The following is a 144,179-nucleotide window of genomic DNA, read 5'->3' as shown; positions in this document are numbered from 1 at the left end:
AGGCGGATGCTCTAACCGCTGAACCAAACTGGCCAGGGCTTAAATGGCCTTTTAACTTATTTTTCCCTTCCTTGTGAGACTAAAACTGTATCAGCTTCATTTGGTTAGTATGTGCATGGTATATCTTTTTCCATCATTATAGTTCAACCTTTTTATGTCCTTATATTGTCATTTCTCCAGTCTGACAGTCTTGGCATTTTACCTGGAGTGTTTATAATTTACATTTATAATGTAATTTCTGATATATTTAGGTTTAAATCTACTCACCTTACTATTTGCTTTCTGTTTGTCCCATTTGTTCTGTGTTCTTTTTTGTCTTTTTTATTGTCTTTTGATTGGTTGTTGGCTTTTTTTGGCCTGTTAGTTATACATTCTTTTACTCAGATGATTACAAAATACACCTTCGATTTATCTCATTTTCTTTGTCTTTGTGGGTTTTACAAACTTGTTTACCATCAATAGTGGAATGGTTAAATTAAGTTTACATCCATTCAGCAATGAGGAAAGTATATTTTTAAGTGAAAAATATATGCAAAATAGCCCTGGCTGGTTTGGCTCAACGGTTAGAGTGTTGGCCCTCAGACCAAAGAGACATGGGTTCGATTTTGGTCAAGGGCACGTACCTCGGTTACAATTCATCCTCGGCCCTGATCAGGGTCATGTGGGAGGCAACCAATTGATGTGTCTCTCTCATATCGATGTTTCTGTCTCTCCCCCACTCCCACTCTATCTGAAGATAAATGGAAAAAATATTGAGTGAGGATTTAAAAAATACACACACACACACACACACACATATGCAGAACAGTATGTGTTGTGTCTGAAAAAGGCAGTTTAGAATAAGCATTTTATTTTACCTTTTGTATGTATAAAAAAACTCTGGAGAGGGACAGAGGAAGCTAACTACAGTGTATCCCTATTTGGTAGTGATGGTGGGAACTGAAGGGATGCAGGATCTCTCACTGTACCTTTTTATATCATTTAAAAAATTTTTGAACCATGTATATATAATACTCAGTTAAAAAAAAAAGGTTAGAAAATTGTTTTGCTATTATATTTTGGGAGATACGAAGGAGTTTCATTTAATGCCTATGCTAAACCTTTATCTTCTTTAACCAGAAGTTTTTACATTGTAAATTAAATCATGAACAAGATTATCTTGGTAATCATATGTAGTATAGGAAATATTTATGTTCATTGCTATTGCATGTCACTTTCTAAATGTGACATGCACTCATTACTTTTTATTGTGATGGTACCTATTAATCATGAAAACCCAGATTACTTTGTCTCTTGAGAAAAATTAACATTTTACACTTCAAAGGTAATATTTGGTCTTTTATATAAAAATAAGTGTAAAGAATTTCATATACGTAAACATTCAGTTCGTTAAGGACAAAATGGGAAAAAATTTTTTTTTCTTGCCCTTGTTCCCAAAGCCTATCTAGTTCTCCACTGAAAGAAAGCTAAACGTAGGAACCATGAGACATTTTATGCTTTTGCATTGTTATAAGTTATCCTTGTGTTTAAGGTTATCTATATGAGAGGGACTTAAGGAGAGAACATATATATTTTTAAACATAGAATTTAGTTGCTTTTTTCTCAGACTGTCTTAAGAATGTCCTAGGGCAAGTTATATTACAAGTTTTCAATTAAATTCAGTTTCATTCCATAAGAAAAAGCAAATCATCAAGTTGTCTCAACCTATACAGGATAGCTTCATGTTTTGTTTTCTTTGTAAAAAGAGTATGGATTTAGACAACTGTAAAGAAAAAAATGTTAACTTTTTTATTTCAATTTGGTAGGTTTGAGAAATTTCTGTGGTTCATTAGCTCAGAGAACTATCTAATTATAGGAGGACGAGATCAGCAACAGAATGAAGTAATCGTGAAGAGATACTTGACACCAGGTCAGTACGATAAAAATTCTAAAGGATTTTTTCTTAAGTATTTGGATCAGTTATCTCAGCACTGGGTATAGATTTTCATTTTAAACTTATTTGACAGATTCAGTTGGTAGAAGGAGTTTGATGCTTGATAATTTATTATTTGACACTTAATTCTTGTTTTAAGTGAATATTTCTAAAGTAGTAATGCGAAGCTAATCTACAATATTGGACTTTTGATTCTCTACTACATTAACATATAGCTTTTAATTCTCCATAATCATTGTAGATTAAATTTTTTAAAGTTTTATTTTTCAGTGCTAAAATTTGTAGCCTTTTTTAGCATTTAGAAATAGGACTTAAGCCCTGTGTTGTAAGGCCTCTCATTTATTTTTGTTTGCCGGTTATCACTGCCTCACTGTAGCTGAACCCTCAATGAAGGTATCAGAAATCAATAATCAATATCAGAATTAGTCTAATGTCCACTGACGATCACGAACCAGGGAGGAAAGCAACGTGGATCAGGTTACATGGTGCCCAGGGCTTGGTCTCTCCTCTAGCTCTGTTCATTGTGAGTTGAACCTGTCACAGAGCAGTATGGGTTTTGGTCTTCTTTGAGATTCAAATACCAGATGACCTGTCCACAGCAAGTAATGGCTGCTCATTTTACCTGTTAGGAACCATGCATTTTTCTTTTCTCTGGTTGACCATTGATACCTGCATTCATCTGTTTGTTCCCTTTGTCCATTTTTTGCTATTAGACACTTAGAATAAAACTAGAAGTCCTTATCATGGCTTACAAGGATCCTGCCTTCTTCTTTAGCCTTCTTTCTTACCACTCTCTCCTCAGTATGGCCTCCTGACTGCTCTTCATACATATCAAACATCCGTGGTCCTCAGGACCTTTGCACTTGCTAGAATGATTCACCTGCTCCATGTGTCTCTCAGCCTTCCAGCAGGCTAGTCTGGGCTTGCTTACGTGGTAACTCAGCAAGGTACTGAGAGAGAGGAAGCACCAAGACCTCTCAAAGCCTAGCTTGAGAACTGGCACTTGGTCACATCTGCCACATTTTATTGGCTAATGCAGGTCATGGTTTAGGCCCAGATTCAAGGGATGGGGAGGTGGCCTCCACCTCTTGATGAGAAAAGCCTCACAGTGACACAGCAAAAAGGTGTGGGTAGAGGGGTGAAGAGGAATGGTGGTCATTTTTAAAATCTACCATATTAGCATTGCCTTCCTAGAAGGAGGCCTATGAGAAATCTCCCAGAGGTAGGAGATGGAATTTATATGAATTCTTATCCCTTTTAGATTTTGAATTCATTAAACAATAAATAAATAATTTTAACTGAAAACAAAGCAGGATTTAGAGTGTCATTTCTTGTTTTCAAGGGGACATTTATGTTCATGCTGATCTTCATGGAGCTACTAGCTGTGTAATTAAAAATCCAACAGGTAATGTATTTCTTTCTATTCAGAACTTTAATCCCTTTCATTGAAATATTTTAGTATAACTGTAAGACAAAAATTGTTAGTAGAGACAAAGGACACTTGATATTGATAAAAGGGTCAATCCACCACTAAGATATAACAATTGTAAACATTCAACAATAGTGCCCTAGAATACCTGAAGCAAAATATGACAGAATAGAAGGGAGAAATAGATAATTGAGCAGTAAAAGTTTAAGACTTCAGTACTTAACTTTCAATCATGAATAGAATAACTAGATATAAGATCAACAAGGAAATTGAAGATGTGAACAAGACTAAGTTAACTAGATCTAATATATCTCTCTTATACTCCACCTAATAATAGTAGATTCTCATTCTTCTCAAGTGCACATGGAACATTCTCCAGGATAGACCAAATGATAGTCTATAAAACAAGTCTCAGTAAACTTAAAACTATTGAAATCATACAGAGCAAGTAGAGTGAAAGTAGAAACCACTAATAGAAGAAAATTTGGAAAATTTACAAATGTATGGAAAGTAAACAGTGCACTCATAAATAATCAATGTATCAGAGAGGAAATCATTGAGGGCATGTTAGAAAATACTTTGAGATGAGTGAAATGAAAACAATGTATCAAAACTTAGGAGATGCAGCCAAAGTGGTGCTTAGAGAGAAAATTAAGGTGGTAATGCCTATAATAACAAAAAGGAAAGATCTAATATCAATAACAAAATTATAATCATTAAAATCTAGAAAAACAAAAGCAAATAACCCATAGTAAGGAGAAGAAGGACTACTAGAGTGGAAACGATTGAAACAGAAAATAGAAATGTAATAGAAAAAAATTAATGGAACCAAGTTGGTTCTTTGAAAAGATAAACAAAATTGATAATCCTAGACTGACCCAAAAAAATAACAAGAGAAGAATCCAATTCCTAAAATCAGGAACAAAAGAGAGGACATTACTATCAACTTTACAGAAATCAAAAGGATTATGAGGGAATTCTATGTATAGTTGTATAGCAACAAGATAGATAACTTAGATGAAATGGACAAACTTTTAGAAAGACGCAAACTACCAAAACTGGCCCAAGGTAAAATAGAAAATCAAAACAAACCTATAACAAGTAAAGAGATTGAATTAGTCATTTTATTTATATATTTTTTTTTTATCCTCACCTGAGGATATTTTTACATTTATCTTCAGACAGAGTGGGAGGGGGGGAGAGAGAGAGAAACATCGATGTGAGAGAAACACATCTATTGGCTGCCACCCACACAACCCCAACCGGGGCTGGGACGAATCGCAACTGAGATACATGCCCTTGGATGGAATCGTACCTGGGACTCCTTGGTCCACAAGCCATTGCTCTAATCGCCGAGTCAAATCAGCCAGGGCTAAATTAGTCATTTTAAAAAACCTACTCACAAAAGAAATTTCAGGCCCACATGGCTTCACTGGTTAATTCTACCAATCTTTTACTCTTCAGTCCTTCACAAAGTCTTCCAAAAAATAGAAGAGATGGGAACACTTTCTAAGTCTTCTATAAGGCCATTTTACCCTAATAACAAAACCAGACAAATATCACAAGAAAACTACAGATCAATATCACTTATGAATAATAGAGTCACAGAAATCCTCAACAAAATATTGGGAAACTGAATCTAACAGCATGTTAAATGAATTACACACCATGACAAAGTGGGATCTATTCCAGGCATGCAGGATTTGTCTTAAGATTAAAAATTAATTAATGTAGTGAAGTATATTAATAAAGAACAAAAATTGCATGGTCATCTCAGTTGATGGAGGAAAAAAAAGGCGTTAGCAATAATCGACCATCCACTTGTGATAAAGGCACTAAAAGCACTCAACAAGCTAGCAATAGATGGGAATTTCCCCAATTTAGTAAAGAGCTTCTAAGAAAAACCCACAGCTAACAACCACACTTAATGCTCACAGACTGAAAGCTTTCCCTGAGGATCACAACTGAGATAGGCAGGCCTGTTTTTGAGGCTTCTATTCAACATTGTATAGAGGTTGTAAGTAGGCCATTAGGCAATAAAAAGAAATTAAAAATATCCAAGTTGATAACAAATAAATAAAACTATCTCTATTTGCAGATTACTTGATCTTAATACGGTATATTTAAAACCATAAGGAGTCCACCAAAAATTACTAGTTAATAAGCAAATTCCGCAGTGTCCAGGATAGAAGGTCATATACAAAATTCAGTTGTATTTCTATACACTAGCAATGAACAGTACTAAAAGGAACTTAATAAAATGTCTATTTTTAACAGCATTAAAAAGAATAAAATACTTAGGAGTAAATTTACCAAAAAGAAATGCAAGACATATATTTCAAACTAAAAAAAAAAAAAAAAAAAATCATTGAAATTAAAAAAGACCCAAATAATTGGAAAGAAGTGTATGAACTGGAAGTGTTAATATTGTTCTGATGGCAATACTTCCAATATTAATCTACAGATTCAATGTGATCCCTTTCAAAATTCCAGCTGCCTTTTTCTTTTTTTTTTAAGATGGACAAGCTAATCCTAAAATTCATGTGGAAATGCAGAGGACCCAGATTAGCCAAATCATTCTTCAACATGAAGAATAAAATTGGAGGACTCACACTTCCTGATCTCAAAACCTCCTACATAGCAACAGTATGGCACTGCCATGTGAATGGACAGATCAGTGAAAAGAGTTGATATTCCTCAGTTGATTTTCAACAAAGGTGCCACGGCTATTAAATGGGGATAGAATAATCATTTTAACCAATGGTGCTGAGACAACTAATATCCATGTGCAAAAGAATGAAGGTAGAACCCTGGCCAGTTTGGTTCAGCAGTTAGAGCATCGGCCTGCGGTCCGGAGAGACCCAGGTTCGGTTCCCACTAAGGGCATGTACCTCGGTTGCAGTTTGTCCCCGGCCCTGGTTGGGTTGTGTGGATGGCAGCCACTTGATGTGTTCCTTTCACATTGATATTTCTCTCTCTCTCTCTTCCTCTCTCTCCCTCCCACTCTATCTGAACAAAAAATGGAAAAATGTCCTCAAGTGATGAAAAAAAAAAAAAAAGAATGAAGGGAATGAAGGTAGACTCCATACTGAACACCATTTAGAAAAATTAATTCAGGTGCATCAAAGACCTAAACTTGAAAGCTAAAACTGTAAAACTATTAGAAGGAAATAAGGTATAAATATTCAGTATCAAGAAATTATTGCTTATATCTGACACCAAAAGCATAAGCAACCAAAGGACAAAAAGACATAAATTGGACTTAATCAAAATTAAAGACCTTAATTCAAAGAACACCATCAAGAAAGTGAAAAGAACAGCGCACAGACTAGGAGAAATATTTTCAAATAATTTATATGATAAAGGAACAGTATCCAAAGAACTCTTGGACTAGAAAGACAGAAAACCCAATTTAAAAATGAGCAAGGAATTCAAATGGACATTTTCCCAAAGATAGATAAATAGCTAACACATAAGATGCTCAGCATCATTCATCGTTAGGGAAATGCAAATCAAAACCACAGTTATATACCACTTTACACACACTAGAATGGTTGCAATGAAACAAACAATAACAAGTATTGGAAAGGATATGGAGAGATTGGAACCCTAAGACACTGCTGGTGGGAGTGGAAAATAATGCAGCTGTTATAGAAAATAATTTGGCAATTCCCGAAAAAGTTAAACGTAGAACTTATCAATTCTACTTCTAGGTATATAAGCAAGATAATTGAAAATATATGTACACAAAATCTATTTGCAGATATTCATAGCAGAATTATTTATAATAGTAGAGAAGTGGAAACAGTTGGTGAATAAAGAAAAGGTAGTATATCCATATAATGGAATATTATTCAAACTTAAAAAGAAACAAATTACTGAAACATGTTCTAACATGAATGAGCCTTGAAAACATACTAAGTGAAAGAACCCAGACACAGTTGATGCTTGAACTAGTGGGGAGGGAAGGGTTAGGGGCGTTGACCACTCCCTTTCCCCTCCCCACTCCCCCACTCTTGTGCCACTGAAAATTCGTGCATAGTTTATTTTTTCTTTATTGATTTTAGAGAGAGAGGAAGGGAGAGGGAGAAAGATAGAAACATCAATGAGAGAGAACATCGATTGGCCGCCTCCTGCATGCCCCCCACTGGGGATTTGGCCCACAGCCTGGGCATGTGCCCTGACAGGGAATCGAACCAGTGACCTCTTGGTGCATGGGTCGATGCTCAACCACTGAGCAACAACAGCTGGGCGGTGTATAGCTTTGACCCGCCCCCCCTAAAACTTAACTACTAATAGCCTACCATTGGCTGAAATGCTTACCAATAACATAAACAGTCGGTTAACATCTATTTTATATGTTATATGTATTATGTACTGTGGTCTTATAATAAAGAAAAAATGTTATTAATAAAATCATAAGGAAGAGAAAATACATTTACAGTATTTATTGAAAAAAATTCATATATAATTGGGTCCACACATTTTAAACCTGTGTCGTTCAAGGGTCAACTGTATATGAAATTCCAAATCCATAGAAATAGAAAGTAAATTAGTGATTGTTAGGGGCTGGGAAAATGGAGAATGATGATTACTAATGGATACAGGATTTGGAGGATTATGAAAATGTCTTGGAATTAATGATAATGGTTGCATAGCTTAATGTATATACTGAAATCCACTGAATTGTACAGGGTGGGGCAAAAGTAGGTTTACAGTGGTTCATGTGGCAAATAGTACAATAAGAAATAATAATACAAGAATAAATTCTGTGTTCATGTACTCACAACTATAAACCTACTTATGCCCCACCCTATATATTTTTAAGGGGTAAATTTTATGGTATGTGAATTATATCCCAATTTAAAAATATTTGAAATCTAACTAGGGATATGTTACTAATATACTCTTCATTTTGATGATTTAGGCAATCTGTAGTAATTCTGGAAGTCTTCAAACTTTAAATAGATTTTTTAAATATCCTTTTTTTGGAACGAGGTTAGAATTTTTGATATAAGTGAGAGGAAATTTCTTCTCTAACTTGTTTTATTTTCTTAGACCATTTAAAAGTGCTGTAAACACGTTTTTAATAAAAAAGTAACTTTGTATAATATTGAAATGTGGTACTAGTATTTAAGATATAAGAAGATTGACCTGTCATACATGTGATTTTTATATCTTGCTCTGTAGAAAGTCTGTACTCTGATACTGAAGCATTGTGGCATTGTTATTACAGGAGAACCGATTCCTCCTCGGACGCTGACTGAAGCTGGCACAATGGCACTTTGCTATAGTGCTGCTTGGGATGCCCGAGTTATTACTAGTGCTTGGTGGGTGTACCATCATCAGGTAATGACAGCTATGGTTCTTTTTCTTAATTTATTAGGAGCTACTGTGTACCAAATTTTGAGAGTATAGAAATGAACGAGGCTAAGTACCTACCTACCTTGATGGAGCTGACATTTTGGTGGTGGAAAAAAATACATAATTGCTATTTTTATGTAGCAATTGCTACATAAAATGTCAGGTAGCAATTGCTACAAAGATATTTTTTAAGCAGATTAAGGAGATAGAGAGTGATAGGGGCTACAATTTTGAATTAAGTATCTGGGAAGGTAAGATTGGAGCAGCAGAGACCTAAATGCAGAGAGAGGATGCATGCAGTCACATGGGATAGAAAGGGTTCCAATTATAACTGACCTACTGACCTAAAAGGCCTTTCTCCTATTCTTACATGTTGGAATTTTCTGAATTCTCTTTGGCCCTTTCAGAAAAGTAGGTATATATAGTGGTTTTATATTTACTGGGTTAGGAATTGTCCTTCTTTGTAGTTAATGCTATTTTATCTGATGATACTTCATTTCATATTTGATTTTACACTGCTATTGATACACATTTTCAAGAATTATGATATACTTTTATAAGGTCCAAAAGCATATGGTAAAAAGAATTCAATATCATTATTCTTTCTTAGGTTCTGTTTCATTTATATCTAGTTACACATTATTTTCTGTGATACTGGGTTTTAGGAAATTAATATTACTTCTGAGATTAGATTTTCTGCCTTATTATAAAAGTGACTTTAATTCTCTTATGAATAGGATATTTAGTTTGCTTTTAATCCATCACATAACTATGACTAATAAAGATACTCTCAGATTTGGGGGTTTCACAGATGTACAAAATTTTTTTAAATTGTGGAATTATCTTGCTCACTGCCTATTTTAACAAATTAGAATTTTTTTTTAAATCTGCTATTATTTTTATTTCCTAAAATAAAAGATTATTTTATTACCAAAAAAAAAAAGTATCTTAGAAAAGGATTTTAATAAATATAGTTTTATTTTGGTAAGTATAGTTTTATGGTAAATTTACTAAACTATTTCTTCTCAGTATATCACACACTAAAGGAACCATGTAGACCAGTTCTGGCTCTAATCCAAGGCATTTGAAAATTATCGATGTAGTGTGTTCTTCTTTTTTTTTTTTCATTGTTATAGCAAAAGGTAAATCTATTATTGAAGAGAGGTATCTATCCCATCAGCATTGATAATTTTTGCTAAATTATAAAATTTGCAGGAGATAGTGCTGCTTACTTTGACTTTGTCAAGTAAAAAAGTTTTTACTTGATTATGACTTTACTTTGTCAAGTGAAAAAAAATTTTAATTGTATTTTTTAAGACAAGAATATAATGTATTACTGTGGTCCTCAGGTATCTAAAACAGCACCAACTGGAGAATATTTGACAACAGGAAGCTTCATGATAAGAGGTAATGATTGTCAGTGGGTTATGGAGACAGGTTTGAGGATCATCTGCTAATATTCTCAGAACAGACACTAACTGTTTTGATCTTGTATTATTTGAAGACTGTTAGGAAATAAGGAAAAATGTCCTCTGCTGTGGCAAATTTAGCATTTGTTAAATATTTTAATAGCATTTGTTAAATAACAAATAGCATTTGTTAGCATAGTTTAAAGTTATAAGGGTCGCCCTGGCCTGTATGGTGCAGTGGTTAGAGTGTTGGCCCATGCACTGAAGGGTCGCTGGGTTTGATTCCTGGTCAAGGGCCCATACTTGGGTTGTAGGTTTGAACCCCTGCCCCAGTCTGGGTGTGTGTGGGAAGGCAACCAGTCAATCTTACATCGATATTTCTTTCTCCCTCCCCACTCCTGCCTCCCTTCCACTGTCTCTAAAAATCAATGGAAAAAATATCCTCGGGTGAGGATTAACAAAAAATAAAGTTATAAGGGTAAGAAAGTATAGCATGACCTTTCTTCTAATAATAATTTATTCAGAGTTTGACTAACCAAAGGATGAGAACAAACAATCATATTTTTCTTTCTTTTTTTTTTTTTTATCCTCACCCGAGGACATTTTTTCATTTTTTTGTTCAGATAGAGTAGGAGGGAGGGAGAGAGAGAGAGAAACATCGACATGAAAGGGACACATCGAGTGGCTGACTCTTGCATGACCCAACCAGGACCAGGGACAAACCACAACAGAGGTACGTGCCCTTAGCTGGAACTGAACCCGGGTCTCTCTGGACCGCAGGCCCTAACCACTGAGCCAAACTGGCCAGGGCATATTTTTCTATCTTAATTCCTACTCCTTACATAATGCTAATTTCTATAAATGGGAAATGTTCTTTATGTCAGAGAAAAGACAAAACAAATGTGACCATTGATGTCAGATATCTTGCAAGCATAAAATGAAGAAAACAGATTTGTAAAACATTTATGTACATTATCTTTTGTAGGAAAAAAGAATTTCCTTCCTCCGTCATATCTAATGTTGGGGTTTAGCTTCCTCTTTAAGGTATCTTCATCTTCATTATATTTTTTTCTGATTTTCATTAGCCTCACCTAAAGTTCCATCAATGAAAAATAACTATTTCCATAGGTAGATGAATCTTGTGTTTGGAGACATCGGGGTGAGCGAAAAGTCAGAATGCAAGATGAAGACATGGAGACACTGGCGAGTTGCACAAGTGAACTCCTATCAGAAGAAATGGAACAACTAGGTAGTTAACAGGTGTTAATAAAGTAGCTTATCATGTTTTCTATTGTCTAGTTTTGCTTCTAAATTCTTACTTAGAAAATCATATCTCCTTTTGGATAATTGAAATTTTTAAAAAACTTACTATCAATTTTACTGAATTTTGTTTTTGTAAACGTTAAATATACTTATAATTCCATTGAATTATAAAGTAGTTGGATCCATAGCAAATACACCCAAATATATATTTATATAGTAAAACTTCAGTATTTAATGGGTAATACATAAATATGAACTTCTAATTCCTTTTGTGTTTAGGAATTACAAGTGATACAAAGATGAGTTCATAACAAATACAATAGCCTGATTTAGTTTCTAGTAGCGAGCAACTATGATTTTTAGAATAAATTTACCTAAAGGAACTAGGGAAAATATCTTAAGTTATTTTTATAGTTATTCTTTCTCCTAGGGTCATTCATTTTTGGGAGTAACACTGCATTGTTTCATTTACAACTATTTTACTACAGGATTTATTTTTTTATTTTTTTATTTTCACCCTATTCCTGATACTATATAAAGTGCTTTATTTACATTATTTTTTTATTGAATTCTCACAACTATCCTTGCCAGATGGGTGGTGGCATCTCATTTTATAGGTGAGGCAGCTAGACCATATTATGATTACTAAACAGTGTTCATTTTGCCAGAGTATGAACACCTGTGTGGCAGTTGTATAGTATATTATCTCATTTCAATTCTCATGTGCAAATTATAATTAAAGCGGCAAAATTTGTAGAATTACTTCTGCTGTCCTCCTTTTTGGAGATATCTAACAAAGATAAATTATAGTTTTAATTTTAGAAATGGTTGCAATGTCCGAGAGATTTATTGTCCTAAAACATCTTGGAGATCATTTATTCCAACCAATTCATGATACCGAGCATCCTTTTGTGTAAATCATAGTACCTTTTGGAGATGATCAGGCATTTTCTTTTGGAGAAATAGGGAGTCAATAGAATATTTTTTAAGTTTTCAAGAAAATCATCTAGCTTTGTTGTGGCGGTAGCACTGACTTTCCTGATGGTAATTCTCCAGACGGAGGTGACAGTAGCAGCGAAGAAGATAAAGAGGAATTACAGGGAGCTCCTGTGGACGTGGGCCTTGTGACTCAGGTTGACCAGGGGGGTGTTACTGGTCAGAGAGGTGGAGATGAGCTAAATGAAGAACTAATTCAGGAAGAAAGCTCTGAAGACGAAGGAGAATCTGAAGAGGTGGTAAAAGATCAGGAATCTGTTGGTGAAATCAAGGACGAAGGGGAAGAGACATTTAATTATCCTGATACTACCATCGACTTGTCCCACCTTCAGTCCCAAAGGTAATTTAAAAACTATAATTTTTTTTTTGTAAGCTGGGAATGATGACGTTAATCCTATAAAAGATAATATCAAGATTGACCTTAGTACATGATCTCTCCATAAAAATTCCCAGGACCCAAGGTAGAAAAATACAGTAAATGTTAAAAGTGGCCAAACTAGGTCAAAATAGAAATAAGTAAATGGTTATAAATACTAATAAGAAAGGCAATTCCATCCAAAAAATAAAGTGTTTGAGTCTTTATTGTCTTAATGATCACCAAATAAGCAATACCATAGTTATAAAAAGCATTATCATTGGAATAGTTAAGAATGGCTAAGGAGTCAGACCAGAATTGAGTCGTGTAGGGTATATTCTTGGGCAAGTTCCTTTTGGTCTACGCTTCAATTTTCTTGGTGAAAATGGAATGTTGTCTGATTCATTGGCCTTTGGTGAAGATTTTATGTATGTAAAGCATCTAGCAGAGATGTTCAATACATGTCAGCTATTTAAGAATATATTTAAAAGTGTGGGGAACTAAGCAATTTGATTATTTTTTTCCAATTTTACAAAATTTGAAAAATTTGTAGGCTTCTCTGTAATTAAGAGTATGGTTCAGGAATGTTTTGGGATGTGGTAAATGCATGGTTTCTACAGGCTAGTGGACTCCTCTTTCCATAGGTCCCTCCAGAAATTGGCTTCAAAAGAGGAATCTTCTAATATGGTAAGCTATGTTCAGAGTTTTATGAAGAACATCATGTACTTCTCAATGAATAGAAGAATTTTTATGATGTTATTGTTTGTATTTGCTTACATATATATTTTTTCATTTTAATAGAGTGACAGTAAATTACAGAGCCGGAGACATTTGTCAGCCAAGGAAAGAAGGTAAATATGTTTGTAATATCAAAAGCATGTAATTGGTTTTTGTTTATTAATCCTCACCTGATGATCTTTTTCCATTGACTTTTAGAGAGAGAAAGTGAAAGGTTGGGGGGGCAGGGAGAGAGAAACACCAATATAGAGACACATCGATTGGTTGCCTCCTGCATGCCCCTGACGGGCCAGGATTGAACCTGCAATCCAGGTACATGCTCTTGACTGTAAATCGAACCTGCACCCCTTCGGTGCTCAGGCCAACACCCCAACCACTAAGCCCCACTGGCCAGGACACGTTAATTGTTTTTTATTGACAATTCAGTTATGACAGATCACCTTGCTGTTCTAAAGACCGCCCTTATTGCCCTGGCCGGTTTGGCTCAGCGGTTAGAGCGTCGGCCTGCAGTCCACAGAGGCCTGGGTTCGGTTCCCGCTAAGGGCATGTACTTTGGTTGCAGTTGGTCCCTGGCCCTGGTAGGGTCATAGGGGTGGCAGCCACTCGATGTGTCCCTTTCACGTCGATGTTTCTCTCTCTCTTCCTCTCTCTCCCTCCCGCTCTATCTGAATAAAAAAGTGGAAAAATGTCCTCGGATGAGGATAAAAAAAAAACAATAATATTAAAGACCTCCCTTATTAAAATTACTGCGATTTGGCATAAATCTTCACTTTTAATATTCAGTTCTAATAGGTTTTTCTGTTTTAGACTCTTATCTGTCACTATAATCAGTGAGATAGGTCATGTAACATGAGGCAGACCTTTTATTATATAAATATGTACAATAGCGATGGCAATGTATTGGGTAGACTGATTTTAAGATAATAGTGACAAGAATAAGTAGGAATACTTGAAATTAATTAGGAAACTTTTATTTAAGAAAGACTTTTTTTAAGGATGCAGATATGAGTTTATTTTATATTTTTTCGTCACTATTTATCTTCCCTGTACCCTCCTCTACTTACCTGTGTGATGATTTGCGCTTCTTTGTATACTGTTGCCTGGTGACGATCAAGTTAAGCAGAAGCTATGATTTTTTATATGCTGTACATGTTCCCTTCCTCATGTAATTTTTTTAGGGCACTAGTTTGAAATTCTAAGAACTAGATGTTTTTGTTTCACTTATATTTAGGGAACTGAAGAAGAAAAAACTTCCAAGTGACTCAGGGGATCTAGAAGTGATAGAAGGAAAGGACAAAGAAAAAGAAAATGCTCTACACCTTGAAACGCATCAGAACACAAGCAAAAATGCCCCAGCTGTGCAGCCAATGAAGCGAGGACAAAAGGTAATAAAGCTTTGGGGTGAATTGTTTTCTTGTGTGTGTTTTCTCTTCTGTTCACTTTTATTAGCATTTATTTTATGTCAAATTTATTCCTGGGCTGTAAGTTTTTGTTTCTTCATTTCCTTCTGGGATATCTTTTTCTTCTGTGCAACCTCCTCTTCTGGTTTAGGAACAATCTGCCCCTTTTCATTAAGGGTCATCTCAGCGTGGCAGGGAGAGCTCATGTACGGGCTAATCCACCAATGAGCTCTGTAAATTCTACGCCGCATCTTGGGAGCGTTGTTCACCTGGATGAACTCAATGACCAGATAATCTACATCTAAACCCTTAAGTTCAGCATTGCTCTCTGCATTTTTAAGCATGTGCAGCAAAAATTCGGCTTTTTTGGGCCACCAGTTCTGTGTCCAGCCCCACTATTTGGCCTGGGCCCACCTACCAACTCCACCGCTGTAACGACGGAATGGCACACATTGCTTCTGTAAAGTGACAGCCTTCAGATACTTGGTGGCTTTTCGACTATGCATACCCTCGATGGCCTGGGCACTCTCATGAGTGTTCTTAAAGTGAACATAAAGATTTGAACCTCTTGATTTGCATGATTTTGTGAGGTTTTCTGGGTCAAGTGAATAGCGAACCATTTGCAGAGATCATCTCTGGCTGCTTTCGGGAAGAGCTGGAGTAAATTGTTAAAGTTAGTAGTATATGATTCACTAATGAGGTTGTGAGGTTCCTCCTAATTTTTTTAAGTTGAAGTGAAACAGATGACGGAGGCAAAGAAAACAATCCAATGTGACACACTTTGACTGAAAACTAGTAGAAAAATTACTGTAAATTTAGGGAACATAGAAATCACTGTTCTCTGTTCCTTTAAGATCACGTTTTATGTGAAAGAGAAGTGGAAGATTATGATTTGCCAGACAGGTAGTAAAGTGGCAGTACTGGTCTTTATTGATAATTTAGCTTAGTAGTTTCTTTTTCAATTATTAATGCAGTTTTGGCTAGAGTTCTCCACCCCCTTACCCCCTGCCTCCAGAAGTCTGAATCAAGGTAGAAGCAGGACTGTGCTCCTTCTGGAGGCTCTAAAGGACAATCCATCCCTTGCTCCTCCCAGCTTCTGGTGGCTGCTGGCCCCATCTCCCTAATATCTGCCTCTGTTTTCACATGCCTTTCGTGTGTGTGTGTGTGTGTGTGTGTGTGTGTGTGTGTGTGTGTGTGATCTCCCTCTGCCTCTGTTATGAGGACACTTGTGGTGGCATCTACAGTCCACCCAGGAAGTCAAGGATATTTCTTCATCTTAAGATTCTTATGTAATCACATCTGCTGAGATCCTGTAACATTTTTGGTTAGAATTCTTACATATTTTATTTAAAGGTTGGTGATGAAGGGAGAGGTAGTGGATATAGAATATAATTTTTTAAATGTAGCAAAGTAAAGAAGGGATTGTCAGTTAATATATCAGTGTATCTTCTAAAATAAATTCCTTTGAAATCTTAATAACAATCATGTTTAATGATCTGTCCTCTGTCCATAGTATCAGAATTTCCTGTTTTGTTTTGTTTTTTTCCAGTAGGCCTCAAATAAGTGAAGGAACATCCTACACATACGGAAGGGAAGAGTAAATACTAGAGAATAGCTAAGGAAATCTTGAAAAAGAGGATTGAAGGTGGATTTCCCTACTAGGTAGTAAACCTTTAATGTTAGAATTATAAAATAGTATAGTGTTAACATAGGAACAGGCAAACAGAATTGTAAGACAGACTAAAATCTAGATACAGGACCATTAATGGTATATTTAAAAACTTAGTATGTGATAAAATAATGTTACAGACTGTTTGGCAAGGTATGAAAAATTAAAACTTAGCAGTTAGTCATGTTTTAAAAAAATACCAAAGTAAATTCCAGGTGGAGAAAAGAACCCATAAATAAAATTGAAAGACAAATGGCAAATCTGATAAAAAGAAAAGCTTATAGCCCTGGCCGGTTTGGCTCAGCGGTTAGAGCATCAGCCCGAGGACCAATGAACATGTACTCCGGCCCTGGTCAGGGTCGTGTGGGAAGCAACCAGTCAATGTGTCCCTCTCCCGCCCTCCCACTCTGTCTGAAGATAAATGGAAAAATATCCTTGGATGAGGATTTTTTTAGAAAGCTTACATAAACAAGAAGTATTTTTTTTCACCCATCAAATTAATAGATAATGTGTGTTCAATCTCATTCTGTAAATCTTTGAGTACACACCATGAGAATTCCCATTAAGATTAGTCCTAACAATGCATTTACTCTTTGACTCAGCAATTCTACTTTTAGGTATTTATACTAAAAACATTATTTTCATAACAATGCGTATGTACTGAGGATATCCATCAAGATAATATTTATAATAGCAAGAAAACTGAAAATCTTAAGTACCCAACAATATAAAATAACAATAAACAATGTGGTACATTTATACAATGAAATATTCTGCAGATAGTTTAAGTTCCAAGGTAAATCCTGATAAAATTTTTATTAAAATACATTAAATTTTTAGATCATTTTGTAGAGAACTATCATCTTTACCATATTGAGACTTGGTGTCCATGAATATAGACTATAATTATGTAAGAATACTTTATATTCTTCAATAAAGATATATTTCTTCTGGAGTCTTACCCATCTTATCTATTCCTACTTATAATTTTTCTTACTTTTTGTAAGTGGTATATTTTTCAAACTTTCACTTCCTAGTTATTATTTGCTGGTATGTGGGAAGACAATTTTTAAAAAATTGATTTTAGAGAGGAAGGGAGAGGGGGAGAGAGAAACATCGATGAGAGAGAAGGTCAACTAGCCACCTCCTGCATGCCCCCCCACCGGGGATTTGGCCCACAACCTGGGCATGTGCCCTGACTGGGAATTGAACCAGTGACCTCTTGGTGCATGGGTCAATGCTCAACCACTGAGCAACACTGGCTGGGTTAGACATTCTTATCTATGTCTTTTAGGTCCACAAGTATGCAGTTGCTTTTAAGTTGCTCCATATCCTCACTAACATTTGGTATTGTCAGGTTATTTTTTTGGTCATTCAAGTGTATATGTACTGAAAATCTTTTGGGTTTAATTTGCTGTCCTTGATGACTATTGATATTGAGCACTTTGAGTTCTTTGAAATCCTGAATATGAGTCTTTTCTTAATATATATATTATAGGTTTCACATTAAAAAAAAAAGCCCACCCTGGCCGGTTTGGCTCATCGGTTAGAGTGGCGGCCTGCGGTCCAGAGTCCCAGGTTCGGTTCCTGCTAAGGGCACGTACCTCGGTTGCAGTTTGTCTCTGGCCCTGACTGGGTCGTGCAGGAGGCAGCCACTCGATGTGTCCCTTTCACGATGTTTCTCTCTCTCCCCCCATCCCCACTCTATCTGAACAAAAAATGGAAAAATGTCCTCAGGTGAGGATTAAAAAAAAAGCCCTGGACGGTTTGGTTCAGTGGTTAGAGCGTTGGCCCACGGACCAGAGAGTCCCGGGTTCTGTTCCCACTTAGGGCATGTACCTCGGTTGCAGTTTGTCCCCGGCCCTGGTTGGGGTCATGCAGGAGGCAACCACTCAGTGTGTCTCTTTCACATCAATGTTTCTCCCTCCCACTCTGTCTGAAGCTAAATGCAAAAATGTCTTCAGATGAGGGTAAAAAAAAATTTTTTTTAAATTTTTAATCCTCACCAGAGGACATGTTTTTATTTGTTTGAGAGGGAGAGGGAGAGAAACATCGATCAGTTGCCTCCTGTATGCCCCCTAATAGGGAAAAGAACCCGCAACCTGGGTATGTGCCTTGACCAGGAATCAAACCCATGACCCTTTGGTGCATGGGACAATGCTCCAACCAACTGAGCCATCCTGGCCAGGTCCCAATACTTATCACATTTTGAGGCTTGATTTTTTTCACTTTTATAATAGTGTTTTTTGATGAGCAGCTTTTGTTAATTTTAATGAAGTCTGACTTATCAATCTTTTACAGTTAGTGTTTTGTATGTGTTTGTGTGTCCTATTTTAAAGAAATCTTTTAAAATGTAGAAATTTGTTATTTGGGCCTCAGTTAAGACTAATCAAGACAGAAATCTGTGGAGGTGAGGCCTAGGTAGAAGTCTGTAGTTTTTTTTTTGGTAGTGCCCCTAGCAGGAACCGAACCCGGGACACTCTGGTCCGCAGGTCAATGCTCCAACCGCTGAGCCAAACAGACCAGGGGAAGTCTGTAGTTTTAAAAAGCACTAGGGTGATTTGGATGTGGAGCCTGAGTAAAGAATTCACTAGTTGAATTGATAAAATTCAGTCTTAAGAGCTTTGGTACTAAGTACCCAGCCTAGCTTTGCTGTCTTGTTTCCTGTTCCTCCTCTGTATGTAAGTCCTGACTCCAACCAAATGTAATGACTTGCTATTATTACTCTGTCTTTCTTCACCTTATAATCTTGCTTTTCCTATATTCCTAGATACCATAAAATGTATTTCCTTTAAGACTTTCAAGTTTTTCTTTATTTCTCCCCCACAGTTCTTGCTCAGCTCAAAGAAATGTCTTTCTCAAAATGTTCCTAGAAATAATTTGTATGTACCTCTCCTGTAGTATTTAGAGTGTTACATTAATTTATCCTTACTCTTACATATATCTTCTTTTCCCACCAGATGGTAATTCCTTTAGAGGTGAGGACTATGATTTATCTATCTTTAGAATGGTGCCTTGCTTAATAAGCACTTTTGTTGTTGTTAATCCTCAGCCGAGAATATTTTTCCATTGATTTTAGACAGGATGGAAGGGAGGGGGGCGGAAGGGAGAAAGAGAAACATCGATGTGAGAGAGACACATTGATTGGTTGCCTCCCATACAACCCTGACTGGGGCTGGGGATCAAATCTGCAAACCCAGCCCTGGCCGGTTTGCTCAGTGGTTAGAGCGTCGGCCTGCGGTCCAGAGAGACCCAGGTTCGGTTCCCACTAAGGGCACGTACCTTGGTTGCAGTTTGTCCCTGGCCCTGGTTGGGTTGTGTGGGTGGCAGCCACCCTACATGTCCCTTTCACGTCGCTGTTTCTCTCTCTCTCTCCCCCTCCCACTCTATCTGAACAAAATATCAAAAAATGTCCTCGGGTGAGGATTAAAGAAAAAAAAAAAATCTGCAAAACCAGGTATGTGCCCTTGACTTGACCAGGAATCAAACCCTCGACCCTTTGGTCCTTAAGCTGATGCTCTAACCACTGAGCCAAACTGGCCAGGGCTCAATAAGCATTTTTGACAGAGAACTAAAGAAGCACCTTTTCCTTAGAAACATCTGTCCTCAATTATTTTACTGCTGAATTTTTCCAACCAAAATCTTTTGATTTTGTAGAGTAAAATGAAAAAAATGAAGGAGAAATACAGGGACCAAGATGAAGAAGACCGTGAACTCATTATGAAATTGCTGGGGGTAAGTAATATCTAAAAACATTTTCTTCCTTTGCTTTTCAGGGGGCATTTAAACCCCTGCCTATTATATATGCTAGGCATTCACAATGCATTTTTATTAAAATAGTGACAATATTGGAAATACTGACATTGTTTTTTCCTCTATGAATTAAAGTCTGCAGGTTCAAACAAAGAAGAAAAAGGGAAGAAGGGGAAGAAAGGAAAAGTGAAGGATGAACCAGTGAAGAAACAGCCCCCAAAACCTAGAGGTAGACTACAGGTCTCAGACAACATAAAGAAAGAAACTCCATCCCTTGAGGTTATAACTCATGAATTACAAGACTTGGCTGTAGATGATCCACACGATGACAAGGTAAGTCTCCCGTGCACGTTTGCTTTTGCTTCTTAGTTAGACCAATCACCTTGGGTTCCCAGGATATGGGACTTAATGGTGCTAAAACCAGGACAAGTAGTAGCCCTATTCTTAATGGAAAGTTACCTTAGCAGTAAACCTGTAAGACTAAAATTCCAGTATATAAGCATAAAAATGGTAGTGTTGATAGCTGATAAAGTTTGTCACAAGTCTTTTTTTTTATTTTTTTTATCCTCACCTGAGGATATTTTTCCATTTTTTGTACAGATAGAGTGGGAGGGAGAGAGAGGAAGGGAGAGAGAGAGAGAAACATCGACGTGAAGGGACACATCGAGTGGCTGCCACCCGCATGACCAACCAGGGCCGGGGACAAACTGCAACCGAGGTACGTGCCCTTAGCGGGAACCGAACCCGGGTCTCTCCGGACCGCAGGCCGACGCTCTAACCGCTGAGCCAAACTGGCCAGGACTGTCACAAGTCTTTAGAAAATAATCAGTTTTCTGGACAGACTTTATTTGATTCTGGTGGGAACTTAAATTTAAAGTAAGACTAATAATTGGGATTGTCTTGAAGATGAGTGGAAAATAAATTTGCACTTCCAGGGTTTTCTACAGGCATAGGTGCTGTTGTCTTTCCTAATGTTGAGAGTGGCTACACAGTGCAAGTGCCAAGTTCCCTAGTTGCAAAATCAGTGAGAAGTTAACATTTTTCCAGTTAAGATGGTTGCCTGATTGTTGTCAAATGAATACAAACCCAGCCCAGAGTATATCTTGCATGAATATATACATCTGCTTGAAATTCTGAGCAAAGGACTTCGTTTTTAAAATTTGTAAACATTTTTCATTCAGCCTGTATTTTCATTTTTGGCAGTTAAACCTTTGGTTTTAACTGGATTCCATTGAGTGCAGATAGTGCTCACGGGGATGTATTGCTATTTTCTTTTTTCCTCGCCGAACAGTGTGTCGTTTAGTAATATTAAAACTCATTTCAGTCCTCAAATTTCTACACAGTTCTCATGCTCAAATTTACTCTGTAAACCCTAGACTTACAAGTATTCATTAAAGGTGTTCATTTTTAATGTTCTTTCATGGACAGGTTATATCCAGATAGGTTTTTTAATGTGAGTAGGCAAACAAAATTAAGCTTATCTTACTATGTGAAAAATGTATCCTAAAACTGTTGAACAGAGACTAAAATATAAAAGTTCTGTTTACCAAAATTCTCCATTTTCTTTTTCCTTGGCAAACACATCAAGCTTAATTATTTATCATTTTAACTTGTCCTTATAACAGTCAGCACTTTAGCATACACTCTATGGTAGCAATTTTCAACTGGTGTGCCGCAAGAATTTTTAAAACATGTAATACCTTACTATTTAGTCATCGGCACTGACCTCTTTTCCCTTAGGTTGTCAAATAAAACAATGACAACAGCTAGCTCAACAATAGAGGTCCAGTGTGAATGGATCAAAATTATACCTTTTTGTTGTTGTTGGCTGATCGGCAAAAAATATATTTTTTGGTGTGCCACAGAATCTTAGTAATTAGCTTATGTGAGCTGTGATATGAAAAAGGTTGAAAATCACTGCTCTATAGGAAAATTCTTTTTTTAAACCTCAGAAAACAATCCTTTTTCTCTTTGAATAGCATTGCTTTCTGAAATATTAGACCAAAATTACTTCAGTCAGAGTCTTGGAATGCAGAACACAACCTTGGGGTCCTTATCCTATGGGTAAATTGTGACAGTCTTATTAATTCAGTATTTCTTTCTCCTCATAGTTTTTAACGGTGTGGAATTTCCATTTAAGTTATAGCTGACTTTAAAACTTTTGTATTTGGAGCAGGAAGAACAAGATCTGGATCAACAGGGAAATGAGGTATGATTTGTGTCGGGGCCCCTACCGCAACAGACTGCACTGCAGCGCCCAGAATGTCTGACACAACTCCTAACTAATTCAAACTGAGGCTAAGATAAGGCTCTGGAGTCAAACATTCTGGGTTTGAATCCCAACTTTCCAACATAAAATTTCAACCTTGGAAACACTCTTTTTGCCTGTTCCCTCATCTGAAGAATGGGAATGGTAACTGTCCCTACTAGGAGAGAGCTGTTTTGAGAACTAAGATTAATATATGTAAAGCATTTAGAAAAGTTTGTGGCATTTAATGACAACACTTTAGCTCCAAGCCTTTTGTCTGTAAATTTACTCATGTTGTTAAATAAATATGGGCAATCTTGTAGGCAGTCCACCAAATGGGAAACTAAGCCCTAGGAGTTCTCCTTAAGAAAAGGTAAGAGAGAAGGCTATTCTAGTCCAGAACTTCTCAGCTTCAGTACTATGAATATTTTGGGAGGGATAATTCTGTGTTGTGGGTAGCTGTCCCATCCTTGGTCTCTACCCACTAGATGCCAGTAGCACTCTATTCCTACCCCCCATCCCCACCCCCAGTCATGACAACCAAAAATGTTTCCAGATACTGTCCAGTGTCTTCTGGAGGCAAAACCTCCTGGTTGAGAACCAGTGGTCTAGCCAAAGTATCAGCCCCATCTCCATGCAGTGGATTAAAATCTATTTGTGGTTATTGTTGTGCTTCATTCATTTTAATCCATAGTAGTTTTCTGCAACTCGAGTAATACCCAACAAGTTTTTTCTCTCTTTGTCTTAAATGGATTATAAGTGCTCTTTTGAAAATCGTTCTCAACAATTTAAGTAGTAAAGAATATCTATCTATCTATCTATCTACAATTTAAGTAGTAAAGAATATCTATCCATCCATCCATCCATCCATCCATCCATCCATCCATCCATCCCATCCTCACCCGAGGATGTTTTTTTGTTCAGACAGAGTGGGAGGGAGGGAGAGGAAGAGAGAGAGAGAAACATCGACATGAAAGGGACACATCGAGTGGCTGCCACCCGCATGACCAACCAGGGTCGGGGACAAACTGCAAGCGAGGTACCCGCCCTTAGTGGGAACCGAACCCGGGTCTCTCTGGACCGCAGGCCGACACTCTAACCACTGAGCAAAACCAGCCAGGGCAAGAATATATTTAAATACCATTGGTCTTAAACTCTTTGGATCTATAAAGCAGAGCTTAAGACTGCATCAGTCAGATGAGGATAAAAAATATTTTGAGATACTAATTTGACTGGTTTTAGAGTTTTCCTTTTTTTTTAGAACTTATGTAAATTAATAATTATTTGTTTTCCCTTTTCAGGAAAATCTGTTTGACTCTTTGACAGGGCAGCCACATCCTGAAGATGTACTACTGTTCGCCATCCCAACATGTGCCCCTTACACTACCATGACAAACTATAAGTAAGTCGTTACCACTTTACTCAAAACAGCTAGCACAACAGTGGTTTATGAATTGTTTGTATATCTGTTTGCCAACACATACAATTCCTTTTTAAAGATACAAAGTGAAACTTACTCCTGGAGTTCAGAAAAAGGGAAAAGGTATTTAATTTTTTTTTTAATCTATGTTTTTAAACATTTCTTGATTGAACAGAAGTAGATTCTTCTAATTTCCATTTACAGCTGCAAAAACAGCCTTGAATAGTTTCATGCATTCCAAAGAAGCAACAGCAAGAGAAAAAGACTTATTCCGCAGCGTAAAGGTAAAGTATTCTTCCTGAACTTTCTGAAGATTGAAGAACATTCTGAAAAATGTCAGCAGTTATTTGCTATTTTTTGTTCTTATTTTATTTAGTAGATTCAAGCTGCAGCTACTTTTTTGGTAGAAAATGCTGTATTCCTAAAAGTAGTATAAAATAAGTAAAATAATTTCAGGTAAAAATTTTAGAAATGCCTTTATTTTGATAGAAGATACATAATTGTCATAAAAAGAAATGATTGACCATATAGAATGTGAAGATATTCAGCAATTCTCTTTTTTTAGGACACGGATTTATCAAGAAATATTCCTGGCAAAGTGAAAGTGTCTGCACCCAATCTTCTGAATGTAAAGCGGAAATAGCTGCAGTGAAATCCTAAAATGTATGAGAAGAGCCAATTTCATAGCCTTTTGGAAGTTCAAAGATGAAAATACCATGTAACGAGACTTCCACTTTTAAAAATGAACTAAACATTGCCTTGCTATATTCACCAAAAGGACTTACTCTTGTTTTATAGAGAGGAGACACTATCTGTGATAAGATTTCCTAAAATGTTTGTAGACAGTTAAATGCTAACTGTATACATCTGTAGTTATTCTCCTACATTTTCTTGAAATTTCGGAGGTTAATATTAAGTATTCATTTCACGTTGTAAAGAAATGGAATAGTGAAATGGCTTGATTGCTTAAACTATTGACTTGGTAGTCTACTCTGTATAATGTCTAATATATCTATTACTCACAGGCCAGTCACAACGTTGTTTTGTTTTTGTTTTTGTCCTGGTGGTGGTGGTGGTTGGGGGCAGTTAAACACTTAGGATTAAGTCTTGAAAACCCTAAGTACTGAAGGAGTACGTTTCCTTCCACCTTTACTTCTACTTGTCAGAAAGTATATTAGACCAGATTTAAAATACAAGTAATTCCCATAACTAACCTTAAGGAACAACACTTTGAAGAAATTGGTGTTGATCATTTCCATGCAAATATTTATACACCCTCACTTTTCACCTTAATTTCTTGTAATCTCACTCAGTTTTGTACCATTTTATTTTCCACCTCTCATAAGTATCAGTAGCATGTTACAGAGTACCTTAACCTATAATGTCAGAAGTGCACTTTTAGGCTTCCCAGTGAAGACTCCAACCCAACTTTCTTGTCTCCTAACAGAGTGGAGAATAAAGTCATACCTTATTTCCCTTCTTTTATGAGCTACAAAACTGTTACTTTTGCTTCTTTTTTTTTTTTTTTTTTTTTTATAGAGTGGGAGGGAGAGAGAGAGAGAAACATCATCGAGTAGCTGCCACCCGCATGACCAACCAGGGCCGGGGACAAACTGCAACCGAAGTACGTGCCCTTAGCGGGAACCGAACCCGGGTCTCTCCAGACCGCAGGCCGACGCTCTAACCGCTGAGCCAAACTGGCCAGGGCCAAAACTGTTACTTTTTAAATGATCAGGTAAGAGCCTTGCCGGTGTGGCTCAGTAGATTAAGCATCAGTCCCATGGACTGACTGAGAGGTCCCAGTTTGATTCCTAGTCAGGTCACACGCCTGGGCTGTGGGCTTGACCCCCAGTGGGGGGCATGCAGGAGGCAGTCGATGAATGTTTCTCTCTCATATCGATGTTTCTATCTCCCTCCCTCTATCTCTAAAAAAATCAATAAAAACCTATTAATAATAATAATAATAATAAATGATCAGATAACAGCTGCCTATAGTCAATATGACCACTTCCCCCAGGCCCTATACCAAAGCACTGAAGGCCAAAGTACTAAACAGCTGTTGGTCCTTCCAAAATTTCTTTTACCAGCTTATTAGTCCTATTGAGAATATATTTTTCCATTTGAAGTTAATGTTATAAAACCTTATGTGGCCTTGTGTTGTAAATACAACATAATAGACTATGCTTGACATTTGAAAAAAATCTAAGATAATAACTTCAGCTTGGGGCAGTGAACACAATTCAGTGTACAGATGATGTGCTGTGGAATTGTGCATCTGAAACCTGTATAATTTTGTTAACCATGTCACCCCAATGAACTCAATAAAAAGGAAAAAAAATAACTTCACCATTATAAGTGGTAAGAATAATTAGTATGTTTCTATAGAGTGATACCTTGAAGTTATCAAAAAGGAAACATAATAACCTTTCCTTAGGGTAAAAAACCCAAGTATTAATTTTCCTTTGTTTTAACAGAAGACAGTTACTGGTGTTAAATACATTTATTGTAAACTTTAGACACAAAAATAGGTTCTCTAGGCCATTCACATGCACATTAAGACCAAAAAGCTGCAAAACTACACAATGCATATAACTATACAAATGATGCCACTCTCTGATGTTTATAGAATTGCTGTCCATGCAATGTGATCAGAGGCATTATTATCTATAAAGCCTTAAGACCCAGAAGTGTTGTTACTACCAAACCTCTGATGAACACTGTGAAGTAAGTGTTTTGGAAGGCAGTTCCACGAGTTAGCTAACATTTCTTTAAAGCAAATGACTGCTTCTAAGCTTAGCCTGAAAGAACAAGGAAAGAGAAAAATAATTTCACTTTACTATTTTGAAGTACCTCACTTGATGAGCTATTAAAATAGAAACATTTTCTGTAAATATTTTCGTGGGAACTGGTTAATTGGATCCACGAAGGCTGTTAGTGCCCTTAAATTATCCATAAACCTAGAGCACTATTTTAAAGTGTTGAATACAATTTTAAATACTCTAAGTTCCAAGTAAAAAGTTACTTACCTTACAAGAGATTTTGGTTGAACTGAAAATATGAGTACTTCGTTACTGTGTGCCTGAAAAATAGATAATACATTAAAAAGCAAGTTCTTCTCAAATAAGTTTCAGCAATATTATGAACTATCCTTTAACATAAAGTAGTATACTTACAGCTCTGTGATGGACAAGAAGGTTATTGGCACACCCACCAAAAACAATTACTTCTCCTTCGTCACTGGCACAAGCTGTATGCCATAATCTACATTTAAAACAAAAGCTTGCATTTGAAGTTAGCCAAAACACCAAATTGATCATTTACACTACAGAATAGACTGATGAAATAAAGACCAGAGCCCTGGCCAGTTTAGCTCAGTGGTTGGAGCGTTGGCCTGCGGTCCGGAGGGACCCGGGTTCGGTTCCCACTAAGGGCATGTACCATGGTTGCAGTTTGTCCCTGGCCATGGTTGGGTCGTGCAGGTGGCAGCCACTCAATGTGTCCCTTTCACGTCGATGTTTCTCTCTCTCTCTCTCTCTCTCCCTCCCTCTCTCTCCCTCCTGTTCTATCTGAACAAAAAAATGGAGAAATGTCCTCGGGTGAGGATTAAAAAATAAATTAAATGAATGAATGAATGAAGACGAGAGCTCTTTGGTTCAGACCAAAACATGGAGTGAGAAGCAAATAAGGAAAAGTATCCAAAGCTAGAAAAATCAATGTCTTTAATCTGGGTGTATATTAGCATTTTCTCTTTGGTCCAGACCTAATAATGCAATGAAAGGTTTGAACTGAACAAACTGTTCTCTAGATCTTTGTTAGCAATAAAAATCTTATGGGAGATGGTATATGGCTTCTCCTTCCGCTTTTCATAGGCAGGGCCAGTTGGTCTTACACAAAGCATCTGAGGGATGCTGAATCTACTCAAGTAAACAAAGTACTTGAAGGCCTGATAAGTCTATGGAAAGATTATTTGTGCCAAATGAAGTCTTTGTGGCCTGACTGTACTGCGGTTAGAGGCTTAGGATAAAATGTAAGCTGACATATCTAAATGTGCTTTGAACACCTGTTTTGACTATCATTTCCTTATCAGTCTTTGTAACAGTTCTTTTTGAGGTTAACAACAAAAAATAATTCAGTGTTTAATAGGCTCTTTTTTTATCCTCACTCGAGGACATTTTTGCATTTATCTTCAGATAGAGCAGGAAGGAGAGAGGGAAGAAGAGAGAGAGAGAGAGAGAAACATTGATGTGAGAGAGAGACATCCAGTGGCTGCCACCCACACGATCCCAACCAGGGCCGGGGACAAACTGCAGCCAAGGTACGTGCCCTTAGCGGGAACCAAACCCGGGACTCTAGTCCGTGGGCAGCTGCCCTAACCACTGAGCAAGACTGGCTAGGGCAGTAGGTTCTTTTTCTGTGGTTTGACTTCTTACTACTCTTTGTTATGCAGTGCTACTGAAAATCTAATAGAAAGTTGATTTTTTTCCATACACATTAAGCTTTTTAAATTCTCACCAGTTCCTTTTTCTTTTTTTAATGACAAACCTAGATGCAGTTTAATTCACTTGGGTCAAGAGTTTGATTTTAAATGTTAACTATTTCAGTAATTTAAATCCAGCCCTATTTTTCATACAGAGATGATGGAAAAGAAAGCATATGATACTAGGATAACAGTTTTGTTTTGTTTTTCTTTGAAAAGGTACGATGTTAATTAAACCTTAGTGAATGCTAGGTCATGATGTATTTAATGCAGGCAAAGTTTCCTCAGTTGTTCTGTCTTACACACCTCTATGGACCTCATTAATTTAGTATAAGAATTGCCTTTTTAAATAGTTCATACCTTGGTTTGTCAGTGTAGGGATGATTAAACTGGATCCATTCATTTTTACTGATGCAGTAGGTCCAGGCATCACCTGATTGAAACAGAAAAAAGAACTATGAAGTATGTTATTCTTCCAATGTGACGTTGATATTTAAAGGGCAGAGCTTTATGCCTGGCCGGTGTGGCTCAGTGGATTGAGCATCAGATCAGTCCTATGGACTGAGAGATCCCAGTTGGACTGATTCCTGGTCAGGGCACACACCTGGGTTATGGGCTCGATCCCCAGTAGGGGGCATGCAGGAGGCGGCCAATCAATGTTTCTCTCTTACATCAATGTTTCTCTTTTTTTCTCCCTCTCTCTCTAGAAAATCAATAAAAAATATATTTAATAAAATAAAATAAAGGGCACAGCTTTAGCAAGAAAGGTAATAAATCAGATTGTTAGTAGATATAGAAAATATACTTCCTTTTTTCCTCTGCAATTAACCAAGTAAGCCCTTTGCTTGTTATAGTCCTTCAGCTTTTAAGTGGTCCAGGGCATTTCTTTACAGAATGGAAATATGTCATAGTATGAAAACAATTAATAGGGATATGTTATAAGATCAAAATTAATAGCAAACCTTCCAACCAACCCTATAGCCCTGACACATCTAAAATAGACTTTCTTCCAACTATGTATGTATTATATGTGAATGACATATAATGATTTCTTATCATATTTTTAAAGGACTTACTTAGTGGCTGTTTATCAGTGGTAAATCCTCCAAAGAGAAAAAGATGATCTGAAGAAACTGGTGTCAGTGAGTGCCAAGACCGGCCAACTGGGCATATGCCTTGTGGAATTCTGAAAATAATAGCTAAGTTACAATATCGATATCTAAAAGCAGAAAAATACTGAAGTTTTCTTTTAAAATTTATGTGGAATTAAAGAAAAAAGAGACTAAATTTAAGAAGGCTTTTTGGCAGTGGTTCTCAACCTTCCTAATGCGGCGACCCTTTACTACAGCTCCTCATGTTGTGTGTGGGCGTATCTGCATGTGGGCGGACCCGCCTGGAGACGACAGAGGAGCGGTGTCTCGGAAACCACATATTTCCAATGGTCTTTGGCGACCCCTGTGAAAGGGTCGTTCAACCCTCAAAGGGGTCGCGACCCACAGTTTGAGAACCGCTGCTTTTTGGTATTAACTACACGCTTTAGAATAACTATTTTCTTTGATGGTCAACTTTAGACCTTTTCTTTTCAACAAACATTGAGCACATACTATGTGCCGGGCACATAACTAGAACTGGAAATTTTTTTTTAATTCCTCCTTTAAGGATCTAATGATCATGTTTATTTAAATTCATAATTACAGAAAATTTAAGTAAGTACATTATATACTAATAATAGAGAATAAGGAAAAAAGCCATTGAAATTTTTCTGAAAAACTTTTCTAAATAATTATCTGATGAGATACCTACAATTCATTCCACTCCCATGTATCCAGATTAAGATAGTGAAGGTCATTCATTCTAGCATCCTAGAAAAGGATAATTAAATAGTTATAAATTTGAATAATTCAAAGCAAGTCACTGAAACTGCTTATATATACTCACTCGATATCTGCCTCCAAACACAAAGCCTTTGTTTCCAATACTTGCACAGGCATGGGCAGCACGAGGTGAAGGTGCTTTACCCTGTTAAAGTCATATAAGCAATTTAATAAATAAGTAAACTTTTTATAAATTCCAGAGTCTTCATTATACAAAAATACTCACATAGTGATGGCTAATATGTCTCAAGTGCTATGTTAAGCACTTTAATGTATTAATTCACTTAATTCTTCTATGTTCTACGGTTACAGAAGTTTGGACTAAGGACACTTGAATAACAAACCACTTTTCATGTAAAAATATGCAAGACACTTGAGCTTTTAAGCTGAAGTGTAGATTCTAGTCAATAGCAATACTAAAGTTTGACTACCAAAATGGAATTTTAATTTTACGTCTCTGAGGTATATTACTGAATAGGCTAGTTAATAAATAGAATGCTTGCTTTATTTAAAATAAAAGCTAGCACATTAGCCCTGCTAGTATGGCTCCATGGTTGAGGATCGACCCATGCACCAAGAGGTCACTGTTTCAATTCCCGGTCAAGGCACATGCTCAGGTTGTAGGCCCGATCCCCAGTGGGGGACATGCAGGAGGCAGCCAATCGATGTTCTCTCTCATTGATGTTTCTCTCCCCCTCCCTCTCTCTCTAAAATCAATAAAGAAAAAAAAAAATTTTAATAAAAAAAATAAAAGCTAGCACGTTATATGACATCCATGTCACAGGAGAAACTAATATTTGAGTAACTTAAATTCCAATATAGTGCTAAGTCATTTATTTAATTGCAAACAGTATCATTCAACATTTATTAGATAGTAGATACTAGGTGGGTCTGTACATGCATTAAACTTTTCTAAGTTTTAGAGCCCTTGGAGAATATGAAAGCTATGACTCTTTTCCAGAAAAGAAGAAGAATGAACTGTCAATTTTAAACCCCCTCCCAACTTCCCTTCTGTAACTAGTTTTGCTTTAATAATCCGTTATTCTTCAGTAACTCACAGTAGTTATAGGCTGGCTCCAGATAAATGTTTCAGTGTCTAAAATATGTACATGATCATTCCATCCTCTTGGATGACTTGAATTCTACAGAAAATAGTAAGAATCTCTGGTTATTTTACAATTACTTTATAAAGAGTATTTGCAAAATTATAGAGCTTTGGTCTGATTTATTAACAAAAGAAAATGAACAAACCTACTACCAAACAAAATTATTATCTCAACATACTGAGTAGGCCATATGAAAATATAAAACTTACCCAAAAAGATGTTTCATCAAATTCAAAAGTTCCCAATACTTTATCTTCAGGTAAATATCCATACCCTCCAAAAAATATTAACCTATTATATATGTATATAAAAAATAAAAAAAAAAGACAATAAAAATTCAAATACCCACAGGTTAGGATACAAGAGATTTTTCTTTGTTATATGAGTTGTAAAGGCACAGCTGAGGATTTGAAACATTCATATAGTAATGGCTGATGTGTCCCAGGTGCTATGTTAAGTGCTTCAATGTATTAACTCACTTAACCCTCATACATTCTACAGTTACAACAATTTCTGGCTAAAGATACTTGAAGGTACACCATTTCCACATAAAAACCCAAACCTGTGGTGCTAACTCACCTGTTTTTATATACCCAGACACCGAGTTTGTCCTTTGATGATGGAGGAATTCCTTGGCAATCAATTCTGTCCCACTGTAATACTCTGTCTGTAGACCTTAAATCCAGCATGTAGAACTGTCAGAAGCAATGATTTCAGTTAGATTTGGTTATGTGAAAGAAATTCAACCTTGGCATTTAATTTTGTTGTGATTTATTATAATAATAATAATAATAATAATAATAATAATAATGTCTAACTCAGTACTACTACAAGTGTGACTACAGACTGGCTACCCATCTACAAAACTTACTGAGTTTAGATAAGGAACTTGTGCCAGAATATAAATTACCTAAGTCACTAAGTGTCCTGTTTAGTTCAGCTAATTTTCTTTTCTTTTCTTTTTTTTTTTTTTATCCTCACCCGAGGATATTTTTCCATTTTTTGTACAGATAGAGTGGGAGGGAGAGAGAGGAAGGGAGAGAGGGAGAGAGAAACATCGACGTGAAGGGACACATTGAGTGGCTGCCACCCGCACGACCAACCAGGGCCGGGGACAAACTGCAACCGAGGTACATGCCCTTAGCGGGAACCGAACCCGGGTCTCTCCGGACTGCAGGCCGACGCTCTAACCGCTGAGCCAAACTGGCCAGGGCTAATTTTCTTTTCATAGCCACACTTTTTTGGTGAAGGAACAGAAGTGTACTGGTTTACATTCTGTGCCTTAAATAGGCACTTAGAGTTATACAGATCTAATTTATGGAATTACCAAAATCAGACTCAGCAATTGCACCTCCAAATTCAATTTAACAAACACACCTTACATGCCTACTTAACTCAACGAGCTAAGGACAAACCTTAAAAGATTAAGTATCAGTCTATCTTTAAGGGTTCACATCCAGATGCTTGAATAAATCTGACCATTTTATTTATATAGACACACACACACACACACACACACATTTTTTAACTTAAGACTCCTAAGCTTCCTTGTGATCATAGCCACTTGACATATTACTGACTACCATTTCTCAGACCGCCCCTGAAAGCCATAGCTTCTCTCTTTCACAAGCTTCCTCAGTCCATCCAAATTATTTCTCTCCCACTTGTCCTGAAAAATACATGGCTCAACTGCAGCCTCCAGTGCCTCATACCATCTTTTAGGCACATACTCTTTCTTCAAACAAAATCTTTAAGTAAAAGGCTAACATATAAAAACAAAAATGGTGCTACACTTGTTAAAATGATGGCGGAAGGGGAGGTCCAGAGCCACCTAACACCACAGGTGTCCTAGAATTCCCAGGATCACAGTTTGAAACCATCTCAGCCATATGTTCCATCTAACTGGACCACTTGGCATTTACATGAACAACATATTTGCTTATATCTCTGCATCTTGATACCTATATCTTGGCTACCCCTTCGAACTGTATTACTCAATTCAAGCATCACCTTTTGGGTTAGCACTACTTTCTCTGTTCCTCCAACCTACCAAACACAATGTCAAGGATTCTTTTTCAGATTCAAAATATTTACTGAGCTATTACTATGACCAAGCTCTGTGTATCTCTACCGTACGCTACTGCAGTCAGTTACTACATGTGTCCCTTCTAGAATAAGCGCCAGCAGGTACAAACTGTATTACTCATCTGAGTCTCCAATGTCTACCCAAGTCCTCAATATATAAGGTGCCCACTAGGTTGCCAAATAAATGAATTTATAAAAGTCTATATCATATGCACCTTTCTGACTGACTTCATCTGTCTCTACTGATATGGGAAAACAACTGATAATCTCTTTCCTATTTGGGAAAAAAAACATGAACAAAGTCTGAACGACAGTATCGCATGGTGCCAGATCATAGTATATGCAATGCTGTCAGTGTTCATTTATCCTTACAGCTTTCTGAGTGCTGGTCTGTTAACTTTTTACCCCTCCTCCCATGATTACCTCGTTTTTATCTAATTCACCGTTATTCATCTAACACTCTAGGTTTCCAAAAGAATAAGTAGCTGCAAAGAACACAAAGAAAAACAACATAGGAAGTTACTGCACACCGTTTACTAACCAAAGTTGATTTTATTAAAGGCTTAGGAAAATACAAACTGGTAGACAAAATACTAAAATACTAAAATGCACATTCATACCATAATCAAGTACACATATTCTTTAACTGGGACAGGAATAACTATGGGCTAACTATAGACGTCTATAGCTGCCTTGAACCGTAACCCTTAGAAACACTAACCTTATTCGTATTGCCTCTTGAATGGTGTCCTCCGAACAAGTACAGCACCCTGTCTACACACACAGCACAGCTTCCTGACATAGAAGGAGGAACATCACCTTCAGTGTTAATTTTTTTCCTGAGGGGGAAAAAGCAATGTAAATAACCCTCCCAAAAGGGAAATGCAAAAATATTTTTATTTTTCTTCAATTCCCACAATAAAGAGGAAAAACTAAAATGAACAGGCTGACTAGATCATGTCCACAGAGGGTCTCATCTAGGTCTAGAACTAATTCAAAGAAATGAGCTCTTTCCTCTTCGTTCCCCAGGCCACGCCTGCTGGCCCTGCACACGGGCAGAGGGGGAGCGTCCGAGAGCCTCAGTGCTGCATTCTTCTAGGAGTGCACCATTTTATGTTTTTCAAACTAAACTGCTTTTTATTTACATGGCCATAAGTGGTTGTTTTGTTTTGTTCTTGAGTGGGCTAGGAAAACTGCATCATCCCAATCCTGACAGATTAATTCAATAGGTGTTTTTTATTCAGTCACCTTTCAAATGAATCTGATTCAGACCGAATGGAATACTATGGACACTTAAGAAGTACTCACTACAGGCCAGGTACTGCTCGGAGTGCTCTGTGTGTTTTAACACATTCTGAATCTAAAATGAAGCTGAATCAAAACCAATCAAGAAGATTCAGAATATTAATAGGTCAATCAAGGTCTTGTACTCACAATATCACTTTATACTAAAGTTTTAAGTTTTAGTAGGCTTATTTCTTTTTTTTAAATTATGGGGCTAAGTAAAAAATACGTAGAATTCCATATAAAAAGAATATTATTATAAATTTCCAATCCTCTAGAAAAAGATTGACAAACAACTTAGAAAACACTGATTAGCTATGTACAGAAATAATCCTAACTTTAATTTAACTCTTAAATCAAGTGGGAGTACTCTTCCAGTTCTGAGATCTATAATATGTAACATATATAAAGCACAAAGTTCTCACAGTGCAAACCACAGGGGAAGACTACTGATAAATCCTCAGACATGGCTAACCCAGCCTTTTGAGAATCACATTAATTCTGCCACGGACATACTCTTGGGTACCACGGTTAGGAGACTAGCAAAAGATCCTTTCAGAATATCCCCATGGAAAGCAAATTTAAATGAGTTTTGTTTTTTAAACAAAACATGCTATGTCATGGAAATGTTAATGTTAGAGCTTATTAAAATAGAATACCACTTTTATTTCTAGTACATACAATCTATAATTTTTCACATTCAAGATACTATGTAACAAAAGACATAACATCTTGAAAAATACATATGTGGAACTTTTATTATATTTCCATTCCAGGATCTGAAACCTCTACTTCTTTAATACTATGATATTTATAGAGCCCTAAACAGAAATTTCTTCAAGGGTCATAAAACCATCTAGTAATTACTGATACTTCTGAAGAGATGCCAAAGTATCTAAGCTTAGCAGGTAGGCCAACATAGCACAACATTGTTTTGAGAACATATAGATAGCTTAGCATCTTTAATGAAAATGTTTTTATTCATTAGGCTGGGCTTTACAGAGTTTCTTTTTGTTTGCAACATTATAGTCCCCTTATAAATACAGTTACCATCTTCCAGTCTCCATGTTGTAGATCCATAGTTCTTCTCTAGGGAGATAAAAGTCATATAATCCTCTGACTTGGTTACTCTAAGAATCAAAAAGAAAATTGCAAATATAAAAAATAATTGGTATTCTAAAGAGGCACTATTATATATTTTTCATATCTTATTTGAGATACTAAGAATTATGAAAAATTAAATAGGTCCCACAAGTCCATCAAATGCACAACCCTCCCCACCCCGTGACACATTCAAGGTAATCTTACTATAGACAGTTCCCATTTCAAATTTTTGATAGAGCAGTTGCAAGAAGCAGGTGCAGTGGGGCAGGAAATAAGATCACTGGGCAGTCTCTAAGGCCACCTGATCCTGAAGAGACCACACACCAAATGTCAGCTGCATGACTTCAGGAGAGATTACCTGAGCTGTGGTCAGCAGACTAAAGAAAGGTCTACCTTTAATTCCACACTCACACTGGCACATGACATATAGTTTGGTAGCCATTGTTTCCTTTGACCCATTCATTCTCTACCAAGATGAAGAGGGCAGCACTGTAAATATGCAAATATTAAGTCTTTATGCAATATTTTAAGTTCCTTGTTTTGCTCCATTTCCTTCAGGTAATGGTTAACAGACTGAGTGTACCAAATGCTAGAACTAGCCGAGTGCTTTATTTAACCCTCACATCAACCGTTAAAAGTAGTTGGTATTTAAGAAAACAGGTTTTGGCCCGGCCAGTATGGCTCAGTGGTTGAGCGTCAACCCATGCACCAAGAGGTCGCCAGTTCTACTCCAGGTCAGGGCACATGCCCAGGTTGTGAGCTCAATCCCCCCACGGGGGGGTGGGGGGGCATGCAGGAGGCGGCCAATGGATGTTTCTCCCTCTTCCTTCCTCTCTCTCTAAAATCAATAAAGGAAAAAACAAACAAACAGGTTTTTTAGAGCTTTAATTTGCCCCAGGTTATTTAGCAAGTAATGGTGGAACCAGGATTTCAGCCTCCTTACCCTGAATTTGCAACTTCAACTGCTGCCTGATCTCTCCAGCCTTTGACCCTCGCTGGCCACTTTCCAAACAATGTCCACGTACAGTAAACAATTGCAGTTCACTGAGAATGGGTGTCAGAGTCTAACTAGCTTGAGTACTATACAGGAATAGAGCACCTGGCCACATAAACATTTTGCTTTTCACTCTACCACTTCCAAAGGGAAAGGCTAGAAGACAGCAGGCTGACCTGGACCTGGACTAGATCAGCCTGGCCTAGGGACAAAAACTGACTACTGTGTGAGAAGCTAAGTTTTTTCCCTTTAAAACAACCTCCAAGGGCTTCCTGAGCCTACTCTTGGTATTCTAGCCAAAATGTGGACAGTCTGTTTTTGAACCCCCCACTTAGTTCACTGATCAGCCTCTGGACTCTGCCTCAGTCCTCAGCAACCAGTACCTCAAAAACAGCAACAGAAATCTGCCCTGACAACCCTCCCTCTCCCCTGGCCCAAAGAAAAGTCTCATTCCCTTAATGCTGCTGATTTTTACAAACAATTTAGAATAAAGTAGTTTAGACTGAAGTATGATTGACCAACCGGTTTACTTTTTTCCTTGGGAATTATTTACATTTCAATAAGGCTCACCACATACCTACCCCCTTCCTATTAACAAGTACCCTCTAAACACCTATTCATTGGAAGCTGAGGAAAACAGATTAATTAGGATTGGTACCAAAAAAAATAACTATTGTGGTTAAACTACATGAAGTCATCAGGACAGCTACAGCACTTTATCTCATCTATCTTTTGAGTCATCTCAACTGTGGTCAACTATGATCAGATCAGGTGTATCACGAACTGACAGTTACTAACAAGGCTCACAAAGTCATGAAAGGCACAGGTAAAATGGACTAGAGTTCAAGCAAATGGGGGGGGGGGTGGAGCGACCTTTTTTTCTTTCAATGTTTTTATTGATTTTGAGAGAGAGAGGAAGGGAAGGGGAGGGGAAGAGAGAGAGGGAGGGGGAAGAGGGAGAGAACAGCAAGCAAGCGAGACAGAAACACTGACTGTTTGCCTCCCATACACACCCCGACTGCAAACCCCAAACCTGGGCATGTGCCCTGACCAGAATCAACCAGCGACCTTTTGGTGCAATGGTGAGCGCCAAACCGGCTGAGGCGCATCGGCCAGCTAAGACCAAAAGGGACGAAAAAGACTATTTTTCATAGGAATGCATCGGAGCCAAGTGAACAAATGAAAGGAGACCATTATGGAACGCGGAGCCGCACTGGAGTTCGGGGCGCGAGGGCAGAGGGGGTGGGCCAGGGGTGAGGCGGGCGGGTCCCCGCCGGCTCCGGAGGACCGGCCTGGCTCCTCACCGGTAACTAATTACGATGGTCATCACCAGGGCTCAAGGAGCTGTGGATTTTGGGGGGTTACTGGTGGAGCTTTTCCATTAATTTTCTTAATAGAGGTTTCTCGTGGAAAATGCCAGCCCTTTCTCAGCTGCAACCAAAAGGGAAAATTGCCCCCAAGTGTCCGAACCACAGCGATGCCATCCGCACAGGTGTCGCTGGTCCCGGACGCGCGGGAAGGTTAAATGGGGCCACGGTTCCGGAGGCCCTGCCGAATGACAGGGGCTCCTACGCCTCAGTCACCCCGTCTGCGGCCAACGGTGCGGCGGGGCCACGACCGTCACCCCCAACTTTCAAATGAAAACGCGGCGGGTCGCTCGGGGCGGGCCGCGGCCGCGGGATCCCCACTCGCAGGAGAAGAAACAAACCAAAATCCACCGGCAGCATCGCGACGCGGGGGCGCGGGAGGCGGGCGCTCGGGGCCGCCCGCCCCGCTGCCCGGACCGGCCCCCGAGCGGCGCCGCCGCGGCGCCCACTGACCTTGTAGCCGCCCCAGACGAACATGTGGCGCCCGTCGCCGACGGCTACGTGGCCGCTGCGCTCGGCCGGGCAGGCGAGCTCCAGGGACTCGTAGCCCTCGTAGGCTGGCCCCGGCGCGTCGTCCGCCCGCAGGTCGTCGTTGCCATCAGCCATCTTGAGGCTGCACTTTTGTTCACGAATAATCCCCACGGCCGCGAGCGGGGAGACAAAGGAGCCGGCAGGGAGACGCGAGCCGCGGCGACAGGGACAGCGTTGAGGCCGCCCCTCGCCGCTCGCGTCCGGCCGGCCCCTCGGAGGCCGGCCCCTCGGAGGCCAGGGTCGCGGGCGGGGCGGCGGCGAGGGGCGGGGAGGGGGCCCGCCGAGGCCGGCGCCAGCCTCCAGCCCTGGGCCCCGCCCCCGGCTCCCTCACCCCGCCGAGGACCTTGTTTACGCCGCGGCCGGAACCGCCCGTTCCGCTCACGCCGCCGCCGGTCCGGAAGCGCCGCCAGTGCTCAGCGCCCCCAGCGCCCGGTCCGCCCGCCGCCGCGCCTGCGGCCCCGCCGAGGGCCCGGCCGGGAGCTGTGCCCGAGGGGCGTCCGCACGCCCCAGCCTCCTGGCACGGCGGGCGCCGCCAGGCTGCGCTGGGTGCCAGCCAGCTCTCCCAACGACGTTTCCTTCTCCAGAAGTTCCCTCGAAGGGTGCGCGCCTGGAAGGGGCAGTGACGGGGCCCGCCGCCCCGGGGACGGGGAGACGCGCGCGCCCCTCCGTGCCGCCCGCCGCGCCCTGGTTCCGCGGAGACCTTGATTGAGCTGGGAAAGTCGCACGAAAAGCGTTTCAAACCCCACCCCTGTCCATTCATTCGGGCGAATCCCGCTCACACCCAGACACTGTTTTCTCCTACATTTTATATGACACCTTTCCATTAGGGCAAGAGCAATTCTGAATCACTATAACCCACCCTTGGCTCCGCTCCTGTAAAATGGGGCCGGACTGGCGTACGCTGGAAACCCCTCATCTAGTGGTGCCTCTGTGCTTGGACGAGTGTGTGTGTGGGGGGGGGGGGGGTGCTTCATTATCCTCTCCTCCCGTCCTCGGGCTGGAATCACGTCTAGAAGGAATCCTCTGAACAACAAAAGGCTTTTCTCACCAACATGTTCACAGCCTGAAACTCCTTCCATAGCCACTGCCTGTATGTTTACAATGTATCAAAATTTGTGCTATAGGTGACAGCAGTTCTTAGAGGAAAATATATATTAGAAAAGAAATCTAGCCCTGGCCAGTCTGGCTTAGCGTTAGAACTTCGCCGGCGGACCGGAGAGTCCCGGGTTCGGTTCCCGCTAAGGGCACGTACCTCAGTTGCAGTTTGTCCCTGTCGGTTGGGGTCGTGTAGGTGGTAACCACTCGATGTGTCTCTCTCACATCGATGTTTCTCTCTCTCACTTCCTCCTTCTCTCCCTCCCACTCCATCTGAAGATAAATGCAAAAGCCCTCTGGTGAGGATTTAAAAAAAAAATCTAAAAGCAGTCATCTTATATTTCCATCTTAGGAAACTAAACAAAGAAGAGCCAATTAAATCCAGAGTAAGCAGAAGGAAATACAGAGCAGTATCAATGAAATTGAAAACAGGAAATCAACAAAACCAAAAGTTGATTCTTTAAAACGAATCAGTAAAATCAATAAGCCTCTAGCCAGGCTGAGAGAGAGAAGACACAAATTACTAATATCAAAAGTGAGATAGCAGCTATCACTACAGGTCCAGTGGATATTCAGAGGGTAATAAATATGAACAACTCTATGCCCACATATTTGATAACCTAGATTAAATGTACCAATTCCTTGAAAGACACAATCTGCCAAAACTCAAATAGGTCTATATCTTTTTTAAATGTATTTTTATTGTTTACACTATTACAGATGTCCCCATTCCCTCCTTCTTTTACCCACCTCCACCCAGCCCTTGCCCCCAAATAGACCTATATCCAATAAAGAAATTGAGTCAATAAAAATATATATATATATATATGGCAGTGAAACTATTTGTATGGTAATATAATGGTGGATACATGTTGTTATCTGTTTGTCTAAACCGATACAATGTACACTATCAAGAGTGAACCCAAATATAACTCTGGATTTCAGGTGTGTCTTAGCTCAGAATGCTATAACAAAATACCATAGACTGGATGGCTTAAACAACAGACATTTATTTCTCATGGTTCTAGAGGCTGGGAATTCCAAGATTAAGGTGCTGGCTGATTTGGTTCATAGTGAGAGCCTTCTTTCTGGCTAGCAGATGACTGCCTTCCCATCGCATCCTCACATGGCCAGAAGTGAGTGGGAACTCTGGTCTCTTCCTCTTCTTAGAAGGGCACTAATACCATCATAGGATCTCTCCCCTCAAGTCCTTATCTAAACCTGATTACCCCCCAAACACCCTGCTTCCAAATGCCATCACATTGAGGATTAGGGCTTCAACACATGAACTGGGGTTGGGGGACAAACATTCGGTCCATAACAGGGTGATTTAAAAAATGTTCTTGCTGTAGCCACAGCTGTATGGTAACTAACACACTGAAAATTCCAATAGAATGACGTTAACACAATGGAAAAACAGGCACCAAAAAAATGTGCACAGGGGGCACTGTTTGTTTATTAAAATGTTCTGAAATCAAAATTTTAAGTTGTTAGACAGTATACACTACCCTGAAAATTACTGTCTTAGTGAGTTTATATTTCTCTCACACATACATACATATAAGTAATATATTGGTGGAAACATCACTTTGTGCTTGTGCTGACAGTATAAAGTTCTGAAAAATATTTTAAGCTTCTATCAAAAGGCTAATGATTTTTTAAAGATGTTTATGCAAAAATACTATTTGGAAAAAATGTACACTAATTTTGATGTGCTATTTACTATATCATAGTAGAAATGAAAATACTAATAAAGAATTCTTCCTGACAACTGGAAGAATATCCTGAGAGACACAGTAAAGATGGCCAGAAGTTCTTTTCCCTTGAGAACCAGACTGGAGACTTATTTTGTGAACCACCTGAACAAAACCTTCTAGAATCATCTTTCAAACGGAGAACCTATAAGGGAGTGTTCAGAACTAATGTTAAGAGGCTGTCATTGCCTTGGGCTCCTATATACTGTGGAGGTCAACAACGCAAACGTTGATAGCAAGGAATGAATACTGCTTGGCTATCAAACTTCAAAACTGGCTTTGCCAGCTCCCAGGATTCCTCTATCTCCTAATAGCAGAAGAGCCCTGGTTTAAGCCAAGTTATAGAAACTGAAGTTGAGGATAAGAACTCCCTGCCACTCCCACTATGGGGCTTCCTCAAGACATATAATTTTTGGAGTAGCACAGTATATTAGGTCAAGTAAGTACAGCACCAGTTACATGTGCCATAGATAATACATAGATTTTCATTCTCTTCAAGCATAAATGTTGGTGTGTATTTTGAGGGGGCTAATCCAACTTTTAATGTTCTAAGTAAACCATTTAAAAACAGAAGTGCTTTGCCCAGCCAGTGTGGCTCAGTGGATTGAGCATCGTCCCATGCACTGAGAGGTCCTGGTTCGATTCCCAGTCAAGGCACATGCCCAGGTTGCAGGCTTGATCCCCAGTAGGGATGTGCAGGAGGCAGCTGATCCATGTTCCTATGTCTTTCTCTCTTCCTCTCTCTCTAAAAAATCAATAAAAACATATTTTAAAATAATAATAAATAAAAGATAAGAACAGAAGTGCTTTTCTAAGAGACTAGAGAAGGCATTCATATAATCCAGAAGCCATTTTAAAAAGTGCTCATTCCACGCAGTGTCATCTATCACTATCCAGTAGGTTCTGATATTTTCCCCTTAAACATGAAATGCTGATACTGAAGCTCACTGTAATAAAATAATTACTTCTAAGGTGTATATTGCCTGTGAGATTCATTTTTTAAATCTGTTATTCAGCCTAAAAATAGTAAGAAAAAATAAAAACTTACACTGAAATATTGTTTGTACAATGAACTCTAATGACTGGTTCACACTAACAAAACTGAGAAAATAGTAAATCTACATAGTTTGTATAATAAATAAAACACAACACATACTATTTCAATACATAAATAGAAGCTTTACACATCCAAAATATAATACATATATATAAAATATATCTCTAAAATGTATGAGATACTACAATCTACTATAATTTTCATTATAAATCACAATAAATATATTTGCTTTAACATTTTAAATTTCAGATAATTTGCATGGTGGTATTGTGAAGAGTAATTTTATATACCAAACCTTTTAGTAATAAACTGTTATTAGTAATTCAATGGAAGGGTATGCCTGTGATAATATGAACAATTTCTTAATTACGGCAAAAGTACTCTTTTAAGGACTATAAAGATATAGTGTTTTATTTCTATATAGACAATACTGAAAATAAATGGGATAACATTTTCAGTATCCTTAAGCATCAACTTTATATAGAATGGTGTGGGGCAAATTGAGGGGTTTCCATAAAGGCAAATTACTAGGATTGCCATTCCTTTTTAATAGTTATGAAAATTATTTTAGAAGCACTCTTCCAAGGCAAAATGTATTTTAATGTACCTCAAAATTAATAAATACACTGCTTCTCAATATTTCAGAGGCTGGATGACAAATAAACCTCCACTTTCGACACTTTAAAATATGGTCTTTATAGATAGATAGATAGATAGATAGATAGATAGATAGATAGATAGATAGATGATAGATAGATAGATATAGATAGATGATAGATAGATATAGATAGATGATAGATAGATAGATAGATTTGGACAAACTAATAACTTAGGGGTAACAGAAAGCAACTGAATGCATTTCATTCCCCCACTCAAATAAAGGTTTGAGGAAACCATATGAAGAGAAAACAGGAAGTTACAATGATGCTTAAGAATACTTTACTGGATGAGTGCTAAAAGGGCAGGCATTCCACATTTAATACCACCAGTGTTTGCCTATTTTATCATTTGGCCAGCTGTATTAGTTATTTAAAGAGAAGCTTTAAGTAATTTTAAAGTGACTTGAGAAAGTTTATTATTTCTAAAAGTTGATATGTAGTGTTTTTGTATATCATTATGTAGAGGGATTTCTAAAGTCCTTGGGTAATTTCTTATTTCCTCAAATTTGTATATTTCCAGCAATGAGTACACAGTGAGTTAATATCTCCTACAATTGGACTTACTTTCAGAAAGTATATTTTTCTGCAGATTATAAGGAAATTATTTTTGAAATATAAATTACTCTGCCATTAACATCTCATTCCCATACACTCCATTCCATGTAACCACTTTAACATAGCATTTTTGCTTCAGATTTTATTTTCTAAATAAAGCCTACAATATGGGGGGAGTAAATATACAGTCTGATTAAAATGGTTTAAACATATTAAATATATAGAGTATATAACAACTTAATTGTTACTGATCCACTGATACTTATTTTCTGTCTCTTCTTTTTGGGCTCTTTGTTCTTCTCGGTGGCTAGCTGCAGTCCAGAATGTGATTTTTTTGAGTACTTGTTGCAAAAGTTTAGGAGGCAATAAAGATATTTGACTTTCTAAAATTATAGCATTTTTACCAATGCAGTCAAGGCATGACCTATAAACAAAACATAATAGAATTATTAATTTTCAAGTAATAATATAAAAAATATATAGGTAAGTTTCTTAAAAATAAAAATCATTCTTAAATTCTTGCATATTAATGTATTTCCTTTGTATTGTTTGGAATATGATAGGATGTATGTTCTTTCCAGAGCACCACAATAATTGTATATCTTTATTGCACAGAACCTGTTTCTGACCAAAATCCAACAGAACAGAAATTACAACTTACCATGCGTGATGTTCTTTAATAGAAAGGATTCAGACTTAATTTCAAAGCAGGATAGTCTACAACAGGCCCCTTTCACCTATCCTTGCAGCCCAACATCCATTTACACTTCTCTGAGAACTTTTTCTTCCATCTCCGAGATGAAGCTTCTGACATCCATCCATTGTTACAGGACGTGACCCGGTTCTCCCCAGACCACCTCTGTCAGTGTCTGCCCTGGACACTTAGGTTGACCCAGAGCGAGCTGGTCTGAGGAGAGGAATGGAGCAGAGACGCAGGAGGAGCCAAGAGACCACCAGAGCTTCTCCCCGCCTGGGGGCCTGGAGTTCATCTTTTCCCTTTCATCCTACTAGAGGGCAGTATCCTTCCAAATGCAATTCCATTTTGTTTTAAACTACCTTAAAGAAGGTTTTGTATTTTAAAACCAAAAGAAACTTAAGATAAAAATCATCAAAAGAGCATCGATTTCAACTGATAACTTTAATTCAAAAGGTAAATATTTTATAAAAGTTTTAAAAATAGATTCATTGGATTTTGCTGTGGTTAATCTCAGTTGTCATTTTTACAAGGATTTCCACTCAAGAGATTTATATCTTCTTCCACGCACTCATGAAGCCTTTTTCCTCTACTCTATGAAAATGCCCAATAAGAAGAGTGGAAATGGCCCTGTCCGGTTTGGCTCAGCGGTTAGAGCGTGGGCCTGTGGTCCAGAGAGACCCAGGTTCGGTTCCCACTAAGGGCACGTACCTCGGTTGCAGTTTGTCCCCGGCCCTGGTTAGGTCGTATGGGTGGCAGCCACTCGATGTGTCCCTTTCACGTCGATGTTTCTCTCTTCCTCTCTCTCTCTCACTCTCTTTTCCTCTCTCTCCCTCTCACTCTATCTGAACAAAAATGGAAAAAATTGTCCTTGGGTGAGGATTAAAAAAAAAAAAGAGTGGAAATGTTCCACATTGGTACAGAAGGAGTACAAGAAAATGAAATGACTCCTGTATGTGCTGCAGATTTATCTCTGCTGCGATAGAGACACAGCAGCTCCTGCGCCCTTCAGTAAGTGGGGAGGGAAGCCAGATGAGGAGATGGACTGTCATTACCTTCCACTCAGTGATTCAGCAAGTATTTATTAGTATGTACTACATATTAGGTATTGGTTTAGGAGAAGGAAACCCAATACTGAGAAAAATTCTATTTCAACCTTCAAGAAGATTACAATTTAGTGAAAAAAAATAAACAATTAACAGTAAAATGTTATAAATATTGTGACTGGGATAAAGTGAAATCGCCAGGACAGGTACAGGTCCTATGGAAATCAGAGAGGAAGAGTAATCAGGACAGCCTGGTCGGCCAGGGAAAGTTTCCAGATGGGAGGTCCACACTGAGACCACGAGAGTCTCAACAAATTAAATAAACTAAGATAGAGGAACCCCACCATAGAGGAACCCCACCTACAGAGCCCCAGGGAAGAGAAATAAGATTTATTACCGAGGAACCATGTCCTACTGCTTGTTGTTTGTTCCCAGAGAATGCTAAATGCTCCCTGACTTTGAATTTAAAGTAAAATGATTACTCTTGCTGCACTGTGGACAGTGAGCTGTGGTGAGCATGCTTGACACAATCAATATGAGTACATTCCTGATACACTCAAGTTCTGATATGCTCAGCATCAAAAGGGCCTGCACCCACTCACAGAAGCACTGGATGGTCACCTAGTCCCAGCCTCAAATACAGGCCCATCCATGGTGTCCTTTTGCTTTCCCTCATTTCCATACTGTTCATCTTCCCCATCACTGTTTACCTTTGTGGAGGAAAGACTGTTCCAAGATGTGACCGCTGCCTGACCAGTGAGCTGGGCCTGGGCCAGAATGGGGAGAGTGTTTCCCCGAACACCCACCTCCCTGGGGACTGTCTGATCCTGACTGGTGTTTGTTGTGACATGAACCAGTGCCTCTCCCCTGCTTCATACTAATGGTCCCTGGACAGGCCATTGTCTTGGGCTGGCAAGCATGTAAAGCAATTTACCATAATCGACAGCATTCCTGTATAAGTACCGGGACTATCCACCCCTTTATCCCATGCAATTCTTTGGTGCTTACGAAGTAGCGTGGGGATCCATTTCATCATACGGCCATTCAAGATGCGCCTGCTACATAAGTTTCCCTCAATAAACTCCATTAATTACCAGACTGGAGTGCCAGCCTCCTTCTTCAGTCTTTCCTGCCCTCTGCCTACACAGAAGGTTTTCAGTCCTGGCACCTTTCCCCGGGGTCTGTGTGTACTAACAGTATTCCCTTCCAAAACTCTCCATGCTTTCTGAAACACCAGCTGTGTCTGCAAACACCCCTGCTTCCACTGACTTTCTGTCCTCACCTTAACTGAAAGGGAAGAAATCGCTGTACATGTAGCCTTCTTGAGAAAAGAGTACACATCCCCCTCACCTCCACTTTCTCAGCCCCGCAGCCCAGCAGTCTTCTCTCTCCTCACTGCTGCCTGCAGCCGCTCTCACTTCACCTCACCTTCTGACGTGGCCACCCATCACCCTCGGGCTCATCCCCACCCCGCCCCCAGCCCCACCTACATCGAGGACTTTGGCCCTGGCTCACCACATTCTTGCCTCTTGACTGATTTTACTGTCTGTGGAAAACTTTTTTATTCTTTATGACCTCACTCAGGGCAGTTCCACCTCTGAAATCTTAAACTTCCATATCCTCTTCTTAGACCATAATCCTTGCATTCTTTTTTAAAAATTTATTTAAAACATACTTAATAAATCATTGTCAATTTTTATAATGTTTCAAGTCCATTCTTTGTTGATTTGCCTCTACATTTATATGGTTAAGTCACTGTTGCTGTGTTTCTTTTTTTTTTTTTCCTCACCCGAGGACATTTTTCCAATTTTTGTACAGATAGAGTGGGAGGGAGAGAGAGAGAGAGAGAGAGAGAAACATCGATGTGAAGGGACACATCAAGTGGCTGCCACCCGCACGACCAACCAGGGCCGGGGACAAACTGCAACCGAAGTACGTGCCCTTAGCAGGAACCGAACCCGGGTCTCTCTGTACCGCAGGCCAACGCTCTAACCACTGAGCCAAACTTGCCAGGGTGCTGTGTTTCTTATCTATGACCATATTATTTTTATATCCCTTCATTTGTGGATTCTTAAGATGTTGCATCGTTTTAATTCTTACACTCTCTTATTCTTGGACTCTTCCTGACTCACCAAATAGTAAGACTCCTCCCATTTTAACTTGCTTTCCTATCCAGCCTAGTCCAGATGCACTTCATTCTCTTGCCAACACTTTAATGCCCCTCTCCACTGTCCCTGATACACCATGCTGGCTAAATTCCAACCACAGGTAAGTTTAGCCAACTCTCTCCTGTCTGCACCTGCAGCCTGGCTGCTCAGTGCTGCTGGAGAAAAGCATGTTTCCACCACCGTGGCCCACTCACTGCACAGTGATTCTGTTCTGTCTCAGCTGTTACTCCTGATACTCAGCACCGTGTTATGTGTCCCAAATCAGCATCTTCTCGCTCACCTCAGCAGCTATTTCAGATTTCACCACTCTCCTTAAGTTCATTCCCTCACCTCTCCTTTATCAGACAACCTCACTTGCAGCTAAAACTTCCTAAGAGCCCTGCCTTCAACCAATAAATTCATGTGTCTTTATATCTACACTTCCTTCTTTCCTCACTATTTTAAAAATATTCTTGCTCCAGTCAAGAGGCAATTCAATAACCTCTTTGCTAAAATCCACCTCCTTAAACCATGCTCTGCCGATTTTCCTTCACTTCTTGTTTCCAACAACTTACTCCCATTGGTTTCTTCCCCTTCACATGTGAACAAATATGTTCACTCCTTCCTTGGTCTTGGTGCTCATCCCCGGAAGGCATCCTGGCTTCCACCTTCACTTACTAACAATTTCCTAGTACAACAAACCCTCCATTTTGCGGACCCTGATTTAACAGACTTCGGATTTAATGGACATTTCCAGTCTGTATGTCATATGTGAAAATTAACACTTAATTTTTGAATTTTGGCCAAGATTTGCTTATAATTAAATTAACATGTTATTGTTTTTCTCATTAATTAACTTTTTTTTTATCAAATACGCCATATGTTGGAAAAAACGCTATAGTACTTTTGCTGACATAAATAAATAGTACATATCTACAAGTATAGTCTACATTTAAATCTAAGAGTCACTGCTTGTAAACAATGTTTGGTGAATGATTAGCATGTGATTGCACTTCACTGTGCCAGGTATTGGTCCTGTTGTCGTGTGGCTGACTTTCCGCAGCAGCTTTAACTCTGGCAGCCAGCAGATGTTCTCACGATCCCAGGTGTGCTGAGCCCTGCCCCGTGTGCATCTGTTTACTTGTGGTGACTGGAGAATGCACGCATTTACTAGACCTATTCAGTATAAATTTAAAACCACAGTAATACACAGTAATAGAAAACTTTTCTGTGAAATTAAACTTTCGAACATAATTTTAATTACACAAATGTGTCTTCATAAATAAAAACAAGAAAATTACCTAATTTTTCAACTTTTTAACATTTGCATTCAGATAACCTACTTCATCATATAAAGGACTTTCAGCTTTAAAAGACACCCGCTCACCCAAAGTAGTCCATTACATCGAGGTTTTACTGTCCTGTAAAGGTACTTTTCAATCCAGACACCCTGTGACCTCTTTACAGTGCATAATCTCTCCATCTTGAATTCTCTTCTCCCTCAGGTTTTATGTTCCCATCATCTACTGGTCCACCTTTGACCTCTCTGGTCACTCTCTGCGCCTACTTTTCCTCTACTTGCTCCTCAAATGTTACGAGCTCCTAAAGCTCAGCTGTTGGCTTCATCTTTACTCTCAAAACTCTTCCTGGGCAGAACTAACCGATACCCATTTATACTCCAACAATTCTTAAATCATTATGTCTAGCTCCATACACTATTTCATGGATAGCTCCTATACTTAGAGGGCCCATAAGCACTTCAAACTCAGTATGTCCAAAACCAAATGTATCACTTCTCCCATCCCACTGCCTTCTCCCTATTCTATCATTAATCCTTCCCTTCTTTTTCCCTTGGCATCCATGCAACTACCACACCCATTTTACCTTCTAAATATCCCCATCTCCCTCCCTTCTCCAGTTCCACTGCCATTTCAGGCCCTCGCTCTGTGCCTGACCACCACGGCAGCCTCCACTAACTTTCCTGCCCAGTCACACATCCCTCCAGTCTCCCATCCACAATGTTGCCAGAGGGAATTTCTAACTTGTCATATGATCATCTCATGCCTCTGCTCCAACTTTTGCAATCCTTCCCGATCTCCTACAAGATAATGTAAACTCTGCACGACAGACAAAAAGCTAGATGACATATGCTTTCTGTTTTCCTGTCCAACCTCATTACTTACAACTCCCCCCTCATACTTATATTGCAGGAATATTCAAGGCCTCCGTTTCCAGGGCACTAACACCTCACCTGCTTGTTCACAGCAAATTCTTATCTCAAATTCTTCTTCTGCAAAGACTTCCCTAGCCTTCACAACCTTTTTTTTTTTTTTTTTTTATCCTCACCTGAGGATATTTTTCCATATTTTGTACAGATAGAGTGGGAGGGAGAGAGAGGAAGGGAGAGAGAGAGAGAAACATCGACGTGAAGGGACACATCGAGTGGCTGCCACCCACACGACCAACCAGGGCCAGGGACAAACTGCAACCGAAGTACGTGCCCTTAGCGGGAACCGAACCCGGGTCTCTCCGGACCGCAGGCCGACGCTCTAACCGCTGAGCCAAACCGGCCAGGGCACAACCTTTTTTTTAAATCCTCACCCAAAGATATGTTCTTATTGATTTTTTTTTTAGCAAGAGAGGAAGGGAGAGGGGGAGAGAGATCAATCACCTGCCTCCCATATAGGCCCTGACTGGGGAGTGAACGTATAAACCTGGCTATGTGCCCTGACTGGGAATCAAACCCACAACCGTTTGGAGTCCAGGACAATGCTCCAACTAACTGAGCCACCTGGCCACAATCTTAACTATGTGGACAGAGGGCCTTCTTCTCTAGTATTCTCATGAACTTGGTATATGTTCATCACAAAGTGGGATGACTCCTCAAAAAGGTCAGCCATTCACAATGTGTGGTCCCAAAATAATTCATTTTATTATTAAATGAATGGAAATTTGCTTACAGTGAGTATATTCTCCAGGCGTAACCACAGGAAAAATAAATTTACAATGTAATAAGATATTTGAAACAATAACTTTCCTGGAACAAATAGTAACTTCCAGCATACAAAAGTTTAAAGCCAAACTTAAATATGTAAGTCTTTGTTGTTAAATCTTCTGAAACTACTTGTTATCACCACTTCTTCCTATCTTCCATCCCTCCTACAAATGCTGTACAAAATCAATCATACTCAAAATAAATAAAATGGATGGGGAAAAATAAAATTTGTATGTCTTCCCTTCAATCTTTAAAAATGTATATTTGGTGTGTGTTTATTTTTCCTTTTCCACTGTAGTTGTTTGAATGTCTGCCTTCTATATTATTAGCAATTTAAGGGAAAGGTTATGATTTTTCCTTTCATAGCACAGTGCTTTCTTACGGTAGGCACTCAAATATTGTATTTCTTGATCCCTGGATATAGGAACTTGCAATCTACTTAACGAAAGCAGTTACATTCATAGCAAAAAAGTAACAGTGCCCTGCAGCATAAATCATTACAGTATCGATTTCCAAACTTCACCTGTTTCACCTGCACAATAGAATTACCATGGGATCTTTCAAACATTCCGAAGTCCATGCTATACCCCAGACTAGTGAAACCATGATCTGTTGGGGTGGAACACAGACATCAATACGTTTTAAAGTTCCACATGAGATCTAATGTGCTACAAGAGCAGGAAACACTGCACTAACAAAAAAGTAGTTAAGAAAGGCTTTAGAAAGGTCCAGTTTAAGCTAGTCCATTGGTGTTCAAGTGGTTTAAGCTGTAGAAGGTTTGGAAATTATAGTACACTCCTTTACATACAGCATATAACCCCTCCCCCCTTCTCCTTCACCCATGTTATTCCTGCTGCATAAAATACCCACACTTCAATCTGGCCACTGTTGCTAAATGGTTAGAGCATTGACCCACAAACCAAAAAGTGCAGGGTTCAATTCCGTCAAGGGCACATCCCTTGGTTTCAGGTTCAATCCCTGGCCCCAATCTGGGTACGTGTGGAAGGCAACCAACTGATGAGTCTTTCTCACATCAATGTTTCTCTCTCTCCCTGCCCTCTACTTTTTACTCTCTTTAATAATCAGTGGAGCCCAGCCAGTGTTACTCAGTGGCTGAGTGTCAACCCATGCACCAAGAGGTCGCCAGTTCGATCCCTGGTCAGGACACATGCCCAGGCTGTGGGCCAAATCCTTAGTGGGGGCCATGCAGGAGGCAGCCAATCGATGTTCTCTCTCATTGATATTTCTATATATCTCTCTCTCTCCCTCTTCCCCTCTCTCTAAAATCAATAAAGAAAAAAATTTTAATTTAAAAAATAAAGTAAAAATCAATGGAAAAATATCTTTGGGTGAAGATTAACAACAAGAACAAAAAAATCCATATTTCTTCACTGGGCAACTTCGACTTCACTCAAACGCTTCCTCCCAACTCTCTCAGGCAGAAATAGGAGCTCCTTGCACAGTCTTCCCACTAAACTTTGTATTTACTTCTTTTAAAGCAAAAGTATATGAGCTAAGACACTATAAGTCACACCACCAACTTAATAACAGCTTTGGGATTATAAAAAAAGAAATTCTGCTAAATTAAATGCATGTATGTGTGTTTACATCCTGAGTTCAGAAAAGTTAAAATAGAAAAAAGTCAAGCTTAGAATCAAGGAAACACAGTATGTTTGATATTCCCATATGAATTAAATGTAATTTTACAAGCAAAGCAAAAATGTGACTATACTGTATAGTTTAAATTTTAAAAATAACATTGATATACAGTTCACCATTACAAATTTGATTTTACTCTTAGGACAACTTAAATATTTTCTTAAATTCAAGTCATAAACCACCTGAAAAATATTACAAAGCTGTGCTGGCTCAGTTGGTTGGAATGTCATCCCATACACCAAAAGGTTGTGGGTTCGAGTCCTGGTCAGGGCACATACTTTGGCTTTGGTTCCATGCTTGGTCGGGGCATATTTGGGAGGCAACTGATCGATGTTTCTCTCTCTCTCTCTCTTCCTCTCTTTCTAAAATCAATAAAAACATATCCTTGGGGGATTATTGGGGGGAAAATATTATAAAGCTTCCCAAAAATAAAGAAGTGATCATATATTAATAGTATATATATAAAAAAATAATGATTTTACTTACCTGAGTAGTGAATAAGGCTGTGTTTGAAAGATCAATAAATCATTACAGTGACCCTAATCAACATAAAGAGGAGTTATCAGTGTTTTTTATAAAAATAACAATGTATTAAAAATTGAACTTTATTTTATAAATGTAAAAGAAATTATATGAAGCATAAAATAAATCTCTCTCCAGCTATGAACACACATGTACACATGCACATACAAACATTCACATATTTGCGTCCACACAAATTTTAGATACATGGTTACCATTTTTTCAGTGACCCAATTTTTACCTAACCACAGTCTATATAATTGCAAATTTAAATATCAGAAACATGTTTTTCTCTTAGAACAGTGACTTCAAAATAAGAATAATAGTGGTTTTCAAGCTTTCTTGTTTTTAAAGCAGAGCTTTTTTCTTCAAATGACTCTTATTTTTAAATCTTCTCTTTACCTCATCTCCCTTTTCCAGGTGGTCCCAGGATTTCCTAGGAATTCTTAATTTGAAAATCACAGATCCAGAAGATTTTCTGAATATGATTCTCTCATATAAAAATTAATGAGGGAGAGTGAGCAGAACATTTCTCTAATCTTTTCAAATAGATCTCTAGAATTTCATTATTTATGATTATGATTTTAATAAGAATTCCTATTTTAATGATAAAATTCATATCCTAAGTAAAGACTTCTAGTGCCAAGAAAAAGAAGGCAAACCAACTAAATTTGCTTTTTAATTAAATGCAAAGTTAGGTTTTTAATTTTTTACTGAAGGGCTGAATTCTCAGCCAAAGAGAGTTTTGAAACTTTTGATACATACACCATTTAAATTGGAGGCCTCAGAACTATGACATGAACGAACCAAGTTTCCTGGAGTGAAGCCACCTTATTTCAGGGCTCACCAGGCCACTCTGTAGGAACAACTCTGGAGATAACTATGCCTGAAGAGATGAAAGGGAGCTGGAGCCCCCTTGGTTGGACCCTGGCTCGTAGCCAGTCCACCTCTGAAGGCTCAGTCCTGCTATGCCCAGGTGTTCCATGCAGACCAGAGCAGCCAGCCCTGAACTCCTGCCCCACCACACGGAGAGGAGCAGGTGGCCATCTGCTCTGAATTTCCCAAGGTGCTAGGAGTGAAAAACCAGTACTCTCCAAATGCTACTCATTGATTCCATTGACCTTAGTTTTATCGGATTTTAAAACTGGAATGCTTTAAATGCAAATGTAAAACAGGGGTGAAGCAGTGGCAAAAGATGCATAAAATAATAAGAAAATACACTTTGAGCATTTCAAAGTAGTTTCCTCTTGAGGGAAAAAGCTAGCCTTGATGATGCTCTAATTATTGTTAGGTAGCAAATTTCATGGGCACTTATTACACTAAGTAGTTTACATATACATTATATATATTCTTATGTATCAAATGTTACTTACAAATATTTTAATTCAATAAAATTATAAACACCCATACTATGGGGAGGCTCAAAGAGTGAAGGAAAGGAAAAGCCATCCTTTAAAGGCTCTTCTTAATAATTTGACCAATGAAGTTAATAGACCTATTCAATTTGTAAACCTAAGAAATCCTGAAATGCTTCCCCAAAGCCACTTATCCTGAAGATAGTCACACCACAGAGGAACATTTCATGCCCTTCCAGATTTTGCAATGTGGGAATATTAACATTCTTGGTGAATATCCATTTAGGATGAATAACACAATTACTCAGAGGAAACATTTAGATAAAAAATTTGCTTACTGTATCCAAGGAAAGTAAATCATCTTTGCTCCCACCAAATACCATTATTTCATTTTCTTTTCCCAAACAGGCTGTGTGCCATAACCTATGATGGAAAAGTATAAACGGAGTGAAATAATACCAAGGAAGAAATTGTATATCACATATTAATCAATTTTAATTGCACACTTTAAAGTGTAATCTCTTTCCAAAGAGGCATGATTGAACTCCACCTTTGGCATACCCTCAAAGAGAATAGATTTTAAAGATTCCTCTAGAATCTCCAGAGGATTCGATTATAGAGTTCATTAAATCATATTTCAATTAAGGAGATGGCCCCCAATAACTCTTTCCTATTATATCCCCCCAATCTTTTTTTAATCTCTTTATTTCATAGATACTGAAATAATTTAGTCACAAAATAAAATAATTTTAAAGGGAACTGATCAGCAGAAATAGACACCTGTCCCATTTTTCTTCTTAATATCTGCCATGGTGTTGTCCTCATCATTTTCAACTCTTTGTTCCCTGTTCTCTCTTGCCCCATCACCTGACAAATCCAATTTGGCATTTTCTTTTCATTTATGTTGTCACACTACTTATCACTCTGGGTACAGAATACCATACAAGTTCCTCATTTTTCTGGCTCTAATCTCTCTCAGCTACATGTAGCTGATAGGTAACATTTTCAGGCACTGTTTTAACCATGGACATTTTCTAATCAGGAAGCACCTGTGCCATTTTCTTCTCCTAATATTTATGACCAAGAGCTACTTCTTTTCCCATGAAACTCAACTCTTGCCTCTCCCCAAATGAACCTTCTACTTCAGCCAGCTTCATTTATTTGTGTCCCCTAAGAGTAAAGCTTATATCTGTCTCTAGGCTTTTGTTCACCTCGTTTCCTAGTCTTAGAATGAGAAGTCATTCTCTCAGGGCCTTAAAAAAACAAAAACAAAACAAACAAAAACAGGTTCATCATCCCCCAATGCCACCCAAACTGGCTCTGTCCCCCTCTCTATTCAGCATCTTTCAACATTTATGTGCTCATTTTATAATCTAACTTACATTTGAAAACAAACTGCTCTATATACTTCTTTAATTGTTTGGTGTATGTGTCTTTAGCTCCCCACAAAAACGATAAGATCCTTGTGGTCAAAAATTGCCACAGTGGTGTGCTGGAACTGGTTTCCTGGCTAGGGAAAACCGATCGTGCACGTCTCCATCCAACTCCATGCCCAGTGACATCATATCGGTAGCTTGAAACTGGCCATGGTGGAAATGAGCAAATACTACAAATCAGGGCTTTTTTAGTTTTGTTTTTTTCTTGGAGAGCAGTGTTAACTGTTTGCCAGCACACCACTGGAACTTGGGTAAGCTAATTTTATGCTTCTCTTTAAAAATGGCTATTATGGTGTTCTGCATCCAGTAGGTGATCAAAAACTTTTGAATAACAAAAGCAAAGACAAATGCCAGTATAGTTTATTCAGTGATTAAATAAACAGATCACTTCATAAAGGAGTGGAGCATCTAATCTGCTTTTGAAAATGGTCTGATGGCTCATATCTATTTTCAGTTCCACATTATTTACCAAGAATACTTTTATGGTTTAAAAAAGTTCAATATTTTGGGGGGCTCCAACTCTCAGTAAAAAAGTACACATAAATTTCTCAATTTTAAAAGGTAAATTGAGGGTTTACAAAGTCATTGCTTTGATTTTGAGAGTACTTTGATTACTTCCCTTAACAGATCAAATTGCTGAAGCAACAGATTCTGCTAATAATTGCATTATTATCATTTATTTCATTACCACACAACTTATTTTTAGTACATTCATCCTTTTCACTTAACTTCCACAAGTGCAAACATTGGGATTATGTACAATTTGTTAAATCAAATACATCTTCAAGCAATCATGACACATTCAGCAACAAACGCACTGGGGACCCAGGATAGAACTGAGTCTTAGAGACTGGAAAATACTCTGCCCAATTCTCCAACTTGTATGATAGACCATAATTTGATATAAATCTTCAGTAGCACCCAGGTTATGTTGTGAGGCTGGAGAGGGGGGACCAGAAGAGGGATTGAGTAAAGGAAATAGAATACAATGAAATTATCATATGTGGTAAGGAATAGCTTTATTTACTGGAGAGAAGGCACATAACCATGGCAATGCTCATGCGATGCAACAGTAACTAAGGTTCTATAGACCAACACCTTGTTTGCAGACACTTAAGAAAGTTCTTTGCTGACAGCTACCTATACCGATGATCAGACAGGGCTAGATAGATGGCGTCTCAGCTGAGCATTGTTTTATCTAAGGTGAGACCTGCAGGAGAGACTCCAACACTGGTGACTCCAACCTGGTGCTTCTCCACCAGGGCTGACTCTGTCCCCAGGGGGACATGTGACAATATCTGGAGATATTTTTGATCATCATAAATCCAGGCTGGGTGTGGGGGGAGGCAGTACTACTGGAATCTTGTGGGTAAAGGCCAGAGATGTGGTTAAACATCCTGCAATGTCCAGGATGCCTCTCCTCACATTAATTAATTTGGTCCCAAATGTCAATAGTGTCAAGGTTGAGAAACCTGCTGTGGAATGACAAGAGGAGAATTGGGCAACTCACATTTCAAATTATAGCTTGGAAAAGTTTGCACAGAACGCATTTAGATGTTAAGTAAATTCTCACTTTCATAAAAAATTAGTATATATACACACATACGTTCTCCTTACACTAAACTGTATCCCACCTGTTCTCCTCCTCACCTCATACCTGAAGATAGATCTGCCTCTGTCTTATCTGCCTTACGGAAACTCTGGCCTGGACTTCGTCATCGGAGAACACTGGAAAGACTTTCCTGCCTCGATTTTGGTGACATCTAGCTTGTAACCTGATGTTTTTCTACAGACTGACAGTTTCTGTCCTCTCACAGCTGCTCTACACTGATCACCTAAACATTCTAACAAAGCATATCATTTACATGACACATCAGCTGAATTTTAAAAAGTCTCTTTATATAGCTCAGTTCTAACTTGCATATTATTGATCATAGTTGTATTGCTCTAATTACTCATTAAGGATTGAAATATAAATAGCAATTTAAAAATTAAACATTCTTACTGTGGCCTATAATTAATGCATTCATACAATCAAACAACTGGAAGAGAATGAAGAGCTTATCTATTATCTAGTTCAAGTCCCTCATTTCACACATGAAGAAAATGATGCTCAATTTTTTAAGTGACTTTCCCAAAGCCAAAATGCTTAGTAGTAGCTGAGCCTATATCTTAATATAAAACTCTTTAAGTTAAAATATATATTACAAAAGATCCAGATTTGCTAAAATAATATATTCCAATGAATTTTATACATGAAAATATAAGAATCATACATATAATTATGATAAGCTCTAAATATATTACGCATATTAATATAGAAATACATAGTGAGACATATATAAATATTTTCAGGTCTTTTTCTCAAGTAAGTTACTTATCATATACTACATTACTGAAATGCATGTCACTAAGTTGACTTCACATTAGTATAAGTAATCTATAGTAAGACATCTGAAATACATGGCATGAAAAAGAATAAAATCTATTATTAACTATAATAATTATAATGTGCTGAATTTGAATATCCTATGAATATATCTTTATTATACTACTCAATCAAATTAGAAAAAATAAGAATTACAGTATTCATGTGGTTTTCTTTGTAGTCTAATAATAGTATATTGTTTTTACAATTTTTTGTAGACAATTGTACTCTATAATATACCACAAATAACTAACATGTTTTCTTTTTCAAAAAATTCACAATCCTGAATACAATATACAGTTAATAAAGAAAAATAATAATCTACCATCTACTTGATCAATATGGAAGCACTTTCCCCATTAAATTGCTCTAAACCTCTTCCGTAAACAAATCACTACTACTAAAGCCAACCCCATTCTTGTCTATTTATTAAAAATAGTAAGATTATATACTTTCCATTTCTTGGTCTTTTCATATTTATCAGGCAGGAATATGCATTTGCCTAAAAGAATAATAGTTTCAAATATGCAAAAATATGGGTAGAAACTGAATAGATCATTTCTAACAATCAATATCATTTAAATGATAATTAAATTACTTAGGTAACATCAAACTTATTTTAAAGATATCCTTCCTGATGGTTTATGGTTTTAATGGCAAACACTATAAATTCGGTGCTATATTTTAATACTTGAAAATTTCTTAACTATTTTACTATTTGTCAACTTCTAGATTTACCTGGGTCTTGTTTTAGGTAAATATGTCAGTTGTTTCCAATGATTTGTTACGACATTATGAATCCAACCATCACCTGCAATATTATGAAAGTTCAAAAATTAAGATTAGGTCTTTGGGATAAAATTTAAATTTGTATCCAAATTTATCATGCTACATTTACCCAACGATCTGGTGTGTGTGCATATTTTCTCATAAAAATATTCAGAGAGAGCCCTGGCTGGTTTGGCTCAGCGGTTAGAGCGTCAGCCCTCAGACCAGTGAGTCGCGTGTTGGACTCTGGCCCAGGGCTCGCACCTCAGTTGCGGTTCGTCCCAGGCCCTGGTCTGGGTCGTTCAGGAGGCAACCTGTTGATGTGTCCCTCTCACGTCATGTTTCTCTCTTTCTCCCTTCCTCCCACTCTATCTGAAGATAAACAGAAAAATATCCTCCAATGAGGATTAACATATATATTCAGAGATATACAAAATAGAGTGAACATGACAATGAACCCAACATATGCCAGACTCAGCAACTACCCAGATTTTGTCACATGTGCTCCATTTATCTCTTTATTGTTGTTGCTGAGTTATTCTACAGCAAATCCTAAATCTCCGATCATTTCCCCCATGCGCACTTCAGTAAGCATTGCTTAAAAAAGTGGAATTTTTTTTTACGTACCTACAACACCACTGTCACATACTGCAGTGACATTATCACAGTAAAAAAAACTAAAACTTATTTCTTAGTATTATCTAAAACACATATGACCACATCTTAAGCTGCATCTATAAAGCAAGAAACTGACTGAACTAAGAGGACATTTACAGATATCTGGGTACCAGACTTATCGGGGTGATCATTTCTTCTACACCTGAAACTAATATAATAGTGTATATCAACTGTAATTGCAAAATAAGTTAATTTAAAAATAAAAATTGAGAAAACATTGTTTAGCCCTGGCCAGTATGGCTCAGCAGTAGGAGCGTTGCCCATGGACCAAAGAGTCCCAGGTTCGATTCCGGCCAAGGGCATGTGCCTCGGTTGCAGTTTGTCCGTAGCCCCGGTAGGGGTTGTGCGGGTGGTAACCAAGTGATGTGTCTCTCTCACGTTAATGTTTCTCTCTTTCTCTCTCTTCCACCCTCTCTCCCTCCAGCTCTATCTGAAGATTAATGTGAAAATATCCCTGGGTGAGGACGAAAAACAAACATTTTTAAAAGAGTTAGGACATTTAATTCCCTATAGGTCAATGTCCAAAACCAGCAAATAGGAATTAAAAACAGTAGTGCTCATGAAGAGATGATATTAAACAACCCCTAGTGAAATGCATAAATGTTAGCTTTTTTACTAGATTCCACATCTCTTTTAATTAAAATCCCCAGAAATTGAAGAGCATAATATTCTGCTATAGTTAACATCCCCTACTGGGAACTGCTGTTTCCAACCAACTTCTGGAGTTGCTGGCCAGCAGACTGCCAGATACACTGCTGATGCTCAGTAAATTTTTGTTGGGAAAAAAAAAGTAGTTTTTCCAGATCCTATATAAGAGTATAGAATTGGTTTTAATGGTATATGAGTTCTCTTAATGAAAACATCTCTAGCCATAGAAAACTTTTGAGTTAATACAAAACATTTAGTATGTCAAACTAAGAAGTGGATATTCATAGTGGTGTAATTGTACTGCTGAAAGAAAAACCGCGTTTCAAAACCCACAGCCATTGGGATCAGCAGTGACCGAAGTTTAAAAAATTCTAGCTAAGTACTTTCCTTTATAGTTTGGGAACAAAGAGAGAAGCAACAGGCCTTGCCACCTTATACTTCCAGAGCATTCTGGAATAGGCTGCTCTTCTAATCTCCATTCCAGCCTACAGTATAAGCATCTGGATCAAAAAAATCAGGAGAACATGGAATCATAGGCTAGTGTAGTTGCAGGGGGCTTTAATCACCTAGGTTCAACCACCCTTCCTGTTCCCCACACCTAGGAAAAAGGAGAACATCGAGAGCCAAGGCTACAGAAGCAAAGTGGTCTTCCACTTCTAATCCTCAGTGCAAGCACACAGTCGGAGATATAATAAAGGTAAAGCATAAAATCAGAAAAAAAACAAAAAACAAAACAAGATACCTTTGGTATAAAATACAACTAAGAAAAATGATAGTAATTGTAGGCGAAACATGAACTCACTTAATGGAATATTGTCCGCACTAAGTCCACCAAATAAGAAAAGCTTATCATCAGCTATTGGTGTTAAAGTATGCCATGATCGATGTTTTGGGTTTTCTCCATTAATAGGAATCCTGTGGCAAAAGAAAAATATAAAAATCTAGGTACTGTGTTAGTTAAAATAAAAGGTTTTCAATCATCTCAGGTCTTAAAGGGAAAAATTGCTTTCACTAGTATAAATTTTATAAAAATTTTTAAAATTCTTAGGTGAGTTTAAACAATCTTTCTACTTAGTGTCTATTCCACCTGGTCAGAGAACACAGATTGAAAAGTAAGTCCCAGTTAGTTCACAATGCATACTCAGCACCAATCTTGTTGGCTAATCTAGGAAATGTCCTCAAGTGTTTCAACATAATTATTTTCATGTCTATATCCTTTAACTGTTGTTATACATTTAATTTTGTGTTTTCAGCAGATTTCCTCAGTGATATTATGGGATTTTGTTGTTGTTGTTGTTGACTTGGCCTATTTGTTGTAAAATTTCCCAAAGCACGATCTTCACTTGAACATGCTAGCTACTCTAGCTTCAAATAAAAGCACCTCGATGTGTCTCTCTCACATCAATGTTTCTCTCTCTTCCTCCCCCTCTCCCTCTTGCTCTATGAATGCAAAAAGTGTCCTCAGGTGAGGATTATAAAAATAAAAAAATTAAAAAAAGTACACAAGCCATTCCACATCCAGGAAAAAAAGAAAAAAACTAATAAAATAGAAACAGAAGTAAAAACATAAGCACACAAGTTTAACTAATGTGGGTGGTGAGATGAGAAGGCACCGTTCTCCAGCATTCTGGAGTGCTCCGGAAGAACATGGACTATATGTAGAAGATGTTATTAGTTTTTTCCAAACTGGAAATATTTTTATTATTTTAGTTGACTATAAAAAACATTTTGGTTAGAAAACATTCAACAACCACAAAAATATTTTTAATGAGAGTTATATATTTCTGTCTTCCAGCAATGAGAAATAATAATGTGGTATATATGTTTCCAGACTTTAATGTACATATAAATATTTATTAAAAATATATCAATGGGATCATATGTCCTATTTTGTAATTTTTTTCACTCCCCTAGTATGTTGTAGAATATTTCCATGAAGTACTTTCCTTTGGTAATAGAAGCATGACAGCCCTTTGGGCAAATGTACCATGATTTAAACAATCCTCCCCACTTGTGGGCATGAAGGTTGATCTCAAGTTTTTGTTTTATAAATAATGTTGCAAGAAACATTTTTGTGTATGTACACACACATAAATATACTTGTTCAATTATTGTCTTCAAAGAAATTCTGGATCAAAGTAGAAATTCCATTTAATATTTTAAACATATTATCAGAATACCCTCCAGAAAAATTGTACCAATTTATATTTTTACTAATTATGTTGTTACAACCTGACACACACTGGTTATTTGTAATTATTTTTATCTGATAAGTGAAAACTAGTTTTATTTCCATTTCTGTAACACTCTAAGAAGTTGAACATGTTTTAAAAATAATTTTGCCTCTTTGTATTTCTTCTATGAGTTGCTGCTCATTCATGTTCTTTGTCCACTTTCCTGTTGGATTACTTGTCTTTTTCTTACCAACTTCGTTCTTGAGGATTGAATATTAAATGTAAATTGTAATTGAAAAATAAAAATATTTTAAAGAAAAATTCAAAATGAAAAATACTGTGTGAGTCAAACATAAAAAAAAAAAGAAATACTATAAATATTACTTCTAATTTATTTTTTTGTTTGCATTTTCCAATTTGCCTTTGAACTTTTTGTGGTATATTTTTCTACACAGAGATAATTAATTCTTAAGTAGTTTTATCAATCTGTCTTTTAACTTATGTATTTTGAGTTTATATCATTTTTAGAAAAGCCTTCTCCATGACAAAATACTCCATGACTGTATTTTCTTCTTGTACTTTTGTGGTTTTATATTTTATACCATTTGTACTTTGGAATACTATATAGCTATGGGTTCATCTCATTACATGAATAGCTAAATGGATAGCTAAATATATTTATTCTATTGCTAAACATATATTATGAGCCATAAATAAAATCTGACTTTTATTCACTCCATTATCTGTTCACCTGTGATGACCCTATTAACCACTGCTTCATTTCTTCTACTGACTAGTCCTTGAGAATACATAGTATAAAACCAATACTTTTACATAATCAATTTTCAACTGCTAGTATTCTCATGTTTTATATAGTTTGGTTAAAGAACAAACTCTCTTTAAATTTATATATTCCTTGCTTAGACATATAATCTGAAGAGAAAAAAATGATAGTTCAGTTTTAGAGACCCAAATTTGGATTATGATGCATGCACCCCCACACACAAACACAGAAATGCCTATAGATAAAAACAAATTTCATACTTACCTTCCAGACCAAGTCCAGGTATCTAAGTTTAGATAGTGTAAATCATTCATTCTAGTTTGCTAAAATAAAAATGTGTTAAACTGGTCAGTGTTTTACATCTTTCATAAGCAAAAATTTTGGTTTTAAAACAGTTTACATTAAAACAGATGATCTTCACTTTACTTAACATTATAAGTTTATATACTAGAAAACAAGCACTAATAAAGTTAACACAGTGCTACCAAACTAATGTGTCAAGGGGGAAAGGAAGAAATGAGTTTAATTAACAGGATTTAGATGATAAAAAATTAAAATTTTCTAATAACACACTAAAGTGAAGGATTCTCCTCATTAAAAATGATTTATGACCATCTGTGATTATTCATGTATGGTTTGTTTGAGGACAGAAGATAAAAGTTATTGAAGAACACTATAATCTCTAGATTTTTAAAATATTCAGTTCTATAAATTCAGAGGATATGTTTTGATAAGAAGCATCACACACAAAAAGGTTATTTCCATTCAAATACTAACCAAAACACGTCCGCCAAAAACATAGCCCTTACTTCCAAGCACTGCACACGCATGTGCAGCTCGAGGCTGTGGTGGAACACCGCCCTGCAGAGATTGAGAAACAGAGTGCACAGATTTGAAACATGTGAAGTGATGTCATGTTCTTATGGTTAGTATAAAAAATACTTGACTGCTGAAAAAGAAAAACTACATCGGGTGGTGAAAAATGGCGGTGGAGTGAACGGAAGCTACACAGACCGTCTCCCAGGACCAAACTGGAATTACAACTAAAACAGACAAATCGACAGGAAAAAGCAACACAAAAGCAGCTTGCGAGGACCATATAACCAGGGACACTGACTCATTCCTGGTAGGATTGCGAAGGAACGAGGCGGGGGCTGAGCCTTACCTAGAAGTGGTGCCCTCGGGTTGAACTCCCAAGTGGCTCCACAGCGCAGACCCGGGACAGAGGCTAAAACAGCCACAGCCACTCACCTTGAGCTCCGGCAGAGAGAGGGCAGATTGAACTGGAACTGGGTGGGAATACCTGGGATTTGGAGGGTACTCAGAGCTTTTGCTGAGTTGCAGCCACACAGGACAGTGGCCATAATGCTCCTTCCCAGGGCTCTGGGGAGAGGCAGCAGCCCCTCCCTCAAGATTCAACCCCACCCTGTGGGCCATTGAAATGCAAATTGAGGCTCACTAACAACCAGCATCTGCCCCACCCTCGGGAAATCCACTTATGCTGAGCACCTGAGGGAGTTTTTCAATCAACTGACAACCCAAAACTCTTCAAGTAACCTGGACTGCTAGCATCCAGGCAAAAAGCTAGAGTATAACAGTACTTTTCCTGGGCTAACAACTCTAACCAGGAAAGTAAGACTTGACAGTGGTGTTTAACGTGGGTCCTCCCTCACTCATCTAGACCTAGGAGAGGGAGCCACAAACAGCACAACACCAATACCCACAGGGAAAACTTGACAGGCTCAAAAGCCCACTGTGGTGGCCAAAATGGTGAAACACAGAAACAGAAGCCAAATGAAAGAACAAGAGACCTCCACCAAAGATGAGATCAATGTGGAGCAGTTAGGCATGTTAACAGAGCTAGAATTCAGAGCCATGATCTTGAGGAAGCTCAAAAGCATGAGAAAAGATATAGAAATGCTGAGAATCAACCAATTGGAAATTAAAAACCACCAGGAAGAGATCAAGAGTGACATATCACAAATGAAGAACACACTGAAAGGTCTAAAGCGCAGAGTAGAGGAAGCTGTGGACTGGATCAGCGAATTAGAAGACAGGGTAGAAAAAATCAACCGATCAGAAAACCAAAAGAAAAAAACGATAAAAAAAAAGCAGGAAGACAGCTTAAGAGAACTGTGGGACAACTGGAAACACAATAATATTCACATCATAGGAGTCCCCGAAGAAGAAGAAAATGAACAAAGGTTAGAGAATATATTCAAAGAAATAGTGACAGAAAACATCCCTAATTTGGTGAAGGAAGAAGGTATTCAAGTTCAAGAAACACAGAGAGCCCCAAATAAGAACCAAAAAAGGCCCACACCAAGACACATAGTAATTAAAGTGCCAAAAATTAAAGACAAAGAGAGAATCCTAAAAGCAGCAAGAGATAAGCAACAGGTTGCCTACAAAGGAAACCCCATAAGGCTCGCAGCAGACTTCTAACAAGAAACACTGAGGCCAGAAGGGAATGGCATGAAATAATTAAGGCCATGAAAAACAAGGATCTGAATCCAAGACTACACTACCCACAAGGCTTCATTCAAAATAGAAGGTCAAATAAAGAGCTTCCCAGACAAAAAAAAAAAGGCTAAGGGAATACATTAGCACCAAACCAGCACTGCAAGAAATGTTAAAAGGACTGCTGTAATTAGCAGGAGAAATAGGAAGAAAACTAGAACCACACTAAACAAAAATGGCAATAAATAAGTACATATCAATAATCACCTTAAATGTAAATGCTCCAATAAAAAGACACAGAGTAGCTCATTGGATGAGAAAGCATGACTCATCTACATGTTGTTTACAAGAGACCCACCTCACAACAAAACACTTACATAGGTTAAAAGTGAAGGGATGAAAAAAATTTTTCCAAGCAAAAAAAAGCTGGGGTAGCAATACTCATATCTGATTAAATAGATTTCAAAATGAAGACCATAATTAGAGACAAAGAAGGCCGCTACACAATAGTGAAAGGATCTATCCAACAGGAAGATATAACCTTGATAAACATATATGCACCGAATATAAGAGCAACAAAATATATTAAAAATCTTCTGTAGGACTTCAAAGTAGAAATAGACAGCAATACAATCATAGCAGGGGACTTCAACACCCCTTGACAGCACTGGATAGATCCTCTAGACAAAAAATTAGCAAGGAAACAGAGACTCTAAATGAAGCATTAGACAAAATGGATTGAATAGATATCTACAGAGATTTACACCCCAAAACTACAGAATTCGCATTTTCAAGTGCACATGGGACATTCTCAAAGATAGACCACATGATAGGACACAAACTAAATCTCTACAAGTTCAAGAAGATTGAAATCATATTAAGCATCTTCTCAGATCACAGTGGCATGAAACTAGAAATCAATTGCAACAAGAACATGCAAATATATTTGAACAGATGGAAGCTAAATAGCATTTTATTAAACAATGAATGGGTTACCAAGGAGATCAAGGAAGAAATTCAAAATTTCCTGGAAACCAATGAAAATGAACACACAACAACACAACATCTATAGGATGCAGCAAAAGCAGTTCTGAGAGGGAAGTTCATAGCACTACAGGCCTACCTCAAGAAACAAGAAAAATTTCTAACTGACTGTCTAACCTCACAACTTAAAGAATTAGAAAGCAAACAAAAAGAAAACCCCAGAGCAAGTAGAAGGAAGGAAATAGTAAAGATCAGAGCAGAAATAAATGACATAGAGACCAAAAAAACAATTCAAAGGATCCATGAAACAAAGAGCTGGTTTTTTCAAAAAGATAAATAAGATTGATGGACCCTTAGCTAGACTCACCAAGAAACAAAGAGAGAAAACCCAAATGCACAAAATCAGAAATGAAAGAGGAGAAGTAACAACTGACACCACAGAAACACAAAAGATCGTTAACAGCTACTATGAACAATTATATGGCAACAAATTTGACAATCTAAGCGAAATGGACAAATTTCTAGAAACACACAGTCTCCCAAAACTAGACCGAGAAGAGATAGAAAACTTGAAGAGACCAATAACAACTAAGGAAATTGAAGAAGTAATCAAGACTCTCCCACCAAACAAAAGCCCAGGCCCGAATGGCTTCACGGGGGAGTTTTACCGAACATTCAAAAAAGAACTAACACCCATTCTCTTCAAACTATTTCGAAAAATTCAAGAAGGACGACTTCCAAACTCGTTCTAAGAGGCCAGCATAATTCTAATTCCAAAACCAGAAAAAGACATTACAAAGAAAGAAAACTACAGGCCAATATCCCTGATGAACATAGACGCCAAAATCCTGAACAAAATACTAGCAAATCGGATCCAGCAATACATCAAAAAAATTATTCATCATGATCAAGTGGGATTCATTCCAGGGATGCAAGGCTGGTACAATATTTGCAAATCAATAAATGTGATACACCACATAAACAAAATGAAGAATAAAAACCACATGATCATATCAATAAATGCCAAAAAGCCTTTGACAAATCCAGCATCCATTTCTGATAAAAACACTCTCATTTAACATTGTACTGGAAGTCTTAGCCACAGCAATCAGACAGGAGGAAAAAATAAAAGGGATCCAAATTGTAATGGAGGAAGTGAAACTGTCATTATTCACAGATGGCATAATATTATACATAGAAAACCCTAAAGACTCCATCAAATATCTACTAGACTTAATAAATGAATTTGGCAAAGTAGCAGGATACAAAATTGTCAAGAAATTGACGGCATTCTTGTACACCAATGATGAACTCACAGAAAGAGAAACTGAAAAAACAATCCCATTTACCATCGCGGCAAAAAAAAAAAAAAAGATACCTACGAATAAACTTAACCAAAGAAGTAAAGGATCTATTTGCAGAAAACTACAGGACATTGAAAAAAGAAATTGAGGAAGATAAAAAAGTGGAAGCACATACCTTGTTCATGGATTGGAAGAATTAACATCATTAAAATGTCCATACTACCCAAAGCAATCTATAGATTCAATGCAATCCCCATGAAAATACCAACAACATATTTCACAGAACTAGAACAAATACTTCAAAAGTTCATATGGAACCAAAAAAGACCCCAAATAGCCACAGCAAGTTTGGAAAAGAAGGACAAGGTAGGTGGGATCACAATACCAGATATTAGGTTATACTACAAAGCTGCTGTAATCAAAACAGCCTGGTACTGGCACAAGAACAGGCATATAGACCAGTGGAACAGAACAGAGAACCCAGAAATGGACCCAAGGCAATATGCTCAATTTATATTTGACAAAAGTGTCAAGAGCATACAGTGGAGTAAAGACAGCCTCTTTAATAAATGGTGTTGGGAAAATTGGACAGCTACATGCAAAAAAATGAAACTAGACCATCAACTTATACCATACACAAAAATAAACTCAAAATGGATGAGAGACTTAAATGTGACCCATGAATCCATAAAAATTCTAGAACAAAATGTAGCAACAAAATTGCGGACATCATACGCAGCAGAATTTTCACAGATACGTCACCTAAGGCAACAGAAACAAAGGAAAAAATGGACAATGGGACTACATCAAACTAAAAAACTTCTGCACAGCAAAAGAAACAATCATCAAAATGGAAAGGCAACCCACTGTATGGGAGAACATCATTGCTAATGATACATCAGATAAGGGGCTAATTTCCAAAATATATAGAGTACTCATACAACTCAACAAAAGGAAGCCAAAGAACCTAATTAAAAAATGGGCAGAGGAGGTGAATAAACACCTCTCCAAACAGGACATACAAATGGCCAAGAGATATATGAAAAAATGCTCAACATCACTAATCATCAGAGAAATGCAAATTAAAACAACAATGAGGTATCACCTCACACCTGTCAGAATGGCCGCCATCAACAAATCATCAAACAACAAGTGTTGGCAAGGGTGTGGAGAAAAGGGGACTCTAGTGCACTGCTGGTGGGAATGCAGACTGGTGCAGCCACTATGGGAAACAATATGGTGTTACCTCAAAAAATTAAAAATTGAACTTCCTTTTGACCCAGTGATCCTGCTTCTAGGAATATACCCTAAGAAGCCTGAAACACCAATCAGAAAGAATATATGTACCCCCATGTTCATAGCAGCACTATTCACAATAGTTAAGATCTGGAAACAGCCCAAGTGTCCATCAGTAGATGAATGGATAAAAAAGCAGTGGTACATATACACAATGGAATACTATGCAGCTGTGAGAAAGAAAGATCTCTTATCCTTTGAGACGACATGGAGGGACCTGGAAAGTATTATCCTAAGTGAAACAAGCCAAGCAAAAAAAGACAAATACCACATGATCTCACTTATATATGGAATATAATGAATATAACAGTCTGAGGAATAGGGAAGACCCAGAAACACAGAAGTAGGGTACAGACTAACAACCCTCAGAAGAGGTGGGAAGTGATAAACCACAGAACTTATATGCATGTATGCATAACCAATGGACATGGACAACAAAGTCGGGGACGGGGGGGCTGGGAGGGATGGGGAGGAGGGTGTCAATGGGGTAAAAAAGTTGAAACATCTGTAACAAAAATAAAATTAAGAAAAAAAAAATACTTGACTTCTAAATTACCATTCTCTATGTAATTCCATTAGGAAGCCTTTGTTCACTCTAAAACACTGATTTTCAACCTGTGTGTCAGAAGAATTTTTAAAGTATGCAATACCTGACTATTTAGTCGGGGGCACCAACCTCTTTTCCCTAATAGTGTAAAGAATGACAACAGCCAACACAACAATAGCTGTTCAGGTTCAATGAATCAAAATTATACCTATTTTTTTGGTCAGATTGGCAAATATATATATTTTCTGGTGTGCTTCAGAATTTTAATAATTAGTTTTTGTGTGTCATTACATGTATAGGGTTGAAAATCAATGTTCTAAATAGTAATAATTACAGCCCAACCTGTGTGGCTCCATGGTTGAGCATCGTCAACTCATGCACCAAGAGGTTGCTGGTTCGATTCCCAGTCAGGGCACATGCCCAGGTTGTGGGGGCATGCATCTCTCTTATCAATGTTTCTGTCTCTGTCTCTCACACCAATGAAAAAAAAGAAATTTTTTTAAATAGTGATAATTGCAGACTACTACCACAGGCATACCTTGTTTTATTGCATTTCACTTCATCGTGCTATGCAGGTCACGATTTTTATAAACTGAAGGTTTGTGGTAGCCTTGCATCAAGGAAGTCTATCAATGCAATTTTTCCAACTGCATTTGCTCACTTCGTGTCTGTGTCACATTTTGGTCAGTCTTGCAATATTTCAAACTCTTTTCATTATTATTATTATTTGTATGGTGATCTGTGATCAGTGATCTTTGATGTTACTATTATAATTGTTTTGGGGGTGCCATGAAACACACATGTAAGATAGCAAACTTAATAGATAAATGTTGTGTGTGTTCTGACTGCTGTACCGACCATCCATTCCCCCATCTTTGTTCCTCTCCTCAGGCCATCTTATTCCTTAAGACATAAAAATATTGAGCCCTGGCCAGTTTGGCTCAGTGGTTAGAGCCTCGGCCTGAGGACCAGAGAGGCCCGGGTTCGGTTCCCACTAAGGGCACATATCTTGGATGCAGTTTGTCCCTGACCCCGGTTGGAGTCATGTGGGTGGCAGCCAGTTGATGTGTCTCTCTCACATCGATGTTTCTCTCTCTCTCTATCTCTTCCCCCCTCTCTCCCTCCCACTCTATCTGAAGATAAATGCAAAAAATGTCCTCAGGTGAGGATAAAAAAAAAAAGACATAAAATATTAAAATTAGGCCAATTAATAATCCCAGAATAGCCTCTAAGTGTTCAAGTGAAAGGAAGAGTCACTTGTTTCTCAGTTTAAATCAAAAGCTACAAATGCTTCAACAAATGCTTCAGCTTAGTGAAGGCTTGTCAAAATTGTAGATAGATCAAAAGCTGAGAGAAGCAGAAAGCTAGGCTTCTTGCACCAAACTGTTAACCACGATATGAATGCAAAGGAAGTTTCTGAAGGAAATTAAAAGAGCTACTCCAGTAAACATACCAATGATACGAGAGTGAAACATTCTTATTGCTGATTTGCAGGAAGTTGTAGTGGTCTGGACAGAGGATCAAACAGACCAAACATCCCTTAATAAGCCAACGCCTGATACAGAGCAAGGCCCTAACTCTCCTTCCATGAAGGCTGAGAGAAGTGAGGATGCTGCAGAAGAAAAGTTTGAAGCTGGCGGTGGTTGGCTTATGAGGGTTAAGAAGAAAAGCCATCTCCAAAACATAAAGGCACAAGTGTAGTAGTAAGTGCTGATGTAGAAGTTGCAGCAAGTTACCCAGAAACTCTAGCTAAGATAATTAATGAAGGTGGCTACACTAAATAGATTTTCAGTGTAAACAAAACAGCTTTATATTGGAAGGAGATGCCATCTAGAACTTTCCTAGATAGAGAGAAATAAATTCCTGGCTTCAAAGCTTCAAAGGACAGGCTGATTATCTTGTTAGGGGCTAATACAGCTGGTGACTTTAAATTGAAACCAATGCTTGTTCACCATCTGAAAATCCTAAAACCCTTAAGAATTGTGCTAAATCTACTCTTCCCGTGCTTTATAAATGGAACAACAAAGCCTGGATAATAGCACAACTGTTTACAACACGGTTTACTGAATATTTTAAGCCCAATTTTACTGTCGAGACCTACTGCTCAGAAAAAAGATTCCTTTCAAAATATTACTGCTCACCGACAGTGCACCTGGTCTCCCAAGAGCTCTGATGGAGTTGTACAGTGAAATTAGTGTTGTTTTCATGCTTGCTGATACAACATACAACATCCATTCTGCAGCCCACAAATCAAGGAATAATTATTTAAGAAATATATTTTCTGAAGGTATAGTTGCCATATATTGTAATTCCTCTGATGGATCTGGGCAAAGTAAATTGAAAACCTTCTGGAAAGGATTCCCCATTCTAGATGGTGTTAAGAACGTTTGTAATTCATGAGAAGAGGTCAAAATATCAACATTAGCAGGAGTTGGGAAAAATCTGATTCCAGCCCTCACGGAGGACTTTGAGGAGTTCAAGACTTCAGTGGAGAAAGTAAACTGCAGATGTGGTGGAAACAGCAAGAGAACTAGAGTTAGAAGTGGAGCCTGAAGATGTGACTGAGCTGCCGCAACCTCACCATAAAACCTGAATGGATGAGAAGGAGCTTCTTATGGATGAGCAAGGAAAGTGGTTTCTTGGGATGGAATCTACTCCTGAAAATGCTGTGAAGACTGTTGAAATGACAATAGAGTATTTAGAATATTACATAAACTTAGTTGATAAAGCAGCAGGGTTTGAGAGGACTGGGTTCAATTTTGAAAGAAGTTCTACTGTGGGTAAGATGAAATCAAACAGCACTGCATGCTGCAGAAAAAGTGTTCATGAAACAAAGAGGCAATTGATGTGGCAAACTTCACTGTTGTCTTACTTTGAGAAACTACCACAGTCACCTAACCTTCAGCAACCACCACCCTGATCAATCATTAGCCTTTGACATCAAGGCAAGACCCTCCACCAGCAAAAAGATAAAAACTTGCTAAAGGCTCCCATTAGGTTAGCATTTTTTAGCAATCAAGTATTTTTTAATTAAAATATTTTTTAGGTATAAAGTATTTTAGACATAATGCTATTCCATACTTAATACACTGTAGCATAGTGTAAACATAATTTTACATGCTCTGGGAAACCAAAAAATTTGTGTCGAGATACTCAGTTTATTGCAGTGGTCTGAAACCAAACCTATAATAGTTCTGAGGTATGACCATACTCTTCAAGAATAAAATCTATTCACTCAGATCTTTACTTTTTTAAAGGTTTTTTCTTAAATCCCTGACAGTATTTAGCAAAATAAGATTTTGCATAAGTTGTAGCTTAAAAATAAAGATTTTAAAATGACATTTTTAAAGATTCTCTTTCTCTCTGTTCCTTCTCTCACCCCCACATATGTACACACACACACATGCACACACACACACACAGAGTCAATATTATAAGTAAGCAATACAGTGTGATGATCTTAGAGACTCTAAAAAATTAAATCTGTCCCCCAAAATTCTTGGTGTTTCAAATCCCACAATATGAATTTCATTTTTGGCTTTAAGCCAAACAGTGCTTTATCTCTTACTAAAATTTTTCACATTAACTTATAACAATTCTCTATAATTTGAATAAATATATCAAAAAAGGCATCTGGTGGGTGCCTTTGTATGTATTTCATTCCAAGTTCTGAAGGAACCCAAAATTTTCAGCTCATTGGCTACTGAATGTGAGCATCACAAATTTAAGTTCTGCTGGGCTGGTGTGGCTCAGTAGCTGAGCGTCAACCCATGCACCAGGAGGTCGCTGGTTCGATTCCTGGTCAGGGCACATGCCCAGGTTGTGGGCCAAATCCCCTGTTGGGGGACATGCAGGAGGTGGCCAACAGATGTTCTCTCTCATTAATGTTTCTATGTCTCTCTCCTCTCCCTTCCTCTTTCTCTAAAATCAATAAAGAAAAAAAAATTTTTAAAAAGTCTCTAAAAAATAAAGAGAACAGATTCCAGCTTTAACTATGTCAGAAAAACTTTCAAGTATAATATAAATAATATAAGAACTTGTATGAACACATTATCAGAAAAATTCGTGAAAATATTGTTAAGAAACTAGCCCTGGCTGGTTTGGCTCAGTGGTTAGTCGGCACAAGCACCAATGAGTCATGGGTTTGATTCCAGTCAAGGGCATGTACCTCAGTTGCAGTTAGGTCCCGGCCCTGGTCAGGGATGTGTGAGGCAACCAATGGATGTGTCTCTCACGTTGATGTTTCTTCCTTTCTCTCTCTCTCTATCTCCCCCCTCCTACTCTATCTGAAGATAAATGGAAACATATCCTCCGGTGAGGATTACAAAATAAAAAATGGAAAATGATAAACTTGGTTATAAAAGAACTTTTAAAAAGAAATTCCTTAAATCAGGGCATCACACTTTTGGGTAAACAGTGATGATGGTACCTCTTTATTAGATTTTTCTAGAAAACCCTTACTTAATCTGGGGGGGAAATGTGATTAAAGTAATAGTATTAGTTACAGTAGTCAAGAGAACCCATTTGTATATGATTAAAAACTCAATTATTAAAATCAAAATAACTTAGTAAAAAATATATTTTAAATATATAAATGTAAAGGTAACTTTTTACAATACTTACTTTAATTTCTGGTTGAAACCAACTCTGTGTCTTTGTGTCAAATACATGAACATCATTATGCCATCCCCAGAATATCTGTTCTTCCTAAAACAGAAAATTTTTAAATATTTAAAAGATTTTATAACTTTTACATTATTGTTATAGTTTCATTGATATTTACTGATGAAATAATAAACACTTTTACAAAAATATAGTCATCACCATATTCATACAGCTAATGCACACACCGGTGGTTTACAAAGTGTGGTCCCCAGATCAGAGCAGCATTACCAAGCAACTTTTCTTCTCATAGTATAGCTTGCAGTGTGCATTATTTACTTAATAATTTTCCCATTTCCTCAAAGGATTGTCTCTTTTAAAATTGCAGAAGACAGAACTGGCCAGTGTGGTTCAAATGGTTAGGTGTCATCCCATGCACCCAAAGGTTGCCAGTTAAATTCCAGATCAGGACATATCAGGTTGCTGGCTGGATCTGCAGTAGGGGGCGTGCAGGAGGCGGCTGATCAATGTTCATCTCTCTCTCCTTCTTCCTTTCTCTCTCTCTGAAAATCAATTTTAAAAAAACTAAAAAACATTAAAAATAAAAATAAAATTGCAGAGGGCAGAATGATATTTATATTTTGAAATCTGTTTTTGTAAGGTAGATGCTCAACCCAGTCAATGTGGCTCAGTGGACTGAGCATTGTCCCGTGGACTGAGAGGTTCCAGTTCAATTCCCAGTCAGGGTCCATGTCAGGGTTGTGGGCTCAATTCTCAGTAGGAGGTGTGCAGGAGGCAGCCGATTGATGTTTCTTTCTCACATCAATGTTTCTATTTCTCTCCCCCTTCTTCTCTCTTTAAAAAAAAATCAACAAAAACATATTTTAAATAAATAAATAAAAATAAAGTACATGCTCAGAATCCCTAATCTTTGCTATTAGAGACTTTAGGGGACTGTGGTTCCTCTTATGAAAAAAGTCCAAGTCAGTTCTTTAACCAAGCAATTTGGTCTTATAAGTCAAACTAAGGCTCCCTTTCCTCTTTGTCTTCCAAGAGACAAAACTGTCAGCGAGGCAAAGGTTTAATAGTTATATTGTATTTAGAACCTTCCAGATTATTAAAATCTTCTATCACAGCTTACCTCTATGCCAAATTTATTTTACGTCAAAAACATATCTCTTTTGTCAGAACTTGTCAAACTAAAATTTTTGCTTAGTTTAGGATCTAAACCAAAAAAATCCGCTGTACACTAAAAATGTCAGGTTATGATCATTAGCCTAACTGTACTAGGAAAGAAAAAAAATTAGCAATTTCAGTGATGAGTAAAAATATAAACAATGGGAAGTTATATTTCTGAACATTATCAGTAAGACTATAAGTAACAAAGCTTTAAAAATATTTCATATTAAAAGCTAAAAAATCATGTAAATACATAGAGAATTTTAACAATACCCATGTACAAATAGATATACACAAAATGTTCATATACATTAATAATGTACAATAATAAGGTATGGTAGTAAAAGATAAAACTGAAGAGTTACTGTGTATCTTGATGGTGGATAAATGGTATTTATTGATTTATTTATTTATTTATTTATTTATTTATTTATTTATTTATTTATTTATTTTTGGTACGTGCCCCTAGCGGGGGCCGAACCCAGGACTCTCTGGGCCGCAGGCCGACGCTCAACTGCTGAGCCAAACTGGCCAGGGCTGATAAATGGTTTGTAAAGTTATCTTTTAGCCCTAGCCGGTTTGGCTCAGTCAGTGGTTAAAGCATTGGCCTGCGGACCAGTGACTTTCAGGTTTGATTTCAGTCAAGGGCATGTACCTCGGTTGCAGTCCATCCCCGGCCCTGGTCGGGGCCCTGCAGGAGGCAACCAGTCGATGTATCCCTCTCACGTCAATGTTTCTCTCTCTCTTCCTCTCTCCCACCCTATCTGAAGATACACAGAAAAATATCCTACGGTAAGGATTTTTTAAAAAGTTGTCTTTTAAAATATTTCATTTTTTTAAGTTATGACTTCTTTCATTAATAACAGTAGATTCTCTAACCCGTAAGAATCAGTACTAACTTACTATGATTAGATCTAGTATACATATCTAAAAGCAGGTGTATGTCAGCAGTAGTCATTCTGGTTGCCATTGAACAAAGTTCTTCTCAGTTGTGCTAAAGCCTCTACTTGTCTAACAGAAGCAGGTATAAGTGATTGACTATGTGAGAAAAGAAATTACTCCCCCAGTAGCCATGAATGTGAAAGAACATCCTTTAATTTAAACCAAATTCAAAAGAGAGAAAACACATTTCTTCATAGTGTCAATTATAGCAAATTAAAATGAGAAAAAGTGGGATCATTATTTCTAAAATCTTTAAGATAATACTAAATTAGAGGAAAATGTAGACAGTGATTACTCTCTTACCCAAGATGCATCATGAACATCAAAACAGTCTTGGAGTTCATTGTGTCTCCTACACCCATAGCCACCAAAATATATTAATCTGAAAAACAAATACAAAAGGACACACTTTAGAAGTTCTACTTCCACTCTGTTCACAGACAATTGAATGAGATCATTTCTCTCACCCTAACAACCTAAACAAGCCAGACACAGTCATGTGCCATATAAAGATGTTTCAGTCAATGACAGACTGCATGTATGACAGTGGTTCCATAAGGTTATAAGGGGGCTGACATTTTTCTTTCACCTACTGACGTCACAGCCATGATAAAGTTGTTGTGCAGTGTATTGCTCATGTGTTTGTAGCCCATACAATCATATACAGTACATAACACTTGATAGTAACAAACAACTATAGTACTGGTTTATGTACTTACTATACTATACTTTCTATCATTATTTTAGAGTGTACCCTTTCTACTTACTAAAAAAATTTGCTGTGAAATGGTATGCCAGCCATACTTCATACATCTTGTGTTTACCTAGTCTCTTAATTGCATCACTGTCTCTTGTGCTTGATGTAATCTCATGTTTTCTGCACAGAAACATTCCTAGGAGCAATAAGCTATATCATATAGCCTATGTGTGTGGTAGGCTATTCCATCTAGGTTTGTGTAAATACGGTCTATGACGTTCATACAATGACAAAATGGCTTAACAACACATTTCTCAGAATGTATTCCTATCATTAAGTGGTAAATGATTGTAAACTACAAAACCATAGTTTTAAAAAATCAAAGTGCTTTTGACTAAATGAACCAATTCAAGAAAGTAATGAGCTCTGAACATGCAAGAAGAGACCGACAGCTGCTTTCATCCTGGTGTAATAGCAAGAGGAGGAAGAATCCAACATAGATAGGGTTTGTAAAAGAAATGACCCAGATTTTTAACAGCTACAGGTGGGCTGGCATAGCATATTAGAATCTTAAGAAATTCAGGCACAGCCCTGGCCAGTTTGGCTCAGCGGTTAGAGCGTCGACCTGCGGTCTGGAGAGACCCGGGTTCGGTTCCCGCTAAGGGCATGTGCTTCGGTTGCAGTTTGTCCCCAGCCCTGGTTGGTCGTGCGGGTGGCAGCCACTCGATGTGTTCCTTTCACGTCGATGTTTCTCTCTCTCTCTCCCTTCCTCTCTCTCCCTCCCATTCTATCTGTACAAAAAAAAAAAAAAAGAAATTCAGGCACAGAGGGAGTTTGACCCCACTCAACAACTCTTTCGCACAGTTTTCAATGAAGGCTCAAGGACAGTAACCAACAGGTAGAAGCAATGAAAAGATGAGCAAACCTCCTTGAAGCAACCTGAGCTTGCAAGGACTGAAGTGTGGGATCAGGGCAGATCTGAAAGCAACACCTTAGAAGCATATGGCATACAGGGTGACTCCTCTAAAAGGCCAAAGGAGGAGGTGCAAGGTTGAAAGAGATCTCCCAAAGTGCAAAAAGCATGAGGTGGGAATGAGGAGCAAAGAGAACTCCCCAGTGACTCACAGACCTACCAATTAAGCTACACAACAGGGAAAGATCTCCCACAGTTCAGAAAGGTGGAAACGCAGTTGTGAGGCTCAGCTGAACATCTCTGGATAATCTCTAGTGTTCAAATTTGCGGCCCTAACAAAGGAAAGTCTTGATCCTGCCCAAACGTTTGAAACTAGTGGTAAAATTGAATCAAACTAAAGTTGCAACACAACCCAAACACAAGTCAACTACAGATTATGCTAATTCAACTCGAACTCCAGCAGCCTAAAAAAAGAAGGGCATCTCCTTTTCTGGTGATAAATATAATTGATTCCAATATTTACTATCCTTTCATAGAGAAAGGGAAAGTGAACAAAGGGAGAAAATCAAGCCTTTGCATCCTCGCATGCATAAATGGATTAAGCACCAACCATCAATGGTTGCCGACAAAGAGAAACAACCAGATATCATGTGCCCCACTAATGGAAATACTCAACCATAAACAGTTTTGCCCCCCTCCAAAACCAACAACCAACAAAAGAGCATGAATCTGATCAAGCTTCTAGAACAAAGTACTAATTTACTGAAAATACAAGGCATAGATGAACATGTTAAAATACACCACAGAAACATACTCAACACAAAGCAGACTGTTGGAAATTCTATAGTTAAGTGACCTGGTTTATTTTTTTTTTTTAATGTTTTTATTAATTTTTTTGTTTTTAAAGGGAGAGAGAGATAGAAACATCCATGTGAGAGAAAGACATCAATTGGCTGCCTCCTGCATGCCACCTACTGGGGATTGAGCCCACAACCAGGCATGTGCCCTGATGGGAAATCAAACCAAGACCTCTCAGTCCATGGGATGATGTTCAATCCACTGAGGCACACTGGTTGGGCTGACCTGGTTTCTTCATCAAATAAATTTCCAAACCAAAACAACAACAAAGATTTAAAGGGACTCTCTAGAATAAAAGCACCTTACGAGACATATAAATCAATTGTAATGAATAGAGCTCAAATGGATCCTCTATTGAATAAATTGTTTGTTAAAATTTATAAAACAAATGGCAAATCTGAATACTGAATATTAAATAATACATGATACTTTCAAGCAAAAAAATGATCAATTAAGGAAACCTTTAAAACAAAAATATAAGAGCTCAGCTAACAGAGTTGATGAACAAAAAAATATGAAGAGGTGAAACAGAATTGGGAAGTTAGGAAAGAAATAGAAAGGAAACAACATATTTGGGAAATGAAGATCAAGTTACAAGGAGCAAAAGACAGAACAGACATCCCAGGACAGATAAAGCACATACACGATAGAAATAAGAAAAGCCACCAAGAGAATAGAATTTGTGAAAAAAATGATAAACAAAGAGAAGAGAGTTAAATATTCATAAGAGAAGTTAGAACAGATGATTAAAAAACATAATTAACAAAAAGTGGTGTTGAATGAAAGGAAAAGGTAGAGGAAAGAAGAGGCTACAATCTAATTTTATTGATACTTAGAGTAGGAAAAAAGAGATATTGTTTAAAGAGAAGGAAAGCTAAAGGTAATATATTAAAGTACAAATGTAGCCCTGGCCGGTTTGGCTCAGCGGTTGGAGCGTCGGCCTGCGGTACAGAGACCCGGGTTCGGTTCCCGCTAAAGGCACGTACCTCGGTTGCAGTTTGTCCCTGGCCCTGGTTGGTCGTGCGGGTGGCAGCCACTCGATGTGTCCCTTTACGTCGATGTTTCTCTCTCTCTCTCTCTTCCTCTCTCTCCCTCCCGCTCTATCTGAACAAAAAATGGAAAAATGTCCTCGGGTGAGGATAAAAAAAAAAATAAATAAAATAAAGTACAAATATATAAATATAAGCACTAGAACTACTGAAGGCCCTACACTATACAATAAAGACAAAAAAAAGTATAAGGATTGTAAAGGAAGGGAAAAAATGACAATGCACAGATATTAATTAGGTACAAATCTACTGCTAAATTATTAGAATAAGAGAATTTAGTAAGGGTGCTGAATTTATATATATATTCTGTTTCTATATACTAGCAACAAACAGAAAATGAACATATTTAAAAGATATAATTTAAAATAGCATGGGGGTTGGGCAAGATGGTTGCAATGTGACAGGAGGTTGAGTGCCCTTGTGCCCAGCCACTAACTGGATTTATAGCTAAAATACTGCGTGGTCAGCTTGGAAAAACAAGAGACGTGTAGCTGATTGGCCATATTTTGTCTAAGGAGCACTGTAGAAACAATGTAGAGACTGGTAAGAGAGGAGGGGTCGGGGAAACAGGGAGCCCTCCTGGAGCTGGTGCTATGCTGCGAGGCCGGAGTGATACTGGCTGCAAAGGTCCCTCCCCTTGAGAGCGAGGGCTTGCATCCCCATGCAGGGGTCTCAAATCCTGAACAACAGAGACTAGAAGGAAAGCCCGTGCAGCATAGGGCAGAGGGATCCAGGGGAACTCTGCCTGGGAGGCTGGGTCCTTACCTTACCGGTGAAAGAACACGCCTAATGTCAGCAGCCCCAGCAGGACAGGTTCACTCTGGGCTCTGACTGCTAGAAAGGCTGGGCCTCAGAGTGTGGCTCCAGAAATAGAAAGAGGCCTGAGAGCTGCACCCAGCAGTGACTTAGAGAGAAGCTCTGCTTTCCTGAAAGGCATTGTATAGCACCCCAGATAATGACTAACCCGTGTGGTGTGGCAAACGGGTAGGGGATTCTCCCACCTCCAGTGTGGGACTGGAACCCCTCCCACCACCTGTAATGCAAGCAGGAACTGCTCCATCCTACGGGCTGGAACTGGCCTCAGGGCAGATTGGAGATATATGACCCACACTGAGAAGAGCTGGGAGCAAGAGCAGAGCTGGGATTCTTGGTCCCGTTTTACTGAGACCAGTCACGTGGGGAGAGAACTCCTGCCCAGGGCTGACTTTGTAACCCCTTCTGCTTGGACCTGTGGCACAAGGGCACCAGGTCCTAGCAAAGCAGGATTTTTATTTTAATTTTTTATTTTTGAATGATATCCCCTGGGAGGCTTATATTGTGGAGACAGATGAGCAACGGACGGGCTTTTGCATTGTGGGGTGGCTGATCTGAGCTCCCCGTGAGATCAGCCTTCCAGTCCCAGGAAGGAGGGGTGGAGCATGTCTATCCCCCCAGCAGGCTGTGAACAGCAACCCCAACAGGAAAGGGTTTGGATCCGTTTTCTGAAGCCCCAGATACCCTCACTGGGCACACACAGTTCCATGGGGATAGGAGAACAGATCAGAGGAGGACATTCCAAGAGTAAGACCCTCAGAGGCTATTATTCTCAGGAACTAGGAGAAAATGCTTAGGCCCCTCCTGTGGGCTGGGAAGATGAGATACTCACTGGAGACTCGATCAATCCCACTGAACCCAGGGCAGCTAAAACTTCTGCAGAAAAGGTGTGGGCTATATCCAACCTGAACCTGCACCAGGCCACATTAGGGGGAACTAGAGTTGGAGGATATGGTAGATACTGAGGAGTTTGACTTTGAAGCAGAGATTAATTTCCCCTCATTGAGTGCCTGATGGCATAATCTCTAAGCAGGGGGATCACTCCACCCTAAAGACTCTCTTTGGAAGACCAGGCAACCTAAGGGGGACAGCAGAGTAGCTGGCAGGTAGAGGCGGTCCTCAGAGAGCCTCAGATTGACCACAGCTACAACAGGACACCAGAGCCAAAATTGGACACCTCTGACACTGGCTGGCATGAAAGTACCTCCTGGGAGGCCTGAAATTAGCATACAAAACTGTGAGCCCCAGACCACATAAGCTGCCTAAACAAACTTCACTTGGCTGACTTTTTCTGAAAAAAATTTTTTTTTGTTATTTAGTTCTTTGTTCACTATTTTCTTCTGCTTTGTTGCTTTGATGTTATTATTGTCAAGACTTTTGCTCTGCCATTTGACTTCCGGTCAAGATGGCAGGTAGGTAAACGTGGTATCACGTCCTCCCACAACCACATCAGAGATACAATTAAACTACAGAACAACCATCATTCAAAGCCGCCTGAAATCGAGCTGAATGGAAGTCCTACAACTACGGATTAAAGAAGCAGCCACATGGAGACTGGTAGGAGGGGAGGAGGGGCGAAGGGGCAGATAGGCTAGCCCCACACCCACGTGTGGCAGATAAAATTCAGGAGGGTACCTCGGCTGGAAACGTCCTCCCTGAGGACTGAGGGGGTCCCCGTCCCAAAACAGGCGCCCTGCTCAGAGTTCCAGTGCCAGTAGGAGAAGTTACCATAACTTCTGGCTGGAAAAACCAGCAGGAACTGAGGCTCAGGGAGGCTGAAGCAGCTCCTCTTAAAGGGCCCATGCACAGACTTATACTTATCAGACTCACTCCCTCTAAGCTTGGAAGGGAGGCAGCTCGAGGGGTGCCAGAGACATAAAGGGAAGAACTGAGCTGTTGGGCATTGCAGCTAGGGCTGGAGAGGGGGCTTTCTCTGGGACAAACGTGCTATCAGAGGCCTTTGTTCCTTTGGTGAGCCCTTCCCTGGGGCGGCAGACAGCCTCCATATCTGGGACTCCAGTAACCTGGCTCACACTGGTAGCTCTGCCCTGGTGATTCCCTGAGGCCCTGCCCCACCCAACTTTCAGGCCCACCCAAGCTGTTGCCAGTTGCTTAACCATAGGATTGGCCGGTCTTGGATCCTGCTTCAGGTTTTCCTAAATTCTTTCAAACAAGTAGCATCTGGTCTCAGCTAGCCCCATACCTCTCATTAAGTAATACACTGAAACAAACACAGGGAGGCAGCCAAAATGAGGAGACAAAGAAACAGGTCCCAAATGATAGAACAAAACCCCAGGAACAGAACTAAGCAAAATGGAGATAAGCAACCTAACAGATGCTGAGTTCAAAATACTGCTTATAAAGATGTTCAGAGAACCTCAGCAAACTTAGTGAGGGCCTCAAGAGCATAAAAAAGGACCAGTCAGAAATGAAGGATGCACAGTCAGAAATGAAGGAGGCACTAACTGAAATAAAGAATAATTTACACAGATTCAGTAGTAGAGTGGTTAAAGCCAAGAAGCAAACCATCGATTTGGAATATAAGGAAGCAAAAAACACCCAATCAGAACAGCAAAAAGAAAAAAGAATCCAAAAAAAATGAGGATAGTGTAAGGAACCTCTGGGACAACCTCAAGTGTGCCAACATTCGCATTTTGGGAGTGCCAGAAGGAGAAGAGAGAGAACAAGAAATCGAAAACCTGTTTGAAACAATAATGGCAGAAAACTTCCCTAACTTGGTGAAGGAAACAGACACACAAGTCCAGGAAGCACAGAGAGTCCCAAACAAGATGAACCCCAAGAGGCCTACACCAAGACACATCATCATCAAAATGCAAAAGGTTCAAGACAAAGAGAGACTCTTAAAAGCAGCAAGAGAAAAGCAGTTAGTTACTTACAAGGGAGTTCCCATAAGGCTGTCAGCTGATTTCTCAAAAGAAACTTTGCAGGCCAGAAGGGAGTGGCAAGAAATATTCAGAGTGATGAAAAGCAAGAACCTACAACCAAGATTACTGTATCCTGCAAAGCTGTCATTTAGAATCGATGGCCATATAAAGAGTTTCCCAGACAAGAAAAAATTAAAGGAGTTCATCACCACCAAACCATTATTATTTGAAATGTTGAAGGGTCTTTTTGAAGAAAAAGATAAAATATATGAACAAACAAAATGACAATGAATACATATCTATTGACAATAAAATCTACAAACAAAATGAACAGGCAGAACAGAAACATTCTCATAGATACAGAGAACATTTTGTTGGTTGCCAGATGGAAGGGGGATTGGGGTAATGGGTGAAAAAGGTGAAGGGATTAAAAAGTACAAATTGGTTGCAAGACTGACAAACCTCAAAGGGAAAGGGGTTGGGGGGTGGGAAGAAATAAACCAAAGAACTTACATGTATTAAAAAGAAAGGCATTTAAATAGGAAAGGAAGCAGTAAAGCTGTTATTATTTGCAGAAGACATAATACTGTATTTAGAGAATCCTAAAGATTCCACCCAAAAAAGTACTGGAACTGATACATGAATTCAGTAAAGTAGTGGGATACAAAATAAATATCCAGAAATCAGTTGTATGTTTATACACCAATAATGAACTATCAAAGAGGGAAACTAAGAAAAAAATCCCATTTACAATTGCTTCATAAAAAAAAAATGTATCTAGGAATAAATTTAACAAAGGATGTAAAAGACCTGTATCTGGAAAATTATAAGACACTAAAGAAGAAAACTGAAGAAGATACAAATAAGTGGAACTATATATGGTGTTCATGGATAGGAAAAATTAATATCATTAGAATATCCATAATACTCAAAGCAATCTATAGATTCAACATTATTCCTATCAAGATACCAATGGCATATTTTACAGAACTAGAGCAAATATTCCAAAAATTTACATGGAACCACAAAAGACCCTGAATAGCCACAGAAATCTTGAGAAAGAAGAACAAAGCTGAAGGAATCATGTTACTTAATATAAAACTATACTATAAGACTATAGTAAACAAAACACCATGGTACTGGCATGAAAATAGACATATAGATTAATGGAACATAATAGGCAGCCCAGAAAACCTTTGTAGTCAATTAATATTAGACAAAGGAGGCAAAATATACAATTGGGTAAAGATTGTCTATTCAATAAATGGTGTTGGGAAAACTGAACAGATATGTACAAATAAATGAAACTAGACCACCAACTTACACCATACACAAGAATAAACTCAAAATGGATTAAAGACTTAAATGTTGGACTTGAAACCATAAAAATCTTAGAATAAAACACAGGCAGTAAAATCTCAGACATATCTCAGAGCAATATTTTTTCTTTTTTTTTTTTTATCCTCATCCGAGGACATTTTTCCATTTGCACAGATAGAGTGGGAGGGAGAGAGAGGAAGAGAGAGAGAGAGAGAGAAACATCGATGTGAAAGGGACACATCGAGTGGCTGCCACCCGCACGACCAACCAGGGCCCGGGACAAACTGCAACCGAGGTACATGCCCTTAGCAGGAACCGAACCCGGGTCTCTCTGGACCGCAGGCCAATGCTCTAACCGCTGAGCCAAACCAGCCAGGGCGCAATATTTTTTCTGATATATAACCTCAGACAAATGAGAAATGGGACTACATCAAATTAAAAATTTTTCACAGCAAAGAAAACTATCAACAAAATAAAGAGACAACCTACTGAATTGGAGAATATATTTGCCCATACATCTGATAAGGGCTAAATATCCAAAATGTATAAGTAACTTATAAAACTCAACACCAAAAAAAACCCAAGTAATCCAATTAATAAATGGGCAAAGGACTTGAATAGACACTTCTCAAAAGAGGACATACAAATGGCCAATAGATATATGAAAACATGCTCATCATTACTAATCATCAGAGAAATGCAAATTAAAACCACAATCATGCACCACCTCACACCTGTCAGAATGGCTATCATCAATAAATCAACAAACAACAAGTGTTGGCGAGGATGTGGAGAAAAGGTAACCCTTGTACACTGTTGGTGGGTAAACAGATTGGTGCAGTCACTGTGGAAAGCAGCATGGGTTTACTTCAAAAAATTAAAAATGGAACTACCTTATGACCCAGCAAATCCACTTCTGGGTCTATATCCAAAGAAACCCAAAAACGCTAATTCAAAAGAATACATGTACCCCTATGTTCACTATAGCATTATTTGCAATAGCCAAGACTTGGAAGCAGCCCACGTGCCCATCAGTAGATGAGTAGATAAAAAAGCTGCAGTACATATATACAATGGAATACTACTTGGTTGTAAAAAAAGAAGGAAATCTTACCTTTTGCAACAGCATGGATGGACCTAGAGAGTATTATGCTAAGTGAAATAAGCCAGTAAAGAAATACAAGTACCATATGATTTCACTTAAATGTGAAATCTAATGAACAAAATAAACTAACAAGTAAAGTGGAGACAGACTCAAAGATGCAGAGAACTAACGGACAGCTGTCAGAAGGGAGGGGTTTGGTGGCTGGGTGAGAAGGGTGAAGGAATTAGGCAAATAAAAAAAAAGAAAAATTCATGAACACAGACAACAGTAAGGTGATTGCCAGAGGGAAGGGGGTGGGGGAGGTAGAATAAGGTAAAGTTTGGATAAATGGTGATGAAAAAATTGACTTGGGGTGGTAAACACACAATCCAAAATACAGATGATGAAATGTAGAATTGTATAACTGAAACCTATGTAATTTTATTAAACAATGTCACCCCAATAAATTCAATTTATAAAGGCAGAAAAAGTGCCAACACAAGCTCATAAAAGTTGTGGCCTGTTTTAAATGTTTATTTTGAATAAATTAACACTTCTTGCATACAAAAAAATTTTTTTGAAGTATCTTTTTAAAAAAGCTTTTTAATGCACGCAGAACACACTTTTTAGTGCACGCAGAACACATTATTGAGATTATAAATGCCAACAATAGAAAATAACTAGCAAAGAACATGACCAGTCTAGAGAAAAAGAAATAAAAATTACCCTTAAACATATGAAAATATTCAAACTCACAAAAATATTTTAATGAAAATCGAAATAAGACTGAGACATCACTTCTTAGTTGGCAAACAAACAAACCTAAGTTTGCCCGAGAACTCTTGGCAAGCTGTAGAGAAATAAGCATTTCATTGTTGAGAATGCAAAACAGCACAATTTCTATGGAGGAAAAATTGGCAAAATTTATTATTATGGATTGAACTATATCCTCCCAAAATGTATATGTTGAAGTCCTAATCACCAGTATCTCAGAATGTGACCTTATCTGAAAAGAGGGTCTTTACAGAGGCAATCAAGTTAAAACGAGGTGATTGGGGCAGGCCCTGGAGACAGACAAGCATGCACTGGGAGAATGCTATTATGAAGTTGAAGCAGATAGGAGTGGTGCTTCTATATGCCAAGGAACACCAAAGATTGCCAATAACCGCCGGACTAGGGAGAGGCATGGAATAGATTTTTCCTCAAAACCCAAAAAAGGGTCCAACTCTGCTGACACTTTGATCTCAGACTTCTAGCTTCCAGAACTGTGAGACAACATATATGGTTGTTTAAGTCACTCAGTTTGCCCTGGCCAGTTTGGCTCAGCGGTTAGAGCATCAGCCTGCGGTCCAGAGAGACCTGGGTTCGGTTCCCGCTAGGGGCATGTACCTCCGTTGCAGTTTGTCCCCGGCCCTGGTTGGGTCTGGTTGGGTCGGCAGGAGGCAGCCACTCGATGTGTCCCTTTCACATTGATGTTTCTCTCTCTCTCTCTCTCTCTCTCTCTCTCTCCTTCTTCTCTCTCTCCCTCCCACTCTATCTGAACAACAACAACAAAAAATAAGTCACTCAGTTTGTGGTACCTTGTTACAGCAGCCTTTGCAAACTAAACATCTACAAAATTAGAAATGCATTACCTTTTGACCCAGCCATCTTATTCTGGAATTTTATTCAATAGATCTATCTGATAAGTACACGCGTGCACGTGCACACACACACACCCACACACACTTACACAAAGCATATATTGAAGCATAATTTGTAATGGTAAATGAGTTGAAACAATCTACAGTATATTCACAGAGGAGAAAACTAGGCAGCAGCAAAAAAAAACAAAAACAAAAACAAAAAAAACACCAAGAACAAGCTTTCTAACTAGGAATACAGAAAGATGAAAGATCTCCAGGCCTGTTAACTAAAAGAAACAGCAGTGTGCAGAACAGTGTACAGAGAGTACACTGATATTTGTTAAGGAGGAAGAAAAAAAGAGGAATACATACACAAACACACACACACACATACATATTAGCTTCTATTTGCATAAAGTAATACTAATAGCAGTAGTTTCCTGGTTTCCAAACTTGTCTGCATTTTGCAATCACCTTAGGAGTTTCAAAAAATCATACTCCCCGACTGTAATTTAATTAGTCTGTGGTATCACCTTGGCTTTGGAATTTTTAAAAGATTCCCAGGTGATTACAATGGTAGACCATTTGGGGAGCCACTGTCATAAGAATACAAAAGATATTAAAAGAAGTAGCTCTTTGTGCATGGGGGAGCAGGGATAGGAGTGGGAGCCAAAACTTTCACTATAATATTTTTAATATGGTTTTGAACCATGTAAATATACTAACTATTCAGACAATTTAATTAATAAATTAATTTTTAAAAAACAAATAGTTGCTTCCATGTGTTTATTTTTATTTTTTAGCTCTTCCAGTGTTTAAAACTGCTGTTACCATTAACATCTAAACAACTTGGTAATTATATGACGAGAAAAAAATCATCGACTCTCAAGTTTTCTCCCTTCTGGCCACAAGCTATCATCCTTACATGAGTGTAATTAATGAGGCAATTTTGCTGCATTACCTGTCTTTATATACCCAGCAAGAAAGTTTATCACGTGGTGTGGGTGGTTTTCCTTCAAAGTTGGTGATTTTTTCCCAAATGTAGGTTCCATCTCTGGTTCGCAAATTAACAAAATAAAGCTTTTAAAAGAGGAGAACACCATTAACAGACAGGGCACTTCAAAATTAAATCTATATCTGAGGATTATGTGATCCAAAAATTAATATTACTTTTTTCTTTTTAAAAGGTAAAAAATTTAAGTGTGGAGTTAATGAAAATGAAACTATGTTTTAGAAGCAAAAATGATATATAAAACATACTGAAATAGATCTTTTCTTATCATTCTCTTGCCTTATAAATCAATTATGTATATAGCTAATCCTATAGCAGAAAGACATGGAAGAAAAGCAAAACTACTGCATTTTCACTCTAAAATTACTGCATCTGCACTCTACCTTATAGTCGTAAACACAAGATTTTCTACATATGACTTTTAAAAATATTTGTAAACGTGTGAGATAATGTGATACACTAAATATTACACATTTTCTGCACTCCTGAATTAAAAGAAAATATTACTCGATTGCTGTAGCCTTTGTCATCATATCCTCCAAAAACGTACAGCTTCCCGTTAATGCAAGCACCGCAACTTCCTGACATAGAGGTGGGGAGCTCTCCTTCCATGAGGTGCATTGTCCTGCAGCAAGAGTAACATGGAATTTCTTAACTTTCCAGAAAGGTAAGTTAAAATTCCCTTTGGTATCCATGAGTCCTTTTTAAATGAAAATCGTCGCTGACAATTAAAATAAAAATATAACGGTAGCCAATACTGTAAAAATTCTAAAAAGATATGCTGTAAAGACTTTTCAACTTACTGGAAAAAAATTACAAAATCTTCACTTGTGTCACCAGAACTGGGAATTAAATAGCAGAACAAAGTCTTCAGACAGCCTTAGACTTGTGAGTAATGGTAAAGGACAAATAGTGGAGAAAGGAAGGAAGCAGGGGAAAGAGCCAGAGAGAATAAAGCATTAAAAGAAAAGGAAAAGGAGAAATGAATGGTGCAGTATGTTCTACGAATGGTCTTAAATTCCCGAGTCTATGAAAACATTTATAACACATATGGTGAGCCCATGATGCAGTGTGCAGATGATGATTTATTGAGTTGGACATGTGAAACCTGTATGGTTTTATAAGCCAGTGTCATCCCAATAAATTCAATAGAAAAGACTGGACATTCTGCAATTTAAAATTACTTACCACAACCCACTATCAATATCATAGGTCCAAATTTCATCATTAGGCAAATACACTTCATTGTCTTCAATAGACTAAAAACATAGAATACATAAAATTATGTTTATCAAATACATAGTAACGATTCAATAGTTCCTCAGGATGGGGAAACTGCAATTAAAATACTGTAAAACATAATCATAAACAGGTTCAAATTTTTTTTTCAATACAAATTAAGTTAGATCAAGAGAGAAAAGGAAAAAATACATTTCCTAAGAGAAAAATGGGCACAGGTTTAGAATACAAAATAGCAAGTACATGAATCTCAAGAAAAATATTCAGGACAGTCAAATGTTAAAAAGGGATTATGAATAAGGGAAAATAGCAAAATAATAATATTCAGAGTAGAACATTGAAGACTACAGAGCCAAGAAGAAAATGAATATCAAACAAGGGCAATGTATTTTGTGCAAAGGGAAGAAATTAAGGAAGGAAATTTTTATGAGGTGCAATAAGAACACTGTATCAGAAAAGGATATCTTACCATTTGCAACAGCATAAATGGGCCTTGGGGGTATTATGCTAAGTTAAGTAAGTTAGACAGAGAAAGACAAATGCCATATGAGTTCACTTACATGCAGAAACTAAAAAAACAAAACAAAACAAAATAAATGAACAAACAAAATTGAAACAGACTCATAGACACAATGAAGAGACTAATGGTTGCCAGAGAGGGTGTTGGGAGACTGAGTGAAAAAGGTGAAGAGATTAAGAAGCACAAATTGGTAGTTATAAAATAGTCATGGGAATGTAAAGTACAGCATAGGAAATATAGTCAATAGTATTGTAATAACTATGTATAGTACCAGGTGGTACTGAAAATATTGGGGGTAACACTTTGTAAAGTATATGATAGCCACAATATTGTACACCTGAAACTAATACAAATAGTATTGACTGTAAACTGTAATTGAAAAAAAAAGACAACTATATCAGATACCTTGATTCACTGAACATATTTTTGAGTGCCTACTATGTGCAAGGCATAGTGTTAGGTGTTCATTAAATAGAATCTAAAGCTTAAGATAAATTTAAGTAGTCCAAATGATAACTCTGAATAATGTCTAAAGAAACTGATAATATAAACAGGATGCATTCATTCTGACATTTACGATAAAAAGAGAAATAAGAATAAAACAACAATTTTATTTTCATTAAGTAAAAAACTTAGGGGTTGTAACAAATCTTTATGTAAATCTGTCATAATTTCTTAGAATAATTTAAAAATATGCAAATATAAAAGATAGCAGTTTAAAATTTTCTAATACTGCATGTAGTATAAATTAACATGCTAAGCAGATTTAGCTAATTTCTCATTGCTATGTTAAATTTTAAAAATAGTATCTTAACTACCAGCTATCTCCCCACCACCAACTCTCTCTCTCTCTCTCTCTCTCTCTCTCTCACACACACACACACACACACACACACACACACACACACACACACAGCAGAATGGAGCAGAAAACCATTTTATTAATTCCAGGGCAACTTCCACTTATGTCTGAATGAGGAAGCCACACTTAATGGCTAAGTAAACAAATAATTTGAAAAAGGGAGTTAGTTTAATAGCATCAGGCTCCAGCAGCTTTGTGTGTACACCTTTATAGAAAAATAGTATAAAAATGGATTCTGCCATAACTCTGCTTAAGTCCCTTCAATACTTCCCTAGTGCTCACAGGACAGACTAAAATTCTTGATTCTGTACTGTTTGGTACCTGCTATCCCTTCAAAGTTCATCTTGTCTTTCACTCATTATGCTCTAGTCTTCTTTCAATTCCTACACCTCTGCAAGCTCCTTGCTGCAATTGGGCTTCAATTATGCTCTTCTCTCTACTTCAAATGTTTCCTAGAATTTGTCTAATTAATTCTTTGTAAATAGTACAAATGTCCTTTCTCTACTACTCCAGAATAAGGTTAAAGGAGTAAGGTCCCTATTAAATGCTCTCCCACAGTCCTGTACTTCCCCTCTGAAGTCCTTTGAATGGATCACACCCACCACCACCACTAAACTATAAGCTTCATGAGAGCCTGGATCATGTTTATGTTGTTATTATTTTGTTCCTAGAAACTAGCACAGTGCCTGACACATAAAAGACAAATGGAATATTTGTTGAGTGAATAATACCTGTTTAACTGACTGCATGGTCACCTCAGCCTGATTAAAAAGAAAAGTCCCTTTCACTAACCCTTAAAAGGAGTGATACGAAAACACAAATAAAGTACAGAATTAAAAATGTGGACCTAGCCCTGGCCGGTTTTGCTCAGCGGTTAGAGCATTGACCTGCGGTCCAGAGAGACCCAGGTTCGGTGTCCACTAAAGGCACATACCTCAGTTGCAGTTTGTCCCCGGCCTTGGTTGGTCTTGCGGGTGGCAGCCACTCGATGTGTCCCTTTCACATCGATGTTTCTCTCTCTCACTCTCCCTCCCACTCTATCTGAACAAACAAACAAACAAATGGAAAAATGTCCTTGGGTGAGGATTTAAAAAAAAGAGGACCTAGTTCCTTCTCACTTTCTCAAAGATTTCACTACAAAACTATCCCTTCCTGTGGAGAAAAGGGAACCCTCATGCACTGTTGGTGGGAATGCAGACTGGTGCAGACACTGTGGAAAATAGTATAGAGTTTCATCAAAAAATTAAAAATGAAACTGCCTTTTGACCCTGCAACCCCACTTCTGGGAATATATTCTAAGAATCCCAAAATACCAATCAGAAGGAATATATGTGCCCCTATGTTCTAGCAGCATTATTTACAATACCCAAGCTCTGGAAACAGCCCAAGTGTCCATCAGTAGATGAGTGGATAAAAAAACTATGATACATTTACACAATGGAATACTATGCAGCTATAAAAAAGAAGGAACTCTTTGCAACAGCAAGGATGGACCTGAAGAGTATTATACTATGCAAAATAAGCCAGAGAGAGGACAACACATACCATATGATCTCACTTATATGTGGAATCTAATGAACAAAATAGCACCAGAGGCATGGATGCATGGAGCAGACTGACAGAGGTCAGAGGGGAAGGGGGTGGGGGAGATTGGATGAAAGAAGGCAAAGAGATTAGCCAAAGAATAAATGTGTATAGCCCATGGACCCAGACAACAGTGTGGTTATGGCCAGAGTGGGGGAGGTGCAGAGACTTGGTGGAGGTGGATAAAAGGGTGAAAATAGAGACCATTTGTAATAGTGTCAACAATAAATAAATTTAAAAAATTATCGTTCTTTTCTACATCATCAAATTTTCCTTCTCTACTAGATCATTCCTATGTATCTAAACATGCCTAATATCATCCATCATATATATATATATATTTCTCTCTCTCTCTCTCTCTCTCTCTCTCTCTCTCTCTCTCTCGACTCCCATTTTTCTGCTCCCTTCACAAAAAGCGTCCACACTGAGTTAACTATGGTGGATGTTTCCATCGCTTCACCTCTCATTCTCTCATAACTTCAGATTAATCTGGAGTTAAAGCCCATCACTCCTCTAAAATTGCTCTTGTGAAGGTTTTGTTAAAATAGAGACTTAGTTAACTGATTTATCCAGAAATACAACCCAGAGAGATGGAGTATATAGAAAAGAAGTTAAGAGACATGGATAAAGAAAAAACTAAGTCTAATCAGAATTACATTAGGATGTAATAGAATGAGGAAGAGGCACTATTTGAAGAGACAAGTCTGAGAGTCTATCAAAATTGTTGAAAGTCATTAATCCTTGAAAAACACAAAGTCCTAGAAATCTGTAACTAGACACATCACAGAACTACAGAACATCAGAGAAAAAAATCTTTAAACCCACCAGAGATAAGCCCCGGCTGGTGTGGCTCAGTTGGTTGGAGTGTCGTCCCATACACCAGAAGGTGGTGGGTTCCATTCCCTATTGGGCACATGCCCAGGTTGTGGTTCCTTCCTCACTTGGGGCATGTACAGGAGGCAACCAATCAATGTTTCTTTCTCACATCAATGTTTTTCTCTCTCTCCCATTCCCTTCCTCTCTTTCTAGACTCAATGAAAAACTTATCCTTAGGTGAGGATAAAAAGAAAAAAAAAAGAATGCTCATTGTGGCTTTCATTATAATACTAAAAACATAGAAACATTCAAATAGCCATCAATAGAGGAATGAATAAATAAATTGCAGTAAATTCACATAATAGAATATTATACAGGACACACATCAAATGAATGAATCCAGTGATGATTTTCAAAATATTTAATAACTGGCAGCCATGACCAACCAGAATAGACACCAAATAAAAAGAGGTACAGCTATGCAATTGCCCAGCAGCTGAATACAAGCAATGTATGAATTTAAAAAACATAATGTAGACTAAAAGAATTAAGTCATGAAATAAAACACATGCTATGATTCCAAAACCAAATAATATATTGCTTACAAATAGATGTGCATGTGCTAAAACTATAAAGAAAAGAGTGACTAACAAGAAATCAAGATAGTGGCACCCTGTAGGGGTGAGAGGAACACTGTAATCAGTAAAAGGTAAACAGGAATCTTCTAAGTTAGTGGTTCTAGTCCATTCCTTAATCTGGAAGTTAAACATGTTTACCTCTAAATGGCACTCATTTTATACATTCTTTTGGACATATATTTCTAATTTTAAAATTAAGAAAATAAAACCTTAAAAAATGAACATTAGGGAGCTCACACAATCAAGGAGGCTGGAGAATCAGCCTCTGATCTATGTAATGAGGAGCAAGTTCTGAAACCAGGCCAACACACAGGTCTGGTGAGCACAAATCACACTGCAGCTTGCAGCACCACCTTTTATACCTGGGACTTTGATCATTCCACAAACTCTATTGCTAGGTAAGAATCCTCTTCAGGCCCCCATTTTTATATCTTTACTCCAGAGTCCAAATCTAGCATAGATTCATTTAACAGAGTCCAAAACACTTACCTACAGCCTAGCTGCAAGTGAGGTTGGAAAAGTGATTCACTGGCACATAAGTTCTTTTAATTAGGCATCTACTATACCCAATTCTAGATACTAGAGATACAACAGGGAACAAAACCCCTATCTTTACAGAATTTACATCCTATGGTGGTAGGTAGAAGGTAGTCAGACAACTGAAATAAATATCCCAAGAAGACTCACTCAGTGGGAGATAATAAAAATAGAGGAAGGAGGTTCAAATACTGGGCATCTTAAAAGAATAAATGTCATCCACATATCATGGATGGCTTATATGACCATCTATGAATATATACAGTGGAACTACTAGGTGAAAGAGAATACATACTTAAGGCATTTAATTCAACATTGCTAAATTTCTCCTCAAAAAGGTTAGACAAATTTATGCTCCTGTTACCAGTGTATGAGTAATTCATTTCCCCATGTTCTTCTAAAAATTCTTTTTAATATTTGCAAATTAGAGAAGAAAAATCTCATTGTTATTTTCAACTGGCTTTCTTTGATTCACATTACATTTGTATTTGTTCCTTTGTAAATTGTGTATATTCAGTGCTTATTTTTCAGTGGAGATACTAATCTTTATTTTCACTGGAACTTTACCTATCATATATATTGCAAATACTTTTTCCAGTTTATCATTTGCCTTCACACTTTATAGTGAGAGTTACAGCATTAAAAAGTTACTGTTTAGCCCAACTGGTGTGGCTCCGTGGTTGAATGTTGACCCATGCACCAAGAGGTCACCGTTTGATTCAGGTCAGGGCACATCCCCAGCAGGGTCTATGCAGGAGGCAGCCAACAGATGTTGCTTCTCTCTCATTGATGTTTCTATCTCTCTCTCCCCCTCCATTGCTCTCTAAAAATCAGTAAAAACACATATTTTTTTTAAAAGTTAGTTTAAAAAGCATAATATAATTTTTTAAGGTTTGATTTACCAATATTTTTCTTTTATAGTTTTTCCCAATTCAGTTTTTTCTTTTCCCAACTCAAGGTTTTTGCAAGAGTTACATCTTTTTTTCTGGTTTAATACAGCTTAATTTTTCTACATTTACCTCTTCAATCCTAAGGCTCAGCTATTCCTGGACCATTTATTGAATAAGTGACCCTTCCCTCCCCCTCCACCCTCACTCGCAGAATTGAAATGCTACCTTTTAAACAGAAAATAGTCTGCGTGTTTCGCTGCTTATGTAATTTCTTTTCCATTCCCTCATGCTCTCTCAAGTTGCATCAGGACCACTAATTTAACTATTACAGAATTGTGATGTTGTAGTAACTGGCACTGTAAACCTCCTATTTTTATTCTTTTCAAATATTTCCTGAATTGATCCTTCTTGCCTTTAAGTTCATATTCAAAACATAAATATGTACTTAAGCACATTTGTGCAGATGTTTTCTGTAAGGAAAATTTTAAGAAAAATATTAACATCAATTGTATTATGGAAATAAAACTGTTCCTATGATTAAGCCTTAAGAGGACAGCATATCATCTGCAAACATACCGAAACACTGCTCTTCCTCCAAAATTTGGGAAAACTACTCACAATTTCTAAATGTCCCTAGTAGCACCACTAAAGTGTGTATGAATTTCAGTAATGTGGAAAGGATATAGAAAAACTAGGGAAAAAAGAATTGGCACCAATTAAAATTTACCACTTAATTTTTTCAGCATTGCCACTCTTACCTTTAGAGGTAGGGCTGTTCTCAGATACAATGTCCCTTCAAATATGTTTGACAATAGGTTGAGTAATTTAGCCATTTGAAAGTTTTAGGATATATGTTTGTCAATTTTAACAAACATGGAAAATTGGGACTGGAACATACAACCTGGAATCATCTGATCATTATTCTTAACTACTGACTACTGGTTTTGATTACTTTCAGATTCCAGGGGCTTTTAGTTATCTTCTGTGCAGAAGGATCTGAATAAAACAGTTGTTGGAAGAATTCTTTTTCTCATGTTATGTCACGTCTTCTTTTATGCCTCCCACTCTCCTTTTCCTTTCACTTATGCCTTAGACATATTTTAACTGTTGATAATCACTGGAATTTAAAAAGTAGTGGTCTCACTCTAAATCTGTGTAGTACTTCCCAGGGTTGTCCTTACAGCACACTATTCATTGGATCAAAGTAGTAGGAAAAGAAGCGTTTTTATTCAGTGATTACCACCTGAAGACCTGGCATCTTATCAATTATACAATTTTCAAGGTTAAAATGATATATAAAAGATTCACACATTTCATTTACGGGCCAAAAAGAAATCTATACTATCACCAGACAGATATAAGGTATTACAAACTACTATTTTAAGTGAAATTTTTTCACTTTATTTTTACAATATTAAGAATCAAAATAGCAGATGAAATTTGACACCTCTATATCTTCAAATGGCACAGCTCAAAAACAATAAAAATATTTATTTGCATAAAACCATCATTATGTCTAGATTAGTTTTTTGTCAAGAACAAATGGTGGACATATTAGACATTAAGAAAGCATAGTCACCTAATTTATGTTCACTTTTCATAGAAAAAAAAATAGCCTTTGGAAATCCAATATATCCAGTTGGAAACTGCTACCCTTGAGGTCAAAATAAGACCTTAAGGTCTTATTTTTTAAATGGAGTATTACTTACCTTACAAAATATAGTAAGGTTACATATGATTAGGGAATAAGAGTTCCTAGCACATAGCAGGTATAGTAGGCACTCAAAGTTTACTTCACTGCATCAAATTAAAAATAAACACACAAACAAAACAACAAAAACCAACTTGGATCTGAGAATCATTTAACATAGATAGTAAGTACTTTATTTCAGTGAATGATGCAGTCATGTTACATCTGTCACAATAGTATCGAGGAGGTCAGAAAATGTAGTTTCTACTTCCAGTAGAACTTCCAAATGGGTCGCCATTTTTTTTTTTTTTTTTTAATTTGTAAACTAAAGGGCTGGCATATATTCCTTAACTGTTTGCTAGCTTTAGAATCCTTTATTCTATAATCCGATGAATATAGAAACAAAACGCATACATTCAAACCTCTATTGTAATAAGAAACTTTAAGCATAATATTCTCTATTATATTGTTACTAATATGAGTGAGTTTATTTTGAGATGGGGGGGGGGTGGGTAATTACCCATTTGGCAACAGTAACATTTCCAAGTGAATTTGAGGATGTGTGTACCAAGTGACCCCAGCATTCCATTCCTTGGTATATCTGCCCTAGAGAGTGTACATGCTCTTGGTCAAGAAATGCCACTAAAATTTGCTTTCAAATACTTAAATGCTTCGGTGAGTTCGATATTTCATTTCCAACTGCGCCGTAGTGATAAAGAAATATTTATAAAGTAATACAGCACAGCGTCCTCTATGTACTTTTGAGTCTCCGCAAGCATTTAAAGATGATTAACCCGCGCAGCAAGTGATTAGTGTCGGGCAAACCCGAGTCACCGGACAGCAGCGGAGGCGGGGAGCCTGGAGCGCGGGCAGAGCCCGGGGTCGGGGTTTGGAGGCTGTCAGAGTGGACACAACGGCGGGTGGCGTCACGCCCCGGGCGGCCGGAGGGCGGGCGCGGGGAGCGCCGGGCGCGCCGGGCCGGGCCGCCAACCCCCCGCCTCGGGCCGGGTGTGGGCGGGCGCTCGGCGTCCGCTCGGGCCGAGAGGCCGGGCAGGCTCCCAGCGCGAGTCCGCCCCGTCCCGCCTCTTCCCCTTACCACGTAGCCCCCCCACACGTAGAGGAAGTTTCCGTCCACCACGGCGCAGTGGCCGCTGCGCTCCTCGGCCACGCAGAACAGCGGCGAGTCCTCCATCCGCGCCGTCGCTGGGCCCAGCCGCTCGGCGCGCCGCAGCCCTTGCCCACGGAGCGGCCTCCCCGGCCGCCCGGCTCCTCCACGCACGAACGGAACGCGTCGAGGACCGAGATTGGTGGAAGGCGGAAGCAGTGCGTCTGCGCCGTCCCGCCGCCGCCCGGAGGCCGAGCCTAGGGCGGCGTGGCGGGTTGGGGATGCCTTGGGTCTGAGTAGTGAGGGAGGTGCCGGGGCTTCTGCGAACCCCGCCACCCTCTGATTCACGTCGCTGGGAGTGTGTCGTTTTGTCCGTACAACCTAACTGTATCCGACTCGCTGGATAAACGGACCTCTGGTCTGGGGAGAGGGGCGCGTTGATGCAGTGTGACATCAATCAGCATATTAATAAATTAACATTGTGTGTTTACCTTTTCCATTCAATCTCCGGCTGAGATGGTTATCCACAAGAATTGTGTGTGAGTGTGTGTGTGTGTGTGTGTGTGTTTAATAGACATATTTTTTTTAGGAATTTTCTAAAACATACCAGCAATCTAGGCCTGGAGGTCAAACCTTGTCCACGGCCTAATTTTGTAGGGCCCACAGGGTAAGAACGTCTTACATTTTATAGTTTGGCTCAGCGGTTAGAGCGTTGGCCGGTGGTGCAGAAAGACCTGCCTTTGGTTCCCACTAAGGGCATGGACCTCACCGCGTTGGGGTCGTGTGGGTGACAGCCACTCAAGGTGTCTCTCACATTCATGTTTCTCTCTCTCTTCCTCCCCACTCCTCTCTCTTCTTCCCTCTCGCTCTATCTGAAGATAAATGCAAAAAAAAAAGTCAAGACTGATATTTTGTAACTCATGAAAGTGATATAAATTCAAATTTCAGTGTCTGTAGGTAAAGTTATGTTGGCACACAGCCGCCCTAACTCACTAAATATTGTGGATGGCTGCTTCTACACCATATCCACAGAGCTGAAGAGGCAGAACTGAGGAGTTGCAAGAAAGACCACGTAGCCCACACTGCTGAAAATACTCTGTTCCCTACAGAAAAAGTTTACTAACCCTTGTTATAAAATGTTACTGAAGTAAAACTAAGGCCAGGAGGGAAGATAATCTACCAGTGTCTGTTAAGTGCACTTGTCCAAAGCCACTCTGAAGAGATTGTGGCTACCCACCACTCAGAACAAGCTTATCCATTCTTATTCAGTATGCACTTAAGTGTTGGCTTGCTGTAGATAGCTGGTGCTAAGGCTCTATTACTGTAATATTTGTTCTCTAAATGAATGAAAAAGTGAATTTTAAGATGCATAAGACATAGTTCTACTACAAGGACTTCAAAGTCCAGTCAAAAGGAAAGATATGTAAAGAAATTCATGCCGGCCCTGGCTGGTTTCGCTCAGTGGTTAGAGCGCCGGCCTGAGGTCCCGAGAGACCCGGGTTTGGTTCCCCCTAAAGGAATGTACCTCGGTTGCAGTTTGTCCCTGGCCCTGGAAGGGTCATGCGGGTGGCAACCACTCAATGTGTCCCTTTCATGTCGATGTTTCTCTCTCTTCCTCTCTCTCCCTCCCACTCTATCCGAACAAAAAAAAAAGGAAAAATGTCCTCGGGTAAGGAAAAAAAATTCATGCAGTGTGGGTTGAGAAGTAGATTAGAAATGTGGACAAAATACAGGAGAAAAATGGGAAGGAAAGATGTGATCTATTGGAGAAGGAGGTTTACAAAGGGAGACACTTGAGTTTTTCTTTTTCTCTCCTCACCTGAGGATAATTTTCCTACTTATTACCAGCTAGAGTGGGAGGGAGGGAGGAAGAGAGAGAGAGAGAAACATCAATGTGAGAGAGACACATTGACTGGCTGACTCCTGCATGACCCAGACCAGGGCCAGGGATCAAACCGCAGCCAAGGTACATGCCCTTGATCAGAATCGAACCTGCAACTCTTTGTTCCTCAAGCGGACACTCTAACCACTGAGCCAGACTGGCAAGGGCTTGATTTTTCTGACAAACTGTATAAATAGTTCAGTATGACTACAAAATGACTGTGGATGCAGCCATGGATAAAGTTGAAATAGGCTATCTCAAACAGCCTTGTTTGCCATCCTGAGTCGGAACTGCAAGACCCAAAGGATCTTAAGCAGGGAGTGAATAATGGAACTTGATTATTAGAACATTTACTTTGGATAGTTGGGCAATCAGGAATGAAGGCAGCAAGGTGGATAGCACATAGCACATATCTGGTGTAAGCACTCAACTAGGTGCTTAGTAAATCAATGGAAGTAGCAGTGGCAGTAGTTGCTGTTATTAATATATGTAACTTGGTGGTCCTTTGTCCCAGGAATCTCCTTTCCACCTGCAGTGGAATTCCAAAGCCCTCACTAAGATTTTTGTGAATTCTTAAAAGGTTTATAACCTCCTATTCACCCCTGGCTATAAATTCCTACCATTACCGGAATAATTTACAGATTATGGATCTTCTCCACAAGAAGCATGCTAATTCTCATCTCTGATGCATCACCCCAGACATGAAACTCAGACTTGGGAGAGTCAGGGAATGTTTCCAAGAGAAAGTAAAGTCGAAGCTAAGAACTGAAGGATGAGTGGAAGTTGTTTAGGCAAATGGAGGTGAAGAGGGAGGGAAGTGTTCTTGGCAGATGGAACAGGAAAGAAAAAAAGAGTTGCCCTGTTCACTTTATCCTAATATGAGGAGATTTGGAGCATTTTAAGTAGAGAAGTGACTCACAAGTTATTATGTTTTAGGAAGTTTATTCTGACAGCAAGATTGGTGTCCTAGTAAGGGCCCCAGCCATGGAGATAGAAGTGGTTAGGTTTCTGGAAGTCAGATCAAGATTTAATTTGAGATTAACATTTTTAGCAAGAATACTTCAGAGGTGATGCTGTATATGTTATATTGCATTATAACAGTGACAATGCAAATTAGCCCACTATTTGTGATGCAAGTTTGATGCTTGGTAAAGGTGGTAACCTTTAAGGATTCATTTTAAAAGCAAGTTTTGCCTGTGTATTATTAGCCAATAGTCTGTAGGATGACACTTTGGAACTGTGCAAATGTCCTTTTCCCTTTTGCCTAATGGTTTTAGCACTGTATATTCTTATTCTCTCCACTTCCTTGTCCATAATAATTTGTTTCTCGTTCTTTTTTATTTATTTATTTATTTGATTGATTTTTAGAGAGAGAAAGTGTGTGTGGGGAGGGGAGGGAAAGAAGGAGGGAGAGAGAGAGAGACTCAACTTTTACCCATTTATGCATATCACTGGCTGTTTCTTGTATGTACTCTGACCTGGAATTAAACCCACGATCTTGGCATATGGTGACACTCTAACCAACTGAGCTACCCAGCCAGGGCCCATTTTTTTCTTGTTTATTTTTCTGGTGGTTAAGCAGATACAGTCAATCTTCATTATTTGTGCATTCTATATATGTGAATTCACCTATTAACTAAATTTACTTGTAACACCCAAATCAGTATTGAGACGTTTCACAATCATTTGTGAATGTGCGCAGAGCTTTGAAAAATTTGTTGCCCGTTACACATGTTTCTAGGTGAATTTGAACAAGGTGACGTTCTGCTTTATTGTTTCATCTCTTATACTACAAAAAAAAAAAAGTTTCCCTTTTGAGGTACATTTAGTGCCACATTTTACACATTTTGTGATTTCTTTTGGTGATTTTGTTGTTTAAATGGCTTCCAAACATATTGCTGACATGCCATCTAGTATTCCAAGGCACAGGAAGGCTGTGATATGCCTTAAGGAGAAAATATGTGTTAGGTAAGCTTCCTTCAGGTACAAATTATAGTGTTGTGAGCCCTGAGTTCAATGTTCATGAATCAATAATGCATATTACAGATGTCTTTAAATAGAAATACATGTAAAAGAAGGTCATGTATTGCTGAGTTGATGAAAATGTAAGGAGAGGTTCATAGGAACCTAGGAAAAATGAGTATTTGTTAAATAAATATTGGCAACAACTATATACAACAAAACTACCTCAAATAATAAGGATTGTATGCTTATCTATTTTTATTTTCTCTCCTTTCTTACATAAAAATTCCAATTTTCTTTGCAGTTTTTTTTTTGTTTATATTTCACTGGAAATATACAGAAAACTATGTTCAAAAATCACTTCTTTATGATGTTACCAATTTAATATATGGTTAGGTATATTGGTTTGGGTATGCTTTTAATTTTAAGTTTACTTTTTTCTTTTATATTTTGTTAATATGTAAAACATCATGAGTTGACAGTTAAAATGCTCACTACAAAGAAAGTTCTCATTGCCATCTTTATCCCTTCCTGCCCTTTATGGTTAACCATGTTTTTAGTGTCTAGTATTAGTGTCAGAGGTTTTTTAAAGTGCAAAAATAAGAATATGTGTACACACACGCACGCACACACATGCACGCACACACATTTCCCCTCCTTTACCATACTTTGCTTGTTTTTGTTTTTAAGTTAACACATATATTCTGGAGGTTACAGTAGTACATCAGTAGTTCAAAATTGTCCTCATATGTTATAAGGCTGCGTGTTCACCTATAAGCATTCCGTGGTTTTATTCAACTCATTGGAGCAAGACTTTAGAAATTTGGCAGATTAACTGTCCACTTGCTGGAATCAGACTGAGTTCAAATCTTGACTCCACCACCTTATGAATCTTTCATTTTGAGCGAGCCACCTATTTTTGTGTCTCAGTTTTCTCATCTGTAAAATGAGGATATTGAAAAAGTAGCACACAATTCATTAGAATTTATGACCATACCGCAATTAATACATCTACAGCACTTATGACAGTTATGGCACACAGGAAACCCTCAACTTTTATATAAAAAGCGTGCTGGTGGGAATGATGGTGATTTTTTAGCTATTTCGAGTGAATGTCAGGGAAAACCAAGTAGCGACATAGAGTACTTCCAGGGCCCGTATAAAGCCGAAAGCATGAATACACAAGGACCCCCGCGTCCCGGGTAGCCGGACCGGAGTCACGGAAAGGTCAAGGGCAGCGAAGAGAGTGGCTCAATGATGCACCTGAGCTAAGGTAAGCACATTCCCAACCAGACCCTGGGAAGGGCACTCCCGTCCTTCATTCTAGGGCAAAAAACGAGTTCAGGGTCCTGTCCTCCTTCAGCCTACACTGTTCGGGACTGCAGCCGCCAGGCATGAGGAGCCGCAGTGCTCTCCGTGCCAGAGAAGCACCGGTGTCGACTCGACGTCGGTCCCGGGCTGACTGTAGCAGAGGTAGAGAGCACTCGCGCCGGGAAGGGGCGGAGCCGGGAAGGGGCGGAGCCGGGAAGGGGCGGAGCCGGGAAGGGGCGGAGCCGGGAAGGGGCGGAGCCGGGAAGGGGCGGAGCCGGGAAGGGGCGGAGCCGGGAAGGGGCGGAGCCGGGAAGGGGCGGAGCCGGGAAGGGGCGCCAAAACGCGAACATGGCGCCAGAGCGGCTGCGGAGCCGGGCGCTCTCTGCCTTCAAGCTGCGCGGCTTGCTGCTGCGGGGGTGAGTCAGCCGGGCACCCGGCGGGAGGGAAGAGCCAGGGGCAACCTACCGCGCGGGGCGGCGAGACTCTCCGCTCACCGGGAGGGCTTTCATGTTAAACGACAGAGAGACCCTTACAAAGCTCGAAGAAGCGAAGTGCTGTTGGCACGGTGATCAGGCCGCGATGCCTTCCTAGGTTTTTCCGACGTTGGCACAGAGTCGAAAAGTTTCTCCCAGGTGGGACGAGGTTCCCCTCCTGCAGGTGCCAAACCGAGTCGGAGAAACAGCGATCTGTATCGTAGCAGCGGTTTATTAGCACTGTGACTTGGACGCTTATCAGCCCCCAAAGTCTTCGCCTCCGCAAAATTGGAATAGTAGCTGAGCGCCGGACCTAGTCTTCGAAGACGTCAAATGAGAGCCCCGGGAAGGCCCACAGGCATGTCAGTAGCTGTCAGTTATATTGTTCCAGAAGTTGTAGGCCCTGCCAGCCGTCCCAGTTTTGGATCAGGTATTATTCCAGAGAGAGTTCCTGGAGAGTTAAAAAGTGGGTAGGTTTGAAGCATGTTCCAAGGTCTGCTGGGTCATTTTCTTTTTCTTTCTCTTTTTTTTCTCCTCTCTGCCCCTCTCCTTCCTTCCTCCCTCCCTCCCTCCCTCCCTTCCTCCTCCTCCTCCTCCTCCTCCACCACCACCACCACCACCAGAAAAATCAGAGATACTGGATGAGCCTAATGAGATTTGGCAGGGCCAGATCCTGTCATAGATTTATGGGTTTTGGTCTATTCTCAAGATTCACCCAAAATGCATGGGATTTTAAAGACTCAACATCAAATATTTATGGACCACCTTTAGTGTGCTTAGCACTCTGCCAAAGGACAGCACACTTCAAATTCTCAAGGAGTATCATCTATAATAAATTGGAGAGAGGTGACATCCACACGTGAAATATTCAATAAGCAACCCAAGATAGAGAACAATTAGTGTGATGAGTATAACAATAATATTGACATAAAGTGTAATGTTGTGTGCTGCAAATACAGAATGGCATGTAATTAGCTAATTATTTAAGGGCACAGTGTTCTTTCTGGAAACTATTGGTATTTAAATCAGAGATTCATGTAATTTTTTTTAAATTCAGCTTTATTGAGATTTTTATTTTTGGTTAGAGAGTCATGTGTTTTTGTTGTTGTTAATTCTCACCCAAGGATATTTTTTCCATTGATTTTTAGAGAGAGTGGGAGGGAGGGACAGGGAAAGAGAGAAACATCTGTATGAGAGAGACACATCAATTAGTTACCTCCCTCAAGAACCCTGACCCAGGCTGGGAATGGAACCCACAGCCCTTTGGTGCGAGAGCCGACGCTCTAACCACTGTGCAACACCAGCCAGGGTGTGTCTTGCTGCATGCCTATAACTCTGTCTTACTTAACTTAGATACTCCTGAATGTTGGAAGTGAGGGGAGTAAGTGAGCTGGGCTAAACCCTTCTCGTTTCAGCCTTTCTTCAGGGATCTTTTTGTTAAGTACGTAGCTTTTTGCCACAAGTATGGGCCTACAAAGGAGAAATGCTCTTCTACAAAAAAACGTACAATTTCTAGATCACTGAAGGAGAAAAGTGGTGTGATCAGATTCATGCGATTTGATATGAGTTCCTTAAGTAAGTCTGTTGTGTTCAGGACACTGACGCAGATGAAATGCTGCCTGGAGTGTATGGTAAGAAATGGTACAAGGCTAATGTAATGTATCACATCTAAGGTATATATAAGTGAGGTTTTTAACAATTTCAGAAGAAAGTGGGGATTTCAGCAGGTAAGGTTGGTCTAGGAAGGCTTTTTAAAAGAAGGATGTGATTTGGAACTTTAAGAATGGTTATGCTGACAGGGAATAATAGAAGGAAGAATTTATTTAGAAAGTGCAGGAAAGGTGGGTACTACTTGCAGGGAGGAATGAGTGGATCTTGATTTTAAGGCCAGATTGATGAGTGTTTGCCAGTTCTAGTCATAAAACTTTTAGCCTTGATTACCAATGGCCTGCCTCATCTCTTCTTTCCATCTCTTATCAAGTGAAGCTACTAAGTACCTCACAGAAGCTCTTCAGTCTCTCAGTGAAGTAGAGCTTGAAGATGCACTGGAAAAGATCATCGATGCAGTTGAAAAGCAACCCTGTAAGTAACATTCTGATAGTAAATTGTTAATATACTTCTACATCCTCAACTAGACTTCTAGACTTAAGTAGAAGTTAAGGAGTCAGTATTAAGATGTCCTTCCCTTATGAGACATGCCCCTGGTAGCACTTCTCTCAAGGGGTTCCTTTGGAACCTCATTACATTAGCCAGAGACCCTTTTACAGTCCTTCCCCCTCATAGAGCTGTCACTGCCATATTTCTGCTCCTAACTTCTGATTTTGATCTGGTCCTTTGGGACCACTTTTGTCTCGCTGCATGCCTATAATTTTGTCTTACTTAACTTAGGTACTCCTGAATGTTGGAAGTAAGGGGAGTAAGTGAGCTGGGCTAACTCCCTTCTCGTTTCAGCCTTTCTTCAGGGATCTTTTTGTTAAGTACTTAGCTTTTTGCCACAAGTATGGGCCTACAAAGGAGAAATGCTCTTCTACAAAAAAATGTACAACTTCTAGATCACTGAAGGAGAAAAGTTGGTGCAACTTGCTGTCATATAGTGGATAGATGTCAGTTTCTTCACTTACATAGGAGAAACATATTCTATAATATAGAAGAAATTGCTATTATATCTCATTTTCACTTCTAAAAGCAGAATTTAAATATAACTTTGCTTTCAAAAATTAATTTATAGTTGAAAATATAGAAAATGATTATATTTAGAAAATTAGTATTTGTAAAATTAAGGTGGGATGTGGTATTTTGCCTAGAATGTACCAAAGTGGCTAAGGGCACCCAGTCTAGAATCAGACTTGGGTTGTTCATAGAATATCTCTTTAATGGGAGAATGCTTGTACAGGACTGAGCATAGTGCCCCAGGTACATTATTGTTATTATTACGCTCATGGCTACTGGAACATAGCACTTGTGATAAAAAATTATACTGATGTAAACTTATGAAACCTAGGAGCTTACAATATTACTAAATAGTATTTAGAACCGTAAGGCACTACAAGTGTATTTGAGTGTGGAAAACTAAGGTGTTTAAGTTATGGCTTTTGTTAATGTTCTGACCTAATACTTTTTTCCTCCTAAAAACTAAAAGAACCTCTGGGTTAGTGTCTGCAGATTATTTGTTGGAAAAAAAGCTATCTGTTGGAAGAACTAATTTTTATGCCTGTTTTTAAAGCTTGACTTTGAAATTCTCTTTTCAGTGTCATCCAATATGATTGAACGGTCTGTAGTGGAAGCAGCAGTCCAGGAATGCAGCCAGTCAGTAGATGAAACTATGTATGTGGAAAAAATCAACTTTCCTCCCATGTTGGAGGTGTTATTGAGTGTTTATTTTAAATTATTTTCTTGGGGAGATTAATTAGTGATCAACATTTCTATAGTGATTATTTCCTAGTGTTACCTTTTTTTTTTTTCCTCATCCGAGGACATTTTTTGATATTTTTTGTTCAGATAGAGTGGGAGGGAGAGAGAGAGAGAGAAAAAAACATCGACGTGAAGGGGACACATTGAGTAGTTGCCACCCGCACGACCCAACCAAGGCTGGGGACAAACTGTAACCGAGGTACGTGTCCTTAGCGGAAACTGAACCCAGATCTCTCCGGACCGCAGGCCAACGCTCTAACCGCTGAGCCAAACCGGCCAGGGCCCTAGTGTTACCTTTAAAGTGATAGCCTGCATTATAAACTTCACTATCAAATGACTCATCTTTACTATCTTTTCCTAGGATTTGAGATAATCGTGTTGTTTGTACCACGACTGCTTTTACCTCTTATGAATGAAAGAATTGAACATTCAGAAGTATAACTGACTTTTGCTTTTAGGAAAGTACGGAGCCCAGAGAAGTTGAGACTTAACTTGGGTCACGTGGTAAATGGTAAATGGGGTAGAACCTCAGTTTTGTGACTTGCCCCAACTAGTGCTATTAGAGCTTAGGAATTTATATGGCAATCATTTTCCTGGATTTTATTTCCCTGAGTGGCCCTCATTCTTTCCTCCTTTTGAATGTGATACTTTGAAAATTCACAGGGTTTAACTGGGAGAAAAACAACTGGGAAAATGGATAGAGACAGTTTTAACTTTAACAGTTTTTTTCTATTTGGGGCAACTGATATAATTGAAAGGAGTCATTACTCTTATTTTGGTCAGTAGTTTTAGTTCCCTGTAAGAACAAAAACCTGCTAAAACAGTAGAGAAATTGTGGAATTTTAACTTGATCCTTAGAAATTCATTATTTAAGATATTAGCCCTGGCCCATTTCATTCAGTAGTTAGAGCATCTGCCCGCAGACCAAAGTGTCTTGGGTTTGATTCTCCATCAAGTGCACGTACCTCAGTTGCAGATTCAATCCCTGGCCCCGGTTGGGGTCGTGTGGGAGGCAACCAATTGATGTGTCTTTCTTACACTGATATCTATCTCTTTCCCTCCCACTCTATCTAAAAAAAAAAAAAATCAATAGGAAATTATGCTCAGGTGAGGATTAAATAAATAAAATAAAAAAAGATACTAGATACAGTGATATGCTCTTAAAGCCATCAATAAAAACTCAAAAATAGTATCAAAGAGTAAGGACAATAATCATAAAATAGGCATTAAAGTTATCAGTTGTTTCTGTCTATCCGTTTATATGCTGTAGTCAGCCAATATGGAGGTCCAGTGGGGACTAAATGGTAAACAGCCTTAGTAATTTCAACTATTAGAAAGTCATATAATAGAATGAGAGAGGCTCTCATTTTTATAGTTGGAGAAATGCCATAATGAGTTTAATAACTTACCAAGATCAAGCCACTAGAAAATGGTGGAGCTGTGCATACTTCTAGATTCTCTTCAAGTCCAGGATTCTCTGCTACTCTATACTTAGTGCTACCACTAGGGTAGCTTGTACGTTTTTTGACCATTTTCAGTTTTCTAAATAAACAGGTATAATTTTAGGGAAGATTTTTTTTTTTTTGGTTGGAATAATTATGCAATAGTGCTGTGACTTTTAAAACCTCTTTCAAACATGGTTATGTTATTAACTCTCTGAAAGTAAAACTAATTTTTTATTTTCCCTTTCTAAATATGTCAAGGATATGACCAGGATTTGGAGGGTTGTTTTTCTATTTTACATCTTTTTCTGGGATACTTTTGCATAATATTTTGGAATAAAAAATTGTTGACAATGAATCATATCCTTTAATAATATTGTAGCTCATAAAAGGTAGTACATATAGGGAGAGATTTTTTTTCAGATGTGACAATTTTATTTATTTATTTATTTTTATTTTTTATTTTTGGTTAATCCCCACCAGAGGATATTTTTTCATTGATTTTTAGATAGAGAGGAAGGGAGTGGGGGAGAGACAGAAAGAAACATCAATGTGAGAGAGATACATTGATTGGTTGCCTACTGCACGACCCCATCCGGGGCAGAAATCAAACCTGCAACCCTTTGGTCCATAGGCTGACGCTCCAACCGCTGAGCCAAACCAGCCAGGGCCTAAACTTTTTTCTTTGTTTGAGAATATTGGCAGTGCTTTCTTGTGCTTAGAGAGGAAAATGGACAAGCTCAATCTTTGACTCCTGTATTATTTTTAACACTATAAGAAATTGTATATATGACCTGTAAAAAGTATGTATGAATGACATAAGATTATAATGCAAGCTTTTATGTTTAACTAGAATGCTTATGTTTTAGTAAATCAGGTATGTTTTTGTGGGATGTTTTTCAGAGACCATATTTTCAATATCATAGGAGCATTTGATATTCCACGTTTTGTGTACAATTCAGAAAGAAAAAAATTTCTTCCGTAAGTATTCCACCTTTTGATTTTGAGTGAATTTCCAAATGTGCATTACTTTCAGAAGGTATATGTTCTCAAATGTAATTTTCATCCTATCTTGGTATGTTATGATAGTTATAAATAGGCTTTCCTTTTTTTTTTTTTTTTTCATAGTCTATTAATGACCAACCACCCTGCACCGAATTTATTTGGAACAGCACGAGATAAAGCAGAGCTGTTTCGTGAAAGATATGCCATTTTGCACCAGGTAAGTTGGGTGGTGGGAGCAGGGAAGAGACTGTTTTAATTTAGGTAAAAATTGGAGGTAATAAAAGGATGGAATTTTGTAGTCTAAAGTTTGTCATTCAGTAGACAGATTTTTGGGCTCTCTACGTTTGAGACCTTGGAAGAATACAGAAATAAAAAAGATACTTTCCCCTTAGCAACCATGATGATAATAAAAATAGCTAACATTTATTTTATGCTTTTGATATGCCAGGCACTGTTTATGATGTTATAAACATTATTTACCTTATTTAATCATCACAATATCAATGTATATATAAATGCTATTATTCCCATTTTACAGATGAGGAAACTGAGATCTAGACAAGTTTAGTAATTTGCCCAAAGATCACATCTGATAACTAGAGAGGGTTTTAATCCAATCTGTCTGACTCTGGAGCCCAACATTTGCCTACTTCACTAGACTGCCTTCAAGCAGCTTATGGTTAATGAAGTTAAAAACATTGGCACAAATAAAATATAAAATAGAATTTTATACATGCTATAAAAGAGATACAAACAGAAGGCATTCGATGGAAAAATCAGGGAAGGCTGCAAGGAAGCTATGGCACTAGACATGGACATTGATTACTTTGTTCTTGTGGCAGTAGGGGAACGGTAGTCATAACTGTGAACATAGACAGCAAAAGGACTCTGTCCACTTTGTGTGGAGAGGAAGGCTCATGAAGAGGAGCACTATGGGATAACTTTGGAAAGGCAAGTGGGAGTCAAATTGTGGGAGCACCTTGTGTGGCATTCTTGGAAGTTGGGACTCTGTTGTCTTGGTACAAGGAGCCTTGGAATACCAGAGAGACTCACTCACAGCTTCCTCTACCAGCATATTTTAGGGTGAGTTAGAGTGTGAGAGAAGACTCACAGAGTCTGTGGTATTAGTACTGACATAAAAGATAGCCAGGAGGAAGGAAATAGCAGGTGGAGTAGGCAGAGGGGACAGCACTGGAGCAGTGGAAGCCGTAGTTCGTGATGACTGTTTGGGTGTGAAGGAGAAGAGAGACAGTGAGGACTCAAAGGTGATTAAGGTTTTGGATCTGAGAGAGTAGAATGGTAGAATGATGGTAATATGCTAACAAATAGGAACAAGAGAATATTGGAGGAAGATGATGACTGGTTCTGTTTTAAATTTTGAGTTAAGGTTATAGTAGGGTATCAGGTAAAAGGTGTGTCTGGGCTAAAGAAAGCCATCTGGGTAGAGAGAGATTTAGGGTGCATCTGCCTGCAGTAACAGATGGAACTATTTAGGGGTGGGATCCTGAGAAGGAGGGGCAGTAGAAAAGGGAAGAGGATAGAATTTGGGGGCCAGGCTAGGATAGTGTTATATGGCAGAAGCACAAGGTTTTGAGGTGGAAAGGACTGGCAGCAGGTGTAAGCTATGAAAAGATGGAAGAGAATGAGCCTTGAAGCTGTCTGTTCTCTCCAGCTTCCATTGCCTGCATAACGCTGCCAGGTTGGTCTTCCTCAGATGGAGCTCTGATCCATCATGACTTGGAACAGAATTCTTTCCAGGAATTCTACTGCCAATTGAATTAAATACAAATTATACTTAGTATTTGAGATCTGTCACCCCTTTTTGGCCTAATCTCTTCTTATATTCTAATCATACTGTGCTGGAGCCAAAACTGAAGTTTCTAATGGTTTGTTTCTTCCACTGTTCTGTGACTTTGCTTACACTGTTCACTCTCTAGCCAACTCTTCCCTCTTATCTCTATTGTTGAAACCTCCTAATTCTGGAAGGCTCCTCTCAAATTCCTCCTCTTTCCTGAGGCTTTTCTTGATCTCCAGTTTATTGCAGTCTCTTTCTGCTTTCAACCACTACTCAGGAGTTCTCCATCACTTACTGGAGTTGGCCTCACCTTGCATTTGGGGTGCTCATCCCTGTCACCGAACTATAGACTCCTTGTTTGTTTCCTCTGCCCATTTAGCATAGTGCTTTCCACAGGGAAGATGCTCAGTAAATACTACATTTCTCTCTCTTTTTAAAATTATGTCTTAAAGCCTACTATATTATTTTGGGTGTGTCACTTAACCCTCTGAGCCTCGTGGTTTTTTTCCCCTCATCTCAAATAAAAGGGTTACATTTTATTTTAATCCATTCACATTTTCATCGCAATTGTCTTCCTAAAAGCAAATCTAATTTTATTGTTATTTTACTTTTTAAAAATTTTTTTATTTATTTTCTTGTTACAGATATTTCTCCTTTTTGACCCCATTGGCACCCCCCTCCCCACCCCAACCCCTCCCCATCCCCGGCCTAGTTGTCCATGTCCACTGGTCATGCATACATGCATATAAGTTCTGTGGATTATCTCTTCCCACCCCCTCTTCTGAGGGATGTCACTCTGTGCCCTACTTCCATGCCATATTCCTCAGACTGTTATGTTCATTATATTCCGTATATAAGTGAGATCATGTGGTATTTGTCTTTTTCTGCTTGGCTTATTTCACTTAGGATAATACTTTCCAGGTCCCTCCATGTTGTCTCAAAGGATAAGAGATCTTTCTTTCTTACTGCTGCATAGTACTCCATTGTGTATATGTACCACTGCTTTTTTATCCATTCGTCTACTGATGGACACTTGGGCTGTTTCCAGATCTTAGCTATTGTAAATAGTGCTGCTATGAACATGGGGGTACATATATTCTTTCTGATTGGTGTTTCAGGCTTCTTAGGATATATTCCTAGAAGTGGGATCACTGGGTCAAATGGCAGTTCAATTTTTAATTTTTTGAGGTAACACCATATTGTTTCCCATAGTGGCTGCACCAGTCTGCATTCCCACCAGCAGTGTATTAGAGTCCCCTTTTCTCCACACCCTCGCCAACACTTGTTGTTTGATGATTTGTTGATGGTGGCCATTCTGACAGGTGTGAGGTGATACCTCATTGTTGTTTTAATTTGCATCTCTCTGATGATTAGTGTTGAGCATTTCTTCATATGTCTCTTAGCCATTTGTATGTCCTGTTTGGAGAGGTGTCTATTTAGCTCCTCTGCCCATTTTTTAATTGGGTTCTTTGTCTTCCCTTTGTTGAGTTGTATGAGCACTCTATATATATTGGAAATTAACCCCTTATCTGATACATCATTGGCAATGATGTTCTCCCATACAGTGGGTTGCCTTTCCATTTTGATGGTTGTTTCTTTTGCTGTGCAGAAGCTTTTTAGTTTGATGTAGTCCCATGTGTTCATTTTTTCCTTTGTTTCTGTTGCCTTAGGTGATGTGTCAGTGAAAATTCTGCTTTGTATGATGTCCGAAATTTTGTTGCCTGCATTTTCTTCTAGCATTTTTATGGATTCACGGGTCACATTTAAGTCTTTTATCCATTTTGAGTTTATTTTTGTGTATGGTGTAAGTTGATGGTCTAGTTTCATTTTTTTGCATGTAGCTGTCCAATTTTCCCAGCACCATTTATTAACGAGGCTGTCTTTACTCCACTGTATGCTCTTGCCACCTTTGTCAAATATTAATTGAGCATATTGCCTTGGGTCCATTTCTGGGTTCTCTGTTCTGTTCCACTGGTCTATATGCCTGTTCTTGTGCCAGTTCCAGGCTGTTTTGATTACAGTAGCTTTGTAGTATAACCTGATATCTGGTATTGTGATCCCACCTACTTTGTCCTTTTTCAAAATTGCTGTGGCTATTCGGGGACTTTTTTGGTTCCATATGAACGTTTGAAGTATTTGTTCTAGTTCTGTGAAATATGTCATTGGTATTTTGATGGGGATTGCATTGATGTTATTCTACTTTAAAATCTTTGTTTTCCACCCATCTGGTGTGGCTCAGTGGATGAACGTTGTCCCATGGACTGAGAGGACCTGGTTCGATTCCTGGTCAGGGTATTTGTCCAGGTTGCAAGCTCGATCCCCAGTAAGGGGCATGCAGCAGGCCCCTGATCAATGTTTCTCTGTCACATGGATGTTTCTGTCTCTCCATTCCTCTCTCTAAAAAGTCAATAAAAACATATTTAGAAAAACATTCCTTTTAGCCCTGGCCGGTTTGGCTCAGCGGTTAGAGTGTCGGCCTGCAGTCCTGAGTGACCTGGGTTTGGTTCCCGCTAAGGGCAAGTACCTCAGTTGCAGTTTGTCCCCAGCGGTGGCAACCACTCGATGTGTCTCTTTCACGTTGATGTTTCTCTCTCTGCCTCCCACTCTATCTGAACAAAAAACGAAAAAATGTCCTCGGGTGAGGATACAAAAACAAACAAACAAAAAAAACATTCCTTTTAAAAAATCTTTGTTTTTCATTGTCTATAAGATAAGCTTCTTGGCTTGACACACAAAGTCTGTATTGTCAGGGCTCTTTTATTGGAGATTACAGAAACCTAAATTGACTAAAAGAAAGGAATTTATTGGCTTGTATTCTAGAGAAGTCTAGAGGTCCCCGTTTCAAGCATGGCTGGGTCCAGGTGCTCACACAATATCATGAGGCATCTGCCTCTTTCAGTCGCCCAGCAGTTTTTCAAATTGATTTTACTTTCTAACAAGTTCTACCTATGAGGTGACAAGATGGCCACTAGTAACCTTAGCAGTAATTTCTTATTGGCCCACCTTGAGGCCCTTGCTTACTCCTGAAACAATCAATGGCCAAAGAGATGGAGTACTTTCATTCATTTGGTCTTGGTGGTCTATGTATAGAAGGGGGAAGGGGCACCAACCCTACCTAAACTACATGAACTGATTGGGGGAGGGAGGGTGTTCAGAGCAGAGGCTCTAGCTAATCTCTTGCCTTATCTGACATTCTGCCTCACACACCTCATGCTCTAATTGCAAAAGTTCCTAAATACTTTACTCTTATAACTCTGTCTTATGACACACCCCTTCCTCTGCCCCAATTGTCTTGTCTCAGCCTCCTTTTGTTTCTTGCTAGCAAAGTGTTTTTGTTGTTGTTGTTTGTTTGTTTGTTTGTTTATCATTTAGGATCTTGTTAAATGGCCTCTTCTGCCAAGGGTCCTTATTTGTTTTGTGACCTGTTGGCACTTCTCTCTCACTGGCCCCATACTCTGAGGATGACAACTTTGTTTGTTGTCTTCACATCCCAGGCCAGAGTGTGCTGCTGCCAGGTACACAATAGACCTTTAAATTTAACAACATAATTTTATTTTTTATCCTTACCCGAGGACATTTTTGCATTTTTATCTTCAGATAGAGCGGGGGGAGGGGGGCTGAGAAAGGGAGAAAGAGAGAAAGAGAAACATCGATAAGAGATAGATACAACGAGTGGTTGCCACCCTAACTGGGCCTGGGGACAAACTGCAACCGAGGTTCGTGCCCTTAGCGGGAACTGAACCTGAGCCTCTCTGGTCCATGGGCCGACGCTCTAACCGCTGAACCAAACTGGCCAGGGCTGTTTTTATTTTTATTTATTTATTTATTTATTTTATTTTTTAATTTTTTTATCCTCACCCGAGGACATTTTTCCATTTTTTGTACAGATAGAGTGGGAGGGAGAGAGAGAGAGAAACATCGACGTGAAGGGACACATCGAGTGGCTGCCACCCGCACGACCAACCAGGGCCGGGGACAAACTGCAACCGAAGTACGTGCCCTTAGCGGGAACCGAACCCAGGTCTCTCCGGACCGCAGGCCGACGCTCTAACTGCTGAGCCAAACTGGCCAGGGCAGGGCTGTTTTTATTTTTAAAATTAGATTTCTAGATTAAGTTATGTGGGTTTTTGAATTTGTTGAGAATAGATAATAGAAACATTAACTTAAGTAGTGTTTTGTCAGGATACTATTTTATTGAGTCTTGGTTTTAAATGTCTGCTTCAGTAATTCATGTAACTCTTTTTTATAGAGGACCCACAGACATGAATTATTTACTCCTCCAGTGATAGGTTCTCACCCTGATGCAAGCGGAAGCAAATTCCAGGTTAGAACATTATCCTAATTATTTAGGGGTTGTAAGTATGCAAAATTAATATTTATTGCTTATTCTAATTTATTGAATTTTAAATTAAAATGAACCACAAATAACAACTATCTAATTGACCTGTGCACGCCCACTGTTGATAAAGTCCATGTCCTATGTCCTGGGTCCTACGAATCTCTGTTACAAGCAATTACTTCCTTCTTTGGGGCAGGTGCTGAGATTGTGGTAGTCCCCAGAGAGTCTCTGGCCACCAAGACAGATCCCTACTTCTCCTGGTCCATTTGCTATGTACTACACTGGCTTTCTGTCCAACTCTCAACTTATCCTTCGCCCTCACTCGTACTCCAAAATATTGGTCCTTGCCCAGCCTATCCCGCTAGTGACCACCACACACTTGTTCACCTAAAATGTACTATATCAGTTGGAATGAAAACTTTATATGGGCACTAAAGAAACTACTTTTATAGAATGAATGAGAGCACAGATGGGCCACAGGGCTGTTGGGACCCGAGGAGCAGAGGTGAGCGGGAGAATTTTTTTCACATGTGCTCCTTCTACTTTTATACCTTATACCTCGGAAAGTGATTACCAACCAGCACTGTCACTTGTTCCGGCAACACACCTCATCACTATCAATCCATCTGTGGCTCTGTGCCTCTCCCCAGAACACAGAGCCCTGCTGGGGAATCATTAGTTACTTGTGTCTGGGCCCTACCATTTCTGCAAGGTTCCAAATAGGTTCTGAAGAGACCCAGCCTCTTCTGAGGTTCATCAAATTCTCTACCAAGTTAGATTAGAAATCATGATGATGAGTAGTCTCATAGATACTAAAACAATAATACCACGTAATGCTCAAATTAATGTTTGATGACAATACTAAGGACAAGACATTTATAGTATTTGACACTTTCTGCTTTTAACTTTTATTAAGAGAAAAATATATAGTATGTTTTGGAAATTGACATTACTTATATTTCTCGAATACACACACATACATACATACATACATACATACATATACATATTAGGTTTCCTATGGCAACTTTGATACCCACAATGTGGAAGCAACAGTTCTCCTCTCCTCTTTGTCAAAATAACTTTAAGTCTTAGCTAAATAATTTATTGTTCTTTTCAGTCTTTCCAGACTGTTTAATTTTGTATCCCTGATGATACATTCCCTATTTGAACTACCACTTATATATTTCCACTGGTGATCTCTTTTTACAGACTGAAAATGGTGTCCTTGGGAACTCTTTCTTGTAGTTCTGTAGTCCTGTGTTGCTTGCTTGCTTCATCAGTTGATTGGTTGATTTTATATTAATTGCAATATTTTTCCCAGTCTTTAAATTGTATTTTTATTCTCTTAACTGTCTTTTTAAAGAACTTAAGTTCTTAATTTTATTGAAGTCCAACTAACAATTTTTTAATTGGATAATATTTTTGGCATTGTTTCTAAGAAATCATTACCTAATCCAGTTTTTAGGGTACAGGTCTGGTATATCTTTTTCTTCAGATTTATCCCTACATATTTCATTTTTTAAAAACTATTTTAAAAATGTTATACTTCTCTGTTGCTTTAGGTTCGTGGTTTTTAAGAGGAACGCCAATGTCAAATGCTAACAGTAATTATTACAGAATGATGGGATTACATGTACCTTTATTTCTTCTCTATACAAATTTTTTTCTATGAATATATTCTTTGTAATGAAAACCATTATGTGGTAAAGATAAAAGAAGCTCTACCTGGTAATTCCTATAAAAATGAAAAATTATATACCTCTTCATCCAGCAATTTTATTTAGCTTTTTTTTAGGTTGAAATAATACTTTCGAAGTTTATTTGATTTTCTACTGTAAAATAGGTATAAATACTAAAACGTACACTCAAATTTATTTATTTATAAAAAGATTAGTTTCTTAAAAAAATTTTTTTTTCTTTTAATTTACTGATTTGTTGGGGTGGGGAGTAGAGAGAAAGAGAAACATTGAATTGTTGTTCTACTTATTTATGATTCTTGTATGTGCCTGACTGGGGACTGAACTTGAAAACTTGGCACATTCTGGATAATGCTACAAACAAAATACCCAGCCAGGGAGATTGTTTTCTTAAAAGAATATATTTTCGCCCGGCTGGTGTGACTCAGTAGTTGAGCATCAACCCATGCACCAAGAGGTCGCTAGCTCTATTCCCGGTCAGGGCACATGCCCGGGTTGTGGGCCAGAACCCCAGTGGAGGGTATGCAGGAGGCAGCCAATCGATGTTCTCTCTCATTGACATTTCTCTCTCTCTCTCTCTCTCTCTCTCTCCTTTCCTCTCTAAAATCAATAAAGAAAAAAATATTTTTAAAAGAATATATTTTCAATCTTTAATATTTATTTTATTTTATTTTATTTTAGCTTAAAACAGTAGAAACCCTATTGGGCAGTACAACCAAAATTGGAGATGTAATTGTTCTTGGAATGATAACACAGTTAAAAGAGGTAAGTTAAACTCAATAAGCATCAAACTTTTTTTTTCTTTTCTCATTTATCTTCAGATAGAGCGGGAGGGAGAGTGGGAGGAAGAGAGAGAGAGAGAAACACCCATGTGAAAGAGACACATCGAGTGGTTGTCACCCACACGACCCCAACCAGGGCCGGGGACAAACTGCAACTGAGGTACGTGCCCTTAGCACATACGGGAACTGCACCTGGGACTCTCTGGTCCGTGGGCCGATGCTCCAACCACTGAGCCAAACCAGCCAGGGCAAGCATCAAACTTTTATGTGCACCCTTTGGACTCATGAAATGTCGATTACATATAGCATTTCTATAGAGGTACAGGAGCATAGTCTTCGTTGAAGGTTTATACCTGAGTTACCTTGTAGCCTTTTCTGTATTTGGTTTCCTGGTAGATGTGAGAAAGGAGTGCTTTATACAGGCCACCAGATTGCATAGTCTGAAATCAGTCCCCCATGACCTCCGGTTGCACTGAGAGTACTGAGTTTCTGAACAAGCAAAGCTGCAGACCACATCTTGGTTCCTTGGAGACACTGTTGACTCTCTTAGGTGAAGGCACCTGGTAAGGTCCTTATGGCAGCCAGCAAGTGTCCCTCTTGCCATCTCTTGATCTTCAGTGGTCATACTTTGGGTACCTAGGAGTCTGAGTCTCAATTAAGTAGTTATCTAGTAAATGGAAAAGCCTACAGTAGAAATTATTGATTTTTTTAAAAGTATGCTATACTGTCTACTATATTCTGTTGTCAAAATTGTCAGTGTTTTAATTATTTTATCATAGTACTCATTTTTACATAATTGTGGACATATGTCTTTTGATTTGTTTTTAGGGAAAATTTTTTCTGGAAGATCCAACAGGAACAGTACAACTGGATCTTAGTAAAGCTATATCCTTCACTTTTATTTTCTTAAATCTGTGAGTTAGGAAAATTGATTCTATATCATTCTCAAATGTAACTATTTGGTTTCCTAGTGTAAGTTTCATATGGTGGTGGTATAGGAATTTAGAGACACATTCTAAATAGAGACCACAAAACTTTAATTCCCTTCTTAAAAAAATGTTTTTATTGATTTTTTAGAGAGAGAGGAAGGGAAAGAGAGACAGAAACATTGATGTGAGAAACATCGATTGGCTGCCTCCTGCACGTCCCCTACTGGGGATCGAGCTTGAAACCCAGGCATGTTCCCTGACTGGGAATTGAACCAGGACCTCTGAGTCCATGGGACGACACTCAATCCATTGAGCCACACTGCTGGGCAAACTTTAATTCCCTCTTATTTGGAAAATCCAGACAAATCACTGAGGGAATTAATAACATGCTAAGAATGATATACACTATCAATATTACCAGGCTACATCATAGAATCAGACATAGGGACATTGACACCTAAAATTTTTTAAGGTATGATATATCCACAGTTTCAAAAGTGAAGTCTTTAATTTATTTAATTTGGGTCCTGTTGGGCCCAAAATGTATGTTAACTATCACCACCTCACACATAGAAATAAAATTATTTTCCTTAATTGTGTATACCAATTCCATAGTGGTTTATACACAGAGTCATGCTTTGTCTTAGCAGAAGGTAAGTCAGTATACTTTTTTCCTGTTCTCATCATTCTACAGCAAAACCATTTCTACATTAGTTAAAATATGTCAACATGGCATAATTTGGGGGAACGTTGATTATAAGAGCATACCTCTGGCAACTTTAAATGACTCTCAGACTGCTGATTGGCACAGGTTTCTTTTTGGGTTAATGAAGTATTCTGAAATAGTGGTGATGATTGTACAACTTGTGAATATCCTAAAAAACCACTGAATTATACACTTTTAAAGGTGGATTATATATGTGCATCATATCTGAATAAAGTTGAAAAAACAACAACAAATTTTTTTTTTTTTTTTTTTTTTTATCCTCACCCGAGGATATTTTTCCATTTTTTGTTCAGATAGAGTGGGAGGGAGAGAGAGGAAGGGAGAGAGAGAGAGAAACATCGACATGAAGGGACACATCGAGTGGCTGCCACCCGCACGACCAACCAGGGCCGGGGACAAACTGCAACCGAAGTACGTGCCCTTAGCAGGAACCGAACCCGGGTCTCTCCAGACCGCAGGCCGACGCTCTAACTGCTGAGCCAAACTGGCCAGGGCAACAACAAATTTTATATACAGTCATAAAATGAAACATTTCCTAAACTGTGTACCTTATCTCTCTTTACTGACACATCTGTTGTGAATAAAATGAAGAGTTTCCACTCTGAATCTAGTTCTGTTTCATGAGGTTTTATTACTTTGTTTTGTTTTTTTAGTAGAACTGAGACTGTCTTTGGATCTGAAGTTGTTAACTAGCTCAGTGGGACTGGCTACTTCTGTAGTTAGTTGACAGGGGATGAGATGACAGTCTAGCATCACTGCTTTGTGTTCTATAGTTTTGTCTTTTCAAACAAGGAGAATTGGACAAATAAAAGTGATCTTTTACTTACGTTTTTTTCAGGTTGGTTTGAAGATCAACTGTTTCATGTCAATGCCTTTGGATTTCCACCCACTGAACCGTCTAGTACTACTAGGTATAGACATGTTTGACTTAAACTCTGTAGCAGTTTTGTAATGCTGGCAGTGTTGAATGCAAGACAGTATATCATATCTCAGTTATGACAAGGCCCTTGGCTTTGGGTCAGAACACAAAGAGCAATGGAAAATTAGAGTTAGAAGACTGGGCAGTATATTTAACTGAAAATTAGTGGGTTGACTACTGATTTGTTGTGATTAACTACTGATTTGTTGCAAAAGCATCTCTGTACTTATCTTTAACTGGGAAAGATTTCTAGTCGACCTGTCTTGTCTTTAGGGTGGATGAGAAGTTCAACTGAGATAAGAGATAGAGAAAAAGACTTAGGAGAATATAACTGCCATAGTAATATAAAGGTCTCATTTTTGTATCCTACTGGGCAGAAGTTACAAGAGGCAGATTCTGTAGCTCTTTAATATAAGTTAAAGCGTCATAATATTAGAGCTGGCTTGTCAGAGGAGTGGGTTCCTATCACTTGAGCTATTTGAGCAGAGGCTGAATGATGGTATAAAAGTTGTAGCCAGCTGTGAATTGAATGTAGTCTACAGACTTTTCTTTCCCCTTTGAAGTGTTAAAATACATTTTGAGGTAGTTCCAACATTTAAAAATAGGATATTTCTCATAAAAGCCTAGATTTCTGAGTTACCTTGAACCATCAGATCTAGGAACATGGAGCCTGAATTTTCACCTGACTACAGCTCTCCTGCAGTGACTGCCCCACTGGGCAGGTGTGTGTGCACCAAAGCTCACACCTAGTCGGCCTCAGCGGGCGGCTGCTTTGATATCTCTGTTGCCTTCCTGAAGCCTTGCAAGCATTTGATTTTGCTATCTCTGGGGGAATTAAAGTTGCTTCCTAACTTGAGATTCTGTTATGATGATAAAGATTTCAATAAGTGTAAGGGTTAGGATTTTAGTTCTCCATACCTGTACCAATTCAGGTGCAGAGGCCACGTTTCCTGGCTGGGAGTCGCTAGCAGGGCAGCTTTTGCAATGTGGCTCCTCTTCCTTTGAAGTCATTTGGGGACAGTGTTGGTCACACCAAAGAATACAGGCCAGCTCTCTTTAAAGTCAAAGCTTTTAATGCTAGTTTGTGGCTTTTGTTGTTTTTTTGGTACGTGCCCCTAGCGGTAACCGAACCCAGGACTCTGGTCCGCAGACTGACGCTCCAACCACTGAGCCAAACTGGCCAGGGCATAGTTTGTGGCTTTTTACGATATGGTAGATTTTCTTTTAAATGTATTTCACTCAAGATTGCTGTCTTCGTATTTTAGTTTCCTACAAGCTTGAGAAAAAGGTATAATTAAGGAAGCTGGCCATGAGTATTGCCATTTGTTTCAATTTAGCAAAGATATCATCATTGTAATATCCCAAATAATGTTTTGTTTAAATTATGCAGTTTTCTCAAGATTGAACTGTTTTGTGTATATTTAGTACACTAGAGACTAATATAAGGTGTCATGAAATACATAAAAATAAAATAATCATTTTATTTATGTTAGGATTATAAGTTACTTCTCTCTTAAAATACCTTCCAAATAAAATTCAGAGGGCTGTATTCTGGTGGTAGTCAGTGGATTCAACAAGAGATATTTTATTAAATATTTTTCTGTGTAAAATACTGTTTTAGGGACACTAATAAGTACAAATGAATCTACAACATGGTCTGCATACAATTGTATCAACTTACTGCGTTCCTCAGATAACTGCAAGATATAACTGTAAGATCATACTTTTGAAAATGCCAGGTATAGTTGACAGCAACAGTAACAGCTACCATGTCTGAATGCTCACAGTGTACTAAGCCCTGAACCCTAAGGGCTAGTCCTAATATACCTCCAAATTTGTACAATTCTGGAATGTAGGTTAGCCTTTGTAGATATCCTTAATTCCTTAGAACAAATTTCTAGAAATGGAATTGTTTGGTCAAATGGTTAGCACTCTTTTTGAGCACTTTGATTAGATATTGTTCAAATTGAGTACTCGTTTCTCTTTCAACTGCATAGGAAATTATTTATTTTAGTATTTACTTTAGTTTTAAAAGGCACAGATATAGCCTATCACACATTTTATTTGCTGATTCAAAATTGCTTTTTCATTTTATAACGTTTAAAGAAACTTGTATGCTACAAATAGTACATTTTTGTGGTACTGTATACATTGATGGGGGGAACCTCATTAGGTAGAAAGAAGCTTGATTTGTAAAATTATATAAGTATCTCCAACAGAATATAGAAGATAATTATGTTATATAATTACCTAGGGCATACTATGGAAATATTAATTTTTTTGGAGGGCCTTCTAATACATCTGTGAAGACTTCTGCAAAACTAAAACAACTAGAAGATGAGAATAAAGATGCCATGTTTGTGATTATATCTGATGTTTGGTTAGACCAAGCAGAGGTGCTGGAAAAACTTCACACCATGTTTTCTGGTAGGTTTCATTTTTTTCTATTCTTTTTTGAACCATTATGAGGGATCATGTTTTAAAACTAAATTCTTAAGCCCGGCTGGTGTGGCTCAGTGGTTGAGCATTGACCCATGAACCAAGAAGTCATCAGTTTGATTCCCAGTCAGGGCACATATCCAGGTTGTGGACCCAATCCCCAGTGGGGGGTATGTAGGAGGTGGCCAATCGATGTTCTCTCTCATTGAGGTTTCTATCTCCCTCTCCCTTCCTCTCTCTCTAAAATCAATAAAGAAAAAAAAGTGTTTAAAAATAAAACTAAATTCTTAAAACATATATTTTTTTGTTTGTTTTTTTATCCTCACCCGAGGACATTTTTCCATTTTTTGTTCAGACAGAGTGGGAGGGAGAGAGAGGAAGAGAGAGAGAGAGAAACATCGATGTGAAGGGACACATCGAGTGGTTGCCACCCGCACAACCAACCAGGGCTGGGGACAAACTGCAACCGAGGTACGTGCCCTTAGCGGGAACCGAACCTGGTTCTCTCTGTGCCGCAGGCCGACGCTCCAACCGCTGAGCCAAACCGGCCAGAGCAAAACATATATTTTTGAGTAGATTTTTAAAAACAACATTGATTCAGCAGTGAGATATTTTAAATGAGTTCATCTTAAAGACTCACATTTTTACATTTGAAAAATAACTGTGTGTATTCATGGCAAATAAGAATTAGTCCTAAGTATGGTGTAAGAGTGGATAAGGGCCTGTCCAGTGTGGCTCAGTGGATTGAGTGTTGACCCATGGACGGAGACATCCGGTTCCATTCCCAGTCAGGGCACATGCCCAGGTTTCGGGCTCGATCCCTAGTAGGGGGCATGCAGGAGGCAGGCAATTGATGTTTTTCATTGATGTTTCTATCTCTCTTTCCCTCTCTCCCTAAAATAAAAAAAATCAATTAAAAATATATAATAAAAAAAAGAAGAGTGGGTAAGAGCTTGCACTTTGGAGTCTGACAGAACTGGGTTTAAATTGCAGCCTAATACCTTGGGAAGATTACTTAATCTCTCTAAGCTTCTAGGGATGCTGGGAGGATTAATCAACCCATTGCAGGGCCTGGCGAATAGTAAGTTTTCAATGGACCTATTATTACTATTACTCTTAAATAATAAGTTATTAAAATATTGTTTTTATTATTAACTCATGGCTAAAGGGTTTTTTAACCAGACTTCTGGAGTAGAAAAGTAATGATCACACTTATTTTCATATTTTTAGGTTATTCACCAGCACCTCCAACCTGCTTTATTCTGTGTGGCAATTTTTCATCTGCACCATATGGAAAAAATCAAGTTCAAGCTTTGAAAGGTATTGAGGGTCTATTGAACAAGTGTTTCTACATTTATGTAAACTAATAAGAAATGATCTATATTTTAATTTTACTCAAAACATGTTGGGTTCTAACTAATGAAACAATTTGATTTTTATGTGCTTTATCTGCAAATTAAATTTACTATCCCTTTAAAATTATAGATTCCCTAAAAACTTTGGCAGACATAATATGTGAATATCCTGATATTCACCAAAGGTAATGATTTCTACTGCTATGTATTTTATTTAAACAGTTTTGTTTAAAAAAAAAAACAAAAACAAAAATATGAATCTTAAGTTTGATATCAGTGATGGTTAAGAAATGAATGGAAGAAAAAGTTAAGGAAATTAGTACAGCTAAGAGATAAAATAATCCTCACATCATGATAATGTAAGTTACACTGTATTAGAGACTTATAGTGAAAAGTATTAAAAGGGGGAAAGACAATTTCAACTATATTTTGACTTTCTTAGTGATATTACTCTAAGTTTAGAGCTGTATTCTTCAATAGGATAGTCACTGGCCACATGTGTCTCTTTACATTTACAGTTAAATTATTTAAAGTTACATAAAATGGCCCTGGCTAGTTTGGCTTAGTGGCTGGAGTGTTGGCCTGTGGACCAGAGAGTCCTGGGTTCAGTTCCCGGTAAGGGCACGTACGTCAGTTGCAGTTTGTCCCTGGCCCTGTTTGGGGTCATTTGGGTGGCAACCAGTCAATGTGTCTCTCTCACATCGATGTTTCTCTCTCTCTTCTTCCCTCTTTCCCTCCCGTTCTATCCGAAGATAAATGCAAAAATGTCCTCGAGTGAGGATAAAAAATAAAATAAAGTTACATAAAATGCAAAATTTAGTTGCACTAGCCGCAGGTCAAGCACTTGGTGATTGGACAGCAGACACAGAACACTGCCATCATTGCAAAAGGTCTACTGGGTACTGTTGGTCTGGAGGCTTTTAGTAGTTTATTTATTAAGATGTATGAAAAATTTTAAATCTCTTAAATGTATTACTTAATTAAGGGCAATACTTGTTTTTAGAAAATGGAATATGGTTGAGATTTTTTTTTTCAAATGAACTGTGTTGAATTTTGTTATAGTAGTCGTTTTGTGTTTGTACCTGGTCCAGAGGATCCTGGATTTGGTTCCATCTTACCGAGGTAAGTTTTATTCAGATTTTTGTAATAGTAAACAATTTGTAGAATTTACAAATATATACTGTATCACACAAATTGTTTTTGTAGGCCACCACTTGCTGAAAGCATTACTGATGACTTCAGGCAACGAGTGCCGTTTTCGGTTTTTACTACTAATCCTTGCAGGTAAATATTAGAGTTTTGTGGGGTTCTTTTCCTTTCATTTAAAAAAGAATTCTTATAATTTGTCTCAAAAGTGTGACTGTTATAAATATAAAGTTTCTCTTTAAGTTTCTGAAAACTTTGAAAATACTTTTTAACTATATTTAAATAATTCACTAATTAATTTAGAAGCTTGATTAATGGTGATTTAAAAATAGATACTCATTACATTTAAGAAAAGTGACAGTGGAAGATTGAAAAGATTACACATTTACGTGTGTGCCGCTTACTGTGATCACAGGCTCTTCTGAGAGGACACCTCAGTCCATGGCTCTCCTCTTTTCTGCCCACATTCACTCCTGCTGTGACCTTATCCAGCCCCATGGCTTTAAATACCATCTATGTTGTGGCAACTTCCACATTTATATGTCCAGCCAAACCTTCTCCCAAACTCCAGCCTCACGTACCCAGTCACCCACTCATCATTTCCCCTCGGATGTCTAATAGACAACTCAAGACCGAACCTCTGATCTTCCTCCTCCTGTAAGCCTCCAACCTGTTTTGAAACCTTCCTCATCAGTGGTCATGGGATCTTTATCCTTTCAGTTGCTCAGGCCCAAAACTTTGGGGTTTCTCTCACATGCAGTTTTTCAGAAAGTCCTTCAAGCGTGTTAAGGAAGACTTCAAAATATATCCAGAATCAGGCTGCCTTTCTACAGCTCCATGTCTGTGACCCTCTGTCATCTTCTAGCCTGCGTTACTGTAACAGCCTCCCAGTTGGTCTCTAGCTTCTACCCTTGCCCTTCCATAGTCTATTCTTAATACTGTGTCAGAGTAATCCTTTAAAATGTAAGGCCTGGCCCTGGCCAGTTTGGCTCAGTGGTTAGAGTGTTGGTCCTTGGACCAAGGAGTCGCAGGTTTGATTCTGGTCAAGAGCAGTTCAGTCCCCAGCCCTGGTCAGGGTTGTGTGGAGGCAACCAGTCGATGTGTCTCTCTCACATTGATATTTCTCTCTCTCTCTCTCTCTCTCTCTCTCTCCCTCTCCCTCTCCCTCTCCCTCTCCCTCTCCCCCTCTCCCTCTCCTCCCCCTCCCCCTCCCTTCCTCCCTCCCACTCTGTCTGAAGATGAATGGAAAAATATCCTTGGGGGAGGAGTTAAAAAAAATAAATGTAAGGCCCCTACTGATCCTGAAAGATGGGACCCCCTCATGTGATTCATTAACAGCCAATATTCTTGTAATGGTAGCCAGGGCCCTGCATGATAAGCTTCTTATTTCCTCTCTGATTTCTTCTCCTACTTTTCCTCCTCATTCATTCCAGTCATTACAGCTTATTTTTCTGTTCCTCAGGTGTGCCAGGCACACTCCATCTCAGAGCCTCTGCTAGACTTGTTCCCTCTGCCTCCAGTGTTCTTCCTCCCTCTGCCTCTCTCACCTCCTTCAAGTCTGTGCTCAAACCAAACTTCATTATGGGCCCTACCTGTTCTGACCATTCTTTTTTTTCCCTGCTTCAGCTTCCTAGACCTTCTCTTCCCACAAATGATCCCTGTTAACCTTTTTATTTTTCCCATACACGTAATCATCTTCCAACATACTCTATAATTATCATGTTTATTGTTTATTTTCGCTGACCACCCTCCTCTCATTAGAATGTAAACTGCATGAGGGCTGGGAGCCTTTTGTGTTGTTCACTCATTCCTAGAATAGTGCTGTACACATATTAAGAGCTCGATAAATTGCTGTCCGATGAATGGACGAATAGATACATTCTAGTTGAATTTTTGCTGTTAACAGTGGAAAGTGGGAATGGTTTTGTATTATAAGATAATTTGCCTTTTAAATTACCTCCTTTTTTTCTGATGAAGTCAAATTCAGCTTCTATTTTTATTTCAGAATTCAGTATTGTACACAGGAAATTGTTGTCTTTCGTGAAGACTTAGTGAATAAAATGTGCAGGAACTGCGTCCGTTTTCCTAGTAGCAGTTTGGATATTCCTAATCATGTGAGTTCAGAGGCTTCTTTATGAAACTATTTTACATGCTGCATTACATAACATTTTGTTAAGCCACTTGATAATTTACCCTCTTAGGTTTATTTAAACTGTGGTCATAATTTGAACATACTTTTGTCAGTAAGTTAATATGTGTTACTAAGTCAGTGTTTCTCGACTTTCTCACGGAAGTATATGCCCTGTTGGGCAGCGGGAAGCCCAGGACAAGCGGGAACTGTCACTGAAGCTTTCTGTTTTGCTCTAAAACTCATAAAGCTTACATTTTACCTCAAAATATATGTATATTTGTTTTAATAAAATGTTCATGTTTTTAAAATAATTCCTGTGATATGTCCACATCAAGAGGATGTATAGTATTTACCTTACAGCTTCATGATTCTGTGATACGTAATTATCAGTGCCTGGTTACCTGTGCCCCCTTAATAGTTAAAGCTTATGTAGGCTACATATCTATTCTTGGCATTGCTCAAGCTGTGGAATTATTTTTAGATGAACAGAATTAGCAAATGAGTTAATTATACAGGTATAAGTACAGTTGCTTCAGTATGACTATTGGGGGAGTAGCTTTTACAGTATATGGTATTAAATGAAAACATAAATTTTTCTTAAACTGCAGGATAGTCCATCTCATTTCATATTCATGTTTCCCAAAGCTGTGTGATTCAAAGTTTTCCTAATTGTTTCTCAGATTTTCTGATTCCTGTTGGTAATTAATATTTAATTTGAAATTATTTGTTAGCTGTTTTAACAAATGAACTAAAGTTTATTTTGTGTTATTCTTTTTAGTTTGTAAAGACTGTCTTATCTCAAGGACACCTGACCCCTCTACCCCTCTATGTCTGCCCAGTGTACTGGGCATATGACTATGCTTTGAGAGTGTACCCTTTGCCTGATGTACTTATCATCGCAGACAAATACGATCCTTTCACTCTGACCAATACCGAATGCCTCTGCATAAACCCAGTAAGAATGTAGTTAATATTATATAGTCATAGTTTATCAAGATTAGAGTGTTATTTCTTTAAATTTAAAATATGTGTTTAATAATATTACTGTTGGAGTAAAAATATACTATTAATGAAACACTGAATTAATTTGGTATTTACAGAAAGTTCTTAAACCTTCAGTATGGCATGTGACTATAAAATAATGACTTTTTCTAAAAAAAAAAATACACCTAAGTTTATAAATCCAAATGAATATTTTCCCCTTCAAAGTAACTTACCTTGGGATTCCTTTTTGGGAATTGCTTTCAAAGCCTGTATCCATTCTCTTTAAACATATTAATGGTACTTGTCCTTTGAGGAGAATTTGATTTTTAGAAGTTACCCAAGTTCCAAAAATTTAAACCTAATAAATATGGGAATTCTTATTGGGGCACATTTTATTACTTTGTTTTTATGCAGAACCTTGAAATTTGTTTCAGAATCTTGAAGTTGCTTCAGTGTTTCTACAGAAGTATGACTGACTTTAAATTTAGGGACTAAAGCCCTGGCCAGTTTGGCTCAGCTGTTAGAGCGTCAGCCCTCGGACCAATTAGTCACAGGTTCAATTGCAGTCAAGGGCACATACCTCAGTTGCAGTTTGTCCCCAGCCCTAGTTGGGTCTTGCGAGAGGCAACCAGTCAATGTTTCTCTCGCTCTCCCTCCCTCCCACTCTATTTGGTGATAAATAGAAAAATATCCTCAGGTGAAGATTAAAAAAAAAAATTTTTTAGGGAATAAATACTGCATAAACATCATGGTTGATGTCAAAATGTCTCCAGTAGAGGTTTTATACTCTGTATGCTTCCTTGTGAATTTTAGACCTTAATACTTTTTTGTTTCATCTAGGTCATTTCTAGAAACATTATGCCTTACAATTGGTTGCTGCTTCCTCAAACACATTTATTGTGCCCAGATTCCTCTAAGACAGGGTGTCTCAACCACAGAACTGTTGACATCTTGGACCAAATCTTTGTTGTCGAGCACTGCCCTGTGCATTGCAGGACCTTGAGCAGAATCCCTGGCTTCAACCCACTGGATGCAAGTAGCAGCCCCCAATTGTAACAATAAAATATGTCCGAGGATATTTTACAAATATGCCCTAGGGGACAAAACTGTGCTTGGTTGACAACTACTCTTAAGGATGAGCATAGTCAGCTAATTTGATTTTATTGTTTGAAATGTGTGGCCTGAATTTTTTTTATATATATAATTATTTTCTTTTTTGATTTTAGAGAGAGGAGAGAGAGAGAAATATCAATGAGAAAGAACATTAATTGGCTGCCTCCTGCATGCCCCCCACTGGGGATTGGGCCCACAACCTGGGCATGTGCCCTGACCGGGGAATTGAGCCTGTGACCTCTTGGTGCATGGGCGACACTCAGCCATTGAGCCACACCAGCCTGATTTTTGTTTACTCTGTTCACACTCCAGTATTCTTTAACAGTGAAGCCATATCCTTATATAAATTGAACAATTTGGATATTCCCATAGTTAATGCTTTATTTAACACCTTAATAAGTTAATAAGTTAACACCTTATTTCTGAATTTTTCCACCTTTTCATCTTGTAGGTGAGTAAATTACTTCCTACACCATTTTTTTTTTTTTAACCTTATTTATACTTTTGGGGCCCAGAACTTGCCTTTGACATTGCTTCATCCCTTCTTGATACTCTTCACATTACTGGATGCCTGCCTTGGGCGCAGCATTGCGTCAGTGCCAGGGACACGAAGACTAAGAGGACAGACAGAGTTGCTGCTCTGGAGCTTAGTAACGGACAGACAGTTGTAGGTGTGTTCAGTTGATTTGAGGGCACATTGGAGAGCACGGAACCCAGATTTTCACTGGGGAGAGGGGCAGGAGAGATTTCTTAAAGATGTCTTGAGTGTCATATGCATCTATAGCATCACACAGTACTGTTTAGCTCTTATACTAAGTAGCGCCACTCCTACTTACATTTCTAGTCACGTCTGTTAGCATAAGACGGTCTAGCCAATTTGGAAGTGGAGATATTTTATAGTAATACCTTCTTTCTGTAAAGACCAAGCCAAAATCTGTCTCATTACTTTATAGTCACATCTTATAACTTTAATTTTAAAGTCATGATCAAGACATTTGATTTTAAAAATAGGAATTCTTCTATAAAAGTTGAGTATTCATTTACAGGCATTTTTCTCCCCAAAGGGCTCTTTTCCAAGAAGTGGATTTTCATTCAAAGTTTTTTATCCTTCCAATAAGATGGTAGAAGATAGGTAAGTGTGCCCACAGAAACAGGCAGAAGGAGCTGTTTCTTGTTATATTGCTAAAGATCAGATGTTCAGTAGGTGTGTTGAGGTTTTTAAAAACAACTGCAGTGATCCAATGGAAATGTTCTAGGCTGAAGTTACTGTCATGCTGTGTGACGTAAAATTGTATGTATTTGATGGCATGTTTGTGATGAAACCGATCAAGCACTGATTTCTGAGGGAAATGAAATCTCAGGCCAGCTATGGAGGTGGGCTAGTTCTCTCACAGCCGACTTCTAATGACTTTCATATTATTCTGAGAGGTCATCCCTGCCCTCCACGTTTGAGTCTCAAAACCTAGGTAATCTGCCTAATGTTGGCAGCAAAGAAGTTAGAAGGAGCTGGGTACAAATGTGGTAATGAGGAAGGTCTTGGGGAGTAAAGAGAATAATCACCTGGTAGGTAGTGGTTTTCAAAGGGTGATCTATAGATTACCGGCATCAGAATCCTTGGGGGGGGGGTCTTTGTTAAATATGTTAAGTTCCAGGATCCCACCCCAGATTTAGCAAATGGCTCGCTCTATAGTTATAGGGCCTATGAATATGCATTTTGACACTATATCCCTTGGATTCAGGCATCCTAACGTGATGTTAGTTAATCATATTTTGAAAAAGCTCCCACTTCCTGTTAAGAGCAAATAGCCAGCTCTGGCCGAGTGGCTTAACTGATTGGAGAGTCGTCCTATACACCAAAAGGCTGCATATTTGATCACTAGTTGGGAGGAGCATGGAGGCAACCCATGGATGTTTCTCTCACATGGATATTTGTTTCTCTCTCTCTTGGTCTCTCCCTCTCCCCCTTCCTTTTACTCTAAAACCATTGAGAAGCGTATCCTAGGGTAAGGAATTAAAAAATAAAAGAATAACTAACTGCCCTCCAGTTTCTTGTTAGAGAATGTAATCTTGAGCACATAGCCCAATTGTCTTTATTTTATTTTTATTTTTGTAATTAACAAACTTATTAAAATAAAAATCAACACAATCACATGATAAAAATTTCAAACAATGCTTAAAAGTGTAAAATTGAAAACAAAAATACCTCTGTAGTACCTCTGCTTCCTAACCTGAACCCACGATTAACAGTTTCTTATATATATTTCTTGAAAAAAAAAAATGTGTGTTGTTCTTGCAGTTCAATACTCAGGGGTGATTAAAGTTCATTCATTTTATGAGATATGCTAAGTTTTATTGGATTCACTCATTTGACATATATTTGATTCTTAATATATTCCAGGCACTGCTTAGATTTTGGAATATAACTAGATACTCTCATAAAGATCTTTAATCCATAAGCCTGACATGTGTTTGATTTTACCTAGCCCACATTGAATCCTAAAAAAAATAAGAATTGATTTGGAATGCCTTTAGGGAAGGAAAGTGATCTCTGGTCTCACCACTCTCTGTTGGGGGCATTTGATTTCGTGACCCCAGGATTAAGTCACCTTCCTACTGACTTTTACTGAACTGAGAATTGGTATAAAACTTATCCTGCTATGAAAATCAGTACTGGGAACTTTAAACAGGTATCAGAACAAGAGAAGTCTATGTGTCCCAAGCAAAAGTTGGGTGCAGCCCTGGCTTCATCTTTTCTGACCTGTATTTTCACCATACCTGAGTTTCCTCTTTTACTTACTCTTTATCTTTTTATCACATCTATCTGTAAACCATTTTATGTTTTTAATGAGCTGGGATATAAACAAATAACCTATAATAGGAAATTAACGAATTTATTATCCTAGCATAAGACACTTCGGTTACATTTCTTGTAATATTCCCTGATCGCCTTGCAGAATTGTATTGTGTTCTAAGCACTTCATACAGATTTTCTATGACAGTTCTTAACACTGTGTTAGAAGTCACGTATGTGCCTGTCCCTCCTAAAAATTTCTAGCACGGTAGTACTTGACTTGCAGTTTGTTGAGTTGAAATAGTTGGTTCCTTTATCTTCTATGGACTCCGATGCTGAAAACCTTGGCATAATTTCCAAACTAGACTTCGTGTTGATAATTTGAGGAATCTTTTCAGTGCTGGGTCAAACAAGTTGATGCATGTTTGTTTTTGAGAGAATAAAAATCTTCAAGACATAATGGAACAGTTTGGTCTTCCCACTACTTAGTTTCTCTTCAGAAGAAATCTTTTGTTAGTATATTTGTGAAATCATATTGTAGAGTTAATCACAGAAATGTAGGCAAAGTAGGTAAGGTCAACTCTATTTCAGCATGTACTATCAAATACAGTTGTTTTATTTAAAAACACAGTATTGATGATGTAGTGGAAAAAATACCATTCTCACACTTACTGGGTCAGAATTAAAAAATGGTAAAAACTGCCCTGGCCGGTTTGGCTCAGCAGTTGGAGCATCGGCCTGTGGACCAGAGAGTCCCGGGTTCAGTTCCCACTAGGGGCACATACTAAAAAAAAAAAAAAAAAAAGATAAAAACTTTCATGGAGGACAATTTGACAAGATTTCTTAAGACCTAACATGCATATACCAGCAGTTCCATTTCTGGGAGTTTATCCTACAGTATACTTGGGCATATGCATAAAAATAGGTACAATTGTTTTTATACTAGCAAAACAGTTTAAATGTATATCCATTTAAATGTACATACTCATTTAGTATGTACATTTATTTAGAAGTGTACTTATTTAGAAGTTTTCTAATTTAATTTAGATTTTAAAGCATAAAAGGGTTTAGTTAAAAATATATAAATCTAATGTATTTATCACTAATAGAAAAAAAGGTATAGAATAGTGTTTGTAGTATTCTACCACTAACTGGTATATGTGTCTTTATAGCATTAGCCACACAGACACATGTATATTTATGATTAGACAGTCTTTGTAAGGATATACAGCTGCTTCTAGGGAGCAGACACAGTGTGAGACTTAAATATTTTTCTGGCACCTTTTAGATTGGAACAATATGCGTGTATTTTTTAAATTAATTAACTAAAACTAAATATTAATATACAATAACTTAGATTTTCAAAATATTTCATTTTATGAATATTTTTCTATTTTCAGCAAACTTCAAGGTTTTTGAGAGTCTTGAAGACCATCTGAAGAAATAAAACTCATCAGTTTTCTCCTTAATTTTCTATCTCATTTGATTTTGATATTAGGTTATAATAAAATTATGGTAAACTTTAGAATATTGTTTAAATTTATATTTTATGAAATTTTGATATTAAGTTATAATAAACTTTACAACGTTTTATAGGAAATATATTTTCTAATCTTTTAAGAAAAATATGAAAATAATATATAAAGATGTATTCTATACATGTACATTATTTCTATACTAGGCATACACTAATATTCATTTTAAGAAAAGTAGATATTTGAATTTTTAAAATTATTTTAGTCTAACTTGTTTTTATCATCATGAGTTCTTACAGTAACAGTTTTCAAACTGTTTAAATTTCAAGTCACTGAATTTATTCTATTGATAGTGAAAACCTTTGTTGCAGGATATTACTGTGATATTCATTACATTATTATCTTTTGGCACTGGAAGTTTAAAAACACAGTCCCCATAGATTTTACATTTATAAGACATATTCACTTTGAAGCAGCCATATTTTCTGTAATCACTCAACGCCTTTGCATTTATAGTGTTGCAGCAATAGTCCAGAATGAATCTAAATGACAGGAAGTTGTTAGAAGTAGAAAGAGTATTTCAAATTTAGGAATAACCTTAATATTACAAAGAGCCTGGCATGGAAGACATTTCTTATAATGAAAATTAGCTTTCTGGGGAAAAGAGTGATTTAAAAAAAGTAAATGATATTAGAGGGGACATTTCTTGAAAATTTAATGTGAACGTTTTAAGTGAATCGGTGGTTATGGATGAAGTGCTAATTTGAGATGTGGTTTGAGGATGAAAAATTTGGGGAGAATGTTAGAAGAGGTCTGATATTAGAACAAAGTTTAACTTTAATTTAAACAGCCTGGAAAATTGAATTTAAAGATGAAATCAAGGCACAAGTTCAAAAGCTACTAGATTGCTTGGGAAATTTTCACAATTTGGGCCTTGAAAGTGGTAGTGAAATAGACACCACAAGGTTGAGAACCGTAGAGCCAAATATGAAAGATGATGGATAGAAAGTTATAAGTGGAAATTGGGTACAAGGTGTTCCCTCATTCATTTGGCAAATAATTGCTTTCATAAATAAAGATGAGCTATTTGAGACATTTCAGGAACACAGTTAATGGGTAGAAAGAGAGGGTGTATTTAGGGGTTAGCAAGGTAAAATGAGATGAAACAAAGCAATTAATTAACAGCAGAGAAGTTGCCAGAACCCGGCAATAAGTATTGGGATAAGACAAGACAAGGCAGGAACTAGAACTAGGGGGGAATCAGCATAGTCCAGAAATGAAGCAGATACCTGAAAGGCGCAGTGGCGGAGCGGCACTGAAAGTGGATCCTGGGTTTCTGCGCCGAATAAAAACAGGTAGTGTGCTCCCTGACTTGGTGTTTATTCAGCTGAAGCATGGCTGGTCTCACTGCAGAAATCTCGGTATGAGGCATTTTCATGTGATGGTGCCAGGGGCCAGGTAGATCACACAAGACACAGGAATGGGTAAGATGTCTCTTGGATAAGAAAAGCAACATGGTCTCCGTGTGGAGAAACCACAGGAAGTGCCTGGGACTGCAAGGACCGGAGCACCCAACTGCTAGTCAGCAGGTCTCAGACCATCTACTCTGGGCCTCTGCTGTCTACAGTTGGCATGCAATACTGTTGGGAGGATAAGATAAAGCAGTTTGCAATAAGGGGTAAATAACCAATAATGGCCTTAATACTCACTCCATTTCCCTCAAAAGGCATTCCTATTTTAATGAGGATAGCCTTTCCTTAAGGGATGAATTTTAGGCAAAAGATTATTTGCTTGGGGCATGGAAGCTTTCCCACAACTCCACTTTTTTCCCCAAAGAGCTGTTGGGAAAGGGACTGTTGCATAGTAAGAAATTTGGCAAGATGGAGGGCATGGACCCTTAGAAAATCAATGAAAACAGGGCCCTCAGAAAAATTAGCATGAGCATACCCCCACTTAGAATTTCAGAGGGCTCAGGAACTCTGAAGGCCTTTCTCATTCCTAAACAGGTATGGTCGGTCATGTGTGTAGTGTGATGTGTTCATGTTTGGAAATGCCATTAAGATGAAACGTCCAGAATTTTAAAGTTAGAAAAGTAACAAAGTGAAACTAATCATTGGGTGTGTTCACTGACATCAGGGTTATAACAGAAAATATATCCCTCACATGCTTAAAGATCTGGACTTCAGCCCTGGCTGGTTTGGCTCAGCAGTTAGAGCATCAGCCCACGGACCAGAGAGATCCGGGTTCGGTTCCCACTAAGGGCATGTACCTCTGTTGCAGTTTGTCCCCAGTCTCAGTTGGGGTTGTGTGGGTGGCAACCAGTCGATGTATCTCTCTTACATTGATGTTTCTCTCCCTCCCTCTCTCCCCCTGTTCTATCTGATGATAAATGCAAAAATGCCCTTGGGTGAGGATAAAAAAAATAAAGCTATATATAAAAAAAAAAGATTTGGAACTCATCTTTGTGTCTCAAAGCCTTTTCAGATGTAAATCTAAACCCTAAATTATAGGGTATTTTTAAACTTTTTATTAAACAAGTTAATAAGAAATACAAGAAAAAAGTTCTAAGGACCTGCAATTCCACTGTCAAAGATAATCTGTTAATATTTTGGTATAGATCAGAATTTTCTCCATAATTTTTTCCTATAAAAATATTTTAGGGTTCACACTGTACATACTAAACTTGTCTTTTTCTTTACTATATTCATTCATCAAATACCTGAGTGCCTAGTACAGGGGTAGGTAAAAGAAGGTTTACAATTCATATGGAAAAAGACATGCAGATTATGATTATTACAATACCTTTATTAACTCAAAAGTGTGACAGGCATAGTGCACTTAGGAACAATCTTGTAAGTGCTTAAATTGCTGGCCTTCATTATTTACACATTCTTGAGTCTACTTGCTATACTCAAGCACACTTTGGCACAGAGTTCTTTATAAACCTACTTTTGCCCACTCCTGTATATTCTACATACAGTGATAAGCCACAAAGTCAAGGTCCTTGCCTTCATGGTGCCTACCTTCGATGCGGGCAATTTCAGATCGGGTGCTGAAGGTGGAAATCACTAAGGTGATAAAATTTAAGTTCTTGAGACTCCTGTACACAGGAAAAATGAGTGTTCTGCCACTGAAACTGAAGTATAATGATATAAGGAGAAAATTCAGTGGGATGGAGGTTAGAATTCAAGCATGATGGGCCTTGTAGACAAGGATTTTGGATGTGAGTCTACTAGAAGGATTCAGCAGATCTTTAAAACTAGGTTTTAAAGATGACTAAGGCACCCTGGCTGGTTTGGCTCAGCAGATAGAGCGTTGGCCTGCGGATTGTCGGTTTGAATCTGATGAAGGGCATGTGCCTTGGTTGTGGTTCAATCCTCGGCCCTGGTTAGGGTTGTGCGGGAGGCGACCAATCTCACATGGATGTTTCTCTCTCTCTTCCCCGCCCCCATTCTGTTTGCAAACCAATGGAAAAATATCCTTGGGTGAGGACTAAAGATGACTAAGGCTACTCTGTGGAGAAGAGACAGTAAAAAAGAAGAGGTGAAAAGGAGACAGTCCGGAAACTATTGCATAAGTGTGCAATGGGGATGAGGGAGGCTCAGACCAGAAACGGAAAGAAGTGGATATATTCGGGTAAGAAGAGACCATAGGACTCTGTAACTGAATGGCCATGCAGGGTGGGGAAAGAGGAATCGAGGCTTACATTTAGGTTTCAAGCTTGAGTAGCTGGGTGGATGGTACTATTTACTGAGGCTGGGGAATAACAGGTTTGAAGGAGAAATCAGGATTTGTACTTTGAGATACCTACCAAACACCCAAGTGGAGGTTTCTAGAAGGCAGCGGCATGAGTGTAGAGCGCAGTGGCCAGGTAGGACTGGAGATAAAATGTGGAGTTACCGGTCTCATCCCACATGAGATCCATGAGGACAAAGTTTTTTAAAAGAACATTGAAAAATTGAAGTATGGGCCCTGGCCGGTTTGGCTCAGCGGTTAGAGCATCAGTCTGCGGTCCACAGAGACCGTGTTCGGTTCCCGCTAAGGGCATGTACCTTGGCTGCAGTTTGTCCCCGGCCCTGGTTGGGTCGTGTGGGTGGCGGCCACTCGATGTGTCCCTTTCACATCGATGTTTCTCTCTCTTCCTCTCTCTCCTTCCTGCTCTGAGTGAAAAATGGAAAAATGTCCTCGGGTGAGGATTAAAAAAAAAAAAAAGAAAAATTGAAGTATGAGATACATATATAAATAAGTCCCCTGTTGTCAGTGTATATATAGTTCGATAAATTTTTACAAACTGCAAACCCTGTTACCAATACCAAGATTAAGAAATAGGTTGAACCCTTCTTGGCTCAGCCCGCCTGCACCCAGGCGTATGCATTATAGGCATTAAAAAAAAGAAAAAGAAATGGAACATTACCCTCACACCAGAAGCTCACTCCTGCTCCTCCACCAATCACAATAGCCCACTCCCACTCAAAAGGACAATCACTATCCTGACTTTTAACAGATTTATTTTGCCAAGTTTTGTCTATTATATGTTTTATTTTACGTGTTATTTCTTTCTTTTTTTTTTTTTTTTTATCCTCACCTGAGGACATTTTTCCATTTTTTTTTTTTTTGTTGTTCAGATAGAGCAGGAGGGAGAGAGAGGAAGAGAGAGAGAAAGAAACATCGTTGTGAAGGGACACATTGAGTGGCTGCCACCCGCACGACCAACCAAGGCCGGGGACAAACTGCAACCGAGGTACATGCCCTTAGTGGGAACCGAACCCGGGTCTCTCTGTACCGCAGGCCGACGCTCTAACCGCTGAGCCAAACCGGCCAGGGCTACGTGTTATTTCTTTCACACATGTAATGATGTTCATCCACAGTTTATTCATGTCCATTGTAGATATACGCATTTTATTTATTCATTCTATTATTGATGAGCATATGGGTAGTTTCCACTGTTTGCTACCAATAGTGCTGTTACGAATATATAAAATCTAGTCTATGTTTTTTGCTAGAAACAGAACTTCTTAGTCATAAGATATAAATTATATTTAACAATAATTTTCCAAAGTGATTGACCCAACAGACACCCAAATAGCATACAACTGATTCACATTCTTGGAGCACAATGATTTTGTTTTGTTCCAGTGCTGTACTTTACCTACCGATATAATAGGTGCAACAAGTGTGCAATCAATTCTGTTGAGGGAAAGAATCTGATCATAGATGGCATTTAAAACTGTGGGCTAGAATATGATCATCTTGGAAGAAATATTAGATAAAAGGCTGATGGAAAGTCTTTGGTCACTCCTACATTTAGAGAACTGGCAGAAGAGGAGCAAGTAGAGGAGGAAAATGAGAGAGCATGGAGTTCTAGCCAAGAGAAACATATGTTTGAAGGGGTACAGTTAACTGCTTTGAATGCTGCCAAGAAGTCATAAGATAGGGCAGATTTGGGAGACTCAGGAGTTTGTTTTTATCTTTAATCATTTCCAGCCTTAAGGGCTTAAGCATTAAATCATTCAAATGGAAACCTTAAATGATGCAACTGGATTAAGGAGTCTGGAGTTTAGAATCTGATATGTAGGTCTGATATTTATGAGTGTAATTTTATTTGTGAAGGCAAGAGTGTAAATGGAGAAGAGATGGGTATTTCTACTTAGAAGCTGAACAGCGGTAAGCACATGCAAAGCGGACTGTGTAGTGTTAAGTGTCTGATAAGGTAGGAGAGAAGCCTGGAAAGTGTCTTGGCACTGAGATAATGACAACATCAATTGTGTTAAATGTTGGTGAGTTTCAACAAAATGAGAATAGGAAATAATCACTGGATTTAACAACTACTAATTAATAACTATCCTAGTCAATAAATATTCTTCTATAACATCACTTTGAATGGCTGCAAAGAATCCCATTCTATGGCTGTACCAAAATCTGCTCAACCAGTCCCATTATTGAAGTCTTACATTCTTCCCAGACCTTTAGAATCATAAAGTTGCCTTAAGCATGCTCTTTGAGTTGGAATTGCTGGATCAAGAAAGTATAAAGAGCCCAACTGGTGTGGCTCAGTGGATTCGGCCTCCTCCCATGGACTGAGGTCCGGGTTTTGATTCCCAGTCAGGGCATATGCCTGGGTTTCAGGCTGCATACCCAACGGGACCTGCAGGACGCAGCAGATCGATGTTTCTCTCTCTCTAAAAAATTAACAAAAACATATATAAAGAAATACAGTATAAATATTTAAAAGGTTTTTCTACAGCTACCAAACTACTCTCTAGAAAGGTTTTACTATATTCTACCACCACCCCACAGAAATATAGTAATTGTATATTTAAAAAAAGTTTTTGCCATTTTGATAGGTGATATGTGATATCTTATATTTGCCTTTTTATTAATAAAGTCTTAAGTGTTTGTTGATCATTAGTTACTTAATAATAGCCTCCCCACATCTCTTGCCCCAAATGAGAGTTATTACAAGGCAAACTGTATGGTAAAATATCCAGAAGACTGAAATATTGGTTTAGTGAAGTGCAAAAAAGCAGATAAACATAGGTATGAATCACAGCTTGTGAATACACTAGCTGTATGACCCTGGTCAGGTAACTTCTCAGGTCCCATCTTCTTGCCGGTGAAATGAGGATCAATTCTACCCTGAAGTGTTGTGAACTACATAGGAGATGACGTCCACGATGCTGGAAATTATAATTATTATGATAGTTACCCTAGTGTAAAAATAACTGTGCCATTCCACAGGAATTAAGAAACAACAACCCACAGACTGTAGGGTAGTTGGTAGGTTTGAAGAAGCTAAGATGCTTATTTCTGGCATTTCCATCATCCCACTCCAATTCCTGCCCCTCCTCCGGGTGTTGGCGGCGTCGCCATGGCAACAGGCACGCACTGCCCAAGGCACAATTCTCTGGCGGTTACGGCCCGGCCATCTTACCAGCCCCAGGCCAGAGACTACTAGGCGAGTCCCACTCCCTCGGTGTGCTGCTCGACTGTGGCCTAGAGGTGGGCGCCGAGGGGCAGCATGGCCAAGGCCTCGGCCTCTTCGCTGCTGGAGGACTTGGACCTGAGCGGAGAGGAGGTCCAGCGGCTCACGTCCGCCTTCCAGGACCCGGAATTCCGGCGAATATTTTCCGAGTACGCCGAGGAGCTCACGGACCCCGAGAACCGGCGGCGTTATGAGGCGGAGATCACTGCGCTGGAGCGTGAGCGCGGAGTGGAGGTGCGGTTCGTGCACCCAGAGCCCGGCCACGTGCTGCGCACCAGCCTGGACGGGGCGCGGCGCTGCTTCGTGAACGTGTGCGGCAACGCGCTGGTGGGCGCGCCCAGCAGCCGGCCCGGCTCCGCGAGCGCGGGGCCCGGCCGCCAGTGGTCCCTGCCGTACAGCCTGGCGCCCGGCCGCGAGTACGCAGGGGGCCACGGCACCCGCTACACCGTTTACGACGTGGTCTTCCACCCAGACACGCTCGCGCTGGCCCGGCGCCACGAGCGCTTCCGCCAGATGCTGGACGACACGGCCCTGGAGGCCGTCGAGCAGCAGTTCGGCGTGAAGCTGGACCACAGAAATGTCAAGACCCTGAAGATCAAGTACAAGGGAAACCCGGAGGCCGCCGTGCTGCGCACGCCTCTTCCCGGGGGTGTCCCGGCCCGACCCGAGGCGGAGTTCGAGAGCCCTGTCCCCGATTTTCCCTACCCCTACCGGGGCCCGGCTGCCGCCGGGAACGCTGCGGGCCCTGGGCCCCGGGCCGCCTCCGCTCCTGAGGCGGCCCCGCAGCCTGCCCCCACCGAGCCTCGCTACAGTGTGGTGCAGCGCCACCACGTGGACCTGCAGGATTACCGCTGTTCCCGGGACTCCGCCCCCAGCCCCGTGCCCCGGGAGCTGGTGGTCACCATCGAACTGCCGCTGCTGCGCTCGGCCGAGCAGGCGGCGCTGGAGGTGACGGGAAAGCTGCTGTGTCTGGACTCGAGGAAACCCGACTACCGGCTGCGGCTCTTGCTTCCGTACCCCGTGGACGACAGCCACGGCAAGGCGCAGTTCAACAAGGCCCGGCGACAGCTGGTTGTCACGCTGCCTGTGGCGCTTTCCGCAGCGCGCCCGGTGGCCGTGGCGGCGCCGGAAGAGTCGGCCGACCGGTCCGGAACTGACACGGTGGCCTGCACTTCCGCTCCAAAGGGAGAGACCGGCCCAGCTGGGGGTTACGCAGGGGAAGAGGACCTGGATTCCCGTCGAGCTGGGGGTGCAGATGCCGGGATCACCACTTCGGACGCTGCCGGGGAGGAGCTTGACTCTGAACCGGAGGAACTAGACTTCGGCAAGCAAGCGCTGTTGACTACGGGCATCGAAGAGAAACCGCTTCCCGGAACTGGAAGGCCACATGGGGACGGTGGTGGAGGCTGTCTTAGTACTTCATCAGGGGACCTAGACCGGGGAGGAAGAGGGAGTGCGTGCGGAGATCTCAGCGTTGAGACCCACGTGGCCCGGGAAGACTCGGGCAGGGAGCCTTCTGATCTAGCCATGGATGGTCCCGAGACAGACAGCGGAGGACCTCTGTGTCCTCCTCTGCAATGTAATCAGGATGAAGAATCCCTGACTCTGCTAATTCAAGTGCCTGGGATCCAGCCTCAAAGTCTTCAAGGGGATGTGAGCCCCATCCGGTACAAATTGTGCTTCTCCACTCAAGACTTAGTTTATTATTCCTTCTTATTGCAGTTTGCTCCAGAAAATAAATTAAGCCTGAAAGAACCAGTGGTTAGCATTTCTTCAAACAATGCAGTAATAGAACTGGCCAAATCTGCAGGGTGCTATGGACAGTGGAGAGAATGGTATTATGGTTTAAACAACGAGTCTTTGAAGGTAACAGTTCTTTCTCGAGTCTTAATATTTAGAATATTTCATCCTTTTAAAAAATCATATCCTCTCAGTGTATCCTAAACAAAGTATATTTTCCATTAGAATTTCTCTAGAAATAACTTGAAATTGATACATGTGCTAAAAGATGTCAGTGCGCATAAACGCATATTGAAAATGAAAACAAAATCACGCATTCCCTCTGAAGGATGGGTTTCAGATCTTCAGAATTACTCTTAATGCATGTGTTTCCCTGGAGTCCATCGAACCTCTAAGATTGTATGCAAAAAGCTGAAGACGCTTTTCTTCTGAGAAGGACTATAACTTTAGTCACATTCTCAAAGGGGTTGATGATCCAAATAGGTTTGAAAGGCACTCTGTTAGGGCCATATTTTAAGCTGGTAATTAACATTGTCCATCCTTAGAAAGTAAACAAGTTTACATCTGGAGAGCAAAAGTCACTTAGCCACATTTCTTACGTAGAAAAACGAATTCAGAAAGAGGTGTCAATCTAAATAAATC

At 38.7% G+C, this 144,179-nt stretch overlaps 5 protein-coding genes across 22 annotated transcripts in view; 3 read left to right on the top strand and 2 right to left on the bottom strand.

Annotated features, from left to right (window-relative positions):
* NEMF (nuclear export mediator factor) overlaps positions 1 to 24,918 on the top strand; it is a 60,026-nt gene extending 35,108 nt beyond the window's left edge. For 2 of the 6 annotated variants that reach the window (XM_036251632.1, XM_036251678.1), the window contains 17 exons: positions 1,806 to 1,909; positions 3,276 to 3,338; positions 8,599 to 8,711; positions 10,076 to 10,133; positions 11,121 to 11,179; positions 11,264 to 11,384; positions 12,455 to 12,734; positions 13,394 to 13,436; positions 13,551 to 13,600; positions 14,719 to 14,872; positions 20,214 to 20,291; positions 20,445 to 20,642; positions 22,483 to 22,518; positions 23,859 to 23,959; positions 24,057 to 24,100; positions 24,182 to 24,261; positions 24,543 to 24,895. In XM_036251632.1, coding sequence (XP_036107525.1) covers positions 1,806 to 1,909; positions 3,276 to 3,338; positions 8,599 to 8,711; positions 10,076 to 10,133; positions 11,121 to 11,179; positions 11,264 to 11,384; positions 12,455 to 12,734; positions 13,394 to 13,436; positions 13,551 to 13,600; positions 14,719 to 14,872; positions 20,214 to 20,291; positions 20,445 to 20,642; positions 22,483 to 22,518; positions 23,859 to 23,959; positions 24,057 to 24,100; positions 24,182 to 24,261; positions 24,543 to 24,620 — 1,660 coding nt within the window. In that variant the 3' untranslated portion in view covers positions 24,621 to 24,895. Of the gene's footprint in view, positions 1 to 1,805; positions 1,910 to 3,275; positions 3,339 to 8,598; positions 8,712 to 10,075; positions 10,134 to 11,120; positions 11,180 to 11,263; positions 11,385 to 12,454; positions 12,735 to 13,393; positions 13,437 to 13,550; positions 13,601 to 14,718; positions 14,873 to 16,436; positions 16,528 to 20,213; positions 20,292 to 20,444; positions 20,643 to 22,420; positions 22,519 to 23,858; positions 23,960 to 24,056; positions 24,101 to 24,181; positions 24,262 to 24,542 lie in introns of those variants that run through there. The other 4 variants (XM_036251639.1, XM_036251650.1, XM_036251660.1 and 1 more) reach the window with 4 other exon arrangements.
* KLHDC2 (kelch domain containing 2) lies at positions 24,336 to 39,019 on the bottom strand. Of its 3 annotated transcripts, none has more exons than XM_036251702.1 (13): positions 38,722 to 38,993; positions 35,854 to 35,933; positions 34,241 to 34,358; positions 32,014 to 32,129; positions 31,644 to 31,725; positions 31,387 to 31,470; positions 30,393 to 30,473; positions 30,258 to 30,316; positions 29,531 to 29,640; positions 28,815 to 28,887; positions 27,151 to 27,238; positions 27,004 to 27,056; positions 24,336 to 24,398 (listed from the first exon to the last, which is right to left on the bottom strand). In XM_036251702.1, exons 1-13 carry the CDS (start codon positions 38,872 to 38,874, stop codon positions 24,359 to 24,361), a joined length of 1,137 nt encoding a protein of 378 aa, XP_036107595.1. In that variant the 5' UTR covers positions 38,875 to 38,993; the 3' UTR covers positions 24,336 to 24,358. The 3 variants fall into 3 exon arrangements, with proteins under 3 accessions (XP_036107595.1, XP_036107603.1, XP_036107585.1); XM_036251710.1 differs by lacking the exon at positions 24,336 to 24,398 and adding an exon at positions 26,439 to 26,775 and having other exon boundaries at positions 34,241 to 34,314; positions 38,722 to 38,830; XM_036251692.1 differs by lacking the exon at positions 24,336 to 24,398 and adding an exon at positions 26,463 to 26,775 and having other exon boundaries at positions 38,722 to 39,019.
* Positions 39,020 to 43,840: 4,821 nt separating this feature from the next.
* Positions 43,841 to 98,876, bottom strand: KLHDC1 (kelch domain containing 1). The gene is made up of 13 exons (XM_036269953.1): positions 98,696 to 98,876; positions 90,012 to 90,082; positions 89,331 to 89,448; positions 88,773 to 88,891; positions 76,871 to 76,949; positions 74,468 to 74,551; positions 64,031 to 64,114; positions 63,518 to 63,576; positions 61,098 to 61,210; positions 58,940 to 59,012; positions 54,676 to 54,760; positions 52,947 to 52,999; positions 43,841 to 44,343 (listed from the first exon to the last, which is right to left on the bottom strand). Exons 1-13 carry the CDS (start codon positions 98,789 to 98,791, stop codon positions 44,157 to 44,159), a joined length of 1,221 nt encoding a protein of 406 aa, XP_036125846.1. The 5' UTR covers positions 98,792 to 98,876; the 3' UTR covers positions 43,841 to 44,156.
* A 5,271-nt stretch (positions 98,877 to 104,147) lies between these two features.
* Positions 104,148 to 134,865, top strand: POLE2 (DNA polymerase epsilon 2, accessory subunit). 10 transcript variants are annotated; one of them, XM_036254268.1, is made up of 19 exons: positions 104,148 to 104,275; positions 106,314 to 106,414; positions 107,581 to 107,656; positions 110,089 to 110,166; positions 110,314 to 110,407; positions 116,235 to 116,309; positions 118,706 to 118,789; positions 119,635 to 119,691; positions 120,340 to 120,388; positions 121,301 to 121,373; positions 123,636 to 123,808; positions 125,051 to 125,140; positions 125,306 to 125,360; positions 126,238 to 126,297; positions 126,382 to 126,459; positions 128,327 to 128,435; positions 129,231 to 129,407; positions 131,614 to 131,681; positions 134,741 to 134,865. In XM_036254268.1, the coding sequence occupies exons 1-19, from the start codon at positions 104,208 to 104,210 to the stop codon at positions 134,757 to 134,759; spliced, it is 1,584 nt and encodes a 527-aa protein (XP_036110161.1). In that variant the 5' UTR covers positions 104,148 to 104,207; the 3' UTR covers positions 134,760 to 134,865. The 10 variants fall into 10 exon arrangements, with proteins under 10 accessions (XP_036110161.1, XP_036110172.1, XP_036110152.1 ...); XM_036254279.1 differs by having other exon boundaries at positions 104,203 to 104,275; positions 126,241 to 126,297; XM_036254259.1 differs by having other exon boundaries at positions 104,203 to 104,275; positions 131,596 to 131,681; positions 134,741 to 134,778.
* A 6,968-nt stretch (positions 134,866 to 141,833) lies between these two features.
* The window catches only part of DNAAF2 (dynein axonemal assembly factor 2), a 7,217-nt gene continuing 4,871 nt past the window's right edge, over positions 141,834 to 144,179 (top strand). For both annotated transcript variants that reach the window (XM_036254219.1, XM_036254211.1), the window contains exon 1: positions 141,834 to 143,663. In XM_036254219.1, the coding sequence (XP_036110112.1) occupies positions 141,834 to 143,663 (1,830 nt within the window). The remainder of the gene's footprint in view (positions 143,664 to 144,179) is intronic.

The sequence above is a fragment of the Molossus molossus genome, unplaced genomic scaffold, assembly GCF_014108415.1.
Source record: "Molossus molossus isolate mMolMol1 unplaced genomic scaffold, mMolMol1.p scaffold_m16_p_1, whole genome shotgun sequence".
Classification (NCBI taxonomy): Eukaryota; Metazoa; Chordata; class Mammalia; order Chiroptera; family Molossidae; genus Molossus; species Molossus molossus.
Note: the sequence above shows the minus strand (reverse complement) of the source record. Positions and strands in the feature narration are given on the sequence as shown.

Coding starts and splice junctions, on each gene's coding strand:
- KLHDC2 (XM_036251692.1), bottom strand. CDS start 38,874: ATGGCTGATGGCAACGACGACCTGCGGGCGGACGACGCGCCGGGGCCA. Junction 35,934..38,721: donor TCGTCTGGGGCGGCTACAAG/GTCAGTGGGCGC, acceptor TTTGATTCTTAG/AGTAACCAAGTCAGAGGATT. Junction 27,057..27,150: donor TTCTTGTCCATCACAGAGCT/GTAAGTATACTA, acceptor TCTATTTTTCAG/GCACACAGTAACGAAGTACT.
- KLHDC1 (XM_036269953.1), bottom strand. CDS start 98,791: ATGGAGGACTCGCCGCTGTTCTGCGTGGCCGAGGAGCGCAGCGGCCAC. Junction 90,083..98,695: donor ACGTGTGGGGGGGCTACGTG/GTAAGGGGAAGA, acceptor CTATGTTTTTAG/TCTATTGAAGACAATGAAGT. Junction 76,950..88,772: donor TGCTGGGTATATAAAGACAG/GTAATGCAGCAA, acceptor TTTGTTTTTCAG/ATTAATATATTTTGGTGGCT.
- POLE2 (XM_036254231.1), top strand. CDS start 104,208: ATGGCGCCAGAGCGGCTGCGGAGCCGGGCGCTCTCTGCCTTCAAGCTG. Junction 107,657..110,088: donor CAGTCAGTAGATGAAACTAT/GTATGTGGAAAA, acceptor GATGTTTTTCAG/AGACCATATTTTCAATATCA. Junction 123,809..125,050: donor ACTTCACACCATGTTTTCTG/GTAGGTTTCATT, acceptor TCATATTTTTAG/GTTATTCACCAGCACCTCCA.